This window comes from Protomyctophum bolini (genome assembly GCF_963924005.1).
Source record: "Protomyctophum bolini genome assembly, chromosome: 14".
NCBI classification, from domain to species: Eukaryota; Metazoa; Chordata; class Actinopteri; order Myctophiformes; family Myctophidae; genus Protomyctophum; species Protomyctophum bolini.
In genome coordinates, this window is record NC_137875.1 from 14,720,560 (window position 1) to 14,842,455 (window position 121,896).

The 121,896-nt window shown below is 43.5% G+C and overlaps 7 protein-coding genes across 10 annotated transcripts in view; 4 read left to right on the top strand and 3 right to left on the bottom strand.

Moving 5' to 3' along the window:
• lrit2 (leucine-rich repeat, immunoglobulin-like and transmembrane domains 2) overlaps positions 1-3,645 on the bottom strand; it is a gene marked incomplete at both ends in the record, with an annotated part of 3,770 nt that extends 125 nt beyond the window's left edge. The window contains 4 exons of the mRNA XM_080782870.1: positions 1-699; positions 1,940-2,099; positions 2,680-3,331; positions 3,536-3,645. The exon at positions 1-699 is cut by the window's left edge and continues 125 nt beyond it. Of these exons, the coding sequence (XP_080638996.1) occupies positions 1-699; positions 1,940-2,099; positions 2,680-3,331; positions 3,536-3,645 (1,621 nt within the window). The remainder of the gene's footprint in view (positions 700-1,939; positions 2,100-2,679; positions 3,332-3,535) is intronic.
• Positions 3,646-6,848: 3,203 nt separating this feature from the next.
• lrit1a (leucine-rich repeat, immunoglobulin-like and transmembrane domains 1a) lies at positions 6,849-12,099 on the bottom strand (the record flags this gene model as incomplete). 3 transcript variants are annotated; one of them, XM_080781370.1, is made up of 5 exons in its annotated part: positions 6,849-7,636; positions 8,126-8,395; positions 9,507-9,812; positions 10,244-10,719; positions 11,975-12,099. In XM_080781370.1, 5 exons carry the CDS (start codon positions 12,097-12,099, stop codon positions 6,849-6,851), a joined length of 1,965 nt encoding a protein of 654 aa, XP_080637496.1. The 3 variants fall into 3 exon arrangements, with proteins under 3 accessions (XP_080637496.1, XP_080637497.1, XP_080637495.1); XM_080781371.1 differs by having other exon boundaries at positions 6,849-7,579; positions 8,075-8,395; XM_080781369.1 differs by having other exon boundaries at positions 6,849-7,557; positions 8,044-8,395.
• A 4,470-nt stretch (positions 12,100-16,569) lies between these two features.
• On the top strand, positions 16,570-31,960 carry rgra (retinal G protein coupled receptor a). The gene is made up of 7 exons (XM_080781744.1): positions 16,570-16,890; positions 17,274-17,430; positions 21,283-21,404; positions 24,683-24,836; positions 27,805-27,922; positions 28,704-28,817; positions 29,879-31,960. Exons 1-7 carry the CDS (start codon positions 16,812-16,814, stop codon positions 30,026-30,028), a joined length of 894 nt encoding a protein of 297 aa, XP_080637870.1. The 5' UTR covers positions 16,570-16,811; the 3' UTR covers positions 30,029-31,960.
• A 9,858-nt stretch (positions 31,961-41,818) lies between these two features.
• slc18a3a (solute carrier family 18 member 3a) lies at positions 41,819-43,393 on the top strand (the record flags this gene model as incomplete). The annotated part of the gene is made up of 1 exon (XM_080782338.1): positions 41,819-43,393. One exon carries the CDS (start codon positions 41,819-41,821, stop codon positions 43,391-43,393), a length of 1,575 nt encoding a protein of 524 aa, XP_080638464.1.
• A 2,382-nt stretch (positions 43,394-45,775) lies between these two features.
• Positions 45,776-64,778, top strand: chata (choline O-acetyltransferase a; the record flags this gene model as incomplete). The annotated part of the gene is made up of 14 exons (XM_080782871.1): positions 45,776-45,820; positions 48,225-48,422; positions 48,759-48,877; positions 52,372-52,425; positions 52,979-53,159; positions 54,829-55,006; positions 55,561-55,730; positions 61,026-61,126; positions 62,349-62,477; positions 62,601-62,723; positions 63,479-63,620; positions 63,822-63,884; positions 63,978-64,115; positions 64,344-64,778. 14 exons carry the CDS (start codon positions 45,776-45,778, stop codon positions 64,776-64,778), a joined length of 2,076 nt encoding a protein of 691 aa, XP_080638997.1.
• A 3,973-nt stretch (positions 64,779-68,751) lies between these two features.
• cUnh10orf53 (chromosome Un C10orf53 homolog) lies at positions 68,752-69,744 on the top strand (the record flags this gene model as incomplete). The annotated part of the gene is made up of 3 exons (XM_080782872.1): positions 68,752-68,845; positions 69,241-69,360; positions 69,680-69,744. 3 exons carry the CDS (start codon positions 68,752-68,754, stop codon positions 69,742-69,744), a joined length of 279 nt encoding a protein of 92 aa, XP_080638998.1.
• A 2,851-nt stretch (positions 69,745-72,595) lies between these two features.
• On the bottom strand, positions 72,596-120,653 carry ogdhl (oxoglutarate dehydrogenase L). 2 transcript variants are annotated; one of them, XM_080782836.1, is made up of 22 exons: positions 120,473-120,653; positions 119,557-119,733; positions 117,696-117,798; positions 114,165-114,280; positions 113,509-113,663; positions 107,077-107,223; positions 105,356-105,446; positions 103,179-103,358; positions 101,426-101,554; positions 100,134-100,313; positions 99,535-99,687; positions 97,829-97,931; positions 97,425-97,553; positions 94,927-95,077; positions 83,884-84,011; positions 82,039-82,217; positions 80,612-80,683; positions 79,984-80,112; positions 78,738-78,810; positions 77,858-78,021; positions 73,778-73,932; positions 72,596-72,725 (listed from the first exon to the last, which is right to left on the bottom strand). In XM_080782836.1, exons 1-22 carry the CDS (start codon positions 120,512-120,514, stop codon positions 72,602-72,604), a joined length of 2,880 nt encoding a protein of 959 aa, XP_080638962.1. In that variant the 5' UTR covers positions 120,515-120,653; the 3' UTR covers positions 72,596-72,601. The 2 variants fall into 2 exon arrangements, with proteins under 2 accessions (XP_080638962.1, XP_080638963.1); XM_080782837.1 differs by lacking the exon at positions 119,557-119,733.
• Between the last annotated feature and the right edge of the window lie 1,243 nt (positions 120,654-121,896).

Genomic DNA, 121,896 nt, shown 5'->3' on the forward strand with positions numbered 1-121,896 from the left:
CGGCCTGCAGGCTGTCGAACGTGCCCTGCCTCTCCCTCTCCGACGTGCCGCCGGCCCCCCGCCGGTACCTCTTCCAGGACGCTGTGATGCAGTCGCAGTTGAGCCGTCGGTCGGTGGTGCAGGCCCACATGCCGACCGGCACGGCCAGCACCATGGCCAGAACGATCACCACGATGTGGATGAGCTTCTGCCTCTGCTCCATCTCCGTGATGTCACTGCCCGTCACAAAGACGATGCACTGGCCGGGCCGTGGCGCCTGGTTCTTGAGGGTGACGCAGATCTCATACTTGGTGGCGGGCATCAGATCGGAGACGGAGTAGGAGTTGGTGCCGGGGCCGACGTAGGTCGCCTCCTTCTTGGCCGAGTCCACGCGGCCAAAGTGGACGGTGAACCAGGTCTCGGACGGCCGGTCCAAGACGGCGTACCACTCGATGCTGATGCCCCTGACCATCTGCCTGGCGATGCGGAGGTCGATGTAGACGTTTTCTTCGGCGGTGAGGGGCGGAGCGCGGAATCCGGGCGGGAGCTGGGGCGCCTGGGAGGCGCCGGCGGCAGGGTGGACATCCAGGAGGATGCTGACGGAGGAGTTACCCATGAAGTTGATGGCGGAGCAAGTGTAGACGCCTCGGTCGGTCCCGTGGAGAGACGGGATCACCAGGCGCGACCTGACCGTGTCCTCGTCCACTCTCTCCTGAGACTCTAGGAGCAAAACACACCAGGTGTGTGGAATAAAATGTAACCACGTGAATCCTAGGGTCCCTAACGGCATTTTTTTGACCAAATATTTGACTAACTTTTGCAAAATGGACAAAACGAAAGCTAAAGACATATCACTCAATACAATACATTGGTCGGGGGGGTAGGACCAAGGGATTTGGGATTTGTTTATAAACATTTTGGTATTTGTTTATAAACATTTGTGATTTGTTTATAAACATTTGTGATTTATTTATAAACATTTTGGGATTTGTTTATAAACATTTGGGATTTGTTTACAAACATTTGGGATTTGTTTATAAACATTTGGGATTTGTAAGTCTCATGGGGGGGGGGGTAGGACCACTACCAGTTGACCTGTAGTAAGTCTCATGGTCGGGGGGGTAGGACCAAGGGATTTGGGATTTGTTAATAAACATTTTGGTATTTGTTTATAAACATTTGTGATTTGTTTATAAACATTTGTGATTTGTTTATAAACATTTTGGGATTTGTTTATAAACATTTTGGGATTTGTTTATAAACATTTGGGATTTGTTTATAAACATTTTGGGCTCTGTATAATATGTTGCCTAGGGCCTCAAAAGGCTTAGAACCGGCACTGAATACATGGCAAAACCCAAAGCAAAGAACAAGTACAACAACACACGCTATTGTTGCTTGTGGTCTTCAGGAAACAAGTGCACAAACACTGAGGTTTTTCAGGGTCCCATGCAGAGATCTTTAACACATGGTAACAAACGGGGGTCTGTGGCCTAATGCATATCAAACTGGGCATCCTTGTGATGCAAAAGGTTGAGAAACACTGGTTCATGTGTAAAGAAGGGCCGGTTGCTCTCTATAAAGATGCCATGATCTGCTCTATATGCATTGTGCAGTAGGAGGCTAAGTCGAATGACGCATGGGGGTTTAATTACATCATATTAGGTATAGGCGGCAGAATCCTACGGTTTAATCTCCAACATCTCTTAATCAACAAACCAGACTGAGATTATCAGTGGGGGGTGATTATATTGCACAGGCCGACAGATTATAACTCTTCCATGATTTGATTTATAGTATAGGCCAAACTATGCATAGAAGGAAAGGCCTTCTAGCTGCGAGCCTGCGACCAGTGTGTGTGTAAGTATCTAATTTACAACGAGATATTACCCGGGGGGGGGGGGGGGGGCTATAAGTGTCTGGATGAATGTGTGTTGATGATGACAGACATAACTCTTACCATGGAATCCTCTGATTATCTTCAGACCATATGTCCACCATACAGCGGGCTCAGGCCTGGCCTTGGCCAGGCAGTGCAGAGTGACGTTCCGTCCCAGAGGCATGCTGATGTTGACCGAGGGAGTGGCGACTGCGGGCTTCTTGCATTCCTGCAGCTCCACCTATACAATTACAATTATTTATAGGCGTTTCATAGCACGGCGGTTCTCAAAGTGCATGGGGTATCCGGGGACCCTCACGGTTCCTTCAGATTGACCCTTATGGGGCTGTGACTCATGGGGTATCCAGGGACCCTCACGGTTACTTCAAATGGACCCTTATGGGGCTGTGACTCATGGTGTAGAGTACAAATGGAACCCTAAGCCTATAACCACCACCCTCTCAGTTATGGGTGTCCTTGAACTTAAAAAAAAGGTTTGAGAACCATTGATTTATCCAGAGCTACTTACAATAAGCCAGGGAATCACATAGTAATGCCTCAAGAAGCTATAGGATCCCAGTTAACCAAGAAGCATCAGTCTAAACAACATACTATCGAAATAAATGTGTACATTGAAACTTCAAGATAGCCCATAGGTAAACAATGTTTAAAAGACATATGCTATCTAAATTACCTTCAACAAGACTGGACTGGGGTCAAGAAAATGAGCCTAGGTAACAAAAACATGAGAGCGAGTGACCCAGAAACGGTATGTCTGCATATTATTAGGTATACTGCATGTCTGCATATTATTAGCCTACCTCGTGGAAGAACTTCCCTGACCTAAAGTCCGGCCCTGAGCAGGTCAAGTATGAGTTCATCAGTATCACGGGGGGGCTGATAGCCCTGACAAAGGCCACAAAGCCCCTCAGGCGACAGTCGCAGAGCCATGGGTTGTCGTGGAGCGCCAGCACCACGTTGGACGGGAGGCCGGTCACCCCCACACCACCACCGCCACCACCACCACGCTCGCTGGCACTCTGTATATTTTGATAGAGGGGCCAGTTTAGGAAGACCTCCCTCGAAATGACCGTGAGACGATTGAAAGACAAGTCTAAGTACGTCAGACTTGGCAAGAATTTTAACGCGTGCTCCGGCAAGACGTCCAGCTGGTTGTGCTTTAGGTCCAGGATCTTCAGAGCGGGGGTGTCTTCGAAGGCCGTCCATGGCACAGAGCGCAGGTTGTTGCCTTCAAGGCGCAGCTCCGTCAGATTACCTAAACCTTCGAGTCCCTTCGAGTTGATCAAAGTGATGTCGTTGAAATTCAGCCACAGGTTTTCCAAAGCAGATATTTTTCTGAACGCTCCTCTGGGGATTTCGGTGAAGTGAGATTTTTCGATTCGTATTTTGGTTATATCAGCTGGAATGTCTGGTATGACACCAAATGCGTTCTCCTCCATACATATGAGTGACCTAAAATAGAAGGAAAGTGTTTCAAAATGGCCTATTTATGAAACATCGCAATATAAAACCTTACAAATACATATGGCCATAATAACAATAATTGCAATACACTCTCACAAACAAATAAGCAGTAAGCATTCAGGTTTATGTCACAGTAGCAAAAAGAACAGCTTAAAAACATTAGCCATGACACAGATTATAGCGAAGTCTTACCTCCCGTGACGGTCTGTTGTACAGCTGCATCCATTTAAACATTGAGAAACACTTTTATATGCTTGGATAATTAACAAAACAGCAACTAAAAGACTACGGAATGTGTCCATAGTCCAATACAATCCCCAAACTCCGAAGCCTACATTCGTGCTCAAGGCATATCCACCTGTGACAGGCAGACAGCAGAAGCCTATTAAGTCTAATCCTTGACGCGCTGCGTAAAGAACAAGTGTGCATGGGACCTAATTCTGACACGCATGTTTAACACTTGGTGGTGTCAGTACTGTAGGTCTGGCCTACTAGCTGCATAGCTACCCTGTTAGCTACTTGGCAGGTAGCCTTTAACCCTCCTCACCACGTGGTCGTGGGTTAAAGGTATAGGGCAACAGGTGAGGGACAACTTCTGATACTGGTCCAAATCTAAACAACAATGTCAGGGTCTTTTCTTTTTCCATATACTGTAGGCTACACATGAGCTTTTCCAAAAGGTGGCAGAATAGAATTGCACAATAATGACATGGATGAAGGTACCGGTTGTACATACCATGATGACTGTACTTTGTTTGAGTACAGTGTTGGCCCGACATCACAAAACTGCTCAACTTTATGATTAGTGAATGTTGGGGGTGGGGTAGATTTTGCTGTTCAAAATTATTATTTATAAATCGTATTTATCGTTTATGAGATTGCCAAATGATAACATAAGTACTGTTTTTTTTTCCCCCACATTATTTGAATATCCACCAAAAGTTTTGAAATCTGTTAGGGTTTAGTTTTTCTTTTGTGTTTGACAAACACAAAAACATTTCATCACACAAAGGTTTATAAATGGCTAATCATTTGGGACATGCAGAATCTGGGCATTGTCCTGATATTAAACCTGCACTCATTGGCCCATTTGGCCAAAGACCAAATATGACTTGAGCGTCTCAACTCCTTCGCCGGTTCATCCCAGTAAGCTATACCATACGAACATTACAACAGGTTACAGTATACTATATATATATAAAAGTTTATTTCCATTCATTCAAATAATACAACTGGGTTAAATATAATATACATTCAATTAGTTAATGATGCATGATGGCATGTCACTATCTCAGTGGTTCTTATGTCAAACACTGTGCAGGGGGAAGCTGTACGCACACCAGTCTTAATATTGGTGCCAGCTCACGGAAGAAATATCTAAAAAGATAAGTCTTAAAAAGACAAAAGAGTGGCCGCACACACTGATAGCCAAAGTGCCGATTATTTAATAGGACGCAGAGTGAGTTCTCATGTCAAGGACCACCAAATTCATATGTATTTGGCAGCGGACCGCCATCTGAAAGTGTTTTGAGCCAGGGACAGGTTTTGTATCCTATACAATCTACTGGATTGGCTATTTTCAAATAGTCAATGAATATAGGGTTAAGAAGATCAAGGTTGCAAATAAGCAATGGTTTTCAGTGGAGTGCTAGACCCAAACTCCCAGTAAACATCAAAAAGTAGGAATAAAAACGTTCTAAAAACGTATAATTTTAATAAATGGAGGACAAAGTATTCATGCACATTTCCACTTCTTTATTGTCACACACCAAACGTAATTGCTCACGCGTTTCGGCTATGATCATGAGCCTTCAGCAGAGCTCTGATAAAGGCTCATAGTTGAAAACGTGTTAGCGTTTACTTTGGGTGAGTGCCAATGAAAAAATGGAAATGTGAGGACTTTGTTCTCGGGTTATACTGATGCTATATTAACTAATTTCATTGTGGACCCCCTTCAACTTCAAGGACCCCTGAGGGTCCCTGGACCTATCTTTGAGAACCACTGACCTAATTGGAATGTATGCATACAGGTGCCACAAAACAAGTACATATTGATAGTTGATGTGACATTATGCATCTCTTTGCTCCATAATCTTCTCCAACCATATTTACATTGTCATAGTTCAGTCTTTTCTGTTGTGTCCAGCTCCAGCTGGTTGTGACGTTGCACCATGCCCGTGTATTTATCGTCTCGGAGAAAGTACGACAGATAAGTACAGAGGCGTAGAATGTACATGATGGAAGAAAGACCTCACAGATATGGTCAGTTTAGCACCACAGGGCGTGTGAGAGGTCATAGTTCCTGTTTGCGTTCCAAATAAGTATTCATCTCATTACAGCCTTGGTCATGTTCCTTTTGACAGTTTTAGTGAAATGAACACTGGGGCATGAAACAAGAAATGTTTGAATATAATGCTACAGTTTGTAGTTCTAAAACACAGAAGTGAGTTGACTCTGTGGTTAACAGAAACCTAAGAGTTTTCAAGTTTTGTTCCATTACATGATTTGGAGATTTGATCCACTCCATAACATTAATGTTGCTAAGCTATTGACTATTGAAGCCTATACTAATTACCTGTGTGGTTAATCAATTCAAAAAAGTGTGTTGATTTGTGAATCTTGCTGGACAAAGATTGTGAATAATATTCACAAGTGTTTGTTTTGAACAGAGCTTATTTTCTTTCATTAGAAATCTGCAGTGGGAAACGGAGGTAACTTTTGGGTTGGAAGTACAATCCCTGTAGCACTATATTCCGCCTGAATGTTGCAAACTTTTCTTATTATGGTCCAGTGAGGATGACTTACAGTATTCATATTCACTCCTAGATGTATCTAGAAAAGAACTGTGCTGAAATGACAGAATAGTCTAAACTGATATTTCCATGATGGTGCAGCGTGCAAATGTCCTCTGACAGAAGCCGGGCCTCTGAGGCGGTGGTGTTGGAGGTGCGGTGTACCGGGGAGGCGGAGGTGGAGGAGGGGAGTCCCATGGGTGCGGCGAGTGCGGGCGTGTGGGCGGAGGGCTGACCTCGGGATGGTGGTGAGGATGGCGAGGATGCTGCATATGCGAGCGCATGGGCGGAGGGCAGACCTCGGGATGCTGATGATGAGGATGCGGATTGTGCGAGCGCATGGGCGAGCGCGGGGACGAGTGTGTTGGTGGAGGGCTGGCCTCTGGATACTGGTGAGGACGAGGCGTGTACGGACGCGTGTGAGGAGGACTCACCTCGGGATGCTGGTGAGGACGCGGCGTATGCGAACGCATGCGAGGAGGACTGACCTCGGGATGTTGGCGAGGATGAGGCGTGTGTGAACGCGTGCGAGGAGGACTGACCTCGGGATGCTGGTGAGGACGCGGGTGCACGTGGTGGTGAGGGTAAGGATGCGGGTGCGGATGGGGGTGGTGATTAGGCACGAGACCGTCGGGGGCATGATGATGAGGAGGAACAGAGTACGGGTGGGTACGGGGGAGGATGTGGTGCGCAGCTGGAGCTGGAGCTTCACGTCAGCAGAAGTACTCGTTGGGCTGTCCCTCAATCTTGGCCGTGGGCTCGGAGTCCAGGCTGGAGCGGGCCGACAGCAGTCTGTTGAACTCCTCCGGGTTCAGCTTGGTGAGATACTCGTCCTCTTTGGCCTTCGTTCCGCCAGGGGAAAGCGCCTCAAAGGTCACGTAGGAGTCCTGGATGTTCTTGGACTTCTTGCCCCAGTACTTCTGGATGCGCCTCTTCAGCCAGCCGCAGCACACGATGACGGTGAGCGGCACGGCGATGACGCAGGCGACCGTGATCACGATGACGTTGATGAGCCTTTGCATGCTGGCGGCGCTGGCCGCCACGTCGGTGGAGAAGATGACGCACTGCTCCTTCTTGGGGATCAGCCCCCGGACGCACACGCAGGCAATGTACTTGGTCTGTGGCACCAGCCCGTCGATGGTGACGCGCATCAGCCCCGCACCCACATTGATCTTCCTCATGTCCCTCTCCCCAAACACGGCGTAAAGCACACAGAACGCAGTGGTGTTCTTGGCCTGTGGGGCCCTCCAGTTAAGAGCGATGGTGTTGTCCGAGTCCCCGACCACCTTCACAGACCGGACCATCCTGTCGGTATACTGCTGGAGCAACGTGGCATTGGCTCCCAGGTTGCTGAGGTTGGTCTTCTCCAATTCCAGCAGTGCATCTGGACTGGCAGTAGGCACAGGGCCACGAGTGTCATTTCTGTCAGCCAGGCTATAGCTGGCTAACCCAGGGATGGGTCCGGAGCCAGGGGGAGGGACAGGCTCCATGGCCAAGCTAGCTAACCCAGGTCCGGGCCCGGAACTGGTTGGAGATACAGGCTCCTTTGCCAAGTTAGCTAACCCAGGTCCGGGCCCTCCCGAGCCAGGTGAAGGGCCAGGCTCCAAGGCCAAGTTAGCTAACCCAGGTCCGGCCGCAGAGCCTGGCGAAGGGCCAGGCTCTAAGGCCAAGATAGCTAACCCAGGTCTGGAGCTGGAGGCAAATAGAGGGCCAGGCTCCAAGGCCAATTTCACTAACCCAGGTCCAGGGCTGGAGACCGATAGAGGGCCAGGCTCCAAGGCCAATTTCACTAACCCAAGTCCAGGGCTGGAGACCGATAGCGGGCCAGGCTTCAAGGCCAAGCTAGCTAACCCAGGTCCAGGGCTGGAGACAGATATAGGGCCAGGCTCCAAGGCCAAGCTAGCTAACCTAGGTCCCGGCCCAGAGCTTTCCAGGGGGCCAGACTCCAGGGGAAAGCTGGCCTTTCTAGGTCCGGGGTCAGGCGGAGGGCCAGGGGTGGAGGTAGGAGCCACATATCTGGCCACCATTCTCTCCTGGTAGGCGGCCTGCTGGTTCGATTTCTTGGCTTTGGGTTTCCTATCAGGGCTGGTCAGGTTTCCGACTAGTTTCGACGTGTTGGAGACCATCAGAGAGATGACAGCCTCGGCATTCCCTGCATAGTTGGCGGCCATGCAGACGTACCTCCCGGAGTCACGGAGGGACACGGCGGGGACACGCAGGATAGACCAGGTGATTCCTTCCTTTGAGGTCTCCTGCTGGACTGTGTGGACGGAAAGGAGATCATACACCATGTTAATAGGAAGGATGTGCAGGCCACGTCACAATTTAAATATCTAGACCATAATTGATTTTAGATAAATTTCGGGGCAGTAACAGTAATAAAACATATGTACACTTGCTGATCTATATGTGTTCTTTGAAGTGATATCGGTCAAGAAAACAAAATGTAATATGGAGTGTTGAATTTGTGGCCCCAATGTAGAAACAACAGATCAAGTTACGGCTATTCTCGTGCATGTGGCCCAACTGTTGCCTCACACAATGTTCAAATGCTTCCGGTCATACGTTCAGAGATTGTGGAATAGTGTCTGGCTATGCGAGACTAGGTCACAGCTGAGCTGACAGTGCAAATGTACAACTTTTAACTGTTAGCTCTTTAGAAATGTCACGATGAAAGTGCAGACACAGCTTTGGGGAAGGTACTTTTAAAGCATAGCTTTACAAGTTACCAATTACTTCAAGTACTTCCAAGTACAGTACTTAGTTATACTTTCCACCACTGACAATGCAATTCAGTCAGACACATGCCTTACAGAACCAAGACTTTGGTGATATTGCACCAAACAGGATTACTCAATATTATCCAGGTAACTTCTAAAATAGCATGCAACAACTGAACTTTCATTCACTATGTCAAGTCACTATGCAATCAGCGACAGCAAGCACAATGTATTTAAACTTCTTGTTAAATGTATTACTATTTACTATACGCCACAACACTGGCCCCATAACACGTACATTTGATGAGAGTGAGAGTGAGAAAGAAAGAAAGAGGGTTGAATTAGTGGTCGCTGTCCATGGTGCTTAAACCACCTGACCGCTGCATGGCCAGACAGTGGCCTTGTGGTTAGAGTGTCCGCCCTGAATCTGGGAGGTCGGGGGTTCGATCCCCGGCCGGGTCATACCAAAGATCGTAAAAATGGGACTCAATGCCTCCCTGCTTGGCACTCAGCATCAATGGGTTGGATTGGGGGGTCAAATCAACGAATGATTCCCGAGCGTGGCAAACGCTGCGGCTCACCGCTCCAAGAGATGGGTTAAATGCGGAGAACAAATTTCACTGCAGTAACGCGTGTGTGACTTCAGCTCACCTGTTCCGTTCAGGGCTCTGCCGTCCGCCCTGCGCCACGTCATGTCGGGGACGGGCACGCCGATGGTCCCGCAGCGCAGCAGCACGTTGTTCCCCGTGGCGCTGCGCACGCGGGCCACCGCCGTGTGCACACGGGGCAGCTGGCACCGGCGCAGCTCCGCATCGCTGAACAGCACCCCCGACAGGCACTCCGGAGCCGAGCAGCGCAGCCGCGTGTCGATGAACGCCACCGAGAGCGTCGGGGAGCGCTGGAACTGGACCAGCTCGTAAAGCCGACAGTCACACACCCATGGGTTGTCGTGGAGACCTGTGGGGGCGTCGCGAAAACATATACAATATAGGGTCAATATCAATCATAAAACTGAAAGGCACGCTATACGCACAGTTGGAATATGGGTATGGGTGGGGTAGCCCCACTGGGTCGGGCGGGTGGGCAGACACACACACACACGACTGTGTACAATGTAAATACATTGCATACATAGGCTATACCGCTACATACATACGATAATGGTGGCGGTGGTGGTGGTGATGATGATGATGATGATGATGATGATGACGATGGGCCTATTATTCTGTTGTGGAAAAATCTAAAAACACATAGGCCAATTATAGATTCATTGACCTCCAGGACAATGTAAATGTATGCTACTGGCTTACATTTTATAGTGCCTTTTTAGCAAAAGAGAGACAGTGAAATGTTGAGTGAAACATTAATCCTGCTGTCCGCTTCCTTACCGAGGATCATTTTGGAGCTCTCCGCAGGACCCGATGCAGCCTGCAGTGTTGGTTTCACCGCCAGCCAGCCGGAGAGCACCTCGGCGGGCAGAGTCAACAGGCTGTTGCTGGACAGATCCAGGTAGGTGAGGTTTCTGACGCGAGCGTTGACGTCGGCGGGCAGCGAGCTCAGCCGGTTGTTGTGCAGGTCCAGCAGCCGGAGGCCCGGCATGTCGGCCAGGCAGTCCCACGGGAAGGACGGCAGGTCGTTCCCGTCCAGGCGCAGCTCCACCAGGCTGACGAGGCCGCGGAAGCTGTCCGGGTGGAGCGAGGACAGCGCGTTGAAGGACATCCACAGGAACTCCAGGCCGGACAGGTAGCCGAAGGCCTCGCTCGGGATGCCCTGGACGGCCGTCTTCTCGATTCGCAGCTTGGACGTGTCGACTGGAAAGCCGACGGGCACGAGGGACGTGTCCGGGTCGTTGCAGATCACGCTCCTAAAAGAAAGATGACGGAAATGTTTGTTGAATAATGTTCCAATAAGATTTTAATGGGACATAATGGGATTTTTTTTTCAGTGGTGTCAGTGGTGCTCAAATCCCAAAATGTATGTGGCCGTGGATCCCCATCTAAAAAGATTTTGTTCCATGGGACCCCACGCAAGCAAAGATTTGAGTTTTTGGTCGCTTTAAAAATATATATAGTCAAAGATTTGCACACATTTTCATGATTTTTCTAAAATAGCAGATCTACAAGCTCTTGGCCGCGTTATAATCTTGTTTATCTGCTATTTTTGAATAGCCAAAGTATAAAATAATGGTTAAATAGGAAGTCTAAAGAGACACATGTTTTCCAAGTCTAAATGGGATATAGGCTATATATTCAAATTAACTACAATTTGCAATGCAGTTGAGCTGGCCACCGAAAGATGGCGACTTGCTCATAATTAAGAAAGGTGATGTAGCCTATTTACAAATATGTCTAGGCCTAATTGTCGGAAAATGGTCACTTTGCAGGCTTGCATGATAAAACGCAGATGGAGAGGTTCAAAGTGCCTTTGTGAGATAATCCAGGTTTAAGTCAAATCGGGCAGGCATGATGCACTATAGCTGAATTATCTTTTGCACACGTGTTCACCTCTGTCTGTGCAAACATCTGTAGACTAATCGTGTGGGGAGGACAGACAGACCTGCCCATCACTAAGGCGCGCGCTTGCAAAAGCGTACAAAACATAGGCAACTGAATTATTATGCAAGATTGTGCCTTTATTAGGGGCCAAGCCCGAAGGGGCGAAAATAGACCCCTGTTTGTACCGTTTTTTCTTCTTCAGCAACTTTTTGCAGAACAGTTTTCGCTTTCCACGAAATTCGGCAATATGGTAGAAAGCGAAGGAACTTCAATAACTGAAGTTCAGAGTCATTCATCAAAGGACCTCTGACCGTTGTTGCTTTCACACGGGCAGATGCAAAGACACAGTCTACCATTCATTGTAAATGGAAGCCGTTCCAAATGATACTCCCATTCGTCTTTGTGTCTGGCGGTGTGAACGCACCATTAGATCTGCCAATTACATCATTGTATGATCCTGGACCATTCTATCCACATCCAAAAAGTGATGTCAAAAGGTTGGACAAAACGTGATGTAATCTCCAGTCCATGCTTTTATGGCTTGGCCCCGTCTTATCACTGCTTGCAGCTATATTTCTTATTGATGTGGCGTAGGTGTGTGTGTGGGTGTTGATCATCACTCACCTGGCTTTGGATCCGTCGCTGAGGTTGTGATAAAAACAGCTGCACTGCGTCGGGCACGCGCTGATGGCCGTGGAGAGAAGCGCACCTGTGACCAGGTAGACACCCAGGAGCGGGGCAGCGAACATCATTTTTTGGCCCACTTTAACACACACACACACACACACACCCACCACCCAGACCCACGCACAGCTTGCCTACATGCGGCCCAGTCAGTCAGTGTCGCACCCTGCACTCGCAGTGAGTGAGTCAAACAGACCTGGCTTTTCTCATCATATGTGTCGCATGGCTGTGTCTGTGCCTCCGCTCTGCTGTCCCATTGTGATCACACTGCTGCGGTCCACAGATAAAAAGGATAGGCTAGGATTAACGAACAGACTGCCTGCCGTTCAGTTTCATTTCAATGCGTGTTGGTGTGTCCCGGAATCCGATAGGCTGCGCAGCCAGAGACGTCCTTTATTTATTATCAGAGAGCTGGGAGGAGGAGGGGGAAAAAACTTCCTAAATGGTCATAATCCTCTCTGTGATGTTTGTTTTCCCTTTCCCTCCAAATGCATGTTCATTTGAGCCCTGACGTGACTGCTAATCTGTTAGGACTGCGCTGTGTTTTGCCACAAGGACAGACAAGGTGGACCCTAAACCAAAATGATGTTCGGACACTCACTCAAGTCATGACTCATCCATTACTCATTACTGTTTCCATGACAGTCCAATTTATAGATTACACTTTTTTTTTTAATCCTCAAAATAATTTAATAATATATGGGCCTATACAATTAATTCAGAAAAGCCAATACCCAAATTGTTTATTCTATATTCAATAAAGCTGAACTTTCTGGAGAATAATACAATCATAACTCAATGAGAATTAGGTTGATACATCAAAAATAATGTTCTATAGTGAAACAAAATTGTGTCTTAACGTTTTTTCTATCCATATGTATCCTATGTCTGTATACTTTTATCCTTATCAATGTTATGCTAGTAGCCTACTACAACTGTTCCTTAAAGGCTATAATAAGTGATATGTTTTGGTTAAAACAGTATTTTGTTAAAAGGTTAAAACATATAGGCCTATTCTGATAATAATCTTTGCAAATGTGCAATCTTTGCTGCCCATCTCTCAGCTCTTTAATAAACAGAAAATACTTTTCAGTATTTATTCATCACGTGCAGGTTTGCAAACTTTCAGCGAATCTGCATGGACAGAGATAGGCTTATCAGCTTCAATTTTATAGTGATCCACTTCCAATTGTGTCTGCTCATAAATGCCACGTGTCATCACTTCAAATGCGTTTACCCTACATACATACAATAGGTATCCTGGAGGAAAGTGTTCACCTTTAATATCACTTAAGCCAAATTCCAATACCCCAAATCTCTGCCACTCGCTCACTCCAGCATGGCAAATTATAGTGAAATTGGTGAGCTGTCGAAATATGTGACCATCTTGTGGACTTCATACAACTCACATGGAGGTCTTTAAATACGTGGCCTGAATACCGCTAGGTTGAACTCTGCTAATAAACAAACTGCAACGATTTACATTCGGCACTGACGTTATGCGATTGTCGACGATTGTCACATATGTCAGCAGGTCACCAGTTGCACCGTAACACCACCATGCTGGAGTGAGCGAGTGGCCGAGATTTTGGGTATTGGAAGTTGGCTTTACGCTCTACTAACCTATTCAGACTTGGGGAAATATCAACCTTTGAACTGAATCAAATACAAAATTGTGGGGGTCCTTGACATGAAAAGGTTTTGAGAACCTCATGACTGTAGTTAGGGAAATTGATGACATTTGTAGTATCAGCCTCAGGTTTGGTTAAATGACTTGAAATATAGCAACAGGCCTATATGCTCAGCCATGTGGAACTATGTTGCAACAACGCATGACTTTAATGGGCTTTTAATAGGCCTATAAAGACTTTGTGGCTGCAGGAAAAGTGTTTGTGTGTGTGTGTGTGTGTGTGTGTGTGTGTGTGTGTGTGTGTGTGTGTGTGTGTGTGTGTGTGTGTGTGTGTGTGTGCATGTGTGTGTGCCATTCCTGTTGTCAGTTCAGTCGTTCAGCCTTTCTCTCAGACTGAGACTCACTCGTCAGTCAGAGAGAGTGAGAAAGAGACAAGTGTATAATAGCGATTATAGCAAGCATAAATATTGGAGCATAATTCATGTGCTTAATTAAGACATCAGTTTCTGTCACCCCCTTTCCACCACAAAGAGACAGGCTATAGAACCAGGCGATAAGCTCATCAGCCAACCACTGAACAGCGGCTTCCAATGGTGTCAGGCATTGAATGGGACATGATCATGGAGGAATAAAAATAAGGGTCTGAGCAGAGAAATGGAAACCCTCTCCAATGCAATTCAAGCTGCTGAGGACCAGCTGAGATCCGACGACCACGTCTCATTCCTGCAGAACTACAAGACCATGAGGGAGGGAGCCCAGCTCATCCTGCAGGACCGCTCTCTGGAGCGCTGACAGAGCTGGCCACACACCTGTAGCCTGGCTAATAAGCCAGACCGAATGTGTGATATTAGTCTGGATTATTAGCCAGGCTAACACACAAGGGCAAGCTGACCTTCAGAGTCTGGGACAAGATGAAGGACATTGTCTCCTACACTCCCGTCATCCTGCATTGACCCCAACACTGCCCATGTGTGTGTGTCTGTCTGTCTGTCTGTCTGTCTGTCTGTCTGTCTGTCTGTCTGTCTGTCTGTCCCGCTATCCAAATATGGAGTGTGTTGCATCAGCAATCACTCAGCTCCATATATGGGCACAAAAGGGGCCAGGTCCACTCAGCTCCATATATGGGCACAAAAGGGGCCAGGTCCACATATACAGTAACAGCGGGACAGACAGCAGACAGACAGACATGATCTGCAGGGTCTCAGCTGCGTTCGCTTCCCGCGTTTGCGCGTCTTACTGGTAAGACAAATATGCTTTAATATAGGCTATTATAATTGCCCTCTATAACTAAAATGTAAAATTAAAAAACCATCAAAAATTGTATTTATTTTATAAATAGGTAGGCTAATCTTTCACTCAATAGGGACCACTCTCGTCGCAAGTTTATGTCATAATTATGTCCACGTGTGGTCCAGCCCTATGGAATGTATATGGGCTAAACCGGGTCAAACGTTGGTGGCGGTTTGGCTGTATATAAAATACGGTTTTTCCTCTCGGACAGCGAGCTGCGATACCTATAGATCATTTGAACTTTTAATTTATTAGCAACTCCTTTTTATCAGATTTTAGTGACCTTTTAATCTCAATTATTACATTTGAGAGATTGGCATTATTGGGAGATTTTAACCACATCAACAAATGCACTGACCTCTCCTTTCTTTTCTTAGTCTTTTAATCTTGTCATGTTACGGGTCCTACGCATAACAGGGGAAATACTCTTGATCTTGTTTTTAGTTTTTGCGTAGACATATTGATGATCATGCAATGACAGATCACAAATCTCTAGTTTTTAACATAGCTTTTAGTCCTGATTGTGTGGACAGCTCACACATAATTGTGTTTTACAAAAGTCGGCCTCCTGGTGGAGCTATAACTGTTGGAACTGTGGAACATTTGGGGCAGAGGTTCATTGTTCATCCAGGGAGTATGTGTGCAAAGTTTGGCAACAGGGTTAACAGTGCCGGAGATTAGCTGTACACAGACGGAAGGATGGACAGACACACACAGACAGACGGACGGACGGAGTGCAAAACATTCTCTCTCCCCAAGCCTTCGACCTGGTGGAGACAATACAAAACAACTTAATACTTCCTATAAGGATGCTATCACAGCAGAATTTTAAATACTTTTTACCTACCCACCCACCATCACTGCGACGCATTGTGAGCTTGTAGTGGAGTAAAAGTAGGCTACAATATTAGTATTAAAAGTATTGGAAATACTCAAGTAAAGCAAGTAGGCCTACAAATACCACAAATATAAATTATACTTGTCTAAATGCAGCCTTATATTACTTTCCCCTCCCCACTGATAAGTACTTTCTACTTTTTGTACTAAAGTACATTTTGATACCAATACATTTGTATACTTTATTCAAGTAAAGTTAGAAATCTGGACTTTTAATTGTAACAGAGTATTTCTGCATTGCAGTATTGATACTTGCAAGTAGGCCTACATAATGTGGGTACTTTTCCCCTTCAGTGTACAATACTTAGGCTATAGCCTATAGGCCTACATGTATCACTGACTGTCTGATGGAGGCTAATTCATAATTATAGATAGACTCAGCGACTGATAGGCCTACTGCCTGGACACCTGTTGTCATCATGGGAAGGCAAGTTACGAAATGTTATGTAGCCGTTGTGTAGGAGGTCACACACATCACATCAAACGCGTGTGACATCACGAGCAGCATGCATGCACCCTTTTGTGTCGCGCGGCTGCAGCGCAGACACACACAAAGACTTGTTTGTTGTGTAACTAATTGCGGCTGTTACTCTCTCTCTCCGCATTAAAACAACAGAGGATCGACCGGTTTGTGCGGTGGCGGCGGGTTCATTAAGACATTCTTGCAGGGATTGTGGCGCGAGAGAGAGAGAGAGAGAGAGAGAGAGAGAGAGAGAGAGAGAGAGAGAGAGAGGGGGGCTTTGCATAATTACTTTTCACGTGAAATGCCCCTTTAAAAGCGCTTTCTTAGGTCATACATATTACAACTATACTGAACTACATACAGAGCGGAGGCACATCATCAGCGGCTGGATTTATAGGAGTGAGCGAGGAGGGCTGGTCTGACTCTGTGGTCTGTTGTTGTTGTGGATTTTTCCTACACTTATACGGAGATCGATCGCCTTCATTCATTCATCCAGGATGGTTTCTTCGTCCCCTCTGCCGGAGGGCTTCTCGGAGTTCGACGTGTTCTCGCTGGGATCGTGTCTGCTCGTGGAGGGTGAGTGAGTTCAGTTCAGTTTATCGTTTAATGGAATCCGCTGTTGTTGCGCCAACTGTCGTTAACGTTAACCTATGAACACTGACTGGACCCGTGTGATCTGATCCGTCTGCACAGCTGTGTGTGAGACAAGGATAAAGCATCCATTCTACACAATGTGTCTGCATGCACAGCGTGCGTGCACGTCTGCACGATCACTTTCGATCACAATGTGTATCGATTTATTTTCCCCTATACTCATGCACGTTGCGCAAGAATCGCGCTGCGCGCACCGATGATCCATTCTCTTCTGTACTACTATAGGCTATAGCTATACTGACTGTAAAATGAAGTGTGTCCGCAGTTCTTGTTTTTTTCTTCTTAATTTTCTCTTATTATTAAAGGTCTTCTTGGGTTCCTCCTAAATGCGGTCACGGTCGTGGCTTTCTTGAAGATCAGAGAACTGAGAACGCCCAGTAATTTCCTGGTGTTCAGCCTTGCCATGGCTGACATGGGCATCTCTGGCAACGCCACCATCGCCGCTTTCTCCAGCTTTCTGAGGTGAGTGCACGTAGCCTATAACCTATAGGCTAATAGCAGCGGTTATAAAGACATTCTGCTATGCTGGACAAGATGGGCATCTAAAACAATATGGACCTGGAAGTCATGCCATCAGTCATTTTCTTTCATAGCTACAGGTTGATGAATTGAATTCCCACAATGTAAACAAGTCCCCGGGACTTTTTTGTGTTATCCTTTTAGCCTCGTCTTACTGTTTACATTTCGGACTAATAAGGTATTCAAATAAATCAATCACTGATCACTCACACTCTATTCGAAGTAAACGATCAGAACAAACCACGTCCACGTGGCCCCGGGCCATAACAGCATAATATGATTCATTTAAGGTTTTCAACCTAGCTTTTTCATATCAAGGCCTAATATCTTTTCAGCATTTGAGCCACAGATCACCATAGATTTAGACTTGCTGACCCAAAACTAAAGAATTGTGTTATCGTTGGATAGGATTCTGTCCAGTGTCCACAATTCCATTATCTATACTTGTATCTAGACTTCTTGTAAATTAAGTAATGCAGATGTAAACAATGATTTAACTCTTGAGAGCGTAACATGAAACCAAATTGACCCGTAAGGATCCATTTGGTTTCATTTTACACTCTCAAAAGTTAAAGATCTAATAAGGGTCCATTTGGTTACAAACTCTCCATCATTTAGCTGCACCTGGAACCCCTTCAAGGACCACTGGTGGTCCCCGGACCAACCACTGGCCTATACAGTAGTCTGTTGCCTTAATGGTGCCATGGAACAAGTCCAAAGAGGTTGTAGACAATGTCATTAATAGGTGGTTGAGAGATCAACAGTTTATTGGTCACTACTCATACAAGCATGTGAGGTCCTCAAAAGTACATGACACTATATGACAGTAACAAAAAACAAGATAAAAAACAGAAGAAGCCTTCAACAAGTATTCACGTCAGCCTAACATAATATAAATGTCAAGAGGAGAGAAAAAAGAATCACACCCGTGTGATTCTTTGGTTGCACCACTCAAAAAACATAGTAAGTGTATAATCCCACTACCAGAATCAGAGAGGCAACGTCGCTGTGTGTGTCGGCTCACCACGGGCTGACCAGCACTCCACCTGCCTCCACATTTGCCACAGACTCTTCATCACTTCTCTGTCTATGATCTAGGCTTATTATATCCCCCCTCAATGTCTTCACATATTGTACAGGTACAGTTAATATAAAATGCATTATTCACATTTGTGGCACATTTCAGCCACCTCTTTTGCCCACTAGGCCCACTCTACGCAACGTCATCAAACAGAAACGCACAACTACAGTATGGTAACATCACTTTGCGTTACAGCTTTTCTTTTTAGTTTTTTTGTGGCGCTAGAGCGAGACCGGCCAAGCTTCTAGTAATCACAATGCATAAGGCAGATAAAAGTGCCATAAGGCAAAGCTATTTTCTGCAGAAAACTCTATAGCAGAAACACGCGTTTGCGTGACCGCCTGCTCTCTCTCCCCTTTGGAGCACGTCATTGCTATTGGACATTTAGGCTGCTGATATCCCCACACGCTGCTGACGGTTGATCAACAGCATGGATAGTATTAATTAATGCTCTATGCTCTACTTAGTAGAGCATAGAGCATTAATTAATACTATCCATGCTGTCTAGGGTACACCCGGAAACTAACATTTTCGATGTGTAGTAGAGTCTACTACAGATCGGAAATGTTAGTTTCCGGGTTTACCCTAGACGTTTCTCTGTCTGATCAAGTTTTTATTAACTTAATTTGACCAATGTCGAATTATTTAGGGTCCAACTCCTCTGCCGCAGCTCTGTGTATATGTACACTGTAGTGCAGTGGGTCTGACTGTATCTGTGTGTGGCGTTGCTGTGTGGAAAGCCTGACGCGAGGTAAGCTCTCTCTGCCCACAGCAACAGGCAGTTGAAAGGGGATTGAATTTGCATGCAAAAGACGTGTCGAGAGAGAAAGGGGGGAGGAGAGGGAGATATCCACTGAGGTGGATGATTAAAGAGATGGCAATTTCAAATAATTTGTGATGTAGTCAGTCTTATCAGACTTTTATGGAAATCAAAATGGCCATGGAATAGGAAACATTTGCACACATCCGTTAAGGTGCACCTATGACCAATAATAGGACAGTCACCATCTCTTATTCACCTGACCTGGTGCAACTCTTTCCCTCATTTTGTTAAATTCTATTATTCAAAATGTGGGTTAACATTCAGTATCATTATGCCAGCTATGATTTTCTCTTGCAGTTTGAGCAAGATATTGTAGATCGGTAAACCACTGGTCTAATGCATTTAAAACAGGGGTGTTTTCCCACTCGCCACACGGAAAGGAAATAATATATGAACATAATGAAAGCGCAACATCTGTCTCGGAAGAGCCACCCATCGATTAATCTAATATACGGCAACCTTCCCTGTGTTGCTTCACTAGTCCAATCCAGAAGAACACAGTTTGCCGGCCACTGCTACAGAGCTGACAATGAGGTTATATCTTCCCTTCTTCTCTGGAGTCCTGTCTCAAAGCAGACCAGAGGTAGAAAACTGTCGTTCCCTGATGTCATTGCTAGGAACACATGCATCAGTAAGCAGGAACTGGGGATGGCAATAAAGGACTGGAAAGTCTGGCGTGGCATTGTGAAATCCATGATCTCGACCGCGGTCGAAAAATTATGATATGTCAATATATCTCTGCTGTCGGGAAGCCACCTAACTCCAAAATGTTCAGTTTTCAGGAAATGTTTTTTTTTTTTTTTCAGGAAATGAAGAAAACAGAAATACTGGTGTTGGTGTTGTGACTTTATTTATATTGTCAATTACTTGCATGAGAGGTGGTGGAGTTAAAGGTAGTTGCTTTAGCAGACAGTTTGAGGGTTAGGAGTTAAGAGGTTTTGTCCATTGGTTCAATATTTTCTTAACAACACACAGCCGTAAAGGGTGTTCAATAGCACTGATAATTTTTTTTTTAGTTAAGACGTTTCCTCCCGATAGCAACTATATTATGGCAAATGTAGCCTATGCTGCATATATGTCATATTCAGGTTCATATATGTGCATATACAGTATGCAGATTTATAGGAAATATATTTGTCATACAGTATATAGCTCATATACATCCACAATTGTAATCATATGTGCCATTCACTGCCATTTCAAAATATGTGAATATATTTTATGATTTCTTTCTAGGGTGGAATGTCTATATTCCTCTAAATCAATTCCGAACGCATCGTGACACTAAAGTCTCACTCTTGACTCTTTTTCTTAAAGGCAGCCCTGCTGATTAAAGTGTTCTAATCTCGTCTTCAAATGTGGCCAAATTTGACTGAGGGACTGCCATTGGACTTTTTTGAATTTTCGTTTTTCATGTCATATGAAAGCAGGGAATCATAGCTTCAAATTGACATATTGTTTTTTCAGTTTGACCCACCAGTTTTGGAGATATGGCTTATAGATTAATGTCTTAACAGCAAGTTGAGAAAACAGGCTTGAAAGGTTCACTTCTGTGGTCTCTAACATTACACCTAACTACATCATATTTCATATTTACATTTTCAGCTCTGACACTTATTTCAGACATGCTCTAGTATGTGAAGAGTCTGCCTGTGCTATTAACTCATTTTCAAAAAGGCTCTCAGTCAAATCTGGTCACAAATGATCATGAACCCTGGCCTACACTACGCAACAATGAAATTAAGCATCAGGGAACTAAGACAGCAGTGAACGTCATTCTTTTCATACTGAACAAACAGTTCCTAAAATGGATGATCATTACTTATACTCTGATTCATCATCATGCAAAGACCAATACATTAACTAATTGGTGAATCCTCTCTGACTGCAGGTACTGGCCGTACGGCTCAGATGGATGCCAAATGCACGGATTCCAGGGTTTCCTCACAGCTCTCGCTAGCCTCCACTTCATGGCTGCTGTTGCATGGGACAGATACCACCAATACTGCACTAGTAAGTGACTGGAATAGGTGGTAGTGGGTCAGGACAGGAGGTAGAGCGGCTGCTTGGGAATCGTAAGGTTCCCTGTTCAATGCCCGGGCGGCTCCTCCTGGGTTAGTGAGACATGGCCAAAGCATGTCCGGGGGTCGACCCCAGCCAAAAACGTTGAACCCCTGACCTATAAGACAAACTCGGAATGGTAAATAGTGGGGATAAAAGGACATTCTGACCGCTCTCACTGACCAGTGAGGAATGTAAATGGCCTGCATTTCTATAGCGCCTTTATCCACAGAGCTTTACAATCACCCATTCACACACCCCGATGGCAGGGGCAACCATGTAGGCGTACAACTGATAATCAAGCAAATTGATAAAAAAAAAAAAATGAATTCAATATCATTCAACCCTTTGGTGTCTGGTGTTTTGTTTTAAAATACAAAATTACTATATTCTTTTCTTTTAGTACTGACATCTCCTACTGCGGAGGATTACTAATAATTGATAGTGGTGTAAAAGAAAATTGATTCAACAATGCATCACAATTCGGCCATACAGCAATGCAATGCAGCAATGTGACAATCGATAATCGAAGCCTAAATAATTAATTTATACATAATAAAAATACTGTATATATAGTATTCTAAATAAAATATGTTGTTCAGTATATCCGACTGCTTGTATTTTCCATGTTGTGCAGTAATATAGGAAAGTGTGATGCATTGTAATCGAATTGAATTGTGAGGGCAGTGCCATTGCACACCTCTACTATTGAGCTTACAGATCTGTTATTTTCAGAGTTCGTGTCGAAGTGGCCTTGAGCAAGACACTGAACCCCTAATTGCTCCTGATGTGCTGCTTGATGTGCTTGCATGGTTTCCGCTGCCATCAGTGTATGAATTATGTGTCTGAATGGGAGAATGTAATGCACAGTCTATGTAAATGATATTTACCATTTACAATTTGTGCATGACACCATTGTGCAAAAAGTATACAATACCTGCATTTTTTGCGTGCTTCGATTATTCAATTACCGGTAATCAAAAAGGTTATTGAATCATTGATAGAATAATCTCTAAGAAAACAATCAATGGTTGCAGCTCTACAGTCATGCAAAGCACCCAGGACACTTTGACACTGGGAGGAGCCTGGGATCCAACCAGAAACACTCCATTTCCCTAGACCACTGTTTCCCAATAGTGGCTCGCGTACACATCTGTATGGGTCCCTTTATACATATTTTCTTCATTTTGTTTTGAAATATTATTTCAAAACCTTTTTCCAAAATGAATTCCAATGAATAAATCAAAGACAAATCTAAGAAACTTACAACATGCATAAAGAAAACATGTTTAAGAAGTAGTGAAAATAGCTGATCTACATTACACAATGTGGCGCGAAGCGACGCGTTGTGAGCTTGTAGATCTGCTATTTGTTTTACTAGTTTGGGTAATTGGGTCTTGAGTGAGAGGGAACCACTGGCTTAAACTATATCCTGCAGCCCGGGGTTATGTATCCTATCCAACAATGGCAATGGTTATAACAGCAACAAACACACACACAGTCTACCGAGTCAACACATTATTGTGTCTAAGTCTAACCACTCTGGAATGCTGTACCCGAGGCCATTCGCCACACTGACTCCATTCTATCTTTTAAATGTACATGTTCCAGAAAGCATTCCTGTAAACAACCTTTTATTTGATTCACCATGATCTCATGGTTATATCTTGTTCAATTTGTACTGGCTCATTTTATTTTCATCAGAGATGCCCCCCTCCCTCCCTACCTTCAAAACCGCCCTGAAAACCCACTTATTCACAATTGTTTTAGTGCCATTATCTCTTTCGTACTCGCCTATCTTAGTTTCGTTATCCTAATAAAGTTATTGTTTTTAATAACACTTAGTAAAAGTTAGTCTTTTGAATAACACATCATTTAGTCTTACTCCCATTTACTATTCTGAAAAACATTAGTCGACTTAGTCTTAGTCAACAAAATGAACACTGGCTGGCAGGCAGGCAGATACTGTATCTAATCAACACACTTAACCTCTGACCGGTCTACAAGCAGTAGCTCAATACTAGCCAGACCGAATCAGCCGTTGGCAAAAAACAATTGCCTGCTACAGTGTTGTGTGATATTAGTCTGGCTTATTAGCCAGGCTAGCTCAATACTACTCAACATGCTTTCAGTGACTGTGTTTATCACACTGTGATATACAGTAAGTTCCCTTGAACCCTACTGCACATACTTTGTGAGATTGTAATTTGTAAATAAGCAATTTTCTGGGCTCCTGACCCATTGGCCTGGTATGACATGCAGAGGCCATGCAGGGTTTACGAGGTTAATGATTATGAGCAGAGAAACAAATGGTGATGAAATTCACTAGAGCCTGCCAGGAGGACTGAGGAATGAACCCATTTACACTCTGAAAACACAGACGCTTGTTGTGCTGCCAGGGTGAAAAAAGGAGACCATTTCTACTGTTTATAGTAGGGTTTGTTATTGTAAATGTGGTAGAAGGAAAGTGAGAAGTGGTGTCATTGCAGCGACCACAAGGCCTCCAAATTCACATTCCGAAAAATTCAACGAAATTGCCCCCCAAAAAAGCTGTGTTCCAAATAATGGATCCAAATGTAGTTAACAGTTAGCCACAAGCTCTGTCTTGTTACTGCATTTCATTGGTTAAATGTTTATAAAACCACAGACACGCTTTCAAACCCAAAAATATCACATACACTTGCAATGTAGTAAAGGCCAAACTGCACAAATGCAACTAGTCGCAACTCAACACAACAGTTTTAAGGTCAACGTACCGGCCGCACCAATGTAAGGCCCAAACCGCACCAATGCAACTCCTTGCTACAAAACAGCTTAAAGGACATGTCACACCAATGCAACTCCTTGCAACTACCATTGGGGGCGGCGGTGGCTCAGGAGTAGAATGGCGGGATGGCAACCGCAAGGTTGCCAGCTCGAACCCGGGCTCCCCCAGAGTTATAGTGTCGAAGTGTCCTTGAGCAAGACACTGAACCCCTAATTTCTCCTGATGTGCTGGTTGGTGCCCTGCATGGTTTCCGCGGCCATCTGTGCATGAATGTGTGTGTGAATGGTTGAATGTAATGCACAATCTATGTAAAGCGCCTTGGATAAAGGCGCTATATAAATGCACCATTTATTTAATTGGGGATAATGGTTGCATGGCAAATCATTGGTGTGTGTGATGAGCTTTATATTGAAACGTGGATTCTGTGAGGTATTAAAGTGGATAACGTGTGTGTGTTCCTCAGGAACAAAGTTGCAGTGGAGCAGTGCCATCACTCTGACTGCGTTCATCTGGATGTTCACTGCATTCTGGGCTGCCATGCCCGTCATTGGCTGGGGAGAGTATGACTATGAGCCTCTCAGGACCTGCTGCACTCTGGATATCAGCAAGGGAGACAGGTAATCATATCATATCTACAGCGGTGGACTGGGCCGTGGCCCACGTCTGGCAGTGTGCCGCGGGTTCGACTCCCGACGGCCCTTACAGCATGTCACCCCCCCATCTCTCTCCCCATTTCCTGTCAGCCTACTGTCTGTCCCTCTATAAAAAGAAGTGAACCGAGTGGTGCAACTCCCCTCTCTCCCCTCTCTCTCTCTCATTAGCAGGCAACAGTGCAGCACTAATACTATCTCTCTCTCTCTGTTTCTGGCACAACAGCACCCCTACTGGTACTCATAGTCATATACTGGTGCTCATGGCCACATAGGTGAACACGGACATTGCTGTTCCTTGGAGTGGTTGCACCACTCAAAAATATAAAATAAATGCATTAAACATTAAAAAAATACGTATTCACGTCAAGGAAAACCAAATTGATACACACCAATGACATTTGAAGTGATTCTCAATAGGGGTGTTAACAGCGATACAATACGTCGTGGTTAATGATACGATACATGGACGATATTGGTTCATTCATGGTGATCTCGATGCATTGTGAGCTTGTAGATCTTCCTTTTTCAAAAGTTGTTAATGTATGTTTTGTTGATTACTATGAAAACCTGCAAAACCCGCCAGTCCGTCAGTGACTCGTTACGCCACCATATATGGCCATCTGGCCGTCACGCCTTGTGACACGTCGCACCACCATATATGGCCGTCTCTATATATGAAGATATCACACACACACACACACACACACACTTAGATTCCACTGCTATCACTGACTCAATATTAATAACATGTCTCTTTATATCTTAAATAAATTTAATTGTCTGCATCCGCCAGTCAGAAATGACTCTATCCATTTTGCTTCATAATTAAGAGCATTCACATCCATAAACTTAAATCACTGTGCACAGCTGTTGAGGTGTAATTAAAGCATTAAAATATGTGAACAATCAACTCCCCGCTAAACAAGATGACACCGATGCTCTCGGCGTGCACAACTTAGAGGTGAACCAAAGAGCCCTAGCTTGGGCTCCCGGGGTGTCTCTGTCTCCTGTTTTCTAATTCTCACATGTCATCCCCATAAATCTGACAGGATCTCCTCGGCACCAAGCAGCTGAATTGATGCTAACGCTATTAGCTGATGATTTAATGACACTCTCGATGAGGACAGCCATCGTGCCACCTCTTTCTATCATTCTCTCTTTTTTTCCCCTCACACACCACCTTCCGGCTTCAGAGCGATTTATACTCCACGCAGCGAAAACACCCGATCTGTAAGCTTAAGGCGCGGCGCTTCTGCAAGTTAGCTAATCTATAAAGTCATCAAATAAAAAGGCAATGCATTGCTCAAAAAGGGAAACAATTATATTCCTCACCCAATCTTCAAGTCAGGAGGCCACAGCAGGTTAGTTCACCTTATTCCAAACGCTCAGAAATGTTCCTTGAAATGTTCTTCTTCAGATCTCAACGTTTTCCAGACCCACTACTCTGTGGTTTATCAATTCCTGATTCTGGTTTAGTATTGGCCTTAAAAGAGTCTCTTTGACAAACCACCATCAAACATTTGATACATAAAATGGAACCCCAGGTTGCCTCACTTCCTGTACCTTTATAGCTGTTCCTGATGCCTCACTTCCTGGAGCTATTGCTAACATTCCTTTTCCCCACAGCTCCCCCTATGAGCAAACCTTGGCAACAGAAAATGAATGACCATATTCAACTACACAAAACATTTTTTTTCCCTGTACACTACATTTTGGGGTTAAACCATATAACCAAGATATTCCCTTGTTATCACCCAGTTCCAAGTATGTTATGTTTCATTGTCTGTCAACCAGTGGGTAGGTGAGCAGTGAAGATAGCAGGGTCATGGTGCTGTTGGTGGAGGCTGTGAGGTCGTCCAACTCCAGCAGAGCATCCCACAGCGTGTTCACTATGAAGGGCACCTGAAAAGAAGAAAAACAAGAGGATGTTTTAAAAAGGAAAACTGCAATGTCACCGCTGGCAAGAAATAGACAATTATTAATCACCCAGATTACATTTTAAAGACAGGTACAGTGGAGAGAGACAGTAGAGGGGATGCAAGATTCAAATGCAGCACACACACTAACCCAGAAGCAAAGATTTTAGTTAAAAAACTTCCACTATGAAAGAATATATATATGTTCATACCAGGACAGGATATACATTTCTTCACACATTTATGTGGCAGTGTCACAAGCTCTTAATCGTAGAACATGCATTCTTTATCTGTGTCTTGCTGCATGTGTGCTGTTAATTCTACCCTAATTTGACCACCCCAATCCAACCCATTGATGCCGAGTGGCAAGCATGGAGGCATTGGGTCCCATTTTTACAGTCTTTGGTATGATCCGGCCGGGGATCGAAACCCGACCTTCGAGTTTCAGGGCGGACACTCTAACCACAAGGTCTGGTAGAGTTGCTATTAAATGCCTTGATGTCATATTCAACCATAAGCCTAATATTGCCTATCATTTTTGTTATGAAACCCCTCTGGCGTGTCACAATTCTTTTAAATGCCAGTTTTGGTCATGGGTGGACTGGCCGACTTGATACTGTGGCCTAGGGAATATTTCTCATGTTATTTTAACATGCTTAAAACACATCTTGCAGGAAAATAGATTTACAACTGAAAACCAACTAGGGGACTATACCTACTGGGGCATTTGAACACTGATGCCTGCCATGTCACAATGTGGGACAGGGTCTCAATTTGTGGGACGCCTGAAAAATATTGGAAATGAGGGACTGTCTCACACAAAGAGGGGCACCTGGTCACCCTGACCGTCTGAGACAGAAGCTGTTGTATCCCTCGATCATTTTCAGAGCTTCCGTGCTCCAGACCGTATGATGGAATCATTTGAAAAAATTGGGAGGCAACAGTCTGGCTCACAAGACTATTATTATAGTAACCGTTACACAACCTTAACCGTGGTGTGTTTGTGTCCTCAACAGGAACTACGTGTCGTACCTGATCCCCATGTCCATCTGCAACAGTGTCATCCCCATGTTAGTCGTCATGACCTCCTACCAGGCCATCGGCCGGAGATTCCAGAAGACCGGAAACCCCAGGGTAAGAATGACTATACAGTGGCCATTAAAGGTGTAGGGAAACGGAAATGGTGAGCATTATATTTTGAAGTTTCAGCTTGAAAAGCTGGCTCTGAAGTTTCTGAACCAATCAAATCAAGCAGAAGTTCCAGAACTACAGGAATGCACCCAGGGTGCCGGCCCAATTCCAGTGAGCCGCCCCATGTCCAAAACGGTTGAGAAATGACAGAGTTACCATGTAGGTGTCCCTCTACTGTACCCTCTACTGTACTGTCACTGTACTGTACTGGCACACCCGAAATCACCATATATACAGTTAATATGTGCGTGTGTGTTTGTGTGTGTGTGTTAGGTTGCGCACAGGTGGTGAATAACAACCATGCTGTTTTCGTGCTCACCCACCCAGCCAGCCACCCAAAAAGAAAAGTGGGTGAAAGGGTGAAATTGAAGGAAGCATGAGCTCAGTTCGGGGCTCTCCCCAGGTTGGCAGAGGGAGAGTAGCGCCCAGGGTTACAGCTTAGGCAATTGGCACCGGGTGAAAAAATAGAATTATACGGTATTATAGGGTAAGTACAGTAGATGCTGAGTAGACTATAATAAAGGATATTAGATTAGATTATTAGTTATTATCTATTATTAGTAGATAGATTAGTTATTCCACTTGTAATAACTTGCTCTCGCCGCTATTGGAATTTGTACACCTGTCAGTTCAAGAGCTGACATCCTACTTGCAGCTTGAGAACAATTTTAAGTTACTGAAAATATATTATTTACTATCTCTTTCTCTCTCCCGCCCTCTGTAGTTCAATGCTGGCGCTCCTTTCAAGACCATGCTGTTCTGTTGGGGTCCCTACGGAGTGCTGGCCTTCTATGCTGCCATCGAGAACGCCAACCTAGTCTCCCCCAAAATAAGGATGGTGAGTCAAAGCAAGCGTGTATACAAAGCAGAACAGTGGTTCTCAAAGTGGGGTCCGGGGATCCCACTTTGAGTGTACAAATGGAACCAAATGTACTCGTCCATTTGTACGCTCTCAGAGTTTTGGAAGTCTGTGAAAATAAAATGTTAGAGCACCGCTGAAGTAGAACATGGAGCCTACATGCATGCTAGTCTCACGTAGCCAGACAACTATTCCATAATCTCCACATGCTACATAGAGTCTGGAGTAAGGAAGCTGCCATTTCTATATTTTCTTTGGACCTCATTTTTTATTTCTATTTCTGCAAAGCAGCAAACTATATATGCTTCGGTTATTTCTATTCATATTAGGATGAATGTGCGAGACTGTAAAGACGAAACGGAAGTGGGGAGGAATCTCCACTTCCGCTTTATATTTTAGAGCTTCCGTTGCTCCAGACTGTATGATGGAAGCATTTGAAAGTTGTGAGATGCAACAGTCTGGCAACGCGAGACTACGTGCATGCTGACACACGTTCCACGTTGAATGTTTAAAAACTAGGAAAGAATGTACAATCACATCCCCATTGACTTTGTTATCAAATTAAAGTTAAATACATATCTAACAAGAAATGAGTGCGTACATAGAAAGTGTGGTGTTGATCGGTTTCAGATTAGCTCCAGACAGACTCTCTCTCTCTCTCTCTCTCTCTCTCTCTCTGACGGCCTCTTGCAAAACCAACGTTTAAAAAAAAAAACATGAATCCCCAAGGCATTCACCACACATTTATCATTTACAGCTGCTGTGAGCTTTTCCATATGCTGACTGAATTTTCCTTTATGTAAATGGTGCATTCATACCAATATATAGTCACACACACACAGCACCATAACGTGCTCATCAGACGCAGTTAGGGGTTCAGCGTCTTGCTCAACGACACTGACCCAGGGGTAACCGAGGACTGAGAACTTTTCCGGCTTTTCCCAGGCGGACAATCTACACTAGTAGAGTGAATCTGCTCTTATTAATGTTATTTGAATCGTTGACGACGTTGTGGTGCATGATGCAACCCGTCTCTGCAGATCGCTCCCATCCTGGCAAAGACGTCGCCCACCTTCAACATGTTCCTGTACTCCCTGGGAAACGAGAACTACAGAGGAGGCATCTGGCAGCTGCTCACCGGCGAGAAGATGAACGCGCCTCAAACTGAGAACAAGCCCAAAATAAACTGAACTTGCAATCATTAAACACACACACACACACACACACACACACACACACACACACACACACACACACACACACACACACACACACACACACACACACACACACACACTCACACACTCTGTCCTGGTGGTTTATAGAAGGTATACCTACATGTTTCTGTTTGTGTGTGTGTACGTGTGTTGTATTCTGTAACCTTTGTGCTTTTTTTGGGGTATATTTTTGTATTCATGACTACTGCTCAAACCTTCCTCATTTGCACATTTAAAAGACCATTCCGTTTTATGTATCACGCAGTGAAATGTTGGGTGTGGTATTTACATACAGCGTTTAGGCCATTTTAACCACATTAACCCCGGCATCCATTTTGAACATCCATTTTCTACATTAGCTTAAGCTAATCTTTCATATATCGTACTGACATTAATGGAATCTAAAAACGACAAAATGCTCAGCAGCAGTTATGTGAATTATACTCAGTCAATGGGCTAAACATGCCCATTGACTGACTACCGGTATGGTCCGTTTAAGTTTTCAAGAAGGTCCTTTAGGTTTTCAAGAAGAAAACAATTCCTTTTGTGGTGTGGTCGTTACTAGGCAGTGTTGCAGACGGTAGTTCACTCTGCACTGTGCACTCTGTAAAAAGTGGGACTTGTACAGTGTCTAAATATCTGTAAGTGAACTTCTATGGTCAATGTGGGTATTGGTGTATGATGTCTTTGTTATAACTGTTATTTCCTGTTGACACCAGTTTAGCATTATTTATTGAAGAGAAAATTATACAAGAGTCGAAAAATTACTCAGTTTCAAGGCTGAGACAGAATACAAATATTTACACAAGGGGCAATTATTTAAGAATATACACTATTTTTTTGCATTATTCAAACATTCTTAAACATAGATAATGAAGCATATAAAGTAAATACCGTAGAAATCACTAAAGCCAATAATGTGTATAGTCCACAGAGTCACTGTTCATTGTGTGACAATACATATCCTGTCTAACCAAAGGTCCAAGCTGAACTGTGGAAAAATGTATAATCCTCAAGACAAGAGGTGCTTTCATAACGCACACTGCTGTAATTCCAGGTCAGGGAGATTACTGCGTGAAGGGAGGAGGTGAATTGGTAAAAAAAAAAAAAGGAGAATATTTACTTCTTTCCGTTGGAAAGACACGTACTTGGCTGATCTGTTAAGTTATAACTTCATAATCCACTGAAAGATTTGGTCTGACGTTTAATTGGAGCAAAGTGTAACAGCTATGAAACTGCTTTTAGACCTTATATGAGACCTAGGTCGTTTTTTGACAGCACCGTACTTGCCTCTTAACAACATGAACCCCAGCGTCTCTATTATGTTAGTTTAAAGAGATGTAGTGTAGATGAGGGGCCAAGTACTGACCCCTGGGCAACCCCGGTCAACTTACGGTTTAAGTGATTAATTATATGTTTACACTGAATGTGCATTACATCAACATGATGTTACCTCACAGGAATACCTCAGAGATTTTTCATAAATACTTTCTTAAAGCCTCACTATGTAATTTTTTTTAATGAATAAAATGTACATTTGTCCAATCTGTGTGGTAGAGTAATGTTAATACAATATAACTCCTACAATTGGGGTGATTGTGTTTTGTCTCCCTGCTCTTCTACTGAGACATTTAGATTGTGCCAAAGGTCATGTCTATACCCAGGATCTGACGTGGATTTTGACCTGATGCTCAAGATTAAATGTATCCCCTGAGCAAGGAGGCAGGCTCTTCTAGCTCGATGGCACAAAAAGAAAGTCAGAAGGAAACCGGGGAAATCCTGGGTACTACTCAACCCGCTGGGTACCCCCCTGGGTACTACTTAACCCTTGTTGTATTTAAGGGTGACTAATCAGCCAAGCTGGCAGATAGACCCAGAAGAAGACCTTTTGGTCGAAACGCATAGGTCCTGTTATTTATTTGCCTTGCTCATCATCAAATAAACTATTTAATTTTTCACCAAAGACGGAGTGCCTTGGATTATTTTCTTTTCAAGTCTGCAATTCCCACTTTGACAAGCAGTACAACTTGGAGGAAGGATACCTTTTGTCTATATGGTTTTACCTGTATCACCAAAGAGCACCCATCTAAGAGCCACTAACAGATCCCTGCAGCGCTCCCATTCCTCTATTTATATACCACTTAACCCATTTAGACCTGACGACGATTCTACAAATGTCTTATAAATCCTGACAGTTTTCTGAAAAGCCCATACCACACTTTTCCTGGGCTGTGTGTGCTCCAGTTCCTGTCAATTTGATCCAATGAAACTGGTCAGATGATATCCAATGAAATCAACAGGAACTGGAGCACACACATCCCAGGAAAAGTGTGGATATGTCAGTGATTCTCAAACATTTTCTTGTCAAGTTCCCCCACTGGCCACTGACCCCCATCTGAAAACATGTAGTTCCAATACAACAAGGTGTTGTATTGTTTGTTCCAAGATAAAGCAATATGGCCTGATGTCAGCTGAGTATTAACCACTTACTTATTTATTCACCTGTGATAATCTGTTCGATATGTTTTCTTCACATTTTGTGAACGAAGCCTCGTTTTGTAACTTCATCATCATTAATCACAATGTCCTTGTTCATTGAGGTTTGGCCTTATAGATATATAGAAATATGGCAAGCTCACAATATTAAATAATATTAAAGTTAAATCTGATTTGCTTAAGCCTGCAGTGCAGACACCCTGTCGCATGTATTTTTTAGAATGGACAAAATTATTATACTTTTCTTTAATTCAGAATGAGGTCATATCGACATCTGTAACATCGGTTATCGGCCATAACATCAATTCATTATATCGCATTAAGTCGTAGAGTCTGTTACAAAATAAATTGATAAACATTTCAAAATAATACTGAAATGTTTTGCTTGCGGCCCTTGGACTTTGAGCCATCATAAATTGTGTACTAGCCCTAGAAACAATACCACACATAGCCGTGGTTATAATGAACACATTCAGTAGGTTTTATAAACCAGGCTTAGTTTGCATTAATTAATGTGCTCAAGCCAGTGAAGAATGTGCTCAAACGCACAGCAGAATATAATGACATACTAACGAGACCACCATCAATGCTGCTGAGCTGGAACAGGAATAAGGGGCAACTTCTTTTTTTTGCACATACTTTTACAAATCCCTCTTTTGACAATCAATACAGTCACATGAATGCGATTAGTGACACCATAATCAAGTGCCCCTTATAGCACAGTGAGTGGGGAATGGACTTTAATATATTTTTAGGGCACTTAATAACTATGTAAGACGTCATGTGGCCGATATAAATACATTCTGTAAACATTCTGTAACTCATTTTATTTCATACAAGAAACAAGCCAGAATGGATTAAAAAGTCCATATTACTGGCTGCCACCGTACAAACAAGTCTATGGACCCCCCGGGGACGTGCAAACAAGTCTATGGACCCCTCGGGGACGTACAAACAAACAATCTCTTCCCTTTGCTCTCACTCTCATGGAATACTACAAAACGCAAAAGAGCGCGCAAAAAAACGAAACATTACACTATAAAGTGAAGTGAGCGGTGCCATGGAGACATTATTTGCATTGTAATCCTCATATAAGAACGGTGTTTGAAAAATAAACATATCATCCCGGCCATTACACTCATATGGATATTAAGAATGAACTGACTGAGAGAAAACGCGATTGTTACTGCTACTGAACTAGTTAAATTTTCGCTAGAAGCAGACTCCCTGACAACAACGCAGAGACATCTTGTTTATTTTTGGACCATAATGAGTATATGAGACGATTTTAGATTTTGAGAAAACAGGCTTGAAAGGTTCACTTCTGTGGACTCTAACATTATACCTAGCAACATGTTTAAGCATTTATTTCATATTATATGTATTATATGTCGATTTCAGCTCTGATATTTATTTCAGACATGCTCTAGTATGTGAAGAGTCTGCCTGCTGTGCTATTAACTGATTCTGGATAAAATATAAATCAATTCAGTTTTTCCTCTGGTGAAATGCTGGAGGTTGCACGATGGCATTCAGGCTCTCAATCAAATGTGGTCACAAATGGCCTCAGCCAGGGAGCAGGGAAGAAAGGCGGTGAAATGTCAGCCAGGCGTTCAGCCTCTGCCACACTTTCTATTCTTACTTTCACTCCATTTAATGATCCTCTGTGTCAGATGTGAAGCAGATTAAGTAACCCCCACCCCTCTGAGAGACCTAACGCACATGCATATGTACGAACCACACACACACACGCACGCACAATGATGTAGTCTTTACTGACCAGAGCTGAGAAGACGCTTTTCGGTGAATTGAACCTGCTTTGGTCACCACACCACGTACAGTGTAGTCTGCAACAAATAAAGTTGTAACAACAATGAGGACACATTTCAAAGCCATATTTTTTGCATACGGTGACTATTAAATTATACACATACCTTGAATGGAAGAAGCCGTATTTTGAAAGGATTAGTGATTCCACTATAATCTGGATTAATGTGGATTTTTTTGCATCACTGCTCTTTAGAAAGCTGCTTTGTTTCAATTCATTAAACTATACTCGCAGCTATGTATGTATGTATGTATGTATGTATGTATTTGGTTAAAATGGGTGGGGTTTAAAAAAAGGCAAAAGCTTGCTCTGGTGCACTGGCCTAAAAGTGGGTCCTTAAAAACTGCTAAAACGTCTGAAATGTATGTATGTAGGTGGGTATGTATGTATGTGTGTAGTATTTTAAAAGGGGGGGCTTTTTGGTAAAAAGCCCAGCCCATAAAACCTTCAAATATTTAAAACAAATCCAAAATAAGGTTACCAGTGAAGGGCAAAATGCCTATTCACTGGGGACTATGCAAGGCAGAGGCGTCCACCCCCCTGAGTCCAAGTTAAGCTAGACCGCATACCTAAACCAATGTCCGAAATGTCTTCTAAAACCCAAGGGTAAAATGGATATAAAAATAGACAGTAATAAAACCACCTAAAACCATAAAGGAGTAAAAGTTCACAGCAAGGCCTGGAAACCATTTATTGATGGGACAGATAAAAGAACAGAAAGAGATAAAAATCAACTTCTTTCATTAAGACCAGTGGGTGTTACAGTTAGTAATTTTTTAATCCATCTGTGCTCCATGAGTTTCCGCTGTCCACTGGTCCATCAGACTCCACATTCCAGACCTGAAATGATGAGGTTAGCGATAGAATGGGATTGAAAGTGTGTGTATAGGGTTGTGTGTATGTCTGCTCGTTTGATGTGATATAAGTGTTGTTTGAGTCGTGTTTCTAGTGTGTGTCCGGTTTCTCCTATGTAGTGTTTATGACATTGTGTGCAGGTGATGATGTAGACTATATTGGGTGTGGTCAGAGACAGAGGGTCCGTAATGGGGGAGGAAGTGTGACTATGGGGGTTGTTGATGAATTTGCGGGGTTTGAAATGGAGTGTATGTGGCTGTGGGGGCTTGGGAGGTAAAGTGGAAAATTTGGAATGCACAAGGAGGTCTCCCAGGTTCCTGTTCCTTCTAAGTGCTGAAATGACTTGATGTGCTTGTAATGGGGGGTAGGATTGTTGTGTAGTGGTGAAGTTTTGTTTAAATTTGTGGTGAAGTGGTTGGAGTGTATGTGAAAATGTGGTTATGAATGGGAGTAATGTTTTAATTGTAGAGGAGCCGATGGCCTGGATGGTGAGAGAAGAAGAGTTGGAGGAGGGAAGACATAGAGGAGAGGGTAATGTGTGGGCCCCGTCCAGGTCCGTCCCTGTCCCTGCGCTAGAGAGGGGCCTCTGATCCGGGTGCATGCTCTGAGGTGGCTGGGGAAGAAAGCTGGGATTGAGGTTAGGGTTAGAATTGGGGATGAGAGGGTTAGGGGTAGGAGGCAGAGTGTTGGTGGAGAGTGACTGGGTGGGGGAGAGAGAGGCCAGGGCATTGCTCCTGATGGTACGTAAAAGTCTTTTACTATAACCTCTCCTTCGGAGGACTGTAAAGAGTGTGTGTGTGGCCTGATTGAAGTGTTCCCTATGTATGTATGTATGTATGTATGTATGTCTACACATTCTAGCAGGGATGAGCACGGAAAGCTGCAACACGTTAACTCTGTCATTTCTCGACCGTTTCGGACACGGGAAGGCTTGCCGGAACTGGGCCGGCCACGTGGCCATGTTCCTGGGGGTCTGGATGTTCCGGGGAGCCCCACACGGTAACTCTGTCATTTCTCAACCATTTTGGATGTGGGAAAGCTCGCCGGAACCAGGCCAGCCCCATGGGCGCGTCCCTGGGGGTCTGGATGTTGCCACCAGGGACCCCAACACACTACAGTTGCACTGCTGAAAGCCTTTGAGTCAAAAGGCCCAATCGAAATACACCACTTTAGTGACATCACAATTTCAATTTAGCTATTTCAATAGCTAAACATATTGCATAAAACACCAAAAGGGGGTACCGCCCAGAATGGGTTGAGTAAGATCCATCAATCGTGGCTATATGAGGACATCTACTGGTCAAAGTAGGACATGAAACAATCCAACAGGAGGTTGTATAATGTAATAACGGCTCTAATGTAATCATTTAAATGTATAATACAAACTCATCATAATGTAATAATGAGCTCATAAAGTAATAAAAGTCGTGTGGATCTCTACTGCATAATTAAAGATAGGGTGCGGCGGTGGCAGCGGTGGCTCAGGGGTAGAGTGGCTGGATGGGAACCGCAAGGCTGCCAGCTCGAACCAGGGCTCCCCCGGAGTTGCCGTCGAAGTGTCCTTGAGCAAGACACTGAACCCCTAATTGCTCCTGATGTGCTGGCTGGTGCCTTGCATGGTGCCATCAGTGTATATGAATGTGTGTCTGAATGGGTGAATTGAATGTAATGCACAATCTATGTAAAGCGCCTTGGATAAGGCATTATATAAATGCACCATTCACCATTCTATAGGGTAAGTGATTTTCTTTGGTTCAAATTTGTGTTAAATTGCTCTACTGTACTGTAGTCTGACAGTCATTGCTATAGCCTATGAGTCTCTCTCCAGTTCTTTATAAAAAAGATTATTCATTTTCAGGTTCAATGTTATGATTATCCCTCCTAGTCCATGAGTGGGTAAATTCTTGTTTGAATTTTTGACTAGCTGTCCACTTTGTTTGAAACAGAAACTCATGCTTTCCAAGGTGTGATTTCGGGGTCCTAAGGATGAATACAAAATGAATATCAACATCTTAAAACCAAAATGTTGAATTGTGGGTTTGAGCTCACATGCCCTTTTGATGTAAATTAAAAGGGGGGGGGGGGGGGGGGGTAGTGGGGAGTGTTGGCTGGGAGGAGTATAGAACTATGGCCCTATACGTCCTCTCTGGGGGGGGGGGGGGGGGGGGGGGGGTGGGGGGAAACTACCTGTCAGTGGAGTGTTGGCTGATGAATGAATATCAACATCCTAATACATCCTACTACTGGGGGGTCTAATTATGACAGGCAATTTCTGCTGTCAAAATATGACCCCCCCCCCCCCAGTCAAAAAACACTTTGTTTGAAATAGACACTCATGCTTTCCAAGGTGAGCTCAGGGGGGGGGGGGGGGGTAACCATTGCATGCACCCGTATATTGTCACACACAAATTGTAACAACAAATATATGATCAACTTTTCAACCTTACTTTGTGCAGAAACCAATGAAACCACTTTTCTGCATAACTCAAATATGGGGAATTGATTGGAATGGTTATTTTACTTCCACAAAACTTCCATATATGATTAAATGGCCTTTTAATGCAGTATATTGCACACACATCTAAGAAATTTAAAATAAGGCTTGTATATATCCCCATTTTGGAAGTGTGTGCTGAGAACCAACAGGCTATAGAAAACTGCTCACCATTCTAAGCTTTAATACGAGCGTAACATGTGTTTGTAAGTCTTGTAACTGTAGAGATACAATCAGAAACACAATTATAGTGTGACAACATGAGCCAGGGCCATAGCTATAGAATCAAATGGGTGTGCGAAGCTGGTGTGATTTTTTTTTAACTTGCTGTGCATCTCTACTTCACAGTTTGGCATCATAACCACATAAGACACATATAAGACGCTTTGTGGTTGTTATCATGAATTGAATATGTGGAGCCCTTATATTTCCACACACACACATTGTCACAACAAATATATAATCAACTTCTGAGCCATTATTGTGTAGAGACCTATAAGCACACCTTTCTTCATAATTCAAGCATGGGTAATTGATTGGAATAGTTATTTTACTTATTCAATACTTAGATTACATAGATTGCTTAAATGGCTTTTTAAGGCAAAATAAAACACCATCAAATGTTGCTGCCTGACTGGACAATGGCCTCATTACCTATACCACTGCGTAAGATTCGCTGCCCGGTGCCTTTTTAAGTTTTTATTGTTCATGGTGTGAATTAGCCACTACACTGCTTATTAAAGAGCTGGAGAGACAGAGAGAGCTCTGTGACTGAACGACAACACTCTATCAATGATTAGTATCACAATATAGAGCTTTGACCTTAAGGAACCCGGCCGTTTTGTTTTTTAAGATTGAAAATCGATCATTTTGTGTAAATCGTGGAGGGAAAAAAACCCTCATTGAGTAGACTTAGGCCTACAGGTATGCTTTCTTACAAATAATCCTTTCCCCAGAGATAAACTTTACCGCATATAAAGTAAATGGCTTTTTGACACCTTTTACAAAATATGTATATTGCTCGGAATTACACTGTGGCTGTGCAGGTGAAGGGCGTTCAGTCAGTCGCCACTAGATGTCAGTGCTGACCTGCCCATGACTTTAGATCTGGTCATAAATTCAACAGTGTAAATTATCCTAAAGTCCATGAAGTACAACTAGGACCCCAGGAAGAGTAGCTTCTACTAAGGTAGTAGCGAATGGGGATCCAAATAAACAACAATAAATAATAACTAACGTGTTATAAGAGTATATAGGCTATAGGTGACAGACACAAGTGGCTTCCTCTACTGATTTATTTGAAGGTGTCTTCAAATCCTCCAAACCTAGCCCAAATTTTTAGATTGGGCTACTCCAAACCCACCGTGAAAACTAAACAATAAAACAAGGATGTTACAATTAACACAAGATGGCACAGCACAGCATGTAGATGCAAACATTTCACATAAGTAAAATACAGACATAAAACAAACAAATACCTCGTTGGCTGCGTGCAAAACAAAGAGGGAATCTCTTCAGTCTTCAGGTCCTTATAACCTTTACTTATAAACTTTAGCGTCTCTTGTGATACTTCTTATGGCAGTCTCTTTGTGACCAGTGTACACGGAGCTGCTGGACCTTGATTGCTTATACAAAAGTCCCGTGTAAACAATTGACATGAGAGCAGACGCTGCAGACCAAACGAGACACACATGACTTTGACTCTTCAAAATAAAACTTGACACAAAACATACATGAAATAATGTTTTAACATGAATGTGACTTAAACTATGAACTTCTTAATTATGCACTTGTAGGCCTAATTTTAGAAAATAATAAACAATCATTAACTTATTTTAGCCTTCTTATGAACTTTGTCTTAGAGAAATAAACAAATTATATTAATCATAGTGGCAACAGTTACAAAGGCTACTTTACCCATGTTCAACCGGGTGTCATCACTTACCTGATGTTTTCAGCCTGTCAAGTGGCATTTCTTCCTCAGCCTATAGTGGGAATAGGCATGCACGGCTTGGGGAACCGTGGATATGCTCCTTTTACAGTTTAGTAAAGTTTATACCACTAGAATGCCTGGAATATCTCATTCATACTCGGCAGTGCCGAGTCGGCACCAAAAGGTGGCAGTAGTATCACACAACCGCATGCACTGTCCGCACAAGCATCCAAAAGACCGTGTCACATTCTCAAGATGGAAGTGCACTCCCTCCTCAAAAGCATTGAAACCGTGTCGTATATAACAGACCCTCGGTGGCATGATGAGTAGCACTGCAGGAGCTCTGCATGGGCATGGTGGAAGGAGGAAAACATCTTGGTGACAGATCGATGATAAATCAAAGTTTAGAGAATCTGAGTTGAATTGATAGTTGTATTGAACTGTTCTCCATGATTTTAGTAGGAAACTGCAAAGTTATGGACAGGAGGACAGAAGCTAAGATTATAGATATAGAACATTTATTATGAAGAGAAACAAAACACTAGAAGTTGGCTGACACAGTGGTGGAGCCTGCCTGGCAAATTACATGAGGGGGAGGGGGTCCTTTTTGTGGGTGTGGCCAAAAGTGGGCGTTACCAAAAGGTGTGCGTGACCATGACATCAGATTTCGACAGCTTCAAATTAGTGTTAAAAATAATATAACCAAATTGACTCCAGTCCTCTGTTTAATTAACTATAAGTAAGCACTTGTGTATACTTGAAATGTGTTCTTAGAAGACAATTGTAAACAGCTCCCTGGATAAAGACCACATTGTAAAAGTAAAAGTATACTGTGCCAATTTTATAACCTGTTAATAAAAATGTATTTGACAAAAATAATTTGTTGTTGATTATTTGGGCTTGTTTCTCAAGTGTATTGTTAGAGTAGGTAACCAAGTGGACCCTTATTAGATCTAACTATTGAGAGTGTAAAATGAAACCTTAAAGCTCCATTTGGTTTCATTATCAAGATATACATTATTGTTGACAACTATACTGTTTCAGACAGTGTGGTGTTATACTTTCCATACCGTCAGTCAAGCTGCATACTGTCGTACAGTAGCCTATCTGGTGGAGCTGTCCACTCCAGCGTGGTGCTGAAAGTGGACAGATCCATGCATAGTGCGCTTTGGGTTAATTGCGCTGCCTGTGCGTAAAATGTTGTAGTGTTGCGCTCATGGCCAGGCAGTGCGTAAACCAAACATAATAAAACCCACACATTCAACTAAAAGCGAAAACAAACAAACAATATATAATGTAGCACCTTAACAACTGCAACATTTAAATAAACCGAATCCATATATTGATTTGTTTTTGTTTTATTACCACTTGAAGCAGTTGGCCGCGGACGGGATAGATACACCATAGTGGGGCTTCTGGATGGATAGCAGATTTAATTAGCATAAAAGACGGGTGGGAAGAGAACAGCAGGGCTGTGCGTCACAGACAGCCCCTCGTAAGAATATTGGGGGGGAGGTGGGGATGGGGAGGTGGGGATGGGGGGGGGGCACCTTGGGAGTCAACAAACTGCAGTGTGTGTAGCCTATTCCTTTCCAACAGAAACGGCTCTAGACTAAATGATGACATAGCCCTCCTCCCCAGTCTCGTTACAGGTGACTGAAGACCCGCGCGGGCCGTGGAAAAGACGCACCAGCCCCGGCTGTGAAGAGAAGACCCTGCATGTTATACCCACCCTGTCTGGGACCGGCAGACTGAGAGAAGAGAGCGGTGTCTTGGGGGGGCACTCCAACACAACACGTCACCCGAATGACAGGATATGAGACAATGAGGCAACGACGGGCGACGGCGCCGATAGAACGCGTCCAAGAAGAAAGTCACGAGAGTGGATACGTGGTGGTGGTGCGCGCAATGACGGACGGCGCAGGGGAGAAGTAAAGCAAGTGAAAGTTTAGTCGTCTCATTATAGGGCTCCCCGCGCGTGCCGAAGCGAGGGAACCGAGGAAATAAACAACAGATGTACCCTTTGTAGCGTTATTTGACACGGGGGAAAAAAATAGTTGGAGGGGGAGATTATATTTTCAAGTGAGAAGAAGAATTAAAAGGGACGAGGGGGAGAAAAAAAAGGAAAAAAACATGGAACCGGAGGAGAAACAAACCATGGAACCGGAGCAGGGGGGTACCGCATCAGAGACGCAACAACAAGCCTCTAATTTGGCCCAATCTGCCGCCATGAAACTGTCCCAGATGAGCGAAAGAACTAAGCAACTGGGCACCGCCATCAAAAACCCGGACCGACAGCGGAGGATTATCCTGGTGATAGTGTGCGTGGCGCTCCTGTTGGACAACATGCTGTATATGGTCATCGTGCCCATCATACCCGACTACCTGGTGGAGCTGCAGCTGGAGGCCGACCACATCGCCGCGCTGCACCGGCACAACAACTCCAACGCCACCGTGCACAAAGTTACCAAAGGGGACTTCGACCTACAGATCGGAGTGCTGTTCGCCTCCAAGGCCATCCTGCAGCTCCTGGTGAACCCGCTGAGCGGCACGTTCATAGACCGGATCGGCTACGAAATCCCGCTCTTCATCGGCCTGAACGTCATGTTCCTCTCCACCGTCATATTCGCCTTCGCCGAGAACTACTGGACGCTGTTCCTGGCGCGCAGCATGCAAGGACTCGGCTCGGCGTTCGCGGACACGGCGGGCATCGCGCTGATCGCGGACAAGTACACGGAGGAGGGCGAGCGGAGCAAGGCGCTGGGCATCGCGCTGGCCTTCATCTCGTTCGGCAGCCTCGTGGCACCGCCGTTCGGCGGCGTCCTGTACGAGTTCGCCGGCAAGCAGGTGCCCTTCATCGTGCTCGCGTGCATCTGCCTGGCGGACGGCCTGATGTGCCTGCTGGTGCTGAAGCCCTTCTCCAACCAGGAGAGGGCCAACATGCCCGTGGGGACCCCCATATACAAGCTGATGATGGACCCGTACATCATGGTGGTGGCCGGGGCACTGACCACCTGCAACATCCCGCTGGCCTTCCTGGAGCCCACCATCGCCAACTGGATGGAGGATACCATGGGCTCCAGCCAGTGGGAGATCGGCATGACGTGGTTCCCCGCGTTCTTCCCGCACGTCCTCGGGGTCTACCTCACCGTCAAACTGGGGGCCAAGTACCCGCACCTGCAGTGGTTCTACGGCGCAATAGGCATGGTGGTCATCGGCGCCAGCTCGTGCACCGTGCCGGCCTGCAAGACCTTCGGCCAGCTCATGATCCCGCTGTGCGGCATCTGCTTCGGCATCGCCCTGGTGGACACGGCGCTGCTGCCCTCGCTGGCCTTCCTGGTGGACATACGCCACGTGTCCGTGTACGGCAGCGTGTACGCCATCGCGGACATCTCCTACTGCGTGGCGTACGCGCTGGGCCCCGTGGCGGCGGGCCAGATCGTGCACGACCTCGGATTCGTGCAGCTCAACCTGGGCATGGGCCTAGCCAACGTGCTTTACGCGCCGGCCCTGTTGCTGCTCAAGAGCGTGTCGCAGATGAAGCCGTCGTTTTCGGAGCGCAACATGCTGCTGGAGGACGGCCCCACGGGCCTCTACGACACGCTGAAGATGGAGGACAGGGAGAAGAGACGGAAGGGCTTGTGCACGACGCTGGACGAGAACGGCGTGAGCACCTTTGCGCAAAGGTCCCTCTCGGAGGAGTCGTCGGGAGGGGACTTAGAGTATGCGTAAAACAAAAAAACTAAAACTAAAACTAAAACTAAACTTTCAGCCGAAAATGAAAGTGTTAAAGTGCCCATACAGCGACTTGCTACACCCCCCTTAATGTTATACCGCTTTGATCCACGCGTTTGCATAATCTGATTAGGATTGTGTAACAAGAGAGGACTCAAGTTCAATTCCCTGCCTCTGGAGACTAACTCCCGTGGACACACTGTCATCCCAAATAGCCTGTGGCGTTTTGCGCTAATAGAACACGCGCGCGTTCGTTGGCATTTGCGTGTGTGTGTGTGAGAAAGAGAGAGTATGGTGAAAGGATTTATGGAGATAAATGTATGTTGTTATCAATATGTGTTGTAGTGTCAAAAATCTGATTCCATATATCATATTCAGGGATTGTGTGTTAATGTGTTTTAACAAAAACAAAAACAAAAATCAAACAAAAAACTGAGCAAATGAAATGTATTCGCCATTCAATATTAATCTATAGTCATTATCTGCCAGAGTCGTGCTGCTAAAAAATAAATAAAAACTAAAAACAATATGCAATATGTCACATGACACTTTTAGAGAGATAAAAATAGATGGAACTGAGTTGAAACCTACGTCTTTGTTGTCTGTTATTCTATAGTCTATTTATTTTGAATGATGTGTTCTGGAATGCATAGCCTATAATTAATTGTAATATATGAACTTGCAACGAACTGTATATATGTGTATAATGTACATAATTAAATCAAGATGACGTGAAACTGTGCAGTGTTTTTTATGTGATTATTTATTGAGAAATGTCATTGAATTAAAACATTTATTTTTTTATACATTTGCGCCTTATCTGTGATCCGCAGAACAATGTTTCTATATATGATTCAGCACCATGGCCAACGCCCTCGCCCAATTATGGGCCAGCGTTTTCTCTCATTGCATTGCCCTTAAATAAATATAGCTACTCAATGAGTGAATTAGGAACCGTGGAGACTCGTATCTTCAGTTCTTCACAATCCAAACTGAACTATACTGAAGATGGACAACAACGGAAATATAACCCAAAACATATTTTATTGTAATTGTCTTAAGTTTATGTCCAGTAGGCCTACATATGTATACACACACCATTAATAATCAATTATCATGCAATCATCAAAAGCTCCAATTCCTTTGAAACGATGCGACATAAAATATGTATATAAAAATGTATAAGAAACATATCAAATGCACATGAAGTTGCAAAATGTCTTCTTGCTTCACACAGACAGAGCGCCGAATCTGCGTCAACTCGGTTCATTATATTAAAAAAAGCCAGGTATAATGAAGTTATAATCCTATAAGCAGAGGAGCAGCTCGTAACCTCTGAGATTTACAGAGACTATATATGTATAAGGTTAAACCACATCTTCCATCCATACACAGAGTGGGTGAACAATAATCTGAGCTCTGAAGGCATTCAGACCTGGTCTATAGGGGGGGGGGGACACACGCACAGAACTACTAAACAAACTTCTCTCCACAAATAGCAAGCACGCAGGCTTATGGGAGGAGCCTTGTTGTGAAGGGGGGCGGTGGGGAGGGGGGTAGGTACCTTCAGCATCTCTCCTGAGCCAACCAAAGATGTGCGTGAGGATTGTACTGTACACTTGTATACAGTAGGCTATAGGATGCTCAAACTGCTGGGGCTGGAATGAATGAATTAATGTGTGCAAGCCTCAATTGGGATCTATGCTGAGTAGGAATGGACTCCATACAAGATGAGGAACACATCATCATCATCATCTGAACATCATCAAACTTCACACGACGGGTGGAATCGTTGTTTATCTTCTTGGTGAGTGCAGGGGGGGAAATGTTTTACAAGTTTTCTTAATAATATACGGGCAAACGCGCCTTTTTTAAGGCTTTAACACGCAATATATGGAGTTACCGATGCCAACTGCCTGGGCAGCATTGTTTATAATATTATAGTCTCCGAAATGGAAATGATAACTGCACGTAAAAAGTGTCTAAGCTTTAATTTTCATGTTTGTTTAAAGTTACGGGAGTGATACTATATAACCAATATATATATATATATCAATTGCCTTTACAACATTTACCATACAAGCGAGTGCGACAACCATTTAAAGATAATTGTTTTCTGCGCTAAATCACATTGATTGGCATTCGTTTCTCTCTCTCTCTCTCTCTCTCTCTCTCTCTCTCTCTCTCTCTCTCTCTCTGCGACTTTTGCTTTTAATGCGAATAGATTCATGAGGGAACGTGTGACATTATTAATGCCAGTATGAATTCCTCTTTTATTTATACATGCAGAGTGAGGAGTGTGGACTGGAGCGCTTGTCTGTCTCAGAGGAATACAGATCTTTGGCTGACTGACTGCGCTTCCAAACTTCAGCTCCAAACATGCCCGTTCTGGACCCCCAGCCTTCTAAAGACCCAGGAGGCGATGTAAATAGAACCCTTCATTCACTATTGTTTGTTTTGTTTTGTTTTCAGCTATACTTTTAAGAATACAATGGAAAACCAGAGAAGAATGGAGAGAAACACTGTATAATTTGGAATAAAAGGAAAACAATATACTTAAAAAAAAAAAATAAGATTAAGATATAGCCTATAACATATACATTTTAAAACATTTTTACTGAGGATGTCTAAAGAGGGCTATATCAAATACGGTATTCTAATTTATTTGTAATATAGGCCTAATAAGTAAATTAATATTGGGTGAAAAGGGTGAGTAAACCGTTTTAATGCCATAGCTATTCCCTGCTTTTATAAGTGCTATATTTTGTATTTACATTAATGCTATTTACATCGATGTCTTATTACACTACAAACATAAAATTAGAACCTAAGCCATTTAGTTATACCCCAAGGCTGATAAAGCAAGGCTCCAGACATCCAAACAAACTGGTCAGGCTACTACTTGGCCCTATACTCCCAGAACCCACCTCACCCCTGCTCATTTTGATAGGTTGGAATGGCTTAGGGTTGACGACAGAGTACTGCATCTTGCAATGGGCCTGGTCTACAAGATTCGCTACACCACTAAGATATACGCATGTACCTGTAAAACAAATCCTTAATGTCAATGAAGTCCACGATCAACAACACCAGAGGGAGTTCAACAAACCATGTTCAACCCAGATTCGGCTCAAACAAGGGGTTAAATTAACATCGCTCCTATATGCCACTAAAATGTGGAACGCCCTACCAACAGCTGTTAAAAAATGTGAATCCCTAGTGCCTTGACTCCTTCAAAACCACTCTCAAAGAGTACTTACAGATGGATGGCTGAAATTTGAACCTGGCCCCTGTAACCTGGACCCTGTAACCTGGCCCCTGTAACCTGGCCCCCTGTAAATAAACCAAGCTACGCCTCTACATGTCAGTGGTCATCCCAACAGCGACCTACGCCTGTGAGACGTGGACAAAGACAGCCAACACCACCAACAAGTTGGATGTCTTCCACCGAAGATGCCTCAGATCCATCCTGAGGATCTCATGGAGAGACCACATCACCAATGAGGAGGTGGTGAGAAGGGCAGGGGTAGCACCACTGTCTGTCATCATCGATGAAAGGAGAAGAAGAATGGCTGGACACGTACTCCGACTGCCAAGAGAGAGACCGGCAAGTGTGGCAATGGACTGGATGCCAGAAGGTGGAAAGAGGAAGAGAGGGAGGCCAAAGAAGACATGGAGACAGACAGCTAAGGAAGACCTAAGCGAGATGGGTGTCAGCTGGCACGGAGCAAGAAGGGTCGCCAGAGACCGGAGTAAATGGAGAGGACTCGTCGCCCAATGTTCCAATAGGAACGGGAGGAACTAAGTCTAAGTCTAAAGCACACTCTTAGAATTACGGGGGTCAGACAGTCAGTGGCCCAATGCACACAAACTTAAAGATCATTAAGTTGGCATTCAAAATTTAACCCATTAAAACCAGGAAAGCATGCGTGTCAGTTTAGACGTTTGTATTGGCTATTCAAAAACAGCAGATATACAAGCTCGCACATCCAGATGGTTTTGCCAAGGTAAAATCCAGTGGTTTTCAACCAGTGGTCCTTGATGCAGTTCCAGGTGGTCCCCAGCTAAATGATGGAGAGTTGTTAACCAAATGGACCCTTACTGTATCTTAAACTCTTGAGTGTAAAATGATTTGGTTTCATGTTACGCTCTCAAGAGTTCAATTATTGTTAAACATCTGCTCTGCATCAGTTAATTTACAAGAAGTGCACACAATTAGAGAATGTAGAAGAATTGTTATTTGCCTATGGTACCATGCACATCAATGCAGCATGGAATACCATGCACATCAATGCAGCATGGAATACCATGCACATCAATGCAGCATGGAATTGTGGATGAAATCTTATCCAACAACAACTAAATATTCTACGTGTTGGGTAAGTGAGAGGTAAAACCTCATCAAATGGTGGTCCGTGGCACCCAATAAAGAATGGGCCTTTAGTATGAAAAGGGTTGAAAATCACTGATATAACCCATTCTAGACGGGAACCCCTTTGTGCTTTAAGCATTATGTTATACTTTAGCTATTGAAAAACATTTGTTATTAATCGTGAAAATGTGGTGCAAATGATTGAATATATATTCTTTCACAGTGAACGTTTTTAATTCAAATCTTTGCTTCTGGGGGGGGGGGGGGGGTGTCCCTGGAACAACATATTTTCAGATGGGGGTCCGCAGACAAATACAGATAATTCCCGGTGGTCCTTGACAGGGAAAAGGTTGAGAACCACTGACATAGAAACATATGTTTTTCAGGAAACCGTTAGGATTTTTTAAAATCGGCCTCAGGTCTAAATCCATTTGCCCATTCCATGCCACCATGCAGGACTTGCTTCTGCCCAAGCTGCCGGTGCCCGTACTGCAGGACACCTTGGACATGTACCTGCGGTGCACAGAGCACCTGGTGACAGAGGAGCAGGCCAAGAGGACCCAGGGCACCGTCAAGAAGTTTGGAGCGCCCGGAGGCGTGGGCGAGCTGCTACAAAAACGACTCCTGGAAAGGAGGGAGAGCAAAGCTAACTGGGTAAATAATAATTAAAAAAAAGCAATCAATAAAATAATAATAATAAAATAAAATAAAATCACTGTAGTATAGACTTCAGAACCACAACATAGCACTGCAGCTGTAATTGTCCTCAATGCACACCAAGCTCTTACTGAAAGTGTGCTTGGGGAGGAATCATTATTCAGATGATATTACAATAGAAAACAAACCTTCGAGCAAAGTTCCTGGCGATTAAGTCTACCTCTTGGGACATTTAAGTATAGCCTCCTTTGAACACGTATCTGGCAATGCTGGTTCCTGCGTGGTTTTTCACAACTCCTTCTGCACAAACGACCCCCTTATTTTATTCTACAGATTTATGATTACTGGCTGAACGACATGTACCTGAACAACAGACAGGCTCTCCCCGTTAACTCCAGCCCTGCCATGGTCTTCCCACAGCAGACCTTCAAAGCTCCCATTGACTCTCTGAGGTACCCCCCCACACACACACACACACACACACACACACACACACACACACACACACACACACACACACACACACACACACACACACACACACACACACACACACACACACACACACACACACACACACACACACACACACACACACACACACACACACACACACACACACACACACACACACACACACACACACACACACACACACACACACACACACCCCTGAAAAACCACTATAGATTATTTAAAACAAGGCAAGACAAAAGAAGACTATAGGCAAGATATAGCCTGCATGGACAGCATTCCTTTTCGAATTTTTGTCTCCGGTCGGGAGTGGATAATGTCGTTACGCCATGTTGTAGTATTGTTTTGAAGTCGTCAGGCAAGAACAATCAATTGGAACTTCCTTTTCCCTCAAACAGATTTTTCTCAATAAAAGCCACAGGCTACGAGAGCTTTTATTGTTATTCTTCCGGTTTGAGGGAAAAGGAAGTTCCGATTGATTGTTCCTGCCTGATGACTACAAAACAATACTACAACATGACGTAGCGATATCATCCACTCCAGACCGGTTCACACAGAGACCAGGCTTTCCTCCGAGGTGGAAAGCCTGGTGAGGCGAGGTTAGGCAAGACAAGGCATAGCAAGGCTAGGCTATAGGCAAGACAAGACAAAGCAATGCAAGGCAAAGCAAGATGAGGCAAGGCAAAAAGGCTATTTAGGCAGGGCAAGGCAAGGCACGGAAAGACAAGCATATCCTCCTCATCTCACAGTTGCCCGTCAAAATGTTTCTTTGTCAAAATGTAATCAAATGTCGGGTGATTTATGACTTATGGTATACCATTTTGTTTGCCTCGGACCCCAATCTACACTGTGAAATCCTCAGTGTACGGGTCCATTTGTACACTCCGGTGGTCCCACCAGGCATACTGTATATACACCTGGTGTTGAGAGCCAACAGTCTGCTACAGCAGTGGTTCCCAAACTGTTTCATGTCAAGGACCCTCAAATTGAAACGAATCAGCCAATTAGAAAAGACATGGCAATGGCCCCCATAAGAGAAGATTTATACAGCTCTAGCAGTGATTCTCAACCCGTTCAATTTCAAGGACCCCCAGTTTGACATGCATTAGTCTACGGTTCCTCATTTAATGGCATTTCCATTATCCGGGGACCCCAAATTATATTAAAATATATATAAGTAAAATCAAAGTTAATTTAACTCTGAGAGTGTACAAATGGAACCAAATGGACCCGTTAAACTATCATTTAGCTGGGGGTCCCCGGACCCCACTTTGGGAACCACTGTGCTACAGTGCCTATATGATCAACTACACCAGGTCTTAATTGAATACTTCCTGGATACGTATAGGAGTGTTCACATTGACAGATTGGGTCATTACCCAGTGTGCCTTGAGGGGCCATGCAGTGAACTGGTTGCAGATGCTAATAGACGTTGAAGGCTGTGGTTTGGTCATGCTATTGATCTGGGCACACCGTGTCACACACACAGGTCTACAAACAGAACAAGTATAAGCCATGTGGCCAACCACCATCTCCCGTTTATTTGATTTCTTTGCGTGATGTAGTACCCATGGACCTGACGCTAGCACGTCGCAGGGACTTACACCCAGTGGGATAATTAACCAAGTGAAGTAAAGTACTTAATATAATGTTGAGGCATTTGTAGTTTACTTGAGTATAATTTCCAATACTTTTACTCCATTACATCTCAGATCCAAATGTTGTACTTTTACTCCATCCACTAAATTTAAAAACGTTAGTAACTATAATTACTTTGTAGATTTTGACTCATTACAATAATTATTACACAACTATGAAAAACAAAAGCCTTCCTGCCTACAGTAGCTACTCTGTTTAACATAGATTCTATACCTACATGATGTCTATAAGGGCTCCTGTCTTACCTGTCCCAAGGCAGGGCATATAGAATCAATTAGGAGAACAACAATACGGCAAAGTCTGTGTCTCTGGGTTAGCAAACAAACTGGTGTGGGTGCAAGTGAGCATGATTGGTGAAGGCGGAGTTAGGGAATCAGAGGCTGGCAGTGGCAAATGGGGACGAACACAGTTGAACAGTTGAGTGATTTGTGGCTGTATAGTGTTAGTGTATACAGATGATTGTGGATCTCAGACCTGGAGAGAGTGACAGAGGGAAGGAGGAGATATGGAGAGAACACAAAAACCAAGAAACAACACAGTGGCACGTAACAATACATTAACCACTTCAGCCCTCCAGGCCCTATATCCACTTCGCCCATTTGAAAATCTATTGTGAGCTACATTTTAGGCATTTGAATGAAAACTTGTTTAAAGTAAAACATTTGAGTACTTTTTGCTCACCACTGCTTACCCCCAATCAAACCCTTGATGTCGGGGGAACGGTGGCACCCTTGGTACAGTTGGTAGTGCTGTCGCCTCACAGCTAGAAGGTCCTGGGTTCGATTCCCGCTGGAGACGCTGTGGTTGCTGCTCTCCTCCGTGTCATCAGTGCCCATACCGAAACCATACCGGTTGGCGAAAGGGCCTTTCTATGCGGAGTTAGCATGTTCTCCCCGTGTCCCCTGGGGTAGGTAGTGGTACCCTCACAAAAAACATGCAGTAATCGTGGTCTCTAAACTGCCAGATGGAGGGGAAAGGAACTGGTTGGAATAATGTGTTCCTTCCACGTGCTACGTCCAACCAGGGAAACTCCCCCCTGTCAGGTGTAAAGGAGCAACCTGGACACTCATGCATGAAGGAAGCATGAGTTCAAGTCCGTTGCTCTCCCCAGGTTGGCAGAGGGTGTGTAGAGCCCCGGATCACATTAGATAATTGACACAGGGGTGAAAAATCGTGGGACAAGAAAATTATTTAAAAAAAAAAACCTTGATGTCGAGTGAAAAGCAACAAGACATTGGGTATCATTTAGTACTCAGGGCGAACACTCTTAACCACACGGCCACTGAGCTGGTTAACAAGAACAAAGTTATAAACTGGGAATCAGTGCTCACTCACTGTGCAAAAATTGCACAGTGAGTGTTAGACAGTGTGTGAGACAAAGCATGTAGGTGTAAGTCGTTAAAATGGGCCCTAAGAGTGAATCAGCAACAAGTAACAACTGATAGGACAGGTTAAGCCTGAGGTATAAATCTTCTACAAAGCAAAACTTAAGACACGACCAAGTAATGATGAAATTGAAAGGCATTCAGACGTTGATATTATTTCCAATTTAGCGAAACATGAAATTCAACAGACAAAAGCATGGACTGCAAGTGTGTAGATTGTAATTCAGAGATGCAACCCAGAGAGGACTGTCACAGTAGCGCGCGCACACACACACACACACACACACACACACACACACACACACACACACACACACACACACACACACACACACACACACACACACACACACACACACACACACACACACACACACACACACACACACACACACACACACACACACTCAAATTTCGTCTTTCAACAGGTTTGCTGCCCACCTCATTTCTGGAGTTCTGGAGTACAAGACTCATCTTGATGCGTAAGTTCATCTACTATAACCAGTGGTGTAAAGTATAGTACTTAAGTACAATGTTGAGGTATTTGTACTTTACTTGAGTATCTCCAATTAAAACATTTTTTTCTACATTTACTCAAGCACATTTTTAAGTCTACTTTCACTTGTAACATAAATTGAATATTTCTACATTGCATTATTGATACTTTTACTTAAGTAAGAAATGTAAAATACTTTGTCCACCACTAAATGGTAAATGGTGCTTTTATATAGCGCTTTTATCCAAAGCGCTTTGCATAGATGGCGCACAGATTAATTCACACACAATTCACACACCGATGGCGGAGGAAACCATGCAAGGTACCAACCTGCACATCGGGAGCAATTAGGGGTTCAGCGTCTTGCTCAAGGACACTTCGACACTAACTCTGGGGGAGCCACGGGTTCGAACTGGCAACCTCGCGGTTCCCATCCGGCCGTTCTGCCGGCCACTCTACCCATGAGCTACTGCCACCCCACTGCTTGTAGAGAACTGATAGAGATGTATGTGTGGGTGTGTGTGCATGCGTGTGTGTAGACGTGCTCTGCCCACAGACTATGCCCGAGGCCAGCTGGCTGGCACCCCGCTGTGCATGGAGCAGTACTATCGTCTGTTCACCTCCTATCGCCTACCGGGGCCTGCGAGGGACACACTGGTGGCGCAGCAGAGCAGCGTGATGCCAGAACCCGAACACATCATCGTGGCTTGCAAGAACCAGGTGAGAATCCATAATCCATGAGGACAGTAACACAGTGCAATGTCAAGAGAGATGTGGAACATGTGGAAACTATATATTGGCTCTTGTTGACTATATTAGATTTTCAGGCCGATATGTGTCTACATTGCGCATTGCGCTATGAGCTATTAAGGCACGAGTTCCACCAAACAGTGGGACTCGTGACCCATCTGGACCAATGTTTATGGGTCACGACTCGAGTAAAAATCCCATTTTATTTTCCTACATTTGAAAACATATTAAACTTAGCCCGCTAGCATTTATTGTCACACCAGGCCCCGGAACACGCATCCGACGTAGCCCCCATGGGGGTCCCGGACAGAACCCCTGCATGGGGCCCACAGTCTGGGTCTGTTGCTGAGCTTGTAGATCAGCTATTTTCACTCTTTGTTGTAAGACAAAGCGAGTAGGTGTAAGTCGTTAAAATGGGACTCTAAGAGTGAATCAGCAACAACTTCTACAAAGCAAAACATAAGACACGACCAAGTAATGATGAAATTGAAAGGCATTCAGACGTCGATATTATTTCCAATTTAGCGAAACATGAAATTCAACAGACAAAAGCATGGACTGCAAGTGTGTAGATTGTAATTCAGAGATGCAACCCAGAGAGGACTGTCACAGTAGCACACACACACACACACACACACACACATATGGTCCCTCTTAATTACAACACTGGAGTCAGCCAACACATCATGTTCTGTCATGTCGACACACACACGTCGTGTCCACCGACTGTGTCTGAACGTAAACACGCCAACATGTCATATCTTCAACGAGGGATCAGCCATCGTGGCATATAGTGACAAGTGCTCTGTTAAGTTAATTAGCTATATACAGTGGTGAAAAAAGCGTAGTACTCAAATGTTTTACTTAAGTAAAACTATCAATACTGCAATATAGAAATACTCTAGTCCGGAATTCAAAATGTATGATGAGTAAAAGTGCAAAAGTATTGGCATCAAAATGTACAGAAAGTACCAAAAGGAAAAGTACTCAGTACTAACAACTGGTTAATGTATGTTTGGTAATACTAATCAAAAAGTACAATATTGAGTGTAAAAAAATAAAAGTATTGGAAATTGGAAATACTCAAGTAAAGTAAACACCACTGGCTATATACTGTAGCATGTATGGCATTTGCATTAGATCATTCCTAGGAGTTATTGGACCTACTGTATCATCATATGTAGCAGAGACCTGATAGGCCGTGTACAATACGGTAAAGTCATAAATAATTCTGTGGACGGATATGACAAAAAAAAATCAAGTTTGCTTAAACCGACGGGCTGCATGGGCTGGCCAATCAGTGAACACGGTTCACACGCTCATCCCAATTAGCACACGGAGAGTCGGATGGTTTGTCCTCCACAGAGTGACACATGCAGATATCCGTGGGTTTTATCGGTTCTCGTAAACCGTTGTTAACGTGTTTGCCACATGCCGGGGACCTACTATAGCGACCCAGTAGGCCGCTATAGTAGGACCTACTATAGCGACCCAGTAGGCCGCTATAGTAGGACCTACTATAGCGACCCAGTAGGCCGCTATAGTAGGCCGCTAGTTGTTACAATGCTCTGATTAACAAAGGCGACACTTCCAAACTTGAATGAAACAAATACTTGTTTTTTTCTAAACCTCTGTGTAGTTCTTCGTGCTGGACGTGGTGATCAACTTCCGCCGCCTCAACGAGCGAGACCTGCTCACCCAGCTGGACAAGATCTCCAAGATGGCCAACGGCGAGGAGGAGCGGTCCCCTCCCATTGGCCTGCTCACCTCTGACGGACGCACCGAGTGGGCGGAGTCCCGTCGAGTGCTCATGAAAGGTGGGTGGGGTTAAGAGTTGAACTATAGTTAATATAGTTAATGGTCACATTATCATTACAAAACATACAGTAAATGCTTCAGCCCTATATATTTTTTGACCATTTGAAAATAGCCGATCTACAAGTTCACAATGTGTCGCATCACAATGCCTTGTGAGCTTGTAGATCTGATATTTTATACAGTCTAAAACGTGTGAAATGGGGAATTCTGCATAATGACTACTTTCTACTTTTAAGTTACATTTTGACTTGTACATTTACTTGTAACAGAGTGTTTCAATATTGCAGTATTGATACTTTTATAATAATATATATTACGTTTCCCCACCACTGACCACTGCATGGAAAACCCTTACTTGTACTGTAAATAAGATAAGAGAGACCCTACGGCTGTGCTGTTTGTAAATTAGCTTCTAAAATCTTCTTTCTTGCCTTGATCTCCTAACCCACGCCCCCCTCTTCGTCCCTTTCTTTGTTTCTTGGAAAATTAACACATGGGAACAATAAATGTGACGTGACAATAAAGATGATTGTGCTTGTGATCCTGGTGCCAGAGTCCACCAACAGAGACTCTCTGGACATGATCGAGCGCTGCCTGTGCCTGGTGTGTCTGGACGACGCCACCGGTCCCTACATGACCGACGACCACCGCGCCACGCTCATGCTGCACGGAGGGGGAGGGGCCAAGAACGGCGCCAACCGCTGGTACGACAAGCCCATGCAGGTGAGCGAACCAACCAACCAACCTGCACACCTGTGGGTAAAAGGCTTTTTATCCCATTCTGGGCGGGAACCCCTTTTGGTGTTTCAAGCATTATGTTATACTTCAGCTATTTTTCAAAAATCGCGAAAATGAACATATATATCACCCATTCTTGAGATAAGGGACAAAACTTTTTTCAAACTGGATTTTTTTTTTTTTTAAGATACATTCAAATCAAATAGATGTATTTGTAGACACAGGTCTCAACTACCAATCTTGAGAAGGAACAGGTTTTTCGCATAACATTTCTTTCTAAAATGGGACATTTATGCACTTAATACCTGATTCATGTCAACTCCGTCAGACACACTAAAATCCCTTTTAATTGAATTTTATCATTTCAACAATAATATAAAGTCCTCAGTTATCTTATAATGGCTTTCAGTAATCAAGTTAAGTAATACAAATCTTTTAATATTATTTTGTTCCAATATCACACTATTATGAAATATCCAATTTCTCAAAACCGTCATTTCAACCTTTATTTTCAATATTATAACATGAAAACCATGTAAAAAAAAAAAAAAAATCATCATTACGTATCATTTCAGTTGGTGTTTCAATACATAAGCACAAAAGATTTGACAGCGAATTTTCTATTTCTTTGGAAATTAACAAAAACATCACGGGACGAACGTCTGACGGAGTTGACGAACATCTGACGGAGTTGACAAGTTTAACTGATTTAGGTTCTAGACCACCTAGGATCTTGATTCTGGTGACTAATCCCACATTTTCAAGGATGAGGAATACAGTGGTACTATTTAGATTTGCCCTGTGAACATGGCAGCCATTTTTTAAAATGGCCGCCAACTTTCTGTTATTTCCCAATAACTCAAGTTCTACACCACATAGGATCTTGATTCTGGTGACTAATCATACATTTTCAAGGATGTGGGATACATTGGTACTATTTAGATTTGTCCTGTGACCATGGTAGACATTTTTCAAAATGGCCGCCAACTTTCTGTTATTTCCCAATAACTCAAGTTCTACACCACCTAGGATCTTGATTCTGGTGACTAATCATACATTTTCATGGGTGAGGAATACAGTTGTACTATTTAGATTTATCCTGTGACCATGGATGGTAGACATTTTCAAAAATGGTGGACCTGCTATTATTTTACCAATTTACTCAGGGAATATTATCAGAATAATATAAAATCTGTGAATACATTTCTTACCAAGAATTTTCTTCACCAATGTTTGTAAAGGTGTCTACTAACATATCCCACATTGGTTTCTATTTGACCACCCTAGGTGCATGTTTGACAGCTGCTGAAAGTTGGGTACCATCAACAACCAATATAAGGCTAAATGTTCTAAATTTCATTATGCTTTAAGTAGCATGTGGCATGTCAAACTAGGGGCTTTTCATGATTCTGGATCCATTCCAAGCATTAGTTTTGCACAAAAAACACTACGTTGGCTAAAAACGGCCATAGCCATCATCACAAATGTGATGAGGTCAGCACATGTCGGCACATTTGGGCAAGTGGCTATGGCCAAACTAGGGGGTCTATGGCCAAACTAGGGGTCAAACTCCTTGGGCTAAATTCGGTGAGGTGAACAGTGAGCAGTGAACAGTGAGCGAAAGACTGAAGACAGAAGATTTGGCTTCAGGACCATCAGGCAGGATGTGCAGACACTGAAGGCATCAGTGTCTTTCTCTGTGTCCCCAGCATGTCAACCAAAGCAATGTTACCAAATCAAAGGAGCCTTCACCTCATGTCACCTGGGGCTGGGTGAGCAATCGTATCCTGTATCTAAACTCACAACTAAATACAGACACTTGGCCAGACTGCCGTTTGAAAGGGTCAAACCCCTCATCCTGATTGGGGAAGACCACCCCACCTAATCACACCAACCGAACAAGTGAGGTTGGGGCCTCCAGGTGGGCCAGCAGCCATCTGCACTAGACTGGGCTGGACCCTGCAGGAAAGCAATCTCCAGCCAAGACAATGTAAGTTGACTATAACAGAGCCCCAGAACACAGAGCTCAGGAGAAGGATGGAGAAACACTGGCAGGAGGCCACCAAGATACAATGCCCCAGAGACCCAGAGTGTGCCACCACTGGCAGTAAGGAGATCAACTGCTGCAGCAAAGATGTCATGAAAGGCAAGTCTCCACCAAAAAAACCCTGAACCTAATCGGGGTGTCAAGAGACCAAAGTTTCTCCCCCACAGTTCCCTGCAGTGGCCAGTGAAGTCAAACTGTGCATCTGTACCTGAAAGGGGCAAGTCAAAGGCCAGAAAGCCCACCTCCTTTTAATGTCCTGTCAGTAGAAACTCAACCTGCACCTGAAATAAGCCCTTACCTCTCCCAGAGAAAGTTCATCCTTGAAAATGTAATGATTAGTCGCCAGAATCAAGATCCTTGGTGGTCTAAAACTTGAGTTATTGGTAAAATAACAGAAGGTTGGTGGTCATTTTGAAAAACAATGGCTGCCATGGTCACAGGACAAATCTAAATAGTACCACTGTATTTCTCATCTTTTAAAATGTATGATTAGTCGCCAAAATCAAGATCCTAGGTGGTCTAAAACTTGAGTTATTGTAAAATAACAGCAGGTGGCGGCCATTTTGAAAAAAAAATGGCTGCTATGGTCACAGGACAAATCTAAATATTACCAATGTACCCCACATCCTTGAAAATGTATGATTAGTCACCAGAATCAAGATCCTAGGTGGTGTAGAACTTGAGTTATTGTAAAATAACAGCAGGTGGCGGCCATTTTGAAAAATGGCTGCCATGGTCACAGGAAAAGTCTAAATTGTACCACTGTATCCCTCATCCTTGAAAATGAGGTCTTAGTCACCAGAATCAAGATCCTAGGTGGTGTAGAACTTGAGTTATTGTAAAATAACATCAGGTGGCGGCTCTTTTGTAATATGGCTGCCATGGTCACCACGAGACAAATCTGTGATGGCCCCATAGCCAAAAATGTTCCTTAAGGCATGCTCTAACTGTGTGCCAAATTAGAATACTGCCCATTATTCAAAAACAATAATTTTATTGTTTTAGGAACATTTTTGTCAACTCCGTCAGATACACGTCAACTCCGTCAGACACAAAATCTGACGGAGTTGACGTCTGACGGAGTTGACAAAATGGCATTTGTTTTCATCTTAACCCTCTTTAGTACAATGTAGCCATTTTGTTTTTGCTTAATTTTGTTAGCTAAACCTAACCCCTAAACTAAAATAATAAACATTATTTTGGAATTCTTAACCAAGATCATAAAAATGTGCAGACGGAGTTGACATGTAAAAGCTGTGACCACATTGTTATCAACATTGTTTGTTTAAAATATCAAACAATTGAATGCTTGTCAGACCAGGTACTCCACTGTTGCAACAAATATAAATGGGACTTGGAAAAGGAGTCTTCAGGCTAAATCTGTCGACAATATTTTCTGATTAATTTAAGACTTTAAAAAAAACCTGACGGAGTTGACGGAGACGTGGGACGAACATTTGATATGAGATATTTAATAGAAAATATAAATTAAAATTAACTGTGTATATTATTTGCTATGTTGTTGACAATCTACTTTAATTTAGTATGTATATTTATGTGATTGTGACAGTATTAGACACTTTTTTGGCAGTTTGAAATTGTGGCCACTTGCTGGGGACAGGCTAAATACAGGCCTTTTTGGGTACAGGGCCTGCTTTTAACTAATTCAGATGGAATATGAAAACAATTATAATGAAATTAAGGGCATAATAATACACAACTGTATTACACTTAACTTTGCAAGTGCTTTTATTTTTATGAATTAATTTATTTTTTACATAAAATAAGGCTCTTATGTGTGGGACATGTTTTTTCCACTTTTGTCCCTCATCTCAAGAATGAGTGATATATATATATATATATAACATATATATATATATATCTTTGAACATATATTCTTTCAGTGCGAACGTTTTCAACTCAAATCTTTGCTTCTGTGAGGTCCTTGGAACAACATATTTTCAGATGGGGGTCGGCAGGCAAATTACATATAATTCTGGGGGTCCTTGACATGAAATAGTTTGAGAACCACTGATATAGAAACATAGCAGGTTTTCAGAAAACCGTCATGATTTAGAAGACATTTAGTAGAATCGAGCTCATGTCAAAATGGATCAAAAATATAATAACCTCTGGCAGTTACACAAAGTTGCATGCGGAAGTCTCCACACCGCACAATTCCAGTGCGACTTACTTGAGAGAGACTGACGTTCAAGCATCTAAAGTAGCACCGTGAAACTGAATTTGGCTATTCCCAGGCCAAATGAAGCATTTTCATTAGGAACGATACTAACACTACGATTACGACCCCTAGAGCCTTACCCAGGTCATTAGCATGGAGCCAGCCAGAGATGTTTTGATTAAGAATTTAGCTGACGTGTGTTGCATGATTCCCATGTTCCCATTGCTTCAGAGGAGAGTGAATTTAAATGTATGAAAACATGAGCAACTAAATCAACAAGTCTCTCTGTGAATTACACATCTGTTCTTCGCATATTTATAAATATACGAGTAAGACGCGCGAACGCGGGAAGCGAACGCACACTCAGCTCCATATATGGGCACAAAAGGGGCCAGGTCCACAACAAACAAATCACTGGCCCCTTTTGTGCCCATATATGGAGCTGAGTGGACCTGGCAACTTTTGTGCCCATATATGGAGCTGAGTGATTGCTGATGCAACACACTCCATATTTGGATAGCGGGACAGACAGACAGACAGACACACGGACACACAGACAGACACACAGACATGATCTGCTAGGTCTCATAGTAAGTGCTCACTGCGTTCGCAATCAATAAATGTATGTATCCATTTTAACCCATTTAGACCGGAGGACGATTCTTAAAAAATGTCTTGTAAATCCTGACAGTTTTCTGAAATACCTATGTTTCTATATCAGTGGTGCTCAATATTTCATGTCTAGAACCCCAAAAACTACAGTACGGTATATGTATTTGGCCGCCGACCGCCATCTGAAAATATGTTGTTAGATTTGAGTTAAAAACGTTCACTTTGAAAGAATATATATATATTCAAAGATTTGCACGATTTTTAAAAAATAGCAGCCCTACAAGTTCGAGTGCTGTGCTATGAGCTTGTAGATCTGCTATTTTTTAACAGCTAAAGCATAACATAATGCTTAAAACACCAAAAGGGGTTCCCGCCCCCAACTGTAAAAAACAGATATGATGGCCAATAATGCATAACATCGTTGTGTTTTCTTTTCCAGTTTGTGGTGGGATCAGATGGTAACTGCGGAGTGGTCTGTGAACATTCAGCGTTTGAAGGGATCGTTCTAGTGCAGTGCACAGAGTACCTCCTCAAATACATGTAAGTCGACTCGTTGTGGAACGTTCCGGAACAGATGGCTTTGCTTTAACTACGTTCCAACCTGGCGCCCCATGTTTTGGGCATGTCATTATAGGCGAAAAAGTCAAAATTACTTAAAAAAAGAAAAACAAAACAACAAACCCTTTCAAGAAAAGTTTTTTACACCTTTTAACAAAAGGCCATCTTATGATTCCACCGATCCAGACTCAGCCCATTAATGTTTCTATCAATTATTTGAAGTCTCCTGCAGAAAAATAAATAAATAATAATAAAATACTATACTTTTATACTATATTATTTTTTATATTACTATATTATATTTATACATGCATATAAAGTACATATATTTAATTTATATAGTTTTTAACCGAATCAAATGTGTTATGACCATGATTCACCAGGAGCCTGGAAAATAATTGATACATATTTTTGGAAATCTCTAGGGGGAAAATGAATGGGTTGAATGGGTGGAAACACAAAATGACTATGCCCTACACTCCTGGGGTCCGCCAGGCGCCTACTGTATACACTGTCTTTGCTGAAAATATAGCCAGTCTATAGTACAAGCTCAGAATAGTTCATGTTGCAATATGTTGTGAGCTGCAATCTTTGTTGATTGTTTGCCTATTTTCAGTGCCTATTGACATAGACTATAGGTACGCTAGGGTTGATGTGGTTAAGTGGAACATGATGCAGTGTTGTTTTTGGCAGCAACATTTGATTTTAGTTTTAGTCATAGTCCCTTGAATAGTTTTAATTTAGTTTTAGTCACATTTTAGTCACCCGAAATGTTTTAGTGTTAGTCTAGTTTTAGTTGACTAAATAGTAAATATCATAAGATTTTAAAACTACAGTTGATTTAGTCGACTAAAATGTATTATGGCGGGCCTTGATGCCGTCATGACAGATTTTACACTGCTGAAAATAGCCGATCTTACAAGCTCACAACGCGTCGCAACACAACGCGTTGTGAGCTTGTACATCTGCTATTTTCAGCATGCAACCAAGTGTAAAATGACTTATACTGGATCTCTTGTCCACTAGTCCCTTCTTAACATTTTAGTCTAGTTGACGAAATTGTCATTTAGTGTTAGTTTTAGTCACCATAGCTTAGTTTTAATTTAGTTTTCCTCAGTGAAAAAAGGTAGTCGACGAACATTTTTCGTCTTAGTTTTAGTTGACGAAATCAACACTGACATGATGCCATATCATATCTCTCCAGGTCCGGCAGTCCATCCAAGCTGGTGAGGGCTGACAGTGTGAGCGCGCTCCCTGCGCCTCACAGGCTGCGCTGGAAATGTACGCCCGAGGTCCACAAACACATCGCCTCCTCCGGGGACAAACTACTGAGGTCAGGCTGCAGCACTCGTTTATTTAGGTCTACATTATTTCTACAACAACCCGAGACAATAATAAAGAAACGACAAAGACCACAGCATCAAAGCAATGCCTTTGGATTTTCTGTTGGTTTCAGGCTGGTGAGGAATCTGGACATGAACGTTCACAAGTTCTGCGGTTACGGCAAAGAGTTTATCAAGAAACAGAAGATGAGCCCAGACGCCTACATCCAGGTCGCCCTGCAGTTAGCCTACTACAGGTAATGGATCCTTTGTTTTTCATCCTATGTAGACTTGCGTTGCCCGGCTGTTGCCTCTTGAAATTTCCGTCATACAGTCTGGAGAAAAAATATAAAGCGGAAGTGGAGCCTCCTACCCACTTCCGTTTCGTCTTTACAGTCGCGCAAATTTAACCTAATATGGCCTGGGCCGTGGCTCAGCGGTCCAGGCACCTTGGCTGCCAATCCAGTCTGGCAGTGTGTGGGTTCGACTCCCGATCCCGGCGGCCTTTACTGCATGTCACCCCCACATCTCTCCCCCCTGTCAGCAAAAATTATCCTAATATAAATAGAAATCATCTAAGCATATATACTGTAGCTTGCTGCTTAGCAGAAATGGAAATAAAATATATATTTTTTTGTGAATGGAAATGACAAACAGATTACTCAGGTTTCGGGAACTGTAGTTCCTAACTCGATATTGCTTTCGGAGACTGTGGAATAGTTGACTATGTCGCTCGCCGAAAATAATAACTGAGGTAGACATCACTATGATCAGTGATAACAATACTGTACAAGTATTATAGGAGTCTCCAAACATAGAAAAAAATAAGTAATATCTAAAAAGAAATAACAAATTAAAAAAAAAAGAGAAAAAAAAAGACATATTACATCATATGGTTCCGTTAAAAACTGTTCTTTTTCAGCGCACACAATCTACAAAGCTCTCTGACTCTCTCTCTCTCTCTCTCTCTCTCCACCCCCGCCTTTCTCTCCCCATGTCCCTCTCTGTCTAGGTGTCATGGGAGACCGGTGTCCACCTATGAAAGTGCTTCCATTCGTCGTTTTCGGGAGGGCAGAGTGGACAACATTCGCTCAGCCACGCCTGAAGCTCTGTCATTTGTTAAAGCAATGACCGATGGCAAACTGGACACTAGTGTAAGCTCATTTCTTTCTTTACTGTACATGTATGATAACAATAAAATGTGCTTCAGCCAAGCGAAAGTCTGCCATGTAGAATAATGTGAAAATCACATGCATTTATTTCCACAATGTAAAATGGCTTGCACGTTGCACCTACTGTAAATGGGGTTTATGACCGAGCATTGATCTTTGGTTATTCATTATTCTTTTTTCCAGAACACGGAGAAGATGGAAAAGTTAAGAGGTGCCATAACGGCACAGACAAAGTACACTCTGTTGGTAAGAATCTGACAATCAATAGACGTATGAGGTTTGATACCGATGCAAATCAATAAAGATATAATAACAAAACGCAACATGTTTCCTTTCCAGGCCATTACAGGGATGGCAATAGACAATCACTTGCTGGGACTGCGTGGAATTGCACAAGAACTTCAGATGGAAAAGCCAGAGATATTTACAGATGAATCCTATCTCGTCAGTAACCACTTCACTCTGTCTACGAGTCAGGTATGTTCATTGAAACTTAGCACTATGGGACTTTCGTTAACGAGTAAAATGTAATCTTGTGAAATCTGTATGGTCCGGCAGAAACCAGCAAACTCCATTTTTCTTTTTTTCATCATGCCATTGAATGCTATTCTCATTGCAAAGCATTGTGTGTATGCTGTGAGCATAGACCATGCTATTTTAACCATTTACTTTCTTCTCATCATATTTAAAAACAAATCTCTCCAGGTTCCCACGACTGTGGACATGTTCTGCTGCTACGGGCCGGTGGTCCCAAACGGCTACGGGGCCTGCTACAACCCACAGTCAGAGCACATCATCTTCTGCGTGTCCAGCTTCCGCGAGAGCCCCGAGACGTGCTCCGGCCAATTCGTCACGGTTCTGGAGCAGGCACTGCTGGAGATGAGGGACTTATGTAACAAATGCAACCCCGCACGACCCGAGCAGACCGCCGCCAAGAAGGGACAGGCGCTGGAAACGCAGACATGCGCGTGCAGCCGGGAGAGAGGCGCTGCCGGGCCCGTGAACGCCACCGCCGGCGATCAGAAGAACCAGCAGCCACATGTTCCGGTCAGGGCGGCGGAACGGAACATGGTGGAGGCTCACACCCAAACCTCGTCGCAGGGAGAGTCCAGTGCTTTGAAGAATGGAAGTAAGCCATAGAGAACTGTTGATGTCAATGGAAATGTGTAATATTAATTGTTTTGTTGGAAAGGCTATTTTATGTATGTATGTATGTATGTATGTATGTATGTATGAATGTATTTATTAATTTTTATCCCACGGTTTTCGGATAGTTTAGCGGTGACGAAAATGGAGCCCTAAATGTCTTTGCCAGAAGTTGCAGATCTACAAGCTCACAATGCACCGTGTTGCGACACGTTGTCAACTTGTAGACATTAGGGTACCGGTATTTATGGATAATGTTACGCCCGGAATAGAGTTGTTGTTCAAGTGGTTTGTAAGTCACAGAGAAAGAGTATTTTAACTAGTGATTAGAATCAATGATCTGTGAATATGTTTTGTGATATATTGCAAAATGTAGTTGGTAGACTATATTTAAAGTGTTGAAATAATTTATTAAAGTGATAAATATTTTGTGAAAAAAGAGAATAATATAATCTAATGTAATTTAACTTCTATTTGGTAACAAGGCAAAGGTGATTGTCACTGTTTGCTGTCGCAAGAAAAAGAAAGAATAATGATATTCAATGTGAGGGTATTATACTACTAACAGTAGTGCAAAGATATACAAAGTTTAACTGAATGTATGACTCTATACAAGAAGTGAGAAGCAAGACTTCTTGTATTGTTGTATTATTGTAAAGAAGAAGAAGAAAAACAACATTCCATGTGAAGTTGACGTTTATCAAGACGTGTTTTTGCACTATAAAATTAGATTAATCAACATTGCATAAGTGTGTTATGAAAGCAAACTGATGGTATGACAGACATACAGAGAGACTTTATACTGAAGAAATCATGTCATCATGCCATCGAGCCTCATGGATGGTGAGGTCGTGGTTCCAGTGAGATGTGATAAATGAGCATTAACTATAACAAAGCTTTCTTGTAAAATGTGGATGGACACGCTGCATGCTGCTCTCTGAAAACTGCTGAAAGTGAAGTATTGCAATCTATGCAAATGTGTCAGTTGTTTAGCATCATGGGCTCTATATGCACACGCCATTTTGGAAAGAACTTGGGCACCTTCCCTATGCTGCTGCTGCTATAGTGCTATATTGTGCTATATTGTGCATGTTGTCTCATTGGCCCCATACGGGTCTGTAACTCTGAGAGAGTACAAATGGAACCAAATGGACGCTTACGGTTCCATTTGGTTCCATTTGTACACTATTCAGAGTTTATCATCAGTGCGATCAATGAAATGTAAAAGTTTGAGAACCACTGTACACTAAATGGAAAACACAAAAGAGCCTTAATTAGTATAGTGCATCGGTAGTAGGGAAGGGGTAGAGTAGGAAGAGTTATTCTGTGTGCATATTTATAGCCCACTGACTGTGTCTATACAGTACATGGTAACACAACTAAATAACTGCAAAACTATAAGAAATAAAGAGAACCTGTATAAGCTGAAATATGTGATTATACTGCTATATGCTCAGTTGTACTGTATGTCCTAGACTGGAAACTGTCCTCTACAAGAGCAGTAAGCTACAAATATAGAAACTACTGTGCAATTGTTAAGAAGGGACCATTTTGAGTATCTAAAGAATGTTTAAATGTGATCAGAAATGTGTAATTTTGTAAAATGAGTGACTCACAGAAAATAGCAAGTTATTTATTTTTGTATAAATAATGTTGTAGATTTGTGTAAAATATAAATTTTATTTAAGGGAATATAAAATGACCACTATATGTATTCATGGCTGTGACGGAAAATGAATGAATACAAGTTTAAATGTAATACTGTTAATGTAATAAATATAATCATGAAGGATACAGTGCTTGATATTTCATGCTTTCATCAATATGTGCTCAGATCGATGAACCAATATTATCCAGCGCAAGCTCCATGCGCTAGCATGCCGACTGGGCCAGACTATAGACCAATTCAGAAACGGGTCTCATGGTCGCAGCTTAAGTATTTGCTGTAGGTGGAGACGACATAGCTGTGGGGTAAACCTGCACCTCTTCTACTACAGTGAACTGTAGAGTGACTGATGTTAGTCTGCCTTAAACGTTACTCTTTTACCTGCTTTTTACTAACACTAACTAAAAAAGTTAGTTACTCATACTTTAAATGCTTACTATGAGGTATAAAGTACAGCATGAAAAGAGAAGGGAACCCGCACACTCGTATGCTCCAAAAGATAACTTTTATTGACAACGTTTCGAGCCAAGCTAAATATGTGCCTCGAAACGGGTTCCCTTCTCTTTTCATATGTTACTTTTTGAACCCAGCACCTCCATGAAGTGATGTGCGTATTTTTCTAGTTTCTGTATAAAGTACAGCAGCCTTGTGTTCATAAAACAGAAAGATTGGGTATTGGGTAAGACTGACGTTATGTATCTTTTAGTTTTTTTTTCTTTTTTAATGTTGCCACTACTGTTGGAGCAGCCATAAACTACTCAGATTCATCCCGATGTTCTGGGCATCTTTGTAATGTTAGGGTTAGTAAAAAGCAGGTAAAAGAGTAACGTTTGAGGTTGAGGCAGACTAACATGAATTCGTCTATAGCCTGCCAGTGACATGATCCCCATCTGAAAATGTTGAGCCTGCCCCAGCCTGTGTGATTCCTGGTCAAGAGGGGCGCTGGCGAAAACAGCCGGTGGATCCTATTGGTTCACAGATCCGAGCAGAGAACACTGACGTCACCCAATTTGGAGCTATACGCCCCTTTGCACTGTTATTGGTTAGCGAAATACAAGTTGACTTCCACTTCCCAAGCAGACGATGGGTTTCCCCAGGCTTTTCTGTTTGAGCTGAATGCAAATGAAAATAGAAGCCTGGGTACCGAGGCTATAAAATGTTTTGTGCCAGGGACTCCCAGAAGAGAAGATTTGTGTTAAATAATTCAAGAATATATATTTTTTAAACATTTTCAAAAAAAGAATATCACGTGCGTGTAAAGTTAGGGGCTCCTTTTATCTTGATGCCCATGAATGATGACGAAGTGCACCCACTTAAAGGACCACTTCACAACCTATCTTCATATAATAGGTCCTCACTAATAATCATGATAAAATGGCACACATTTTTTCTACTCAGTCTGTCTCTCATAGGAGGGCTGTGGGCAGTACAGAAACCGTCCTCCAGTGACATCATTAGGCAGAAATTTGTTTTTAACAAAAAAAAAATGATTTTCATTATCGTGAGAACAATGGCTTGTATTAGCTTGTATTCCACATCAATGATGTCACTGGAGGACGGTTTCTGAACTGCTCACAGCCCTCCTATGAGACACAGACCGAGTAGAAAATAATTGCCCCATTTTTTCATGATTATTAGTGAGGACCTATTATATGAAGATACAGTAGGTTGAAAAGTGGTGAAATGGTGAGTAGTCCTTCAAGTCATTTGACATTGACTTTGATGTACGAAAGACATTTCGTCATAAAAAGTCCATAGACTTGGCCATACACGGGCGGGACACACAAAGCCCGTCACCAAAGCCTTGGTGGAGCTAGCGCCTCCACAAAAATGATCAAAAAGAGCAGACGTACAAGCTCGCAGCACGGCATGAAGTGGTGCACTGTGAGTTTGTACATCCGCGGAGCGATGCCGGTGTGACGTCGCTTGCCAAAATAAACAGATCTAAGCTAACACAGATCTAAACTAACACATACATCGCGGCACATATTTAGCTTGTTCCTTTTGGCCAGGTGCGATTGAGCGCCTTAAACAGGGCAAAAGTAGTCTCAATCCCATAGCCCGAAGGGATGACTCCCTTCCTTGAAGGGACAGCCCGAAGCGAGTTTTGGTCTAGCTGGTTTTCAGGCACAACCAACCCTCTGGTTTCCAGAGCCACAAAGATCAACAATGACGTTGCCAGGCAACCAACAACCAAACGGACACCAAGCCGCTCCACCCGGGCTCAGTTACAAACTAGGAATACAGAGTAGTAGGTTAATTTAATATAGTGCATTAATGTCACCATCCTAGGTTGAAACTATGCGTGGAAATGCACAGGTGATAGTGTGCTATGGGCCGTATGAATCCTGTGGGCTCGTGAAGCACAGGACTTTCAGACTGGAGGGTCTGCAGGGTACAGTATCATTTGTCTTTTGTGTTCATCTTTTTATTCTAGCACTTTACTACGTGCAATAAGGGCTATGTGCAATTTGGTCATATCCAATGTTTTTTCTTCCTGCTCATATCCTTACTTATTTATTTAAATGACTACTGCTCATATCTGCACTTACTACTGTACTTATTAATGTGTCCTTACTGACATGTTTACATTTTTGTGAGATGCGAAAACACTTTTCGGTGTACTGTACATTGACAATAAATTGAATTTCATCTCATCTCATTAACGTCCTATAGTGCGTAATTTTGGTTTACACTGATCTCCTTGGAAAAAAAACACAACAAGTTTTTAAAAGGTTTGTGCCCGACGATATGCATATTGTGCATTCAATTGTGTGTGTGTCTATACAGCTTTGCTGAAGGAGCATGGACATCAGTTCATCTTAGAGGAAACAGCAGAATGGAACACAGTTGAGCTCGTGGTCCATGGGGAGTGCGTTTACACCTGTGACATCAGACAGATGGAGTTCGGTGAGTTTGGTTGGTATAGTCTAATTATGGTTTACTATCAGGTTCATAATGTTATAATGACCACAAATTGACCTTAAAAAAAAAAGAGAATGTGATTTAGTTGATCTTAGTTAGTCACTCCATTTTTGTTCCATCTACCCCGAATCTCATTGCCGGAAATAGCTGCCCTTACAAACTCACAATGCATTGAGATGAGATGCATTGTGACCTTGTAGATTGGCAATTTTGCAAATTATGTTTACCCCCAGAATAGGCACGCTCGAGTTCATGCGGTTAAGAGTTTGTTATTTCTCTAACAATCTGTTGTGTTTCCCAAAAGGCGGAGATGGTAAACTGGACCCTCGTTGCAAAGAAGCCATCAGTGCTGTGGACGATGCTTACTGAAAATTAAAGAGTTGACCAATGTGGGGAAATGTGGGGTTTTTTAATGTCTGAGTGTGTAGGAGACAAAGGAAACAAAGATCTTGCACTGTCGCAGTTGATTAAAAACCTTTTCTTTTTCATAATACAACTCATAATGGTGTTGTGGGTGAATTGGCTCCTGCTGGGTGTTCTTGACTAAATCAATCCAATTTCTTTTGTAAACAAAACAGAAAGAACAGAGAGAACAGGGAACAGCAGCAGCCAATACAAGAAATGTTATTAAACTAAAATAAATTATTGCTTTATTTGTTCAAGTAGACGAGTGTAAATGCATCAAGCTGTGGAGCCTTCAATACCCACATTTCAGTGCTCACCGACTGACTGTGGTCATAAGATTGTTATTCCGAACGGTTGTGCTATACATTCAGAAAAAGGAAAGGTACATCTCATTTATACATCGCTAAAACGTAGGCTACTGATTTGTAACGTGGTTTATGGTTATACTTCTATTAACTACTTCGTTTGAGCTTTGGCTGAGAAAGGTTGAACTTAACAGGAACAGAAATGTAATGCAGCATTTCTAAACATAACAAACCAACAATACAGCGTGTGTTAAGAGGCCAGGGATTTTCACATGTTAACCTCAACTCACTGTTCATGAATGCTTCCCTCAACTAGACACACTGATGACAGACAAACAGAGCTCGCTGCTAAAACTGTGTGGAAGCAATTTTAGAATTTAGAAAACAAACTGCACTTCAGAACCAATCCAAAGTCTTTTAGAGTGGACATTCATATTGGGACGGTGACATGACCACTTTTCATATTGGGACGGTGACATGACCACTTTTCAAAGAAGCATAGGTTCACAGAGTCCAAGAAAACTAGACTTTTTTTACTGCTGACCCCGTCCGAACAAACTTCGGATGACGTTTGAAGTGTGCAGCCCGCTTTAGCGGCCATTCTTACTGCCGTTTTAGCAACTATGTTGAATTGTTTAACTCAGCAGACTCACCAGGTAGGTCATTAAACCTAGCGTTCCTATTTGTGAAAATAGCAATTATTATCTTTTTCATGTTGAGTTTGTAGTTCAGCTATTCCTTCTCGCTAGTTGTGGTACACACTACACACAAAAATTTGAAATCATTGAGGTGTATATAACGATAAGCTCCGACTGGACTGCACGCTCATTTAATTCATCCGCCGTGTTTTGGCCAGAACCTTCATCAGAGAAAGTTACTCTGATGAAGGCTCTGGACTTCTGAGAATAAAATAAATGTGTTCTTTAGTCTTGCATCTTCATCCATTTCATTGGAGTGACGGTATTTCCATCTCTGTGTTATGTTAGCCGAGCACTATATAGCGGCCAAGGAAGTGAACAGAGGAAGCGCACCTGCTCCACGGTTAACTAAAGGAAGCCTAATTTATGCTTCAACAACATGGTTGCCTCTAAATTCAGTGGTTCTGAAACAATTATATAAATGATATAACTCATTCTTATCTCAGCGTATCTCTCTCTAAAGTAACTAAGTACATTTCCTGTGTACTTACAAGTACTGTACAGTACTACAGTACTTACAAGTACTGTGCTTAAGTACAATTTTGAGGTATTCTTTACGTTTTCACTACTTTTACCACATCTCAGAGGCAAATTTTGTATACACTACAAGTATTTGAAAAGTTTAGTTACTAACTAATATTAGTTAATAACTATTATTACAAAACATACATTAACTACTTCAGCCCTATATACATTTTCTAATGGCCGATCTACAAGCTCACAATGTATGTGAGCACAATGTGTTTCCCGACAGCAAAAATCTGGAACAACATTCACAATCATTATTCAAGTATTCCAGCTACGTTAACATTGTGCATCTAGTATCTTCCACTAGTCATTTGTAAAAGACGCATTCTAGAACATATATATATATATACTAAATATCTGCATAGAGAGGCAATGGAGCAGGGTCGGGTTTCAGTATATGGGCAGCCCCACAGGGTAGCATCTCTATCATGACAATCTAAATCTAAATTCAGAATGAGAAACATTTTGGAGGCTCACAGCAGCACTCCGTTATAGACCGGGATCAGAAAACTGAAAAACAAGTTGACCATGCAGTCGACTGAGGTATAGGGAACTGAGCCACTCTACCAAATGGCACACCAAGAAAATAACTTAATACAGTAGCCTACTAATGCAATTAAGTGCCGGTTTAGGGAGGAAAATAACAGAATAAGAAGATAGATGATTAGACACAACTTCTGTTGTGCTGAAGGGCATTTGGTGGGGAACAGCCGCGGTAATGGAGGTAGGCACTAGATAGACTACAGTACTGTTGTAGTACTACAAGTTCACAATGTTCAGGAGTCTAGCTAGACTTGGGCAAATAAAATTATTTGTTACTAAGTATAAAGTAGGTAGACACATGCCTGTGTCTTGCATGTACAGTTCAGTGCAGTAATAATAATAATAATAGTAATAATGGCTCTTTTCGACTACGGTAACTATGTGAACCGTGGCGTGAAACCTACAGTATGTCATGGGTTCTGGTTTTGTAACGATGCACTACTACGGCTACTGCTTCCAATAACCTCGTTTTGGACCTGCTCATAGTCATTACCCTGAGTTATGGAAACGTGGAACTGAGAACATAATACTGATTATACTCTAAGCTCAGTGAGATTTCAGAACGGCCATTTTAAAAATATATATATATGATGTTCCTCCCCTTCGGGTTTGCCTCTGGTTATAATCGAGAGACACCATCACAGGGTTGCGGAAAGTTTCTGCTTAAATAAAGTTTTGTGAATGTGCCCTTCATAGTCACCAATACTGGTGTGCGCCCCATCTTCTCCTGTTTGTTTACTGGGGCATTTAGAAGTGTCTGCCCTGGAAGGCGTGGAGGTTGAAAGCGGCGTCCATGAACCTCTTGAGCTCGTTGAGGTGGGTGGACCTGTTCCCCGTGGCGGGGGCCGCTGCCGGGTCTCTCCCCACGTACCTAGAGGAGAGGAGAGGGATTCAACACGGTCAGTACTGTCTGTACCTAGAGGAGAGGAGAGGGATTCAACACGGTCAGTACTGTCTGTACCTAGAGGAGAGGAGAGGGATTCAACACGGTCAGTACTGTCTGTACCTAGAGGAGAGGAGAGGGATTCAACACGGTAAGTACTGTCTGGACCCGTACCTAGAGGAGAGGGATTCAACACGGTCAGTACTGTCTGTACCTAGAGGAGAGGAGAGGGATTCAACACGGTCAGTACTGTCTGTACCTAGAGGAGAGGAGAGGGATTCAACACGGTCAATACTGTCTGGACCCACATACCTAGAGGAGAGGGATTCAACACGGTCAGTACTGTCTGGACCCGTACCTAGAGGAGAGGGATTCAACACGGTCAGTACTGTCTGGACCCACATACCTAGAGGAGAGGGATTCAACACGGTCAGTACTGTCTGGACCCATGTACCTAGAGGAGAAGGATTTAACACGGTCAGCACTGTCTGGACCCACATACCTAGAGGAGAGGGATTCAACACGGTCAGTACTGTCTGGACCCGTACCTAGAGGAGAAGGATTTAACACGGTCAGCACTGTCTGGACCCACATACCTAGAGGAGAGGGATTCAACACGGTCAGTACTGTCTGGACCAACATACCTAGAGGAGAGGGATTCAACACGGTCAGTACTGTCTCGACCCATGTACCTAGAGAGGATGGATCCAACAGTCAGTACTGCACAGCACAAAGCATTGCAGGCAAATTACATTTCATGTTTAATGCTCCATGGACGTTTTCAGGATAAAGTCCTTCTTCGTTTGTCTAATTCTACAGAGAATCCTTACCAAACGGGACTCTTATTGGCTAAATTGAGGAACCTTACTAGACAGGTCTATTACTGGCTACAGAACACTGAGGATCCTTACCAGATGGGTCTGTTATTGGCTACAGAACACTGAGGATCCTTACCAGATGGGTCTGTTATTGGCTACAGAACAATGAGGATCCTTACCAGATGGGTCTGTTATTGGCTACAGAACACTGAGGATCCTTACCAGATGGGTCTGTTATCGTCCAGCACGGTGAGGAAGCGCGGGCGGATGTAGTCGTAGTAGCCCATGTTCTTGTGTTCCTCCTGACACCAGAGCAGCTCAGCGTGGCAGTACCTCTCCACCTCGGACCGGACCAGGTCAAACGGGAATGGCGAAATCTGGACAAAAAAATAAAAGTACGGCAGAATGAGTATCGGACCATCTGAATGCAAGTACAAAAGTCTTCTAAAAGGTTTTCTTTCTTTTCTTTGTTTCTTTATTGGTGGTTCTCAAACTTTTTAATTTTTATCTTTATTTGGCCGTGGACATCACTTCAGTGATGCTTGCGGAACTCGACTTCGTCTCGTTCCTGACCGCATCCCTGTCGCGGCAATAATCACGTTAACCCTCACCCTCTCATGTAATATTGCTGAATTATCCCAAGGACCGCCATTTGAAAAGATATGCCAGGGACCCCCATAAGAGAAGATTTTTACGGCTCTAGCAGTGATTCTAAACCCGTTTAATTTCAAGGACCTCCAGTTTGACATGCATCAGTCTATACGAACCCCCATTTAATGGCATTTCTATCTCTGAGACACTAATTTATATTGTAAAATCAATTTTAATTTAACACTGAGAGTGTATCCCTCTGAGTTACAGACCCATAAGGGTCCATTTGGTGCCTAACTATAATTTAGCTGGGGACCCCCTGTAACTCCCTCACTTTGGGAGCCACTGTTCTAAATGAGCAGTTCTCACACTTTCGTGCCTCACTGCAAGCTTGTACATTTTTGAATAACCAACGTCTAAAATCTAAAATGACACGGATACTCTCCCGGTTTTATGACATTGCATGTCATATCCTATCCTACTAGAACAGATCCCATTTTATAGGATAGGACCATTTGGCATACATTTCCCTCAATTTCTGTGCTGTGTGCATTAGCATTATTGTGCACTCTCACTCAATTAAGACTTGTGGGTGGAAAATGTTCTCAGTGGTTGACCAATCGATCTGAACTCGCACACCGTCGGGCATTGACCAGTCAGGCCATTGGCATATGAAAGGAGCGAGGAAGTTAAGCGGTTTTATTAGCATTTCTGAGAACATTTCCACTCAATTAAGACGGCTGTGGGTGGAGACAGGCAGTGGGGGAGACTGCTGGGCGCTCTGCCAGGGCTAATTAATAGAGCCCTAATTAGAGTCTAATTCAGTAACCTCGCATCACCAGACTTTCCACCACGGAGCTAAACCTGGTAGTCGTTCCAATCTGGCCTGTGTGATACGGTCTAAGCCAGTGGTTCCCAAACTTTGTCACATCAAGGACCCCCAAATTGAAACTAATTATGCCAGGGACCCCCATGAGAGAAGATGTTTACGGCTATAGCAGAGATTCTCAACCCGTTTAATTTCAAGGACCCCCAGTTTGACATGCATTAGGCTAAGGACCCCCATTTAATGTAATTTCCATCTCTGGGACCACAACTTTATATTGTAAAATCAATGTTAATTTAACTCTGAGAATGTACAAATGGAACCAAATGGACCCCAACGGGTCCATTTGTTTCATTTGTACACTCTCAGAGTCACAGACCAATAAGGGTCCATTTGCTTCCAAACTATAATTTAGCTGGGGACCTCCTGGAACTCCCTCAAGGACCACTGGGGGTCCCCGGACCCCACTTTGGGAACCACTGGTCTCCTACTGGTTGGTGGTTCCGGTTCTTTGGCGCCACTTTGTTTTTGTTCCCCCAATCACCATTTAATTACTGAATAGAATAGTTTCATCTTGCCAGGTGCTGCGAGTTGAAATAAACGATTGATATACCAAACAAACAATTTCTATTAGATAAACTACATCACATCAAAAAAGTTTTATTGAGTAGGCCCTAAAGTTATGATGCCCTTGATCGCGGGAGTTATTTTTGTATTTTGGTTCCGACCATCGGACCATTGGTTCCGGTCACCTGATGACTAACCAGTGACTACAACAAGTTCTTTCCACTCCTGACCGAATCAGAAACCCGTAAATGGTATTTATCCCAGGCTAATTCAGTGGTTCTCAAAGTGGGGTCCCAGGGGCTTTCCCAGCAAAACGAATGATGATAATAGGAACATGAAGACTGTTTTAGTTGTGTTGTATCTATCTATCTATCTATCTATCTATCGTTTGACAGTGTACACGTGGAACCGAATGGACAATTTTGGTTCTATTTGTACACTGTCAAGAGTTATGGCCATTAGCCAGGGGTGTCCAAACCTTTTTCAAAGGGAGCCAGATTAGAAAATTATAAAAGCCAAGAGCCAACTCAACTACCTATCATATAATTCTTTCGGACAATAATTAAGTCACATGTGCTGTGAACAAAACACAAATAACTCATTCTTTTTTTCATCCTCATTTCATAATGAATGTAATCTGATTTGCAAGATAAAATAGTAAAAAAATATGCCACATACACTGACCACAACAAAGCCATACACAAAAATAAAATAATCATATTTGCAAGATAAAATAGTACTGGTACGTTAGCTAAATGTTACCACTTGAACTGAAAAATGAAGAGACTACTTAATCAACCCGAAGCACACGGTATTATTTTGTTCAACCTGTGAGCAGAGCAGCAGCCTACAGTATTTTTATTCATTGCCTCAGCATGTAGGGTGCAGTACTTTAGTTAGACTAGTCATTGGTCGCAGGCACTAGTCCGAGATGCGGACGCATGTCAAACTAATGCTCCGTCAGATTAAAGTATGCCTCCCCAGCAGGTTTGCTGAGCCACATTGAGGGTTTTAGTCTGAAGTTGTCACTTATATTATACTCTTATTATTAACGTGGTTGTTGTACGCTGCAGTTTAGAGGAAATAAGGTGAGAACGATATTATTGTTGTTATGTTGATATTTTTCATTTTTAAAAAGGCCAAAATACTCCTACCACATGTGCTCGTGGGAGGAGGGGCCCGAGCTGTCAATCTTGCTTTGGGGCCTGGGGATTATTCCCTTCGCCTCCGTTTTAGTGAGTCAATATCCAACATACGGTATCTATCAAATAAATAAACTACACAACAGAAAACTGGCACTGCACACAGCCAACAGATAAGTCTGATACCCTGGCCAGCGCACACGCGCACACACACACACACACACACACACACACACACACACACACACACACACACACACACACACACACACACACACACACACACACACACACACACACACACACACACACACACACACACACACACACACACACAGACACAGAGAGAGCTGGCTCAGTGGTGGAAAGTTATAAAAGGGCTTTGATTTAAACGCATTGCAAGCAGCGGACCCAGCAAGGCTGGACTATACATAGCTTACATAGACTTGGTGCACCAATATGTACAGTCAGTGTGTGTGTGTGTGTGTGTGTGTGTGTGGGGAGGGGGGATTTAATTACCAAACAGTCTCATCAATTGTGTCAGCATTGCAACAACCTTTTATACAGTTACACTGTTCTCATGCATTTTTCTCCTCAGCCAGTTGATCAATCCTAAAAGGGTTGAAGCTGGTTCGTAACTACAGCAGTTTCCCAAATGTAAGCTTTTTTTTAATTAATTAGCATTTTTGCTAAAGGGCTAGTAGTGGCAGTTGCGCGGTCCCACGTATCAGCCAAGATGTTCACGTGTTCTCCTGAGGCGTGGACCACAGCTGTGATTTGTGTTGGAAAACGAGGAGACGACGCCTTTGTAAGGCAAAGTAGCTGCATCATACACAGTGGTGGAAAAAGTACTCAATTGTTTTACTTAAGTAAAAGTACCAATACTGCAATTTAGAACTACTTCATTACAAGTAAAAGTACAGACTTTACAATGTACTTGAGTAAAAGTACAAAAGTATCGGTAGAAGTGGACGAAATGTATAGGGTTGAAGTGGTTAATGTATGTTTTCTAATCCAAATTAAAATCTCCAAAGTATCTAGTAACTAAAGTTTTCAAATAATTGTAGTGGAGTAAAAGTAAAAATCTTGTCTCCGAGATGTACTTAAGTAAAAGTAAAATACCTGTTCCAGTCTGATAATGTGTTATACCTGTTCCAGTCTGATAATGTGTTATACCTGTTCCAGTCTGATAATGGCGACGCTTCTCTCCAGGTTCTGCAGCTTCCTCTCCTTAGCCAGTTCGTAGTAGACCTTCCCCGTGCAGAAGATCACTCTCTTCACCTGGGCCGGGTTTTCACCTGCAAGGCCCTGGTCTGGGATCAGTCTCCTGAACGAAGTGCCTGCAGGAATCATCAGAATTTAGGGCAAAAAGGGCCTTTCTGTGTGGAGTTTGCATGTTCTCCCCGTGTCCCCTATAGGGTAGGTATACGCTCACAAAAAACATGCAGTAATCCTGGTCTCTAAACGGGTACATGCTTTAGTTCCGACATACTATTGATCCGAAACCTCAATCCCTAACCCAACCATAACCGCAAGCACGGGAGCAGCGCATGTCGGTCCATCGCATTTTTACATCGCATGTCCCCACGCTTCGGACCTTTGGCGTGTCGGATGTGCGTGTGCACCCCCTCTAAACGTCCTCCCCCTGGCCAGCCAGGGCGCCTGATGGAGGGGAAAGGAACTGGTTGGAATAACGTGTTCCTTCCATGCGCCCAACCGGGTAAACCTGGCGTCGTAATGGCTGATTCTACATACGCTGTTTTCAGAGTGCAACCAAACATAAAATGACTTGTCTTTTTGTTCTACTGGATCTCTTCTCCACTAGTCCCTCCCTGACATTTTAGTCTAGACGAAGAAAATATATATATTTTTATTTAGTCATCAGTTTTAGTCATCATAGCTTAGTTCTTATTTAGTTGTCGTCAGAGTATAAAAATTAGTCGAACAACCTTTTCGCCATAGTTTTAGTCGACGAAATCAACACTATTTTGGACATTTCCAGCATGGACAGTGACTAATATAACAGTTTGTAGAAGACACGATGTGGAAGCTGTACCTGTGGCGAGCTCGTCAAAGCTGGCCCGCGCCTCAGGATGCCTCAGCAGAGATTTGGGAGTGAAAATGATCAGCTGTAGAATAAAGAAAAAGAAGTGGAAAGTTTACACCAACTACAGTATAACAAACAACAGATTGTTTCCATCATCCGTGTCTTCATTATGTGCTGTGGAACCGTCCTCCAGGGATAGAAGCTTTATCCGCTTTCACGCTAATTTGTTGCCATCATATAACACAAAGCAACGCCGACATCGGGGAGAAACTAAAACATTTCTTTAAAGAATCAAATGAATGAAGACGCGTCGCGGTTCAACCAACCGATAAGTCCATGGTTTATCAGATTTCCTTCCATAGAAAAACAAACAACATTATCCCCTCCTGGCTTCCCTCGCTAGTTTGCTGGGGGAACGCCTTTCTCACGCTCCACAAAGCGTTGCATTTAGGTGCGACTGGGGATCAGTTAAGATGTTCAGTGTGGATGGAGACTGACACTGGAAATGAGAGGTGTGCATGAGCAACAGCAAACAATCCCACAAAACGCAACGGAAAGTTTTCAAACTAAATTACTGTTAACTTCAAACATTTAATGAAATCCAAAACCATCAAAGACAAACCCATTATGACCTGAGGCAGATTCAAAAAAAGGTCTTCTAAAACCTAACCTATGGTTTCTGGAAACAGAAATCTTATTAAAAAAAGTAATAATGATGTTGCTACATGTATAGCCAAAACTAATGAGACACAGAGGTAACATCCAGATTGAAATGTATAACAAACAACGTATAGGTTATGCGTTAAAGAAAGGCGGCTGAGTATCAGAAGAACGGCCTAGAAACTGAGATGTTCAAATTGATGGTAAAATGGTGCATTTATATAGCACCTATCTGCAAAGTGCTTTACAAATGATATATGTTACAGTACAGAAAAATCAGGAAACCAGTAAAAGTGATCAAAACGGAACAGGGGGTGGCGCCCGTCTTTCCCACAGCCGGGTCGGGCGTCCCTTTGAGGCTGGGCGTATACGCTTTGAATTCCGGACTTTTGCCTGTAAACAGAGTATTTGTTCTCCACCACTGATGGAGATGTGGACAGCGTACAGGTTTCATGGTCCACGTAGCCTTTGTTCTCCACCACTGACGGAGATGTGGACAGCGTACAGGTTTCATGGTCCACGTAGCCTTTGTTCTCCACCAGTGATGGAGATGTGGACAGCGTACAGGTTTCATAACTCTATGGTTTCAGCTCACCGGCTTCCTGAAGGGCAGCAACACCTGTCGTCTCAACACATGGCAGTAGTTGGCAGGGTTGGAACAGTTCACCACGATCCAGTTGCACTCGTGAAGCTGCTGCACCTCAAAGTCCCCACCGCTGTATTCCTGCATAATAATATGAACAAACAACATTGTTACTTCACAAAAACACAAATCTAATTACAGAGAAACAACAGATGGTTTTGCTGTTTGTGTTCGGGCTTGGACCAATCAAAATGTCAGTCAGCTGCGTCAAAATGTCTGCTAGGAAAAGGGGTCTATTGTTGGTTTGTGACACACACACACACACACACACACACACACACACACACACACACACACACACACACACACACACACACACACACACACACACACCTCATTAGTAGTTTAGTTTCTACATAACCACCCTGGTGCCATGTGCTACTCCAATTATGTTCCCAAACACTAGATAATTCAGGACTATTTCTGACTTATTTCTCCATGCTGAAGCCTATAATGAAGACAGTGTTCAGCACTGTCCGGACATGAAATCTGAACGATTAGAATGTGGGAACAGTGCCGACGTCGGTCCTTGGAAATAAACATTCACATTGAGTCGTATCTGTACTACATGCAGACATACAGGAAAGAGATCGGAGTCGTCCTTGCTCATCTGCAGAAAGCGCTCGGGCCGGGCTGAGGAATGTTCCGGGCCCTGCATGCAGAGAGAGACCGGAACGGAGAAAAGCCTGTCACAATTATTGCATTAATCACCAATCGCAATTATTTGAGATTGTCTCAAATTATTTTCCCCCGAGAAGAATTCTCGGGGGAAAATAATTTGTGACAATCCTTTCATCTGAATGAATCAATCTGTCGAAAACTGTTCAAACAAACGTGGTGTACGGTCATAAGGAGATATACTGTAGGAGGTTTCTGCCCGACGGCAACGAAATGTAATGAGAGACTGACAACCACACAGGATATTTGTTTGCTTTACAATTTAAGTATTTAGCAGATGCTCTTAATCCAGAGCCACTTACAGTAAGCAAGAACACATAAAAAAATCATCAAGGACCATAACTAAGCTAAGAACCTAACATCCGTCTAACAGTAGAATATCTGTACAATGAAACTATACTAATTACTATAGAATGCTTATGTCTACATATAATATGCTATCTAAATGACATAATTATTGTGCTGCGGGCTAAGGTGGAGTCTAAAGAGGTGGGTTTTCTGACGAAAAATGTTTTCACTGACAAAAACTAAATGGAAAAAAAGTGATGACTAAAACTAAGACTAAATAATATACTGACAATTTCGTCAACAAATAAAAACTAGACTAAAATGTTAGGAAGGGACTAGTGGACAAGACATCCAGTATAAGTCATTTTACACTTGGTTGAATGCTGAAAATAGCTGATCTACAAGCTCACAACGCGTCGCGTTGTGGGTTTGTAGATCGTGATGTATATTGGAACTACAATTCACATTAAATATAGCTTAGACAACTGTTCGAAGTTGTCCCTCAGTTGAGCAAACATGTCAGGACACAGAGGCGTTTATAGCATGGGAATCTTAGAATAGCCAGTGGCCACTAACTAGTGACCCACAAACAAATGGTTGTTCCTGTTGACCACTACCTTATAAGGGAATCGTTTGGGACAGTGGGTGTTTGCATTCTCTCTTTGATGTTCTTGTATTTAAACCTTACTGTATGTCTGTCTATGTGTGAGTTCTCCACAAGCCGTGAGGCTGAAGGAGCTACATGGGTCTTAGGACCCATGGCTGTGATCTGTTATTCTACACTCTTTGCAATAAAATGGACTTGAGAACTTTCATTCTGCGTGCATCGTCGTCAGTCTCTCTCCTAAGTTGTTGGTACGAAATATACTTCAATCGTCATCACGACAGCTTTTTGACTAAATAAACTGTAGACTAAAACTAGACTAAAAACACCAAAACATTCCAGGTGACTAAAATGTATGACAAAAAACTAAATGAAAACTATTCAAAAGACCATGACTAAAACTAAAATCAAAATGTGCACTGGTTGTTCCCTCTCACCATGCCCTCCATTCCGTGGGGCAGCAGCAGCACGATGCCGTTGTGCCGGTGCCACTTGGCCTGCCCAGGGCTGATGAACTGGTCGATGATGCACTGGGCCGTGTTGTGGAAGTCCCCAAACTGGGCCTCCCACAGCACCAGGGAGTTGGGGTTGGCCATGGCGAAGCCCAGCTCGAACCCTGGTTATAGGACGACAATGTCACGGTGAGCCAAGGGGGGGTAGAGAACCCAAATGCATGACAGAGGCCGAAACAAAGAGCTCAAATGCAAACAGTTTATTAACAGAGAATGGAACTGACCACTTACTATGACATTTCAACAAAGATCTCACAAGGAACTGGGGAAAAAAAACAGGGGAGTATAAATACACACAGGGATAGCAGGGTGAACATAACTCAAAATCAAGACAGGGATTGGCTAAGAGACTAACACAACACAGGTGGAGCAAATAAATACATATATTTTATATATGTATTTTTATATTTTATAAAACTAGGAACAAGGAACACTAGGGAACACCGCAGAAAACTTCACGGATTGTGACAGACAATCCCCACAGTCAAGGAGTGAGTGGCCTCAAAACCGTTCGGTGCTCAAGGATGGCACACCAGTGGTCACAGCAAAAAAATGGCATATCAATCGACAGTAAATTTCAAATGTTCTCCCAAAATTGGCCATAGCAGTGGCATTTCCTGGTTTCCATCGTTCCATTCATATTTTCCCATAAAATATTTATAGGCCTATCAGTTATTTTAAGCCTGGAATCAAGCTATCCGGCATTTTATTCTAATTTGAAAATATCAGAATCAAATAGTTTCTTGGTCATGATTCACCGGCTTGATTCTAGGCTTAAAATAATTGATATAAATAAATACTATGGGAAAAATGAATGGGGTCTGGAATGATGGAACCTGAAAATGGCAGCATGTTCAAGAATTTGCGTCTGTATAGCTAGGAAAAGTACTGACAAAGCCAGGAGCTATCCACAGTGCCTCTAGGTTCAGGCTGGTCTGTTGCATCTCAGGAGCAAGACTCGTGAGGCATGCATGACAGAAAGAAAGGCAGTGGCGCAAACAGGGACAATTGAAGCCTTTCTGGATTAATGACAGGGTGCAGGCAACAGAGCGTGGCATCTCCACGCGTCTCCGTCGGGTCATGACGACCTGGTGGAGACGTACCGACGGCCAGGCGTCACACTCTGCTCCCTGTACCCCGTTATTAATAAAGAAAGGCTTCAATTGTCCCAGCTTGCACCACGTACTGCCTTCTTTATTTCCACTTGGGGGAAAAAAGTTTCTATTTCTGATCTGATTCTCTGGGTCTTGGCCAAAACTACATAACAGTTTATAATTTAGGCATTCAGCAGACGCTCTTCCAATCAATCAATCAATAAATCAATCAATCAATCCAGAGCGACTTACAGTAAGCAAGAACAACACAAGGTAATACATCAAATAAGTAAACCAAGAACCGGTCATCCTTCAAACAGTAGAATATCCAAAGAAAATCAATAATCTGTACATTGAAACTATGAACACTATAGAATGCCACGTCAACAATGCCCTACCATCTGTCTGTCTGTTTAGATAAATAACACATAGGCCAATGCCCCACTTTCTCACTGACAAATTGTCAGTGAGAAAGTGGGGCATTGGCCCATGTGTTATTTAACTAAATCAGAACATTGTCAGTGACAATGTTCTGACAATGCACCGACAATATACTGAATTACCAATGGCAGGACCTGTGAAGTTCTCAAACGGCAATCTAAGTTACATTTTACGCCTTTGCATACACCTGCAGGATCGTCAAAGGACAAGAAGCTTTTGTATGGGTCTCTCTTACCCAGGACTCCGTACTCTGACAGGGAGCTGTTGCAGACGGTGTAGGGGGCCTGGTTGGTCCACAGGTGGTTCATGGGGACACAGAAGCGTTTGTCCACCTCCTGGTCATGGAGGACGTGATGCCGATGACTGAGAGGAGACAGAAAAGGACAAGAGAGAAGAGGAAGAAAAAGGGGGTACGTGTAAATATGGTCTGTCGCGAAACTTATCAAATGATAAATTAGCACAAGATCTACATGATTGATTGATTGATTGATTGATTCTTTATTTAAGTGTCATGCTTCTGAAGAAGCCCAGCCCATATGGACTTACAGGACATCAAGTGAATACCAAACTGACACTCCAGATCCTTACGAGGCAGATTACATAATATACAACATAAAATAAAATACCATAAAATAAAATACACCATTAGGCCTGTGACAGGACTAGACACATGTACCTACTTGAAGAGCTGGGATTGTCTTCTACTCCAGGCTCTAGCAACAAACTGGGCTGTCCTAAATACTTCATAATTAAATAACCAGTCTAACTTCTGTCCATCTTCCCAGAATAGATGAGGATTTCTTTGTTGCATTACCTCAAACACCTACTACCCACAAGCTCCAAATGTGCTGCTTCACACCGCGTTTGGAGCTTGTCGATCTGCTGCCTTTGATGCTTTTGTGTGACGCCCGTTCATTTACGAAAGAAAATACAAAAAGTTAGAATATGGAGATAAGAGGTTTCTGCCCGACAGCAACGATATAATATGTGTGGGTCTCACACTTTTTCATTTCAAGGACTTCCAGGTTGGTATGCACTATAGGGCCACGGTAGCCTGGGAAGCATTCCTTTTCATTTCCAGGAAATAGTCGACCTACAAGCCAGTGTGAATTTCGTCGACTAAAACTATGGCAAAAAATGTTCGCCAACTACCTTTTTTCAGTGACAAACATAAACACTATAAAAATGTTAGTAGAACTAAAAGGCAAGTCATTATTTTTTATGTTTGGTTGCGCTCGCGTATTGCGCTCTGAAAATAGTCACACTGTGATGCGTTGTGAGCTTGTAGATCGGCTATTTTCAGCATGCAACCAAGTGTAAAATTTGCCATTACGACGCCATCAAGGCCCGTCAAAATAATTTAAAACATTTTTTTAACTGAATGAAGTATACTGTGTAGGGTTTAGATGTTGAACTTCGGGAGAAACGGTGACACAGGATTCAAGGTTGTCACCAAGCTGATGGATGGGTGCTAACAAGAGGTTTTTTTTACTGAGAGTGAGGGTGCTGTGTCAGTGGGCTCGCTCGCACGCACGCATGCACACACGCACGCACGCACACACGCGTCTTGTGAGGACAAAAACCACAACGTGAAGCAGAAAATAAGCTGATCTGAGAGTTGAGCTTGTAGAGCAACTATTTTTTGGTGCACGACACCAGCACACGCTCCAATCCCATCCCGCAGAACCTTTAAATGTCTAATAAATAATCCAGTATTTCCCTAATTGTAGCCACGAAACAACCATTTTATTTGCCTGGACGGAGAAAATAGTCACTCACAAAACAATATGTCTATCAAATATCTAAAATACTTTGTGGGGACATTTCAGCCGTCACAAGTATATAGCGGTACAAGTACACACACACACATCACGGTCCGTGAGAAGCGGTCCCGTAGCGTAGCTCACTCCCCAGCCAGTCACTTGCACTGCTCTGGGGGACACGAGCGAGGGGACGTGAGGGGACGTGATGGGTGCACAGAGCTGCGCTCTAATCGGCCCTGCCAGTCCCACTAGCTGCCAGGGCAGCGGTCCCATCCAGCCATCACACCCACCGCGATGAGACAACCGCTTACAGTACCCTGCTCTAACATCATCCTAATGAAGCCTCCGAACAGAGACACACTCACGCATGTACGCGCGCGCAGTGGGGGAAAAAAGTACTTGCGTAAAAGTATGAAGTACAGAATCAATACTGCAATGTAGAGAAATACTCTGTTACAAGTAAAAGTCCAGAATTCAACGTTTACTTGAGTAACAGTACGAAAGTATTTGTATCAAAATGCACTTAGTATACCAAAGTATACCAAAAGTAGGAAGTACTTATTGTGCATTCACAAGTTTTTGAATGTAGCTTTTGAACGGGTGCGCGCACGCCTACGTGGACGTGCACACGCACGCACACACACACACACACACACACACACACACACACACACACACACACACACACACACACACACACACACACACACACACACACACACACACACACACACACACACACACACACACACACACACACACACACACACACACACACACACACACACACACACACACACGCACGCACACGCACACACACAGGGAGAGACACGCACGCCAGGGTTATGTAATGGCAAAACGTTTAGCGTTGCAGGAAATGGCTATACTCGTAATGTATTATTATGTGAAACAACAACAACATGACAACAAGGTCATGATTAGTTAACAAGAAACAATGTGATACTAGTATGCAATTATACGGTGAAATACTTTCCACGTCAATTAGCATTGAGTTGAATATGGCGTTGTCGTGTGCTCTCCGCGGGAGCCCTCTTCGGATCAATTAGAACACAGTGGTTTGTAAGTAACGAGGGCATAGACTGCATAATTGCTTTGTTTGATCTTTGCGCTACATCTGCAGGATATCATCCTTCTCTTCAAGAAATCCTTTGATGTGAGAATGAAAGTGAGAGCGCAGCACTCACAGGCAGCTAATGGAGCTAATGCACATTATTACTGCCTGCGCGACTCTGTTCTCATCACGCAGCCTAGTAGCACCCATACATCCATTTGTTTTGCAGTTCAGGTTAAAGGTGCATATAAGTGATATGCATTTGTTGAATTAAGTATTACGTATATATTTGAATAGTAATCATTGCTTTAGAGCAGGGGTGCCCAAAAGGTAGATTGTGATCTACCAGTATGTAGATCACATGACATGGCCCTGAAGAATATCTAACAATATTAATTCTACAGATATCTGTGTATCTGTCTGTCATACCTCTCAGCATGTCAACATTTTAATGACTTTGTTTTTTCTTTTTCTTTTGGTATTCAGACAGCCAGCAATGAGCTACACTATACCCGTTTCAAAAGCAGATTAAAAACAAGCATGGCAGGCTGCGAAAAATACCAAGCTTATAGTACGGTGATGTAAGCAACAAACACAGGTGCAGCCGACCAAATTAATAAGGGTTGTGTTAGCTCACAACGCATCAAATTGTGAAGGATCGTCAGCTTGTAGCGATTTTTGAAAAGTGCTGAAATATTTGTATACCTATACTTAACTAATGACGTGCTGAAAATAGGGACGCCAAGGGTTGACCCAGAGATGGTATTGTATATGTGTCACACACACACACACACACACACACACACACACACACACACACACACACGCACACACACACACACACACACACACACACTTCTGACTCACTTGACATATATGCACACATGCGCATGCCGTGCACACACACACACAAAGGAGCCCATGCATTCCCTGTGCCTGGGGGCCCCATTAGTGAGGGAAGGGGGTACTTGGGCACCGTGCACACACCAAACCCACCCAAACCCAACACAGAGCAGTGAGTCCATTAGTCCACATTGTTCCATACAGCACAGCGACGCAAGCACGCCCAGTCGACTGGAACACCACAATATGCTCTGCTCCCCAGAGGAGTGTGTCTGTGTGTCTGTGTGTGTGTGTGTGTGTGTGTGTGTGTGTGTGTGTTTGTATTGCTATACCTCACAAGTGTAGTAGAATTAGAAAATGTGGACATTGTGTGGAATATGTCCATGCGTGGTCCTCAAAAGAGATTTTTTTTGTTTATGGTAAAAATAAAAATAAAGTGTTAGGGTTCCATTTAGGAACATATTGAGGTTGGGGTTAGGATGAGGTGTCACCGTGTGTAGATCTATGCGCTGTGAGCTTGTAGACCGACTTCGGCTTTACGGTTATAGGCTTAACCAATACGAAATAAAAGAAATTTCCATTCACAAAATCAGCATACTAAAATGTTGAAGTTTGTGTTTGTGTGTGTGTGTGTGTGGGGGATGGAGTGAGGGAAGGAGAAAAAGAAAGAAAGGTATTTCGGATGACAGGGTGGGGGGAGGGAGGGGTGTTGAAGAAAGACAATAAATTGCAATCCATAGAGGGTCGGTGTGGACTGAAGCTCTCAGCCCAACCCGGGAGAACAGAAATAAACCGTTAAAACTAAATAAAACGAACAAATGGCGACAGCGAAAGCAGAGTAGGTGGGGTGCAGATATACTCGCTTGAATGCCTTCTTCAGCACTTCTCCTCCTCAAATGTTTTATGGGAAAGCGTGTTTATTGCCTCTGTCGAGGAAATAAAATTTAATAAACACGACATCTAGAGGAAAGAGCACTTCTTGGCTGGACGAATGGATGACGGCGGTAAATGCGAGGCGAAGCGTAACTGGTTTGTTTAGCCCATTTAGACCTGAGACGCATCTTTAAGTCACTATAGTCTGGACTGGAGTAGTGTCTGCTAAATGCCTAAATTCAATTGCAAACTGTGAATTACATGTCGCCTATCTTTTAACCACTATCGTTGGCGGCCAATTAGCCACATATAACTTTTGGGGGCCTTGAGAACCACCGATATAGAAACATAGGTTTTTCAGAACATTTAGAAGAGAGGTCTGAATGGTTTAGTGTGATGTACGGGCTGCGTGCTAAGTGGACCGCATCACTGGAGACTGAGTGGCTACTGGTGGAGAACTGATACGGGACAGGTGACACACACACACACACACACACACACACACACACACACACACACACACACACACACACACACACACACACACACACACACACACACACACACACACACACACACACACACACACACACACACACACACACACACACACACACACACACACACACACACACACACACACACACACACACACACACACACACACACACACACACACACACACACACACACACACACACACACACACACACACCATATTGTTTACGTGTCACTACTTAGCACCATGTGGCCGTCGCTTCATTCCCAGCGGACAGTGAGAGCTTCGTACAGTACTCATCCTGCTACCCTAATAGACAGGGGTACATGAGCACCTGGCCGTTCATTCGTGCTCTATCTCCGACCAAGCCACACTTCCACCACACATCTCTCTATGCAAAATAAAACCTGCACACTCCCACAAAAGACATAGACTACATTGCATTCGCCAAAAATGTCTTCTTTACTGTTTAAATATTACTTTTCTGAAACACGCTATTCTTGCTCAACCTCAACAGCCTACGTCAGAATCGTCATGTTGGCGTCTACTACGCCAACTACGTTCACTTAATGGGGCCAGTCCTTCACAGTGACACACGCGTTAGATCAACCACGCGACCGGGATGGTTTCTACCCCTCAATGTCGTGCCTACTCTACACTGCCATCCCAAGTCCCCTCCCCCTTTCACTGCTCCTGTGTGTGACCTGTGAACTACTCTCTGACTGCACTGTGGCTTGATTTATATGTGCGAGGTTGAAATGTAATGCACATAAATTAATTATAGGTCCAGCAAGCAAATCATGATTGTCTGTTTGTGCTCAATAGGTCACCATCACATTCCGATTTTAGGTGTTGTGTTTTCTATGACATTTATTTGGGCCAGTAGTTTCATATCTATCCTTTTTCCGACCAACACAGAACATGCTAACGGTGTTAGCGCGTTAGCATCCATCTTGCTTTTGATTTATATGTGCGAGGTGGAAATGTAATGCACATAAATTAATTATAGGTCCAGCAAGCAAATCATGATTGTCTGTTTGTGCTCAATAGGTCACCATCACATTCCGATTTTAGGTGTTGTGTTTTGTATGACACTTTGGCCAGTAGTTTCATATCTATCCTTTTTCCTTTGACCAACACAGACCATGCTAACGGTGTTAGCGCGTTAGCATCACACAGCTTACAGCGTCAGTGTTGCATGAATACTTTCAACCATGACAATGCCGACTACTTTTGCTACACACACTTCCCAAGGATTATGGAGATGTCTTTATTTTTTTTTTAAGGTTGAGAAATGAAATAATTATGGTCGTTTCTAATCTCAGCATTTCACAAGAGAAAGACGTGGATGCCTTTCGCTGCGCTGTTGGCGTTGCCATGTCTCATAGAAACAAGTAAATAGGTCTTTAAAAAGAATCCCAAAACAAGCGCATATAACAGGGGTCTGTAACCTATTTTAAATGAAGTGCCATGTTTTTATTTTCTAGATAGTGAGTCAGCCACAAGCTCACATCACAACAATAATCCATGTAATAATCACAATAACAATACTAATAATAATAATCATAATAATCCTGCTACCCTAATAGACAGGGGTACATAAGCACATAAGCACATGGCCGTTTATCCAACAGCTTTCTCCGACCCAACCACACTTTCACCACACATCTCTATATGCAAAATAAATTCGGCACACTCCCAGAATACATATAGGCTACATTTCATTGAAAGAAATGTCTTAATTACTGAATAAATATTACTTTTGTCAACCACGCCATTGTTGCTCAACATCACCAGCCTACGTCAGAATCGTCATGTTGGCGTCTACTACGCCAACTACGTTCACTTATTGGGGCCAGTCCTTCACAGTGACACACGCGTTAGATGAACCACGCGACCGGGATGGTTTCTACCCCTCAATGTCGTGCATTTGCTGCGCCCTTCTAATGCTGCGCCACGCCTACTCTATACTGCTCCATGCGACTCGAACAGCGTCAGCAGCAGCAGCTCCGAGCCTCCGTCAGAAAGGCTGCCCACAGCACTGCACAGCCCCACACCCAAATGAATCGAATGAATGAATAAGGCGCTTATATCGCTATTGCTCAGTGGATGGGACATTTACATTAAAAGCAATCGGATGGACGCGTGGATAACGGCATGGTTGTGTGCAATCGGAGGGAAAGCTTCCATAATCCATATAGCTTCCATGCTAGCTGCTTCAGACACAGGGGAGGGGAGGGAGAAATAGTGCGAAATAGCGCTTATGCAACAATTACCCTAAAACACAAACACCTCAACTCGATGTCATTGTGAATAAGAATTTCGAGCGAAATAATAATTTTTGGAAGGACACTTTCACCCAGTATGAAGCTAAATGTGGAAGCCGTGTGTGTCACACCAAAACGGCTGACCTATAGAATCCTGTAACCAGCCTCTCGCACTGCCTGCGAGTTGGCTCCGTCTAAGGCTCCGTCTTATGAGCAAATTTAGAACTTCCGGTCTGACAGCTAGCAGATTTAAGACATCCGGTTGCTTTCAGAATAAAATAAGATTATTTAATTCGTTAATTAAATAATTTTTACATTACATTATTAGTATTATTATTACATTACAGTTATTGTAAAGACACACATTATGTTTCTGTGTAAAAATAAGTAATTAAATAACATAAAAAAGTTATCTAAATGGATAAATGCTATTCACTGGAGTGCATGGACTTTATAAAGTGGACACTGGACAAAAGACGGCTCCGCCAGGCAACTATCTGGACATACCCACGCGTTTGGGAAGATGTCCTCTACCACCCCACAGTCTCCGCTAAGCGGGAGAGGTGTAAAATTCACAGCAGCAGAGCTTCTACTGGGGTCAATGCAAAAAAATGTACCGTTTCCGGACCCAGAATGGACACTGGACAAAGAGGCCTCCGCGAGGCAACTATCTGGACATACCCACGCGTCCGGGGAGATGTCCTCTACCACCCCACAGTCTCCGCTAAGCGGGAGAGGTGTAAAATTCAGAGCAGCAGACCTTCTATTGGGGTCAACACTCAAAAAAGTGCCGTTTCCAGACCCAGAATGGACACTGGACAAAGAGGCCTCCGCGAGGCAACTATCTGGACATACCCACGCGTCCGGGGAGATGTCCTCTACCACCCCACAGTCTCCGCTAAGCGAGAGAGGTGTAAAATTCAGAGCAGCAGAGCTTCTACTGGGGTCAATGCAAAATAAATTACCGTTTCCGGACCCAGACTGGACACTGGACAAAAGACGGCTCCGCGAGGCAACTATCTGGACATACCCACGCGTCCGGGGAGATGTCCTCTACCACCCCACAGTCTCCGCTAAGCGGGAGAGGTGTAAAATTCAGAGCAGCAGACCTTCTATTGGGGTCAACACTCAAAAAAGTGCCGTTTCCAGACCCAGAATGGACACTGGACAAAGAGGCCTCCGCGAGGCAACTATCTGGACATACCCACGCGTCCGGGGAGATGTCCTCTACCACCCCACAGTCTCCGCTAAGCGAGTAAATGGGTGCTTATATTTCTATGTGAAATGTGGTGATGCTGGCATCACAATAGATGCCAGCATCACGCTGCCTCCGTCTAATAAGCACATTTACAACTTCCTGTTTGGAAACCGAAACAGATGCTTCTGACATTTGCCTGTGCGTGCTTAATCGTTGTACTTCTGAACACATTTCCCAAATCTCAGTGATTTATCCACACATCGCTCTGTGTGTGTGTGTGTGTGTGTGTGTGTGTGTGTGTGTGTGTGTGTGTCGCGTCGCCCTCCAGCTGCAATTGCGAGTGTGCGCTGTGTGCAGGGCACACTACTGAGTTTAAAACCACAGCTGAAACATGAAGTGGAGTCTGTCAATTCCCGCAATTTCCTTCTTCCCATATTGCGCTGCAACGACACTAGGATTGAGCCCCCCGAAGGGGGGCGAAATTCTAGTAGTACTAATAATAATTATGCATATTAAATCTCCTCATATCTCTACGTCTTCTTGTATATGAGACTATATATCTTCACACTGGCAGCCCGATCATAATGTATAAGTTAAGTTAATTAATATATAAGTCTGAACAGCAAAAACAAAACATGTCAGATTTGAACCACATTACTAGGTGGTTTGGAACATTGGTTGGGTCCCTGGGGTAATTTTTTACAAGAGGGGGGGGGGGGACACGACGACGACACACGGACAAGGTGGGGGGGGGGGGGGGGTGGGTTCCAGGGGTTCCCCAGCAAATGTAGTTAATGTAGCATATAATAATTTTAGCTATTTATAGGTTGGCTATTCTAAAATAGCACATGTACAGTACAAGCAATCATATGTACGTGATGTGCATGTCTGCTATTTTTGAACATTTCAAATGAACGTTTGGACGATTTTGAATCATCTTGAACATAGATGAAAAGAGTCCTTATATTCACACCTACTGGGGACAGGTGCGTCGGATGAACTGGAAGAGTAGGAAAAGACTGGAATCCTAAAAAATAACTGCAAAAGCAGACTCGGAGGTTAGAAGACAGTCTTTTGGTGCAGGGCTCAATAATGAAATAGAAGTGCAGAAGTTTAGCCAGCACAGAATGACAATACATGTCCTTTTCATATGGTTTATTTAGCTCTCATGGACAAGCAGCGATGCATGCCCATAGGTAAATAAACCATGTAAAAAGGACATGTATTGTCAGTGTGTGCTGGCTACTTCTGCACTTTCTATAAGGAAAAGTTTGAGAAATACTATTTTGAAAGACAGGCTCGAACGGGTGACTTATTGATGCTCAGGGTTCCTGGTGCTCAGACAGAGCTATAGGCAAGGGGTGTCCCATCTGCCTGGAATGAGCTTCAGAAGTCTTAAAACAAAGAGTTTACTTTCACTTTCATCCCTTTTAAATCATTGTATTTATTGATGACTGTACTTTGTTGAGTACTAGGTTTTTTGTATTGTTACCTTGGGCTACATTTACAAATGAGGGCCTGCCCCATTGTACTCCAGGTTTAAACAAAGGTTATGATGATGATGATGACGACGACGATGATGAAATGTGATTAAATCTAAGTTATCTAAGTTGAGCACTACTCAAGCCTATACTGTATGTCATCACAAAAGCAACCAACACAGACACTGTCCATGATGTCTGAATACACTAATCTGATCACTTCGTTGCAAGTAAGAGTGTGGACAATCACTCCTAATGATCAGATTGGCGAAACTAATCTGAACTTTCCAGCGATCTGAACAAAGCTCAAGGGTAGGCAGTGGATCTCTCCACTCACACAGTGTTACAATCAGAACTGCAGCCTCACTCCCAATCTTCCGCTGTAGTCTGAAAACCCACCTGTTCAGACTCCATCATGGCCCGTAGCACTTAATTACCATAGCCCTTAGATAGCACTTTATGCAGACTTAGATAGCATTTTATACAGACTTATAGCATGTTACGTAGACAGCACTAGAATTGCATTTTATGTAGTCATAGCACTAGCACTATACTATAGTATATATGTATGGTATAGTATAGTATGTATAGTTTATATGTATAGTTTCATTATATAGATACGTTCTTAGCTTACACATGATATGATGATTCATGATAACTACTTTTTGTGTATGTGATGTATTGCCTTGCTTTTTGTTCTTGCTTAATGTAAATCGCTCTGGATTAAGAGCGTCTGCTAAATGCCTAAATTGTAAATTGTAGTGTCTCCACTCGGTGTGGATCTCTCCACTCACACAGAGGCCCCTTTTCCACCAAAATAACTTTGGTTCTAGAACTGGTTCCGTTCTTTATTTGTTATGATGGTTTATATCACATCTGCATCTTCCATCCTGAATAGTGACATGCCCACATTGCCCACCAGTTCCCACTTCAGGGCAAGACATATGTTTTTGTTCAAGTTCTGAACCAACTTTTACAGATCTGAACCAATCAAATTTAGGTGAAAAAAATAAAAGACATGACGCGTTTTCATCATGCAAACAAAGTGAAAAACTTATACTGGATCTCTTGTCCACTAGTCCCTTCCTAACATTTTAGTCTAGTTTTTATTTGTTATCGAAATTGTCAGTATATTTAGTCTTAGTTTTAGTCATCATAGCTTAGTTTTCATTTAGTTTCCACTTAGTTTTCCTCAGTGGAAAAAGGTCTTAGTTTTAGTCCACAGAATCAGCACTGCTCTGACAGGTGTGGGGTCCGGTTGCCACGACAACGCACCACTCACCTGAAGGTTCCTCTCTCCACGTCCTGTCCGCTGAGTCGCACGTGGATCCCGTCTCTGAGCAGAGAGCCGAACGCCATGTACTCGCCCAGAGCCCAGTCCATCTGACGCCGCTTCACCATGTCGGCCCGGCCCCGCAGGATGCGAGACACGCCTGGAGGGCGGAATACATTGTTTTATTTGGATTGTCTTGTTCCACGTAAACGTATGTTTTCTCATGCCAATAAAGCTCCTTTGAATTTAATTGAGAGAGAGAGAGAGAGAGAGAGAGAGAGAGAGAGAGAGAGAGAGAGAGAGAGAGAGAGAGAGAATACATCATTTTAGGCATTCAGCAGACGCTCTGAATCCAGGGCCACTTACAGTAAGCAAGGACAAAACATGGTAATACATCAAATGCATAGAAATATTCTAGTATCATAAGTTAATAATAAACAATAATCTGTACATTGAAACTATATAACACTATACTGTAGGATTTTTAGGGTTTGCATGAGCTGGAAAGGTTGTCGAGGCTAAGGCAAGTGCTACACGCACTACAGGCGCACGCACACACGCACGCATTCACACACTCACAGCAATTGCATCTACCCTAAAAATCCCTATATGGATCCAAGCCGAACTGCGATGGGGCAACAGATACGAGAGGTGACGTTTTGGATGGGAAGTCGGGAACACAGAGAGAGGAATGTACTGTATTATACGTATAAAAAGCAATGGGCCGCTATGCTATGCTATTGTAATTAAAAACATCTGTGCTCGCTCTAAAGAGTGAGTCGCACCAGCTGTGCAGTGCAGACACCTGCCACGCCTGAGCCATGGCTTCACAGGTGAACCGCTTTTATCGACCCGCCGAAGATCATCGCCGAGGAAATATGTCTGTGCACAGAAGCAGTTTGAAAACGAGATATCATCTCGGTCTCTGTCGGGTGGAAACCTCATATGACCACGGGTTCAAATTCAATCAGAAATAGCAAAAGTAATCAGTGGTGATCAGCAGTAATCCTGGTCTCTATACTGCCTCACCATGGTCAGCCCCCCGGCCTGATGGAGGGGAGAGGAACTGGTTGGAATAATGCTACGTCCGGCTGGGGAAACTCCCCCCTGTCAGGTGAAAAGAATGCCTCATGCATTGAAGGAAGCATGATGTCAGTCCATTGCTCTCCCCAGGTTGGCGGAGGGACTGTAGAGCCCAGGATTACATTCGATAATTAACACAGGGTGAGAAAATGGGTTACAAAATTGTGGGATAAAAATCACAGAATTTTGTTTTGCAAAAAGTTAGCAGATCTAGAAGCTCAATATGAGCTTCGAGCTTGCAGATCTACTAATCTTGATACTTTTGTGTGATGCTGTAGGTGTAGGATAATCAAGAAGGGCATTCATTTAAAACCCAAAAGTAAAAATACTGTATTTAAAAAATATATAGAGTCAAGTGGCCCTGATCTTTTACGACATTGTACGTCACTCCACTATGGTAACAAGGAAGATTACCGGTAGGTTCATTTTCACAGAGGTGATGGAAAGTGAAAGTGAGCACAGTGAGAGCCTGTATGTCCTCAATTTTGCCTGTGGAGTAAAAGTACAATATTTGACTCTGAAACCATGCAAGGCACCAACCTGCACATCGGGAGCAATTAGACGTTGCTCAAGGACACTTGGACACTCTGGGGGAGCCCATGGGTCAACTCAACAGAGCAAGATCTAAAAGTGAGGAAGGCACTTGCATGGAGGGCCCTGAATGGCATGGCCAGTGTATGGAACTCCAACCTCCCCCGACAAATCAAACTCAGCTTCTTCTATGCGACGGTAGAATCTGTTCTCCTACATATATGGCAGTGAATGCTGGACCCTGAAGCCAACTCTGCAGAAGGCTCTAGGCAGGGTGCTACACCAGAATGTTACGTGTAGTGCTCAACATCAGCATGTTACCAATGAGAATCTGTATGCTGGAATATTCAGGGTGAGCGACAAAATAGCAGCAGGACACTGCCAAAGACACCAGGAGCTGCCAGCCAGCAAACTGATGCTGTGGGAACCAACACACATCGGTCACGAAGACATCCCATAACTAGAAAGGTCGCAATTTAACGATGGAGGGCTCGTCTGAGGACGACCTAGAGAGACTGGATCTATAGACCTTCACACTGACCAGAATGGATCTATATAGACCTACACACTGAAGAAAACGAAAGAATATTTTGACGTTGTAGGATACGATTTTGTCCACAATTCCATGCTTTTGGCAAACGTTGATCAAAATAACAATTCTTCTACATTCTCTAATTGTGTAGACTTCTTGTAAATTCAGTAATGCAGATTACAACAATTTAACCTCTTGAGAGCGTAAAATGAAACCAAATGTATACCCGTATACATTGGGGGTCCATTTGGTTACCAACTCTCCATCATTTAGCTGGGGACCACCTGGAACCGCCTCAAGGACCACTGGTGGTCCCCGGGCCACTGGTTGAAAACCACTGCTATAGAGCGTTGAGACTGACCAGGGTGGATGTTGAAGAGGTCCAGAGGAACGGAGCTGGCCGCCTGACCGATGTGCTGCAGCGTCTGCTCGTCCAGTCCAGTGGGAGGACAGCTCATGCTCTTCGGCTCGCCCTGCGCCGTGAAGAACTCTACCAAGACAGGAGAAGAGACCACGTGTGCGTGCGTGCGTGCGCGCATGTGCGTTAAGTTAGATTATTACACAATAAATCCTTCAGTGTTCATTTATCGCTGAGAGTGTACAAATGTAATAAAAAGGGATTTGGTCACATTTTGTACACGCTCAGTTACAAATGGATACATTCGCATAGGAGGCTAAAAAAAACAGCCAAAAGACATGCAGCTCTATGTAACCTAATAGGCTGGGTGTTGGATCCGTTATTGGTTATAGATTTGTTATTCGTACCTGGCCAGGGGGAGTCTAGCCAGCGACCGATGTCGAGAATCTTCTCGTCCTTGGAGCGAGCGTATGCCTCCTCACAGATCTTATCATATTTAGAAACTTCTTCCTGCAACCCAAATGAACATGGTATGATGTTTCATTAGTCTCGCGTGGCCAGACTGTTAGCCTCTCGGAATTTTCAAATGCTTCCGTCATACAGTCTAGAGCAACGGAAGCTCTGATCATGAGTAAAATATGAAGCGGAAGTGAAGCCTCCTCCTCCCCACTTCCGTTTCATCTTTACAGTCGCGCAAATCTATCCAAATATAAATGAAAATCATCTAAGCACATATAGCTTGCTGCTTAGCAGAAATGGAAATAAAATAATGAAATTTAAAGATATTTTAAAATATATTTTCGTGAACGGAAATGGCAGCTTCCTTACTCTTTCTGAAGGTCTAGTTCCAGACTCTATATAGCATTCGGAGATTGTGGAATAGTTGTCTGGCTATACGCGAGAATGATTCATTACAGTCACACCAGTACACTGGTCAGCAGATATCCTCAAGTTGTCAAGAGTAGCTCGTTACAGCTGAGTGGACGTTGATGTTGTTAGCAAGTCGCTGCTATAGCTAGTTTGTGAAAGGCACTGCTGGAATGTCAATAAATGACGGCCCCATCGTTATCCGATTTCAACATACCAATAATGACGGAAGTCTGGCAACCAATACGTTCTGGGTTATAGAGCCACTGTGTCTACTGTAGTTATCCACACAGCTGCAAAAACACTGGCAACTCTTTGATTTGACATCCTTGTAGGAAAAAATAATATGAGATCACATTCACTATCTGATTTTCTGGTCAGGCAATGCAATACATAAGCTGATTCAGACAAACCTTCTACTGTGTGTGTGTGTGTGTGTGTGTGTGTGTGTGTGTGTGTGTGTGTGTGTGTGTGTGTGTGTGTGTGTGTGCGTGCGAGAGAAAGGCACAGCGATAGACAAAGCCAAAGAGACAGAGCGAGAGAGAGAGAGAGAGAGACAAAAAATAAATGGTGCTGGTGAAGGCTGTAAAAACAGTGGGGGGATGGTGTGGGGTGGGTGTACTGTACAGTATGTAGTCTGCAGGAACGTTGACGGTTCTGCCTCGGTGCTTTACTTATTGTTTATGGGTTTGCTTTTTTTCTGAGCAAAACCAAGCAGGCCACAGTATACAGAAAGCCACAGTGTCCATCACAGCACACTGACTGCTGCGTGAAGCATTTCTCCGCCGTCGCCCCCATAAAACAACAGACGGCCACGGATGGATGTCGGCGCTCCCGCTCACACAGTCGCAGTTTTCAGGACGGAGCGCTTTTTTTGAGCGATGTCGCCGAGCGACCACCAAGAACCTCAACCTGAGGACTATTTCAACGTCGCCACGAAGAAGCCATATATATGAAGGACTGCCATGTATGAAAACCCCGGCACTAAATTGAACCTCAGGACTGCTGAACCAGACTGCTGAATCACATTTAAATGTGATTTAATGCACAACGCGTGGCATGCTAGTGATATAGCAAATGAAACGTGTCTGCGCAGATAGCGGCGACTATACAAAATGTTTTCTAGTTCAAACGCCGGCCAAAAAGAACCTCAAAACTCCTGCAGCGTGACCACACCCTCACCTCAAACTCCTGCAGTGTGACCACACCCTCACCTCAAACTCCTGCAGCGTGACCACGCCCTCACCTCAAACTCCTGCAGCGTGACCACGCCCTCAGCGATGAGCCTGTCCGAGTACTTCTTCAGAACGTGCTCCTGCTGGCGGATCCTCTTGTACATGAGCGGCTGGGTGAACATGGGCTCGTCCATCTCGTTGTGGCCGAAACGTCTGTAACACACCTGGACAGACACGCACGTGACGCACACACATTCTTTTAGTAAACACACCTGCACACACACGCACATTGCCACAAATATGAATTCACTACATCAACGAGTCACACAATCGGGATCATCGTTTCATCAAATCTTGGCCCAGAAACCGGGTCTTTGTCAAGAGGTCATTCAACAGCGTGGACGTCAAGAGCGAGAAGAGTCTAGGACGTTTGGGAAGGGAGGGGACCAGACGTCCTACGACTGTCCATTGTTCCGACCTCCCATTGTTCCGAAATTACTAAGCATATCTCTAACCCTAACCCTAAATATAAACAGCAGCGCATGTTCGCCAACCTTTCCAGATGTTCGGACTAACAGGACTTCGGATCTATGGGCAGTACCCGGGGAGGGAGGGGGACGGACGTCCTACGACTGACCAGGGTGTGTCAGTATATACAGTATAGACTGACCAGGTCGATGACGACGTCCTTGTGGAAGGTGCTCCTCCACTCGGCGGCCACACGGCACACGTACATGACCGCCTCGGGGTCGTCTGCGTTCACGTGGAAGATGGGCGCGTTGACCACCTTGGCCACGTCCGTGGGGTACGGGGAGGAGCGCGCCACGCGCGGGTCCGTCGTGAAGCCGATCTGAGACGGAAGAACCGTCGTGAACACATTCATTCAATAGGGAACCAACTCATATTCTCTCATTGTCAAAGTATCACAGTTTGATATGCAATAGGCCACGGATCCCCATTTGATGCATTTTTGAATATAATTATCTCTGTGACCCCAATCTAAACGGTACAATCCTCAGTGCTAATTTAAAGATGGAGTGCCACAATTTTTTCCCACCCTAAAACATGATCATCAGGTGTTATTATAATATAATGGGGAAGAACATTTTCCAAAAAACTGTACAGTATTTGTGAAAATCATGCTTTTATGTGGACACGCCCACCAGTCCATTAAGTATGCCTGGTTAGCCTGGTGGGTGGTGATGGGTGGTGATCAAGGGGCCAGCTATGCACTCCAATGTTGAAGCGCTGGGCCCAAGTGGTAAGAGGAAGGACTGCAGGCGGACCCGTGGATTCTTGACGAGGAAACCCCGTGCAACCGAGCGCCCAATGTAAAGCCCAGGTGCACTCTGGGTGCACTTCCGCATTTGTCCAAATGCGGAAGTGAAATGCTGAATCAGCGAAAAGACGGTACTTCCGGCAGCCTTCCGGGTGCTTCAAAACGCCACTGAGCAACTTCCACTGACATGAATAGCGGAGGGGGCAGAGCTTCGCGCTAGTTTAGTCTCTATCCTTTTAATACTCTATGGTGGTGATCCACCTGAACTGAAGCCACACCCACAGCTGCAGTTGTATAATAAAGGGGGAGGGGCTGATAGTGTGGTATCACTATATTACTGTTTATTTCATTGGCCCGTTTGACTGTCAAGGGTTCAGCCTCCAAGAAGAAACCCAAAATACAAAGTTAATACACCATTGCACATAAAAACGACTCCAGGGTGTCTAATGAAGTACCGTCATCTCATAGACACTGAAAAACTGGAAAAATACAAAAATTGTGGCACTCCATCTTTAATTCAGAGTGTACAAAATGCGTGCATTTGTATACTCTCATGCATAAAGGTCCCGATGTTGAGAAGAAGCAGTGTATTAACACAATATACAAAATGATCAAACAATGTCATCATTGGCAGATGACTCAGATATGTTATATTATATATCTCCTCTCATCATATAGCGCACCTGATTGTTGACCACAACATGTATGGTGCCATGCGTGGTGTAGGAGGGCAGCTCACTCAGGTGAAAGGTCTCGTACACGACGCCCTGTCCGGCGAACGCAGCGTCCCCGTGAATCAGTATGGACATGACCTACAGTGTAAGAAACATTCAACCGTGAATCAGTATGGACATGACCTACAGTGTAAGAAACATTCAACCGTGAATCAGTATGGACATGACCTACAGTGTAAGAAACATTCAACCGTGAATCAGTATGGACATGACCTACAGTGTAAGAGAACATTCAACCGTGAATCAGTATGGACATGACCTACAGTGTAAGAGAACATTCAACCGTGAATCAGTATGGACATGACCTACAGTGTAAGAGAACATTCTACCCTGAATCAGTATGGACATGACCTACAGTGTAAGAGAACATTCAACCCTGAATCAATGTGGACGTGACCTGTAAGAGTCCACATTCAACCCTGAATCAGTATGGACATGACCTACAGTGTAAGAGAACATTCTACCCTGAATCAGTATGGACATGACCTACAGTGTAAGAGAACATTCAACCCTGAATCAATGTGGACGTGACCTGTAAGAGTCCACATTCAACCCTGAATCAATATATGGACATGACCTGTAAAGCGTTATTCATAGTCTGATTGGTGTGGTCACCTCACCACCGAAGATCCAGACTATGAATAGGCCTTAAGAGTCCACATTCAACCCTGAATCCACATGTACATGTTCTGTAAGAGCACATTCAAGTGACGTGTCATTGCAGCTACAGTTGTGGCTTTGTAGCTTTGCATCTGGAAGTTGAACCCATGCAGCTCAGCTTCAATTTGTAGCTTTGTAGCTTTTGCAGCAGCTATACAAACGTCGGATGCATCTTGGCATCGCTATACGTGCTTCCATTAACAACAAATGGTAGACTGTATCTTTGCATCTGCCCGTGTGAACGCACCATATACGAGCACATTCAACCCTGCATCTATATATGGACATGTCCTGTTAAACTATGAGTCAACAGGACCTTTGGTCAAAAACAGATGAACCCACTATAAGAACCTGAGGCAGATTCTACAAATGCCTTCTAAACCAGTAGTTCTCACACTTCTTCCCTCCAAAAGGATATGTATTTTCAGACTCCCATCTGGAAAATGCTATGTGCCAGGGAGGAGGGACCCCCAGAAGAGAAGAATTGTGTTAAAACTTTCAAGATGCTTCAATAGTGTTCAAAAGTAGCAGATTATTGTTATAAGTTATGCGCTGTGAGCTTAATACAACTGTTCAGTATATGTAGGGTTTAGTGTTTAGGGCTCCATCTCTTATCCACTCTTATCCCTTATCCCTAAACTTATTGCCATTTTTACTATTTTGAAAAACATTTTAAAATAGTTCAACTAACCCGATCTACATCGAGACTTTGTGAGCTTGTAGATCGGCTATTTAAAACTATTTTAAATGGGTTTTTTTTTTTATAGTAAAAAATGGCAAATAAGTTTAGGGATAAGGGTTAAGGGGTAGCCCTTAGTATGGGGTTAGGGTACCCTATGTGTTGCCCTATGTGTCTCAGAACTGTAGGGTTTATGATGGGGTTAAGGTACCTTTTTGCCCTGCGTGTCTCCACTGTAGACCTGTTCAGCGTATAGAGTTTATAATGGGGCCAGGGTTAGGGTATACCTTTTTGCCCTGCGTGTCTCCACTGTAGACCTGTTCAGCGTATAGAGTATATAATGGGGCCAGGGTTAGGGTATACCTTTTTGCCCTGCGTGTCTCCGCTGTAGAACTGCTGGGCCTTGGTCTTGCCCTGCACCACTGGGTCCACAGCCTCCAGGTGTGACGGGTTGGCCATGAGTGACAGCGCGATGTTCCTGTCCGTCTCACGGTTGATCCTCTGGTGGAACATTCCCAGATGGTACTTCACGTCCCCGGAGCCCTAGCAGCAACCAAGATCACATCGACACAATGCAATGCTTGTTAGTCTTCACAGCGACTTATAGAACACTAAACTTCACTTTTGTCAGACCATCACTAAACCTGGTTATATTTTAGTATATATATTTTTTTTAAATATTTTAATATTCTGTGAAGTTATATTAATAATTTCACCCCCCTCCGTACTGAAGGATTGCACAGTATTAATGGCTCGTACACACTACACAATATTTGCTCCGATTATGCTTTCGGGGACCATTTTTGGCGCTCTCCGATAAAACGCAGAGGTTTTGCTCGCTGTGTGTGAAAGGCTCTGCGAGAAGATAAAAGCCGATAAAAGTGCTCGCGGACGTCTTTCCGACCGTTTCTGAATATCATCGCTTGTATCACACAACTTATTCTCCTCTGTGTCAGGATATAAAAAATGCGATAAAGAAGTATTGGTACATATTATTGAGTGATCCTCATGTGGGGCATGTACAAAGAGCCTCCCATTTTTGCACATAAACGTGCTAAGAATGTAAGAGACTCTGTAGTGAGAGCAGACTGTTATGTTCCTCCATCCCACGTTATGTCAGAATTACCTACGGGTAACTTTCCATGCAATAATTGTGTTCATTGCAATGCAATGATCAGTTTTTACATCCACATTCAGGTAAAAAGATTGATATCAAGAGTATTATAACCTGCAAGACAAAATGTGTGGTTTACCTGTTGAAGTGCCCTTGTGGACTTTGTTATGTAGGCAAAACTAAAACAGAATTAAAAGTGAGGATTACAGAACATAAGAGCAATATTAGAAACGGGGATGAAAAATCTCCTGTGGCTAGACACTTTAACGAGGTGGGACATAAAGTGTGCTCTCTTAGATTCCAGGGTATAGAGGCTGTTCAGCCCTTAAAAAGAGGAGGGGACCGTGAGAAACTGCTGTTACAGAGAGAAGAGTGGTATACACACCTTACAAACTGCTGTTACAGAGAGAAGAGTGGTATATACACACCTTACAAACTGCTGTTACAGAGAGAAGCGTGGTCTATACACACCTTACAAACTGCTGTTACAGAGAGAAGCGTGGTCTATACACACCTTACAAACTGAACACCCGAAAGGGCTCAATGAGGAATTACTACTAGGATGTTTTTTTATAATACCTTTTATCTTTCAGAGAATGGTGTAAAATCTGTTTTTATAGAGGGGTCTTAGAGACCTGCACAGGTCAGATTTGTGGTTTATAATGTTGGACCGTTTAGTGCAACACACCCAGGTCCCCTTTATAAGTGACACAGAAACATTGTTGTCTAGATTAGAGTTGAAGAAGAAAGAAACGTCTATTGGTCTGTTGTTATACCTGCTGGGGGAAAATGGAAATAAAACAATACTTCATTACGTGGAATTATTCAACTGAGTGCTTGCTCTCGCTTTCTTCTTGATATTAATCTTGTACTCATCTCTAGGGCCCCAAATAACACGAAAGCATGAGTGTCTATTTCAAACACAAAGTGTTTTGTGACTGGGGGGGGGGGGGGGGGGGGGGGGTCATATTTTGATTACCGTTTGATTAATTTCAATTGAATTGCCAAAGTTAAAACCTTGGTGAGCATACAGACCCTCACAATAGATTAAATTAAATTTGTCTCATCTTTTTATTTGTAAATCCATGTAATTCACATGTATATCTTTTGTTTTTATTTTCCTGATCTTTTCTCTTGATGTACTGTGATGTTTTTTTCTATATGATATTGTATTGTTGTATTGTTTTGTAATACTCGACGACACTGAAAATGAGTTTTATTACTCAGTGTGATTTCGAGAATAAACTAAACTTGAATGAAAGAAACAATACTTTTCTTAATAAAAATGCGAGTGTATTGTTTATTCCATTATAGATTATGCATAATTATGATCATGGGGGGGGGGGGGGGTGAAAATTACAAAAATATAATTGTCCAGGTGAAAATCACCCGGGTTTAGTGTTCTAGGGCTAAGCAGTTCCTATACCTCATCAGTAGCCTCTAGATGGGGATCAAACTGGCAGAAGATCTGATCCAGTTCCTTGCGCACCACGTTGGCCAAGACGTTCAGTCGACCCCTGCATGGTGGAAGATGGTGGTACAGGACAATAGGCAACATGAAGATGGTGGTAGGACAATAAACAACATGAAGATGTTGGTATAGGACAATAAACAACATGAAGATGGTGGTAGGATAATAGGCAACATGAAGATGGTGGTATAGGACAATAGGCAACATGAAGATGGTGGTAGGATAATAGGCAACATGAAGATGGTGGTATAGGACAATAAACAACATGAAGATGGTGGTATAGGACAATAGACAACATGAAGATGGTGGTAGGATAATAGGCAACATGAAGATGGTGGTATAGGACAATAGACAACATGAAGATGGTGGTATAGGACAATAGACAACATGAAGATGGCGGTATAGGACAATAAACAACATGAAGATGGTGGTATAGGACAATAGACAACATGAATATGGTGGTATAGGACAATAAACAACATGAAGATGGTGGTATAGGACAATAAACAACATGAAGATGGTGGTATAGGACAATAGACAACATGAAGATGGTGGTAGGATAATAGGCAACATGAAGATGGTGGTATAGGACAATAGACAACATGAAGATGGTGGTATAGGACAATAGACAACATGAAGATGGCGGTATAGGACAATAAACAACATGAAGATGGTGGTAGGACAATAGGCAACATGAATATGGTGGTATAGGACAATAAACAACATGAAGATGGTGGTATAGGACAATAGACAACATAATATGGTGGTATAGGACAATAGACAACATGAAGATGGTGGTATAGGACAATAGACAACATGAATATGGTGGTATAGGACAATAGGCAACATGAAGATGGTGGTAGGACAATAGGCAACATGAAGATGGTGGTATAGGACAATAGACAACATGAAGATGGCGGTAGGACAATAGACAACATGAAGATGGTGGTAGGACAATAGGCAACATGAAGATGGCGGTAGGACAATAGATGTATCAATACAACACGGGCAACAAGAAGCAAACATTAAGATATTCATACAAAAGCATGTCTGTACTCTGTACCGAGACTATAAAACAAAACAAAAAATACAGCCACAGAAATGTGTGGACGTGTGCTCCCATGTCTGTGAAGAAAATGGTGGAGAAAGAATGGGTGGGATTTCTATTCATGAAACTTGGTTGTAACGTCCGGACAGTGGGCTGCTCCCGAAACATGATTAGCACTTGTGTGTAAAAGGTCACAATCAATGGTAAAAAAAAATCGCCTGTTCAGCAGTCTAGGCACCTTGGCTGGTAATCCAGTCTGGCAGTGTGCCGCGGGTTCGACTCCCGATCCCAACGGCCTTTACTGCATGTCTTCCCCCCCCCCCCCCATCTCTCTCCCCATTTCCTGTCAGCCTACTGTCTGTCCCTCCATAAAATATATAAAATAAAGGCGAAAGCCACAAAAAAACATTAAAAAATAAAATAAAATAAAAGAATAACAATCTGTCATATCTCAGGAAAGCAAAGACAAAGAATAAGAGATGTTGATGCATTTAGAATGGTGATGGGTTGCACATCCGGGAGCATCCGTTTTATTAACCAATAATGATTAACAATCGAGAAATCTGTGTCATTTTAGATTTTTGAGTAGGCTCTTAATCGCCTTCGATGCCCACACTGTTGGACTTACCGATGAGGCATGCCCATGATAACGCCCTCGATGCCCACAGAGCTGGACTTGTCAATGATCATCTTCAGAGCGGGGATGAGAACCTCGCAGCCCTCCAGACCAAAACGCTTCTCTGAGGACCACTTCCTGGCCAGGAAATCCTCAAACCTGCTTACACGTTAAGAACAAGGTGGACTGAATTAGGTCTCGAACCTGCGCACACGCACGCGCACGCACACGCACACGCACACACACACACACACACACACACACACACACACACACACACACACACACACACACACACACACACACACACACACACACACACACACACACACACACACACACACACACACACACACACACACACACTCTCTTCCCCCCCAGTGGGCCAAGGAAAAACCTCTGCCATAAATCTTTAGAATTGGTCTCATGGTAGTGTTATAACAGGCTCCTTTCACACCTATAACTCTTGAACTGTGGGTCGTACAATTATAATATTCTTTTCACTGGATTTCTTGGATCATCATGACGCAACTGACACATGAACGATGTGAGTTTCATAACAGAATAGAGTAGACTTCCTTAAAAGATGAGGTTTGTTTCATACATAATGCATCAGTAAAAAATACTTTCAGAAGAATTACGGTAAATATGAATACTGCCGTTTTAATAACAGTCTGTGTACAATGGAAGCCCTCCCTGAGCCCCCCCTTGTGATTGAGGGGTCATGAGGTCAGTACAGCTGTGGACCCTGATCTCGTTGTCCTCTGTAAATGCTACTGAACTTCTGCTTCTGTTTTGACCGGTGTTTTTAATTGGTCCATCAACCAGCGTAACGTTTTGAGTGGTGTTTTTTTAATTGGTCTATCAACCAGTGTAAAGTACACTACCTACCAACATGCTTTAACCATATAGTAGTGTACTACTACTTTGCTGGCTGGTGTCCCCCCAGGGCTTTATTCTAGGTCTTCTCATTTTCTCACTCTACTACAGCGTACAGTAAACCAAATCTCTCTGCTGCTAATAGCCGATCTAGTTGCGCTATTTCTACCGAATGTTTGCCCCAGAATAAGGTTCCATGTGGATATAAATCTCCAGTGATAATTCCTGTGCCTAAAGAAGAACATTGTAGGCTGTTTAATTGACTACAGGTCCGTCGTCTTAACATCTGTTGTACTGAAAGTGTTTGAGCGTGCAGACAGTACTGTAGGTGAACATGTGTCCTGCTGCGCTGTTTGCACACAGGGCCAATAGGTCAGTGGATAACGCTGTATGTGTCTGCCTCCATACTGCATCCTGGCAGCCTCTCTAGACGCACTATAGCCTGCCACCCAGCCAGTGTGATGTCTGGTCTAGAGGGGCCGATTCAAATTTTGCCGGCCGGTAAAAAAACAAAACGCCTGCAGTCCCCGACTAGAGCAGTGGTTTTGAGGGGGTTCCAGGTGGTCCCCGGCTAAATGATGGAGATTTGGTAACCAAACTGACCCTCATAGATCTTTAACTCTTGCCTCGATTTGGTTTCATTTTACGCTCTCAAGAGAAAAAATATTGTAAAACACCGGCATTACTTAATGTCTACATAATGAGAGTATGTAGAAGAATTGTTATTTTTGCCTGTTGTCTCTCCTATGATAGCTGTGACTTTATAGCTCTAACTGTGACTCGACGGCGAGGGTGGTCCCTTTTATAAAACTAGACCTGTACGTGCCCGTCGGCCATCGGCCTACTTGAGAATTATGCAACTTGGGAACCTAATAATACCCGTTGTCAACTTGTCATAGCAATGTGTCCCACATGGTGATCTCTGTATCTGTCAGTCTGCCTGTGTCTGAAGAGTGCAAACTGACTGTGAAAAGTGGACTGGTTAACCCATTCAGGCCTAAATCCGAATCCGAAAAAGCCTTTAAAACCTATGGCCGATTTGAAAAATACCCCTAAAACCTGACTTTTTCTGGAATTTTTCACAGAAGGAACAACGTTTACTAAAACATTTATTTCTCAGCCTCTGTGGCAGATAGAAACACAATTCCAACACTATTTGATAGCTTACACCTTTGGCTTTCATGGTAAATTACTTGTTTTGGTCAAAACCTTTATAAAAAAATCAGAAAAATGTTCTAATTCAGAAATTATAATAAAACTAGTAAAACGCCTACTAAAAACAAGAATTTCTGTCATTTCTCAGCCTCTGTAGCATATAGAAACACAATTCCAACACTATTTGATAGCTTACAGCTTTGGCTTTCATAGACAATTAGTTATCTTGGTCCAAGTCTTATTACAAAATCTACAAACTTTGAAAATGCCATAAAACTAATAAAATGTCTACCAAAAATGAACTTTTCAGCCTCTATAGCAGATAGGAACTAAATGTAAAAAAGTATTTGAGATCTTACACCATAGGCTTTGATAAACAACTTTTATTTGTGCAAAAAATGTAGAAAATACAGTGTGAACATTTCTCTGTTGAAACTGTCACAAGCAGCACTATTTCAAATAATAATAAAATATAAAATATAAAACAATTGTTCAATAAAAAAAGATAAAGTGCCTGTCATTGTTCAATAAAAAAGTGTGAACATTCCTCCGTGGAAACAGTTCACAAGCAGCACTATATATAAAAAAAGAGAATAAAAAAAAAAGTGTCTGTTATTGTTCAATAAAAAAGTGTGAACATTCCTCCGTGGAAACAGTTCACAAGCAGCACAAACAGTTAGTAGCTGGCAAGGTCTTTATGAGTCACAGTTTGTACCGTTCAGCTGTCACTCACAACTGCGGATATGCTTGCCAAAGCACTGTGTGCACACGTTCACCTGACACTGTAGACAGCCGGAAGTGACACTTCTTGCACGGGCCGAAGTGCCACTCTTCTCCTCCAAGCACACTGTGCAACCCCTCCTCTTCTCAGTGAGCTTGGGGATAAGGTCATGCTCAGATCTGCCTGCTGAAGGAGACGCAGATGCAGACGCAGACGCAGACGAAGGAGCAGGAGAAGAAGTGGAAGGAGAAGAAGCCGGTGTGGATCGTGGGGTCTGACGGGCCGGTCTGGGGCGGGTGTGAGGATCAGCCACTGGATTGACCAGCTCCTGTGCCAGGTCCTCCACCCAGTCTTTGTAGCCAGGGTACTTCTTCTTGAAGTCCCTTCCTCCAACAGACTTCGCAGCAATGAACGCGTTGTGGCAGGACGTACTCAGAAAGAAGAAGAAGACCCTCCTCCACCACTTCTTGGAACGATGATGGAACTGGTAGTACCCAGTCATCTGGTCCATCAGATCCACACCTGGTAAAAAAAACACATGACACTCAAGTTTACACACTTGTTTACACTCAAAGGACCACAAGGAAATGAGCTCTCCAGCTTTTGTTTGCTTTGAAATATACTGCATCAGATACATGATCATAATATATATGTTTTCTTTGTCAATAAAATCAAACAAACCTTTCATGTATTTCTGATAGTCGGAGAGGCTTGCTGGCACCGTCACCTCCGATTGACGGACTGCGCCCTCCCTCCTCCTGTTCACCGTCCCTGTCGCCTTGGGGTCGTGGTAGTTGGACAGCACCATGACCACCTTGGTGTCCTTCCAAACGCAGAACGTGAGCTCATTGTTTTGAGCCACTTTGTAGTCATGCTTCTTCATCGGGGCTTTCTTGCTCAGCGTCTGGGCCTTTGGGAGTCCTTTCCGGTTGGCACGAACAGTTCCGCAGCCGTAGAGTCCATGGAGCTTCATGTCTAGCAACAAGTCCACCCCAGTGTAGAAGTTGTCCATGAACACAGCCAGGTTGGAAAATTGGAACGGTTTGGCTAGCTCCATCACCACACGTTGGGAGAGACCCTTCTCATGCGTTGTTGCCTCACGCCCTGTGTAGACCTGAAAGATTGCAAGAAAAACAAGTCTGAGGAAGAGCTTTGGTGTTTGAAATTTCACTCAACTCTTACAATAAATATTTGCAAATGATAGCTACTTGGTGTGCGTTATTCTCTTACCTGGAAGTTGATGCAATAGCCTGTGGAGCTCTCTGCCATGACCCAGACCTTCACTCCCCATTTCACAGGTTTCAAGGGGAGATATTGTCTGAAACCCAGACGTCCCTTGAACTTCACCATGCTCTCGTCCACTGTAACAAATCCATTGACTTGGTACAGTGCTTGGAATCGAGCGATGAGGAAATCCAGGAACCATCTCAGCTTCCACAGTTTGTCCTCCCGATTCAGATCAACTGCCTCGTTATCCTGGAGGTGTAGATAGCTGGAAATTCACATAGATGTTAGTCACTTACATTGTTTATGCTTTTTTTATAGTAATGTTTATACTTTTTACATTGTTCATGCTTTTTTTGTATAGTAATGTTTATACTTTATTATAATACTTTTTTATTCAGTAATAACATACAATATACACTACAGTATTATATGTATATTATTCAGTAATAACATACAATTTACACTACAGTATTATTATACTTTTTATATGTATATTATTCAGTAATAACAATACTTTTCGCTGTGCTGTAATTGTACTATACATTGACAATAAATTGAATCTCACAATATACACTGCAGTATTCCAGGTGAATTGCCATTATACTTATCAACTTTCATTATGCATTAGTTATGTATTTATCATCATAAGACATACACTTTCTATTTTGCTTATGCTTATATTTTACTTTAGACTACTACTATTTGTATCAATGACTGAATAACACTTCTTATCAAAGCCATCTCAATAAAGTAAACTGTTGAAATGGAAAAGGTACATTCTAAATGGCGACTGCCTCAGTCGATGGGGGTTGGGGTCTTTCCATTGTTCCAATGGACTAAACAAAGGACAGGCATAGCGGCCATTTTGAGCGTACTTTTTCCTCACAGCGTCAACATAAATTATTACCCTCAGTATCACTCAACATTATATAGCGTGTATATTTCAATATAGTGTATTGTGTAAAGTGCAAATGTGTTTATTTATTTATATAATACTAGATAATAATAGTTCAGAAATAGCACTGTGCAATGCAAACTAATAGGCGAGTGCGCTCCGGTGCGTTATTTCCGAACGTACCCATAATAAGACATTATGATAGTAATAGCAATTATAGTTAGTAAATTAATTAACTATTAGTTTGCATTGCACAGTGCTATTTCTGAACGCGCCCTATAATTATCATCATACTCAGTTTGTATTAGTGTTGTTATTACCTCCAAATGGCGTTGAATCTGTCCCGGGACATCACTTTGAAGAAGGTGGTCTGGAACAATTGCTTTGTTTGTCGCCAGTAATCTCTACGGACTGGTAGCCGCATGATGCCCATAGCGATGCAAAGGCCGATGAAAGTTCTCATTTCAGTCAAAGTAACTGACTTCCATCTGCCCATTTTGGACTGGGGTGATGGATCTGGTCTGGCGTCTCTGGACTGTCTAGCGAATGTGTTCGTCTCTGTAATGAGATGCGACCACAATCCGTCTGTGAAAATGTGTCCAAAGACTTCTCCTGGTGTTGCGTCTGGTGCGATATCAATTTTCACCCCTGGTGTGTGGATGAAATCTTTTTTTCCCGTTGGTTGGAAGTGGGATTCGTCTGCTACCCAGTCTGAATGGAACCCACGGAAAGATGCATCATCTTCGTCGCCGGAATCGTCGTCGTCGCTAAACATATCCCGCATCCATTGAGCCCTATCTAAAGGTTCGGACGGAGGCAAATAATCTGGATCGTTAGCAATGTTATCATTGTCCTCGTCTCTGCTACTGTAGTCATCACAGATATCACTCCCATCGCTCAATGCATCCTCGGTTTCGCCACTACGCTGTGCTCTTGCTGCTTCTGCCATGTTTTGTCAAAAAAAAACTCGCACTGAAATCTCCGACAAATAAAGTTGCTTTCATACAAAAAAAACGTCCCAAAAAAATCCCACAATGCATTGCGATATCCAGGAACGCATACGTCATCGACTCATGATCCATTTCATTGGCCATGAGACCGGAAAGGGTAAAACTACAGGAAAACCCGAATTCGGGTGCCCGGCCTGAAGGGGTAAGATACAAAATGGAGTCCCCGTTCTTAAAGGGATAGTTACAATGTAGAGTGCCCGTCTAGAATGGGTTAAGTAATCAATTCGCGGGTGTGGGGTTCCCATGGCAATCAATTGGCTGAGGCAGAGGTTGGAAATTGCACAGGTGAGGGGACTTTGGCTCATTAGGCCCACTGGCAGAGCCTGAGCAGAGCCTTTTGTGGTGCTTCTGGAGAACCGTGGGTACGACCGACTCGATACCGGGCACTGCACTCCCTGTGGGGGTGTGGAACGCGTGTGTCAAATATGAAGTCGGTGGAGCAATCGGTTCTTGAGTTACGTGCATTACAACCGCACACACACACACACACGCAGACACGCAGAGATGTGGCGCATTAGTAATAGTAGGATGCCAGTAATTAGATGATTGGTTCTGACCGTGTGGACCTGACCAGGCGGGCCAGCAGCCTTCTCTTCTCAGCGTTGGTGAGCTGCTTGATGCCAGGCGTCTCAAACTTCTGCCGAATCCACTGGCACTGCTCCACGTTGTTGATGAACATGAACTCCACGCCGATGGGTCCGCAGTACGCCGCCTGAGTGGGAGGAAAACACTACATCAGTGAGTGGAAAGTATAACCAAGTACTTTACTTTTACATTTTTGCCTAAGTCCCAGATGGCCTAAAGGACAACATTGAATGAGCTATTCGTTTATAATGCATCCAGCACCACTAGTATCATTTTTTACGGGTTCTTGGCGTCTCCGTCGCCTGGAAACACTTTGCTTCCGCGTTGTTGTGACTACATTGAATATTCTCCCTCCGTCCACACTAGCTTTAGCGACAATCTTTAGTTTTTTTCTATTGAAGCTCGGGACTGAGGTGATCATACAGCACATCAATGTTTTAGGAGCTCAATAAAAAGAATCCCCACGACCTTGCGGTATACTGTATCAGCGCTTCTGATGAAAGTGAAAGTATAGCTACCGGCTGCCCCAGAAATGATTGATTGTCACTTCCGGTACACCAAATCAGCTGGTGACTCTTCAAAATAAGGGCTTACGGCTTTCACGCGCGTGCACGCACGCACACGCTACCTCTAGTTGGCGTATGATGTCTCCCAGGGGCAGAGTGGGCTCCTGTCCTCCGATGAAGGTAGTGAGAGGCAGCTGGAAGGTCTTGTCCAAGTCGCTCTCATCAAGACCGTAGAGCCCTGGTTGGACAGTGGTGGGAAAAGTACTCCTAAATAAAAGTACCAATACACTGCAATATAGATTAACTCCGTTAACAAGTAAAAGTATGGACACATAAGGTATTCTTTCCCCTAATATTTATGTGCCAAGGCAGCGCAGCGCAGCACTTGCCTGGCTCGCAGCGCAGCACTTCCACCAGCTCTTATGGGAGTAATCGATGCCTCCCGAGTATTACTGAGGGAACTAAATTATCTCCTGCTGAGTGAGCCAGTGCATGTGTCCAGTGGACTGTATGGAGACTAATGTTGAGCCCAGAGGGACTTTTAAACTGAATTTACAACATAAAGCAAGCATGCACCAATGTACATTTCAAGCTATGTATCTACACAGTACTCATGGACACGCAATCATTCCTGGGATTCCTTCAAAATAGGAGCTCTGGGGTGCCGGGAAAACATGGCCGCTTTTACTCTGAACCCCCCCCACCCAAAAAAAACGGAGAAATATTTTGCTAGCTTACCTTGCTCTCGATTCTGTTCTATATCGCTAAAAGTTCCAAAGCGTTCATATTTTGAACGAGAGACGGATGAGAAGTCAGAAATGAAGCGCTTAGTATATCCATCAGATCAAAACCACGGAGAGCGCCCTGGATTAGGAGATATGAGGCATTCTTTCTGCCGCGCTAATATGAATGAAGAGCGAAGCGTACGGTGGCCTTAGAGGCTCACTCAAAAATACAGGTTCCGTCCTATGGAACCTGTGGACTAAATGGTTCACGTGGCAAGCAGAGCTTTTAAAAATCCTGCCGCCTACCGGCATAAAGTGTATGGATCACAGATGGACTTTGGGGGTCAGCGTTACCAACCGACATTTTCCTGATCGCGCAATTCAGTTGTGCTTGTCAGCTACAGCCTGTAATCATCGGGAAATGCTGAATAAACTATAATGGATTTAGAATGGGAGCTTAACATGAACCCTATTGTTTTATTGTAAGATGTGGCATAAAACTTCCCAATTTGTTCTCTCTCCCACCGTGTGAGAGCTCACGCTGCGAAGCCAGCCTACGTAAATGCATACTCTCCTCCACTAGTGCAAAGGCTGCACACACACACACACACACACACACACACACACACACACCTTGTCTCACCTGTCACCCTCACCACAGAACCGCACCAGAAGTTCCCCTTTAATCTAATCATCTACTCTCCCTGATTACAAGTCGAAATGACTTCCAGAGCATGTTTTTCTCAAGACTTGTATTACATTGCGATGTTGCTTCTGAAACAAAACAGCATCCATATATGTACAGGTTATACCCTGCTGACCAACCCGAGCCCAACATGCACCTGAGAGGGAGCTGGTCAGGCTCAACGTGCCAAGGCAACATGAGAGGAGACAGGTGCAAAATCAAATTACCGACGCAAGCATGGACAGCTGGGCCCGAGAACAGAGCCCCGGCGACTCACCTGACCAAATATGGTGCTACCGCGAGCGTCATTAGCTTTCATTAGGGAGCTTATAGCCCTGGTGTTGACAATACATAACACCAGACCATGTCCTGCACTGACACGCACTGATCTTTAGATAGCTAACAACCGGCCGCAGCGACCTGCAGATACAAGTCTCTCTCTCCCTCTCTGTTTAGTAGCTATTACTCTAGCCTTCGATCGGTAGCGTTATCCCGCGACCCTCAGTGCGCTAAATGAAATGGAGAATGACAGCGGTGAGGTCTGAGATGAATGGCCACCATTAGGGGCTGAGCCAATCTGCACCCGTATCATATGGGCTAGACTAGGGTCTGGTGCTGCACACACAGCTGATACCTATTATACGTGTATATATATATATATATATATATATATATATATATATATATATATACACTCCTATATAAACCAGCATCTGGTTAGCCTCAAAATGCCTGCCTATCTGTCTGAGAGGATGTATAACACGCCTGTCAAATCATTGGGTCCAATTGGTTTAATTTGCACCCCTTCAGTGTTATAGTAAATTAACATTCAGGATTTTACCGTGTGCAACTGTGTGCGTGCACGCGCGCGTGTGTGTGTATTGGTTGCCAATTGCCATAAAACTTTCAGGCCTTTGCACTGGCGCCACCGTAACATAAATTTAGAATGCAACAGTTACAAGCTGCCAATAAAATATTGTTATGGCAAAACCAAATAAAATGTGCAACGGAGATCTGGATTGTAAATATGGACAGAGAATGGCACGATAACATGACACCCTTAACCCATTCTGGACGGAGGAACCCCTTTTGGTGTTTCAAGCATTATGTTATACTTTAGCTATTAAAAATTAGCAGATCTACAAGCTCATAGCGTGGCACCAATTGCCGTGCTACGAGCTTGTAGGTCTGCTATTCTTGAAAAATCGTGAAAATGTAGTGCAAATCTTTGAATATATTCATTCACGGTGAGCGTTTTAAACTCAAATCTTTGCTTCTGGGGGGGTCCCTGGAACTACATATTTTGAGATGGGGGTCGGCGGCCAATTACATAAAAATGTTGGGGTCCTTGACATGAAATATTGAGAACCACTGATATAGAAACACAAGGTTTTTCAGAAAATTGTCAGGTCTAAATGGGTTAAAAGTCAAACGTACTTCGAGTTAATTATATGGAAGGAACCTCCTCTATACAGGGTAAGCTCATCTCCATACACATACACGCTGCCTGTGTGTGCAAACAAAGCTGTGCGCCTTGGGATAGGTATGGAATTAATGTTTAAAATGATGCACAGCTCATTCCCATGAGGTGTGCACATACAACAATAAAGGCAAGGTGAAAGCCAAGGCCTGTAGGAGTTAACGCTCACACTATGTAAACAACATGTATAATTAACATTGGTTTGATTAATTAAAAGGCAGCATTATGAAGACAAAACAACAACATTAAGTTGTAGGTCCTTTCTTTTGCACGATGAACACACATCCATCGTCTGTGAGCAGACAGAGAATATACCCACACAGTTTGTGGAGCGGTGGTGGAAAGTAACTATACTAAGTACTGTACTTAAATACAATTTTGAGGTATTAGTACTTTACTTGAGTATTTCCAATTTCCAGTACTTTTACTTCTACTCCACTACAGTACATCTCAGAGGGAACTATTGTACTGTTACTACACTACATTTAGTTACTTTCTAGATCTTAATTACAAAACATATCAACCACAGCCAGCCATATATACAGTACATCTTGGCATTTGAAAATAGCAGATCTACAATGAGTCACATTGTGAGCTTGTAGATAGCTTGAAATGGGACATTCTGCATAATGAATAGTACTGTCTACTTTTGGTATATTAAGTACATGTTGATACCAATATGTTTGTACTTTCTACATTGCAGTATTGACATACATTTACTTAAGTAAAACAATGTAGTACTTTTTCCACCACTGCTACCTACCCAGGTTGTGGAGGTCGGTGATGAGTTCAGAGGGAACGCAGGCGTTCAGGTCAGCTGCCAGGATCCCCAGAGGGTCCAGCTGAGCTGCGTGGTGACCACGGATCTACACACGCGCACACACACACACACACACACGCGCGCGCACACACACGCACGGTTAATTTTCTGACAGACAGACACAGACAGACAGACAGACAGACAGACAGACAGACAGACAGACAGACAGACAGACAGACAGACAGACAGACAGACGCGGTGGAGACAGTGATGTAAGCAGAGTGACACAAGGGCACATAACAGTGATGAGTTCATTCTATGGTTTTACAGTCAGTGCTAGGCCTATAAACAGAACACACTCAAGGAAAAGGTCGCCATTACCCAGAGAAGATGCCCCTTGGGGAGTGTAGCTTTATGTTTGTTCACTGAACACACACACACACACACACGCACAGTCGCACACACACAGGCATGTACTGTACGCAAAATATGCATGCATGCACACTTCACGCACACATAACACACGCGCACACACACACACACACACACACACACACACACACACACACACACACACACACTCCCAGAAGGCTTGCAACAAGCTGGGAATAAAGTGACGGGCTTTGCCAAAAGACAGAATTTAATAAATCCCTCGGATACTTCCACTAATTAATTAGAGGGCGAGGGGAAACGTTACCACCTGTTTTGTTTAAGTAGTCTCTTTGATCATTCTATTTTCAAAATGCACCCCGGCTAAGTAGGTTAGAGTTAATCTGCCAATTTGCATAACCTCACGCTGGTGTGGTGACAAACAAATCGTGGATTCCTTTTAATGCAGAGGAGCATATACAATATTCACACAGCCGTCTCCAGCTGCCAACTGCGAGAGCTCTCGACAAGTCAACTGCAACTTTGTCTGATACCGTTTCTGTTACAAGCCGTAGCCTACGTACTGTACTACTTACAGTATTTATATACAGAGCATTTGTCTGGGTAGATGACACCCTCCCTGATTTATATATTTATCCACCTTTATATGGCTTTAAATACTTAAACCCCAGCATCTTTATTCTGGGGAGACCTTTGCTGAAAGTAGCATAACTATACAAGCTCACAACATGTCAATAGACAGACACGTTGTGAGCGAAGATCCCGCTGTACACGACCGCACAAATGGTGTAGCGTACACAAATGTACTAAATGCGTTTATTAAACAAATGGACTGAATGTACTCCATTATAGATGCAGTAGGTAAGGGGGTCCATTTTGCTTCCTCGACCTCAATCATTTTGCTTGGGGACCCCTTGGAACCTCCTCAAGGACCCACGGGTGTCCCCAGACCTCATGTTGAGAACCAGTTCTGTAGGATGTGTACCTCTGCTTGTGCAGAGTGGATGGACTGCACAGCAAAATCCTCATTATTATTTTTATTATTATTATTATTATTATTATTATTTTAAGTTAAATTCAAATGAACAGGATTTTAACACCCATTAAAACCGGGTGTAATTTTAGATTTCTGCATTGGCTATTCAATTAAAAAAAAAAAAAAAAAAAAAAAAAAATCATGAATAAATATAAGACAAAAATGTAAAAAGAACCACCGCTCATCTGCTGAAAAAACTTAAGTGAGGTACTGGAGTCACAAAGGGATAATGGAAAAAATACACAGATTGTGCACAGATCTGAGTGAGCGGATTTGATAAGACAAATCTAAGAAGTCCCATAATGAGCTTGTAGATCAGCTATTTTCACTAGTTTGGGTCCCTGGGAAACGTCAAATTTCTCTTTTGGGTCACAGGGCAAAAACGTTTGGGAAGAACTGCATGGTCTAGGCAAGTGAGTCTACACATATGAACAGTACCTGATAGGCCCGTATGAGCGTGTGCACGGCCAGGTGGTCCTCCACCACCTTCTGGGCGGTGCCGGGGGTCCGGGACATGGCTCTGCCCTGCAGCAGGGTGGAGGGGGGGGGGCGTCTCTCGTCCGTCTGGCCGGCCGGAGCGGCAGCCTGGGCACTGCGGAATAACGTGTCCCAGGACTAGAACAGGAGAGGACACATGTAGTCAGTCATCAGACAGAGACACTTCCATCAGTTTACAGGACTAGAACAGGAGAGGACACATGTAGTCAGTCATCAGACAGAGACACTTCCATCAGTTTACAGGACTAGAACAGGAACTAAAGCCTGTACCTCTGGGGTGACATGTAGACAGGAGGAGCCGGGATTCGAACCGCCGACCCATGGATCATTGAACGACCTGCTCTACCTCCTGAGCCACAGTCGCCGGTTTGGACCCAAAACATAGAAAACAGCTCGAACCAATGGGCTCAACTCACAGGCTTGAGCAATGGAGTTAGTTTGTGATGCATAAAAGGACACTAGCTCTATTGGGGAGACTTGAAAACATAAGAGCAGCCCCATGTGCTGCAGCATTTTGGATCAGTTAAAAGGGCTTTGACACAGTGAGCATATACCGAGCGGACCAGCAAGGAGCAAGCATCCCGGCCGCACCACCGGCCACTGCTATGAGCTTTTAAGTGGCTGAGAGTTCTGACATTAGTGGATGACTTTGAACCACTTGAGGCCTATAGCAGGAGTAGACAACAGGCATAGGAGTAGGCATAGGCTATTATGTCCAAATAGAAACTACGGTGTCCCCACCTAGAGAATGTTTATTATACTTTTTTAGAATCTAAATTGATGTTAAAAACGGCGGACAAATGAATGGAGACTGGTGATGTGTATTGCACATAATGATGGTGCCGCCATCATTCACCTCATGCACATGGGTGGGGTCCTCCAGCCAGGCCAAGTACATCTCCTCCACGTAGCCGGAGCTGCTGGCCAGGGCAGAGGGGACGGCGGTGGCCCCAGAGGAGCAGCCAGCTCTCCTGACCAGGGCCGAAGGGACGGTGGCGGCCTCCGAGGAGCAGGCTCTCCTGGGGGGGTCAAATAACACCTGCCTGGTGGTGGTGGTGGGGACTAGCCCTCCTCCTCCTCCAGACCCTCGCAGCCACCCCAGGAGACCCCACGGACCTTGTAGGATGCCCACCCGCCGCAACTGACTCATGGCTGGGGAGGGGGGGGAGAGAGAGAGAGAGAGAGAGAGAGAGAGAGAGAGAGAGAGAGAGATAGATAGATAGATCTTTTACCAGCTGCATTATTATTATTGCACGCTCTGCTCGCGCACAAGTAGGCCATTCATGGCCAAGTTGGCAGCTCGACAGAGTGCATTTCTAGTTATTATTTAATATTATTAAACTGTCATTCTTCTGTTGAAAGTTGTTCCTACGTTTTCTGTGTATTTTCTCTTTTCTCTGCCGTTTATTATGAAGCTACCTGTCCTGTACTGCCACTGGGCTGTAGGCTACAGTAGACTACAGTACAGGCTACAGTAGCACTTGCCTATACCTACTGTAGTACAGATTCGTTGTTTTTGTATGGTTAAAAACAAACGCAATGTCGCAAGTAAAGAGAAGAGCGTCGCTAAACCGAACAAGGCTATACGGGACGGCCTGTCACCTGTGCAGTGCTCCCTGACAGTAGGAGGCTGCAAATAAAACGCGAAAATGGCCACGCTGCAGGATCTATTAAAGTTGACTTCCTCCTCCTCGCATAGTGAGATGCGTTCTCACCTTTTCCTGCAAGTGGATCGTTTCGTTAAAACAACAGCGCATCAGTACCTAAACATTTGCCATTTGATTCTGTCTGTTGAGGTGCACGCCCTCTGTAAACCGCTAATCCCTCAATGTCAACATTAAATCCTCATAATCTCCCTATAGCTGCTGCAAAAGTCCTGTGGTGTGTCCGTGTCGCTCCCCGGCGGAACAGCGAACGCGTGCTTTAAAGTTTAAAAATGTGACCTGACCTGGAAAATATTCTATTGTTTAGCGTACCTTTACCTCTGTTTTATGTACTTGTCATCGTGTCGGAGACTCGGGTGAGAAGAGGCCAGGGCAGGTGCAGTATTACAGTATGCAGCAGCCAGTGAAGGTGACTCGCATGCGTCCAAGAAAGAAAGTGAAGTGCACTGACTGACAACACGCCTCCCCCCTCCCCCCACCGAGTCAGGTGATGCTTGTGCTGCTGCCCAGCTGTAACTTTTTAGGTGCTGATGGACCTGGTTGTGTGTGTGTGTGTGTGTGTGTGTGTGTGTGTCAGTGGAGCCTGCCTGGCAAATGACATGGGGGGGTCCTTTTT

Bases quoted from the DNA above. Each gene is read 5' to 3' on its own strand.
- ogdhl (XM_080782836.1), bottom strand. From the start codon at position 120,514: ATGTACTTGGCCTGGCTGGAGGACCCCACCCATGTGCATGAG. The intron at 114,281-117,695 runs GTAGGTAGCAGT...CTGTCCAACCAG, and splicing joins CACCGACCTCCACAACCTGG to GGCTCTACGGTCTTGATGAG. The intron at 84,012-94,926 runs GTGAGTGGTGCG...GTCTCCTCTCAG, and splicing joins GTGGAGAGAGGAACCTTCAG to TCATCGGCATCACGTCCTCC.
- rgra (XM_080781744.1), top strand. From the start codon at position 16,812: ATGGTTTCTTCGTCCCCTCTGCCGGAGGGCTTCTCGGAGTTCGACGTG. The intron at 24,837-27,804 runs GTAATCATATCA...TGTCCTCAACAG, and splicing joins GATATCAGCAAGGGAGACAG to GAACTACGTGTCGTACCTGA. The intron at 28,818-29,878 runs GTGAGTCAAAGC...CCGTCTCTGCAG, and splicing joins TCTCCCCCAAAATAAGGATG to ATCGCTCCCATCCTGGCAAA.